General features: G+C 41.8%; 3 protein-coding genes across 3 annotated transcripts in view; 2 read left to right on the top strand and 1 right to left on the bottom strand.

Annotated features, from left to right (window-relative positions):
* The window catches only part of LOC137912938 (ubiquitin carboxyl-terminal hydrolase 31-like), an 8,014-nt gene extending 1,350 nt beyond the window's left edge, over positions 1-6,664 (top strand). The window contains exons 4-16 of the mRNA XM_068757066.1: positions 35-127; positions 636-771; positions 1,076-1,223; positions 1,310-1,490; positions 1,639-1,750; positions 1,997-2,091; positions 2,823-2,900; positions 3,465-3,594; positions 3,932-4,051; positions 4,134-4,359; positions 4,458-4,616; positions 4,814-4,966; positions 5,175-6,664. Of these exons, the coding sequence (XP_068613167.1) occupies positions 35-127; positions 636-771; positions 1,076-1,223; positions 1,310-1,490; positions 1,639-1,750; positions 1,997-2,091; positions 2,823-2,900; positions 3,465-3,594; positions 3,932-4,051; positions 4,134-4,359; positions 4,458-4,616; positions 4,814-4,966; positions 5,175-6,664 (3,121 nt within the window). The remainder of the gene's footprint in view (positions 1-34; positions 128-635; positions 772-1,075; positions 1,224-1,309; positions 1,491-1,638; positions 1,751-1,996; positions 2,092-2,822; positions 2,901-3,464; positions 3,595-3,931; positions 4,052-4,133; positions 4,360-4,457; positions 4,617-4,813; positions 4,967-5,174) is intronic.
* Positions 6,665-27,460: 20,796 nt separating this feature from the next.
* On the bottom strand, positions 27,461-36,815 carry LOC137912932 (heparan sulfate glucosamine 3-O-sulfotransferase 2-like). Its single transcript, XM_068757061.1, has 2 exons — positions 36,304-36,815; positions 27,461-28,079 (listed from the first exon to the last, which is right to left on the bottom strand). The coding sequence occupies exons 1-2, from the start codon at positions 36,813-36,815 to the stop codon at positions 27,461-27,463; spliced, it is 1,131 nt and encodes a 376-aa protein (XP_068613162.1).
* A 39,999-nt stretch (positions 36,816-76,814) lies between these two features.
* hs3st4 (heparan sulfate (glucosamine) 3-O-sulfotransferase 4) lies at positions 76,815-131,207 on the top strand. Its single transcript, XM_068757059.1, has 2 exons — positions 76,815-77,494; positions 130,553-131,207. Exons 1-2 carry the CDS (start codon positions 76,917-76,919, stop codon positions 131,205-131,207), a joined length of 1,233 nt encoding a protein of 410 aa, XP_068613160.1. The 5' UTR covers positions 76,815-76,916.
* The last annotated feature ends 12,972 nt before the right edge of the window (positions 131,208-144,179 follow it).

Raw genomic sequence — 144,179 nt, 5'->3', positions numbered from 1 at the left:
CCTCTATTAAGCTATTTATTGATTTTACCAACAGGTCTTCCCTCACTTGCCCACATTGCCAAAAGCAGAGCAATACATTCGATCCCTTCCTTTGCATCTCCTTACCGATCCCTCTCCCCCACACACGGTGAGTTTCTCTCTCTCGAGTTGTGCCACAAAATAATCACAATGGTGCCTGATTGATAGGTATTTGTATGTTAATGAACAATTATTTGTGCTTTACAAGCTGTAAACAGTAATCACGTAAATTAAAATGAATATGTCGCTTCTTTTACAAGCGTTTTGTCGTTCTACGTTCTCATTTTCAAACCTCTGAGCAAGTGTTTGAGTTAATTGTCACTGAAGCCCGGACTTCATTTGTGTGTGTTTTTACGAGTTTACGGGGAGAGCAAGGAATGTAACCTGGTGTGTTAGGAGTAGGTCTGAGAATGGAAGAACAGCCAACAGGTAGAGGGATGTGTAATATGCTCTTTAATGAAAACAAAAAAGAACAACACTAGTGTAATTCTTTTCAGAAGTATGTAGGAGGAAATTATAAAATATATCTAATATCTTCGTTCTAGAATAAGTGTTTGTCCTTGCCATAAGATAGGAGAAAAAAAGGCTTTTGATGTCAAGTTTTATCTGTTTTCCAGGCCCTTATATGTGACAGTGGTCTACCAGGGGAAGTACTCTCACTGTATGAGGACTGGGGTCGCTGTTCCCCTCAACAGCACCGTCTATCGCCTCAGAGATGCTGTGTCACGTGAGACCAAGATCCCAATGGACCAGGTGCTATTCCTGTCTATTATCTGCTCAGGGTCTGACATAGTCAGACTGATCTTAAGGTCCCACGACGTCCACGGTCTGTTCCTAAATCCAGTTCAGAGGTAGACCTTTTGAAACCCTGGAGAGTGAGACACATATAAACACAGTTTGAGATACACAGCAACAACTCGGTAATGAAGGACTAAAGCTGGATAAGTGTTTATAATGAGATGATTTATTTGTGCAGTAACTATATCAAAACATTAAAGCACGGTAGACACTTTTTTTTCTTCATTTACCGGTATATATAAGTTTTTTCTTTGTACAGTTTGTTTTGACAGAAATGTACTATGATGGATTTCATCGTTCATTCTGTGATGATGATGACGATCTCGACATCATTCAAGAAAGTGATTCCATATTTGCATTTGAGACACCAGAAACCTTCAAACTGGAAAACATACGCACAAAAAGAGGTAAGGGCTTTTTTGTGTGTGCAAATCTTCAGCTTTATCACACCAAAGTACCAGAGGACAATTTACCAATGCACTATGCTTTACAGGAAGTCTTCTGGCAAACCTGAATCACAACAACTTAAAGTACGGGACAGAAATCACCAGGACGCCATCTTTCATGCAGGGGGCCATGACTCCTCTAACTTCATCACCCAATAAAAACATGGGACCTGAAAAAATGATCCTCCTGGTGTGCAACAGAGCTTGCAGCGGCCACCAAGGAAAGAGGTCCGACTTAAACTTGTCTGTCTTCTGAATTTTAATTAATTAAAGCTCAACAAACAATATTCACTTAATTTTTGATGAAAGGATGATCAATGTTTTTAAAAACTGTCCAATAATGGCTGTCAAAGCTCCATGTTTGATGCCGTTTCAGATTCGGCCTGCCTTTTGTACTGTACATGGACCGAACTGTGACCTGGGACACTCTACAGAAAGAGATCCTGGAGAAGATGCGTCATCTGTTGAGGCCTGGGGTCTACATTCAGGTAGGAAGAGCAAGCAGCCTTTCTTTCACTTTACACAATCAATCAATAGATTTCTAAAGGGCTGCTCTTGATTGTAAATTTCAAAACACTGTCCCTTTGTTTCATCCATAAAATATGCTTTTTTTTTTCCTTCTCAAAGACTGACATAATTTCTCTTAAATGTGTGATTGATGAATTCACGATTCACTACTAGTACTATCTCTGGTCTCACAGCAGCATGGGTGGTGGTTGTCTGTGTACCGCTAGGTTGGACCGTTCAGTCTCAGGGTGGTTGGTGTTGTTGGCATCACCTACCTCCTCCCCCAGGACGAGCGACCACTGTGTCACCCAACTGTGGACAGGTCAGATCTGCTGTTTACTTACGGTACCGCTTTACTTGTTAACCAGGATTCTTGTCCATGTTTTTCCAATGAGATTTTCTTACACAACAGTTTTGGGTTTATGACATGTTTCAAATAGTCACTGGAATAAAACCCAGCATCAAGACTCGAACGCTACTTTCTTTTCCCAGCAATGGAGGCGAGGCTGTTTGAAACCAGACATTTATTTCAATGAAAGCTAACTGTGGTCTCAGCTGAAATCAAAGCAAACACTTTGTAAGCACACAAAGGTGAAGACAGTCCAGCTCTTAGGTGACGGGTGAAGTAAATGTTGCATCCACTTTACCCTTTAATCTGCTTCTCACAGTCGCATGCCATGGGCTCTGTTCCTCCCATCAGGTGACATGCCCTTACACGACTTTGGCTCTGTGATAAAATGCTGATCTGGCTTTTGCCAACTGAAGTTTACAACAACAAAACAAGTCACGACAACGGTGCTCCGTACGGATGCAGGAATCATATTGGACCCAAACTTGTTTTGAACATTGCTGCCATTGAGCAATATGCTCTATTATTACAGCGTAGTGTTCTATGTGCATTGTGACCTCTGACATAGTAAGTCATTTAATATTAGCGTTATATTGGACGAACCCACCCCGTCTTTGAATTCCACCTAACTGACTATGGAAGAATGCTTTTCACATCAGCCTGCCAACTCGCACCTACTTAAATGTAATTTGTTCCTACTGCAGAGCATACAAGTCCTGTGGACAGGGGGGGCCACCGCATGTGAAGATCGTGGTTGAGTGGGACAAGGAGACCAAGGACTAGTGAGTGGGGAAAAAAAGAGATTATAATTCCTAGATGTTGCTTTGTTTTGTTTACTATTTTTTTCCTACACAGAATGAGAATAAGCAAGTTTTGGAGGCTTATTTGCTCTAATTTAAAATCATTTCATAGGTTTTAAAAAGCAAGTTTGGTTGCACAACTGTTGCGTGCATCATATGACGTTGTTCCTTTGGAAGACGAGGAAGAATGTTTAATTGCTGTAATTTTGTTGAATGCCATTTCCACACATTTCTGTGCCTTGACATTTCATTTCGGAGCCGGGTTTTATAGTTAAAGGTTAAGCATTTGAATTTTGATCAAGTCGAGCATCACTCTGAATTTAACACGAGTGGTTTTGCAACACTAAACTCATTTTAAGACGTATAATAAAATGTGCCTCCCTCTTTTCCTTGCTTAGCACATTATTTGTATATTGAAAAAGGCATTTGTTCAGCCGACTAATAATAACACTTAATATGAAACGGCTGCGGTTTTAAACTTTCTGCTCTTATCTCTTTAAATTTGTCGCTGAATGAAGTGACCGTTGTGTTTCATGTCCCTTGCAGTCTGTTTGGACAAACTGAGGAAGAGTACATTCCTGATGCCGAAAGCGTGTATCTGCACAGGGAACAGCATCATCAGCCGCAGGCCTGCACCCTCGCTCAGTGCTTTCAGCTCTACACGAAGGAGGAGCAGGTAGCTGCTGCAGGCACACACAAACACACACACACAGTCGATTATTCCACTGTCTGTAGTTTAAGTATAGAAAATACATCCTATATTTTGACATTTGTCTCCTCTCCTGCCTATTATTCTTGTGCTGAAGGTCATAAATCTTCCACTCTCTGTGGTTTTGCTGTGTATTTGACTCCTAAAGTTATGTTTGGAATAAACCAGAAATTCTTGGACAGACATGCATTTACATTGTGGTTTGAACCGCCCGTGCTTGAAGAGAAGAGAGAGAGAGGAGAGCCATCCTGTGTGAGGCCAGTTCGTAGGAGATGGTCTTTGATTGGTGCTGTGTGTGTTTCAGCTGGCCCCCGATGACGCCTGGCGCTGTCCCCACTGCAAGCAGCTGCAACAGGGCCGCATCAAGCTCAGCCTGTGGACGCTGCCTGATGTGCTCATACTGCATCTCAAGAGGTTCAGACAGGTATTTAAAACCAAGCAGTCACTTTTCATGTCTCTGCCGTCACAGTTGTCCTTTCGGTACAGATTTGATCGGCTCATTTCAGGATGGGGACCGGAGAGTAAAGATGCAGAATATGGTCCGGTTCCCGCTGATGGGAATGGATATGGCGCCTCATGTCGTGAAGAGAAGCCAGAGCAGCTGGAGTTTACCTTCACATTGGTCACCATGGAGACGGCCGTATGGCCTGGGGAGAAACCCGGATGACTTCCTGTACGACCTGTACGCTGTGTGTAACCATCATGGGAACATGCATGGAGGCCACTACACTGGTAATATCAATGGGTGTCCCAGTTTAGAGAGTGTATATGAAAATTAGAGCGCGGCCACAAGACCATCCATCCATTCTCCTTCTGCTTTTCACTCGCAGCCTACTGCAAGAACTCCATCGACGGTCAGTGGTACTGCTTTGATGACAGTGAGGTTTCACCGGTGTCTGATGATGATGTGTGTCAGCAGACGGCCTACATTCTCTTCTACCAGCGGAGGACGGTTATTCCCTCGTGGTCGGCCAATAGCTCCGTTGCAGGTTGGTAATTATTTCCTTCTGTTTTTAGATTTCCAGTCATATTGTAGTGAAAATGTACCGGTAGTTTATTCGCGTGATTGAAGCCACAGAAGGTGTACCACAGGGTTTAGTATAAGTAATGGCGACCAACTACCACCAACACAGGTCAGTCTGTTGGAGCGTTGGTGGTATAAAGGCTTTTTGTGTCCATCTCCCAGGTTCCACCAGTTCATCCCTGTGCGACCACTGGATCAACCGGCTACCTGGCAGCAGGCCTGCTAGCGTGGCCTCCGGAGCCTCATCCAGACGTACCTCTCTGGCATCGCTGGCTGAGTCGGTAGAGTTTCCAGGAGAGCGCAATGAAGATGATGGTGAGACGACGACGCATGTATTTGTTGCTTTGTATTTTATCATCTCCGCCAAGGAGGCTTGTTTTTTGCCGGCGTTTATCTGTGTCTGTCTGTTTTACTGTTACCGGGTGTTGAAATGCATACTATTTTTTATCCACATGCATTTTGTGCTTGACAACGATGATTGTTCTAGTTTCCCTCAGAACAACTGATGCTTCCTTGTTTCTAGGAGGCTTCTCTGCCCGTCCGTTTGTGAGGAGCATTCAGCATCAGAGCTCGTCCTCCAGGTCTTCGATCAGCAGCCCTTTGGCCTTCAGTGACAGCGGGATCAAGCCTTCCTGGTCTCTCTCTGCAAAACTTCATATGAGGTCCAACTCACCCTCACGTTTCTCCCTCGACTCTCGATGTTCTCCTCCCCTGGAGCGGATAGGAGAAGCCTTGGATGACAAAGTTTCCACGTCCTGTTTCGGCAGCTACAGTCGACATGAACGCTACTTTGGCAGCAGGTCTCCCCTGTCTATGATGGAGGGCAGCTTGGGTGACCATGACAACAGCAAGAAGTTTGTAGACATGATGTACTGCAGGGCTCCCACGCCAGTGGAAAAGAGAAGCTCCAAAAATGAGCCAACTGAAAACAACAACCAGATTACAGCCATAGACCAAAACGTTCTTCCCACCCAAACCGCTCCTTCTAAAGAGCAGAAACGTAAGGGCAGCATTGGATTTGGCTCAAAGGCTGAAAGCACAGGCCTCACAAAGATTTCCAGCAAAGTGGAACAAGAGAAAACCTCTAAAAAACGTTTGTACTCCACCCATAACACCGCCGCTCCTGAGACGGCGACCAGTTTACCTGTGAAAGGCAAAAAGCCGAGCAATACTAAAGAGAAGACTGTAAATGCTAAGAAAAGCAGCTCCGTGTCCAGTGGAACGCCCTCCAAAGCAAAGGAGGCGGCTAAACCTTCGGAGGCAACGCCACAACACAAGCCGTGCCTCCGCTTTCCGCCCCAGTGCTCGGCTTCACCCTCACCTATGACAAAGAAGAATTCCAGCGTTGCTGAGAAAAGCACGATGAGCAGTCGGAAAAAGCTTGTGGAAAGGAGCTGCAGCAGAGATTCTATGCACGCTAGCCCCCCGGTCGACAGTCCAAGAGGCAGCTCGATAGCGCGCTCTTCACTGTCTAAGAGCGGGGAAAGCAACCGGCCCGAGAGGAGATTAATGAGGAGCTCCAGCAGCAGCTCGTCTGTCACCAGCCTGAGGTCACCCAGCGTGTCCGCCAGGGACCTGCAGCGTAGCAGTAAACCCGAGGAAAAAGGTTTGTCTTTCTTCAAGAGCGCCCTCCGTCAAAGGGAAAGCCGCCGGTCGGCTGATTTAGGGAAAAGCACCATGCTAATCAAAAAAGCCTCAGAGAGGACGTGCAAGCAGAACGGACCAGCGAAGGACACCGGCAGCGAGAGGGCAACGACGGGAGATGCCGCATCTTCGCCGGCTTGCTTAGAGGCTTGTGGAGGAGAAACAAAGTCTGAGCCGAAGGCGTCTTCCAAGCCCCCCAGTTCTCTCAGTCGCTCGCTATTAAACGTAGGAAAATCCAAGTCTTCCTCGTCCGAAGTAAGTCTCAGATCTCCTGCAAACGGGAAGAAGCCTCTGGAAAGGATGGCATCTTCCCGAAAGCTTTCGTCAAGCATGCAATCTCCTGCACGTGCAACACAGAGACCTCAATGATTCATCCACAACACAGCGAGCCGATACGATGCAGCTATCTTCATTGTGCCTAAGTTCCAGTGAGCACCAGATGTATTTGTAAGGAGGCGGCGTTTGATGTCGTTGTTTTTAACACCGGCATCAGATGCGTGTCCTGGCTTTGAGATTTGAATACCGGCAGCCAATTTTGAGCATTTCTTTTTAAGCTGTGCTGGAAACAAGGTAAACAATGTCAAATCATCTGAGCTGGAGAAAACCTTTCTAGTGTGTCACCACATCTAGTTTTCAAAGCAGGATTGTTTCCCATTACGCCTTTGAGCATTGGAAAGAAAGCGGCACGCAGGAGGATTGATGCATCGAATGTTTTTGGGTTCGTTGGTCTTACATGCTGGAGGTCTGCGTGACAGCTGACAGAAATCCGCTTTGGAATCTTGAAATCCAATTATTTTTCGCCCAGATGAGAAACTATATCGACGGTATATCTTTGCATCTCTGCGAGCCGAAAGATTTAGTTTGCTCGCAAAATATTCCTCTGGAAATACTCGATTTAACACGCAAGCACTTGCATAAAAAAAACGTGAAACGCCATCTTTTCTATGCACCAACCATTTAGAGCGACACTTACGACGGATGGATTCCACACCTGTAAGCGTCGTCCACTTCACTTCAGCGCAAACGGAAACACAACATCTAAAGTGGTCTCTGGACACATGCACGCACGCGCACACACACACACGCGGCGATAGTTCTCCTTGATTGTTTTACGTAAAGCCTGCAGCTATCGGCACTTTCTCCGAGCGCCTCACGCTTTGGTCAACGGGAGTGGAATGAGTGGCTTTTTGTATTGGTACCCGTGATGAACGAGTGATAGAAAGGCAGATTGATGGCAGGTCTTTGACCAAATCAGAAAAGATCTGGGATGAGAGAATTATTTGGTACAGACCTGCAGACATTTTCTTTCCTATATGTTAAAATGTATTTTTGTTTAATAGTAGTTTTTTGATAGAAATGTATTTTATCAACTTCTTTCTTAAAAGGATGGCATGCTTTGGAATGGAACACTTTGAACCACAGTATATAAACACACATCTGCAGTATGTATGTGTCTGTACAGATTCTATAAAGTATATAATCGTTTTTTTCTTCCCATGAGCAAGATGAAAATGATTCTACGCGCCTTTCAATGGAAGAAAACAAACATTGTAGTCTACGACTGTATGCATCGCTGAGTAGGAATGCTGGATTGTCGCACTTTGTGAAGATCAAGTTGTCTTCTTTTACACAGAACACACACACACACACACTGATCTCATGGTTAATGTCTGTCATCATCACGTATCAACTTGTCTTTGACTTGAAATGCAGAGAGGTCACATTCATCTCAACGTTTCAGGGCCTCTGTACTTCCTGGTGCTGTAACAGACGCTCACTTGGCACTGATGTTTCTCAAATGAACACGTTTTCAGATGCTGACGTTAAAAACTGTGACCACACACCCGAGCGAACCAAAAAGCCTTGTTGGCAGCTCGTACCATCGTTTCCCGTTCCTCGCTGGAGAAGCGGGCGCTTTGCCTTTTCTCTCTGCATCGGGCTGAGACAGAATAGTCATCGTGAGCGAGTTGCTCGATCAGAGAGCCGTTTATACTGTGTTTGAGCTGCTGTTGGTTGCTTCATGCCGACGATCAGACTGTTGAAGGGATGGAGGCACAGGCAGGCAAATGGTGACCGAAGCTGGTCTCGTTTTCAACAGTCAGCTTTTATCATGGTGCAGCACTCACACGTTAGATACCAGCATCGTGTCTGTTTCCACTGAATGAACGTGCTTCTGCGTTGAAATCCGAGCATTAGTAAGTCGTTTTTGTATTCTACAGCCTTTCCTTCAGTTGTTTCTCCTTACGCATGGTCCGGGTTTACGTCGCTTCTCAGATGGCTTCAAAAGAGATTCCACTAAATGTAAACATGCGCGTTCTTTAAATGGACTTTCAGCAGCGGATGGAGTGAGTGGCCGAGGTTTCCGACATTCCCCTGTTCAAGCGTCCGCTGACGATAGAAATAACATGGTGTTTAAATAAGGTAGCGTTTCTGTAGCTGCTCTTTTCTGCGTCGTCGTTAATATAGTTTTGATGCCGTTTTAGCGTTCACTGTGTGGTGTAGGAAACGACGCGCTCACTTTTCGCATTATAGGTTCTGTTTTCCACACGTAAACGCGGATCATCAGACAGTACCATGCTGTATAAGTGCTTATTAATGAACCGATTCTGGTTTTCCAACCACTTTCCATTCATGCGCAACAGCTGCGTTCTCATCCACCACGTAATCTGCACTACTGTGGTGTGTACTGAAGCTCTACAGTAACACTAGTCCTGCATGACGTCACAGGAACCTTCCTCTCATAAGAGAGCATAAAACACTAATGGTTCCCTTCTTTGAGTTCTATTCATTCTAATTCCTGTCATTCTAGCGGTTTAACACGGATCAAATCAGAATGTTATTCAGCTGAATTCAAAAGAACGGTCAGATATCTGGTTGGAGCTCAGAACGACCGTTGAGACCAAAATTTATGTTATCATTAGAAATGCATAAACAAAGTACGTATCCACTGAAACAATAGTTTAGAAAAGTAACAAAAATTTGAGAAAATGAACCAGAATAAGTTTTCATGACTGCAGTCTTTTTTTTATTTCTTTTCTTGTCAGTGTACAGATCTGAGAATGGAATGCAGTATTGCATGAAAACCCTATTGCATGTATTCCTGAACTATGCAAGAGTCTTCCGCTGTGTATATCCCATTGCTTAATTTGCACAACATTCCAATATTTAGAAATTGTAAATAACAGACTATCATTTGTACAGTTAAAGGGATTACTTTTAAAAATCTTTCTTGTAACAAAATATATTTAATGCCATTTTTTCAGCATTTTTTGACATTTAATGTTTCCATTTTTTTTTATTTGTCCTCATTATTTAGTATTTTTTAATTCTGCTGATCTCTGGGTGCTCCTACCAAACCGGTGGGTCATTGTCTGTTTTTTGTTTTTTATGATGTTTAACATTTACTGTTGTATGCCAGCAGAGACAACACTAAGGATGCAATCATCTCTGTGGTGACTAAATAAATAGCTTCATGTATTAAACGCGTACGTTTTGTGAAAAAGCCTTCTATTAAATCTCTCCAGAGATAATTTCACGTACCTTTTATTGACATGTTCTCAGACACATTGAAGATGTGATCGATCACAAGCATAAATAATTGTCCAATAATGAATACTAAGGCGAAATGCAATAAATGTCGCCACGGTGCCGACCTGGAAGACCTGAGAGGACATGTATGTGTGGAAAAATGCAATAAAGAAATGTGTAGTTTTCTAGTTCAGCATATAACAAGCAATTCTATTAAGCTATTAATGTTCAGATTAAATGTTTCGTAGCATTTATCCCATTTCAAGCATGGTTTTTAAATTTCTATTTATTTTGAAACAAGCAGCAAACAAAATGCAGCTTTCAGACACGACCACTGTTTGTCTTTACTGGTCAGATGGGTTTAAATCAAAGGATCGATGTGTTAAAATGCATAAAGGCAGAACTGAATCACAAGTGATTGGGGAGGAATTTGACCACTGAATCTGAAACCGTAAGAACCAGCCTGCAAATACAGCAGAGCAGCTGGGGGGGGGTTGCAAGTGTTGTCGTGGTTAAGGACTAAAAATACGGCCATTTGGTTCTAAGTTTAGGGTTGAATTTATTCTGGGCAGACATTCGAGGATGTAAACACAACAAACATACTTTTAGAAGCCTGAAATGAAACCAACTCATGAAAGGTTTACATCTTTTTTTGACGAAAAAATAAATACCACTACAGTCCTTGATTCCCAACATTTCATGAACTTCTAATTGACGTCTGCATTATCTGAATTTGACCGAATTTCTGTTTCATTTCAAATGAGGGCCTTTTTTTTCTGTGTTCTGACGTTCAGTCATGTAAAATTCTTCTGGCTGTGTCAAAGTTGTCTGTTAATTTATTTCTCTTTCATTGTCATGTATGCACTTTTGATGTTTTTTTTTCTTTTGTAATTTTCTTGACTCCAAAAGGAGAAAAAAGTGTACATACATTGTTGGTTTGCTTATGCAAGTGAAAAATGAAAAATCTGGTTTAAAAATACTGAAACGTTTCTGGTGTCATTCTTTTGAGGTTTGTTTGTGTGCATGCAGGCGTTCTCCCACTAGAGGGAGCTGTCCGACAGCAGAATCCATTGGGGTATGGGGTGCAGCTGCAGAGACTGTTAGACGTGAACTGTCTTCGGCCTTTCAGTCATCTGCTGGTTGAGATTATAAAACCGGACGGCCCCTCGGCTCGTCCAAGATCCCTGCAGGAATCGTTTGTGCCTCCCTTATAAGAAGAGGATGTCACACATTCTTCATCTCCAGCCTTTTTATGTGGAGTCGAACCAGCATCCACCTCCTCTTTCATGATAATTTTGGGTCCCCACGGTACAGTGGAGTTACTTCAGAAATTCGCCTGTGGTTTTATCTGCTTTGTCCCTTCTTTTGACTTCACCCCAGAGAGTGCTGGAAAATCGATAACAATTGATTTTAGGAGGCAAGAAAAGGCAGATGGAATTCAAGGGAAGGACTTGGAGGGGGGGGGGGATACTTGCAGAGAGGTGCGAGGCCTTACACAATGTGCTGTATGGCACAGCTAAAGGTCACCAACACAAGCCTGTCTGAAACAACAGATTAGGACATTTCTGGACCACACAGCTACCGAGGTCTCGTAAGATAACGCAAATCCTTCTTTTAAGTGTGAGTCATGTGATACTGAACACATAATCCCATCCCATTTCACTCAACCATTCATCTGAATCAAATGTTTTGCAGCAGGGAAGCATCCATAACTGAAACACGCCAGGTGGAGGGGACACATCAGGCACACCATTTCAAAGACATTTTTTTTTTTCCAATCTAAGGAGTATTAAATAATTATGGCCCAGGCTGTTCCGCTGTCGTAGCCATGTGTGAAGCCATCCCATAATTCCTGACAGCTCAGAGCCCTTCTCCGGGGTAGCTCGACATGATCATGACACACTTTTGGTGGAGAGCTCTGTGAATTGAAGATGTAGGTGATGCAGACATCTTGTATCTCCTCGGGCTCTGTTCTGTGTGAACCAGAGACACATCTTCAAGGTTAATGATAATTTTGGTCCAGACAGTTCTGCTGATGGACCCTCCTCTTTTTCCTATTTGCCATCCACTTCCTCCCCCCCCCTATTTCTTTCCACCCCCTAACTATCTGCTGCTAAGCTTCATTTTCACATTCACCTCCTTCACGCTGCTTGTTTGTCCCCCCCCCCCCACCCCCCTGACACACAAGCAAGCAGACTTTGGTTCCGGAGAGGAGGAGGAGCAGCGATCCAATGCAAAAGGTGGAGGCTGGATGCAATGCTTTTTTCTCGTGTGGGTCTGGAGTGTCCAAGACGATGGAAACCTGCTATTTTCTCCTTGTGCCTTGTGTTCTTTATTGCATTTTTATTATCCCCTGCTGTCATTTCCTTCCCTTTGCTATCTACAGTTTCGCACAAAGCAAATACAACACGATTAGTACAGGGAGAAATCGTCACTCTTCCTGATTTCGATCAGCAGCTTCTGAACAGTGAGATGATTTTAATATAGATGCATTCAGACGGGCGTCAGATCACAGCGATGTTAAGGCGCCGCACAGATTCTTCTTCTTCTCCTTGGAAAGAAACACATTTATAAGGAATTATGTGTTCAGTATCACAATAACGTTTTAAACCGATGGTTGTCCGCTCCACTCAATGGTGTGTGTGTGCAAATAGGTTTTGATTTTATTGCTCAATTATATTATTTTTAAGCTGAAAATATCTGAATATCAACATAAAATACAAGAACAGAGTCTCATTGTATTTCACATGTGACTGTGAGTCCCGGACTTTTTACAGTAATAACAGGTAGACTTTATGAATGATCCGATCCTCCTGTTGTTCCGGTCCCGGATCAGGATCAGGATCGGGCAGGCTGGAATCACCCTTTGATTTCCGCCTTCACTTGGCTTCTATTCTTCTGACGGCATGTGATTCATTATCTTTTTTCTTCTTCATCATCGTTGTCATCATGTCTTTGTTTCAGGCTAACCAAAATTCAGTGTTTAAAGAACATTTCAGTCCGTACATAAAAATAATACAAATCCAGTCAAACAATATTTGAATATTAAAAGAGAGCAGAATGACTCGGACTGGGATGAATCCAGAACCCAGAGTCCAGGATTATGTGGGTGCCAGTCAGCGCTCAGAGACTGTCCTAACATCACCTGAAGACTCATTGTTTGGCTTTTGAATGGTTGGTTAAATGAAGAGGTAGTAGAACCGAAACTAGGAACGCATCGTCCTGCCGAAAATAGAGCGTCCACTCTGAGTACATTCTTGTGCTTTACAGGTTATTCTCCCAAGTAAATTCAACTTCTACATTTGTGCAAAGAAAACTGTACAATATAGAACCAACGTGCGTATTTCTATGTTCTGCTTTTCTATGCCAACAGATTGGTTGAAGAAACCTTATGAATCGTCTTTATCATGATACATGGTTTTATTAGTAGAGCAGATCATATGAACGTAAAGCCAGATTCCCTATAAGCTGTTTCACCATTATCTATTTATGTATGAATATTCTCCCACTGCACTATTATGTCCTTGGGCTTGGAGAAATGGTTTATTCGTTAGGCTTGGCCTGGGATTCTTTATTACCTGTCAGATCTCTAAAAGTAACACTCCATCATGTGGTTTTATTTCCTTTTCTCTCCACCACCCATACAATAACTGAGATCAATGTGTGACGAGCAGAATCTGATAGCTGGGTCTGCGCCGCGGTCCCGGAAACATTTATATGGTTATTACCTGCACTATAACAGCTTAGAACTGGTTTTCATTAAGAGAAAAATAGCAATTTCCTTTAATAATAATGTAGCATTGAGACATGAAAGCGACTTCTTCTCTTAATGACCCTTCTGTAGATGTTCCATCTCTCCTCTGCAAACCACACAACCATCTAGAGCAAATCGGCATCTTCATTCAGGGATTTGTAATCGATCTCCTAATGCAGCGTGCATCTCTTTGAGAAGACTGAAGCTGTTGACAAAGACATTTAAAATGCTTTGCTTTCCGTTATGACCTCCAGAGAATTCCTGCCTGTCGGTTGAACATCGACAATTACAGGAACAAAGTGCCTCCTGTGCAAAGCGATGCGCTTGTTTATGCTTTCATAGCGAATCCATGCGTCCCAGAATCCACAGCAGGGGAAACCAATCAAGCTCCGATTGCCAATTTTTTTATTCCCTTTTATGTAATGTTGTTTTCTTGGTGAAATATAACAGAACACTGATTTGAACCACGTTTCACCAATATTTCAATCATTTCTATTTCCCCGTCACCTAATGGCCTCGTGTCGTGTCAAAAACAAAGCAAAACCCTGCTTCCAAAACTGCTAACTAACAACAACAAAAATTACCTTGTAATATTCTGCAGACTCTCCTTCTCACTGATGAGAATAACAATGAACCCAGTAGAATAAATTATAGATCGGCCAATACTCTGAAGAATCACATGTGTAAATTCTGGTGACCATTTAAAGGCCCTCTTAAGCAGTTTTCAGGGCCACAGAAACCGACTAATGAGCGTACCCACAGCGCTCTAAGGCCTCAGTCAGTCTTCCTGCTTCACTCACAGCAGCACCCTAAACCCGAGCCCTGCTGTGTGTGTGTGTGTGTGCATGCACGTGCACACGCGTTTGTCCTTCAGTGCCCACCAGGCTCTGGCTGGCCTTCCAAATAGTAACACAACGAGAACAACACATACGACGTAGCTCCTAAGAGGCAAATGCATAGTTAAACAATTTAAAGCAGAATTTTATATTGGAGACTTTTTTTTTTGGTTTCAGAAATTCGGACATGTAAATCTCTGCTGATATGCAGAGCACTGCCTCTCGTTCTGCAGATTTATGACCTGAAAATTACAGCTTTTATTGTCTCTGTGGAGCCAGAGTGTCCGAAAAGAGTTGATTTAGCTGTTGTTGTAAGAGATGAAATGAAGCCCTCCGGAGCCGGGGAACCCTGACTTGCACTAATCCGCCTCATAAAGGCAGATATGTCAGTTGTGGCTTTGAGGCAACCGATTTACGTCTGCCGTCACGATTAAAATCTAAGGAAACACACTAATGAATAAAATATCAAAGTTGAGAGTGTAAGCTTGAAAACCCAGTGGCATCCTGTGAGGATCTTAAAACTCTTATTTTCATGCATTTTTAATCTATGGAAACAAAAATAGACCAAAATGAACTCCACAGAAGGTCTTTACATGCCATGCAGAGGCAATTTACAAAAAAATTAGCGTGGCTGGAATCCAAGCAGCCTCCCCAGGCACCTCTTTTATTTTCATAGAAGTTCCAGTGATGGTAATGAATCATAGTTAAGTCCGTACTGCAATGTAAGCTTGCAGTTGATCAAATAGTCAGCAACTCATTGCTTTTGATCCTTGGGAACGTCATTGTAATAGATTACAGTCCACCGCATTGATAGTCCTGCGACCAATCCTTCCCTGGCATTCCTCCCATCCTGCGTTTCAGACCTCATATTTCTTTGCAGGGAGCTAAGAGGGAAAACAACAACAACAACAAGCAAACAGACCTGAGGAGCCTCGCTTCGGAATATGAATGCAACGACCTTGGACCATGTTATCCTCCTGAGTGGTGAGTTTCTGTGGCTGAAGGCATGGATTTAATCATCGCATTCTTTTGTCACTGAAACAAGTTCACTCTGACATTCCAGCAAAGGACAATATATGTTTGGAGAGAGTTATCAGCTCTCACGCAGAAGCAGGGGGCTTTCATTACCCCCCCCCCCCACTGCATCGTTTATCATCCGATGAGTGATGCTCATAACTGGCGCTGACATGGGGCCATTCTTCCTAATCCTGTTCAAAATAGTTGTTAACACCTGAAGAGTGAGTCAGGATGGGGCGATACTATAGATTAGTGTGCATCACCAGGATTGACTATGTGACATTGGAGATCTAATAATGACTAATACCATCAGGAGTCTTACTCGATGGCATTTTTAATAAATTCAGCACAAGTAAGGAAAGAATCGCAGCTCTGCTGTGACCCTGGACATGTTGAGCAATTACAGAAATTGGATATTGGAAAAAGAACTGCAATTCCGATGTACACTTTCACAGGACAGGACAGGACATTTTTTTTATATTAGAAATATGAAAAACCTTCTTTCTTCAAAACTAAAGTGGAATTTTGGCATGTCTGAAATCGTTTCTTAGTTGAGGAGGACGCTGCAGCCGCCAGCTGCCAGTCGTAAGGCTCCACAGACAGGAAATCACACAGAGCTGCGTGATGAACAAAGAGGAGCTTACATTACATAACATGGCAGGTGCTACTCCTTCCTCTGCCCTTCCTTCAGTTTCTCAGCATGAATGTTGAGGTAGACAACAGGAGATTTGGCTGCTGAGCCCATCCATGCTGCTCAAAGCTTTTGCTACACGAGGCCTTTGATGCGGATTTTGTAACGGCAGCAAAGGAAAAGTCAGTAGTCACTGTTATATTGTGTGATAAGTCCAGCTGCGAGGACACATAAAACACTTTATTTCTTCTCTCACTGGTTCATATCTCACTTCTGCAATGTGGTAAACTTAGCAGTGAAACAAAATTGCTGACACAAAGCAGGTTTGGTGCAGAATGGTGACGATGAACATCCCCGACTTGTTCTGCATCAGTCTGAACAAAAAAAAAAAAAAAGGCATTTCAACATTCAAGAGGAGACATGAAAAACATTCACTAATCATATAAAACAAGAACCAAGAAATGCAACATTAAAACTATTTATATTTAACTCTGAGTGCAGGGGAGATTCTGCAAGGCGCCAGTCAGGGGGATTGGCAGTAGGATATGTGAGTGCAATCTAAAAGCTGCTCTGCTAACTGAGAAGGAGCGCTTCAGAGCGCTTTCCCTGCGAGCATGTTATTTCCCGTTCCAGCATATTGAACTGTTGTGTAATTAATCTGAATTTAGGTTCAGGGGACGGTGCTGGAAACTTCAGAGGCTGCCCTGCTGTCAGATTGTTCCCGTTTAAGAAGGGAGAGAATTGAATACAGTTGTCATCAAGGACAACTGATGAGGCAATATAGATTATCCAATTCTGAATTTAAAAGTGGAAATAAGTTAGTTTAAGTTATCCTGCCTGCCTTTTGTTCTCATATCTTTCTCAGTGCATCAGGAATGATAATACATTGTGTACAGTTTTCACAGCAGTTTATTGTGTCATAACTCACTTCTGCTTTTATTATATTGTTTCTCCAAAGAAAACCTATTTTAAAGAGAGGTGTACTCCCACCTATAGACACCAGAACAGATCATTTTCATTATCACACACAAGTACAAAGAATGATCCTGAAATGATAGGAGCAGGGCTTTAAGGAATAATTTACTGCTTCTGTAATTCATGCGCATTCTTAATTAGAAAAGCATATAAGTGCATTAAGTTTAATATATGGCATTTATTATCTCAAATGACAGCAGGATATGTTTGAAATATAAACCCTCTTAGTGAGATGAGGTCAGTGTGGAAACCGAGGCCAATGTGGCCTTAGAAGGTAAAGGCATCCACTCGGTGTTAACACAATAGCCCAGTATGCAAATGCAAATATAATGTAGCGTGAAATGTGGTTCAGAGCTTGTGGGCTTAAGTCAAAAGGCTGGTTATGTTTAATTGGATCCATTTATTTATTTAAATCTGCTAAAGGAACAAATCGTGCTGCAGGATTTACTGTCAGGTGTTTTAATGCCCTGCAGCTCAACGAGGGCTAAAGAATGCTAATGAGGAGAGGGAGGAAAACACGCCGGCGCCGCTGAGCAGTTTTCACAACCGTTTTCACACATTAGGAAAGACTGCAGGGAGCGTTTTTCCTTTTTACTCCGACTGCCTCACTGCTCCGTGGAATGAATGCGTTTTTAATATGACAGAGATTATTAGGCTGATCCATTCATGAGACGGCGGCTGGTTATTCTGAGACATTTACGAGAGTCTCAGGTTCAACCTGAAAATCCCCGTGACATGTTTCAAATATCAAGTAGCTCAACATTTGCTGTAATTGTGCATATTTGCATTGATGGACTGAACTGCTATTTCGCTTGGCTGATATGAAGGATGAATCATGAGGGACATATTCACTTCTCAGTGAAGTCTATCTCTGTCCTCCCTCTCCTTCCATCTCTTATCTGCATTTCCCGGCTGATCCGCCACAAATCTTGCAGGATACTCTGGATCTCAGAGTTTTCCTTGCTCCGCAGCTATGAAGGAACTTATCATCACACTCTGCTGCTGTGTGCGGGACGTACGAGCCCACAGTCTCACCGAGACGCTCTCTTTTCTGGTTATATGACAAATTCATAAAATACATCACCTCAGCAGAAAAATAAAGAAGCAGTAAATGAAAAAAATATTTCCCCGGTGAGCATGCTTTAGTTGAGAAATCCTTTGTTTTCTGTAACTGAAAATATGGAGAGACTTTATTTCAGTTTCCACCGACCGTAAAGCAACTTGTCCGTTTTTATTTGTCCAACAGCGGCAGCACATAAGCCTGAGCAATCACAGGTCCGATCTGAAATGGGGTCACGCAAGGCAACCCAAACAAGATGGGACCTCTCGTCTAATCAGCGTCTTGATTGTTATTGATCTCCTCTCTCCGCCTCTCCTCAAACACAAGTTCAAGAGTATCTTTATAATTTCACAGTGAAAGAGTTTCCATCCTCCGACTGCTCTGTCTCAGCAGAAGCTATTTCATAGCTTTCCACGGGCAGCAATTTGCCCTCTGATTGATTTGTATGTTTAATATAAGCAGGAAGAAATACAAGTTTACAGAGCTGTGGATTCATTAAAGTGAAACACATCATCACATCCGATATCGGATGGAGAGCGGCCAATTTGGACAACGTTGTGTTGTAAATTAAAAGCTTCTCATCTGCTAGTCTGGCAGGAGTTTTCTGCACTATTAGGAAGGTTTTACTGCCCATTGATAGTTGGTGCAGCAGCTTATATTGTTTGACATAGCTCTTTGTTAAAGCTATTTTCCTGCACGGGAATGCATGAGCCAGGCTGCACCTATGTTTTTGAAATTTAACTTCAGGGTGTGCGCATTGTAATGAGATCCCATAAAAAAGATTTTTTTACAGAGCAATTGAATGACTTGTAGTTGAAATGTGATCCATATCGTTGTAAAAAAGATCACTTATTTCCAATCATAGGAGTTTTGATAACAGAATGATGTCCCTGCTATATAAAGCTGTTTGCCTCGCGAGCTCGATTCATGTTTGTGTTCAGTTTCCACCTGACAGGATGCACTCGGGGTGTCGCCGAGGGCAGTGGACCGTCCGCCTTCGCCTCTGCGTCCCACGAACAAACAGCGTGTCACTTGGACAGGTTATTTACCAGACTGCTGCTGATCTTGAACGCTACACTGGAGCAAGACATCCCGAGGAAGAACACGCGTTTACTCATCTTCTTCACCCCTAAAGTGAGAGGCGTAAGGGCTGTCAAGGATCTGACTGAATAGTAATAACAGTGAACAAACACTTCCTACCCTTTTTCCAGCTTTTAATTATAGATAATGAGGTTTCACTGTCACCGCCTGCAGCCACACAGGTTAGTTCAATAATTACTGTGAGTCTATAACAAAGCTAAATATATATATTTTTAACTGAGTGTGAGTCAGTCTTGCCTGTTCTAATAAGAACTCCTTAGAGCTAATGACGAAACACTGGAGAGGTCGGCCTTTACTAATTACTGTTTAACTGGATTCCAAATACACATGACCCACAGCTACGTAGTTCAGGATCAGCACTGGACAGCTCCATAGGTTATATATGGAGGTGTCCAGTTCTGGTCCTGAAAGTGACGTCTTTTCCGCGGCATTGACTCAGGGAATGTTCTTTATCTTGCCCACTTCGGTTGTTTTTTTTTGCTTGCGCATGTCCATGACAAGACAAGGTGGTGGCTTTTTGGTTTTGCTTTGATTTTGTACCGATTATCTTTGTTCCTGCGTGATGATTGCATTTGAATGGAACTTTTCCCACATTATTAGATGTGTTAATTTATTCCCATCACAAACTTTGGTTCATACTTATGATTTTTCTCATTTACAGTATGGCTTTATCTCTAACAATGTTTAAGTTACAACCTTTTCAAAAAGTGTAGTTTGAAAGTTACAGTGCCAAGTATTTTAAATGTATGGTCATCTGCGGAGCTGCTTCTTATATTAATAGAATTTTCAGGACACAGTGGAACCACAAAAAACAGAGACTCGGGCAGAGTTAAGAGAAGAGACACAAATGCAAACATAAAAGAGGGCACAGGACTGGCTGGCTGTAAAAACTGTAAAAAAAAAAAGAAAATAAAATCACTAATAAAAATAGGAGCAGATGTAATCAAAGGATAAACTTAGACTAGTGACGACTGGCTGGAGTCTCAAACTAAAATATGAACAAAAATACACAACCACAAAATAGAAACACTGCTCAACAGACTGCAGCCAGGATAACCTGGCGCAGGTGTGGTAGTAGAGAGGAGATTTAAGGAGCAGGGCCAATGAGGAAGGAATGAGGATCAGGTGTGTTTGGAGTAAACAGCCAATCTCCACCTGCTGCAGGCCGCGGAGCGATCTAAGCAAAAACAGAAACAGGTGAGCAGGGGAAAACAAGCAACAAAGACGTAACCATGACAAGAATACCACCTAATCAATCATTTAAAAATGCATCCATCGCTCACTCACAACCTTATATCTTTGGTATTTGACTCTAAATTGAAGCACATCTTCACTCTAGTCTGAAGAAAAAACATTTCAAGGCCCATTTGCTGTGTATGAGATGTTAGCTGGGGAATTTAAAATCCTGCTTGAATCAGATGAAGCTCAAAAGCCAGAAGCGCTTCAGTGTTGGCCGTTTTTCTGCAGCATTAAGCTCAATCATGACCATTAGCATCTGGAATTCATTGATTTAAATGATTATTAATGCATCTTGATAGGGGAAATAATAGTTAAAATAACCATCATCATTATTAGAAATGGTTTTGTCTCCTTAAATGATGGGAAAAGAAGCTTACTGGACTTTTATTGTGTGGAACGTTATTTCCCTCGTGTTACTTCCTAGAATGATACAAATAAGATTTTTGATTATTTTCTAATCTTCTTTTGATCAGTGAGAAATATACAGAAGTAAAGAGGAAAATATAATCCCACTTTACATATGGTTGTAACTCTTTTTTTGCGTGGATATTAGCGACTGGAGGTTCAGCACAGGAACTGCCAATCACAAGTGGCCACATTGCAAATAATCAAGTGTCTGTGAACCGCACTCACATCCTGGCAAGACACTCTGAGCAGCAGTCTCCTCTCAGCAGGGTGCCAGCAATGTTGGTGATAAGATGACGACTGGAAAACAAAATCATCACACACACTGCAAATCACACCACGAGTGCAATCAGAAGTGTGAAGACATTGCTGGTTTGCTGCGATTCAGCTGTTGAGCTACATCACAACCGTCTGATTGTTCCGACCGGCCACTTGGCGCGACACATAAATATTCATTTGTCCTCAGATTACCATCGTTTTCACTTGCATTAACTCATTGCGTGCCAGCCATTTTCAACTCAGCTATATGTTGAGTGCCCCAGTTTTCACACATTCTTCCAGATTTTCCAAGCCCCACAGAATATTATTTTCTATAACTATGCAAACTTCCAAACTAACCAAATGAAATATTTCATCAGGGAAAAAAGGGTGTTCTCATAATTTTTTGTTCCGGGGTTATTGGCCGTTAAAGAGCTGAAGGGAGAGGGAAGTCTGCAAATCCCTGCTGAGACTGTTGGCTCCTCCTGGGTAAGCAGGGAAAGGTGGATGGATGGATGGATGGATGGATAGATGGATGGATGGATGGATGGATGGATGGACAGACAGATGGATGGACGGACATCAGTGCTTAAGAAATATCTGAAAATTTCAGATCTGTTCATCCTGAAATGCCTGAAGCATCGACACAGAAAAATACTGGGTGCTGCACTTTTTATTATTATATGCTTTATTTTAGGAGACCTAAGCTGTCTCCTAAATGAGAATGTTTGGAAAAAAAAAGGTGTTTGAGCACTGAACGAGAATGCTACACGGACACGGCTGCTCCTCTGCTTAACAGATCGTTAAACAACTCTGATGCACAAAAGGCTGACGGAGCCAACGGAGCTTACTGTAAGTCCCAGTTATGTCAGCAAACGTTAATAATCCTCTTATGCTTTGAAGCCATGTAGAGCATCTTGTCATGCATTTCATTCTTTTGTTCTCTTCTTATAGCTTCGGAGTTAAACTGTGCCCATTTCACAGAGCGGTTGAGCCTTGGAACATTGTTCACCTTTCTTCCCCTCAGACTTTAAAAGTTTAGTAGTAAATTGCTGCACTGCCAGAAGAGGAGAACTGTTCAACGCTCTGTAAATGTTCTGCGGCTAATTTTCTCCAATTAATAAAGAAACGCAATGTCAGGAGGATGCTGGAGTGTTTAAAAAAAAAAGGTGCATTAATACGTGCGTTTTCAACTTCTGTCTCTCCTCGTTGTTCTAAGTGATGTGCTGTTAGGGTTTCATCATTCAAACCATATATATACAGTATAATGTATATCTCCTGGGAGCATTGACTTTCACGGAAATATGTCATATATTTTTTTATATTTCCAACAGAGCTATTTACAGTTTCTGTTCCAAAGCTGTATCAAAAGCTGTGGCAGTGAATCTTCAAAAGATTACGTTAGTGCTGTATGATGGTAATTGTAGTTTGCTGGACGCAAAGAATCATTTTCCATCAAATTCGATAAAGGGAGGATTAATGCAATTATAATTTTAGCCAAAGAATTAGAGCGGCAATCTTTAACGGGGGGGTAACCAGAGTACAGAGCGGAGTAAGCAGGAGACGTGTTACAATGTGTAATATGCAGGGTGATGGAAGACAGGAAAAGTCAGACTGATATCGACTGGATGAGTACGTTTTCTCTGAAAGCATGAAACTAATGACACAATGGAAAAGCTTTGATAAGTCGCATTACACTAAACCAGATCGAGTGTGATTGCAGAGAGCTTCGCTACAATCTGTGTTAATTTCCCTCGGATAATCTATCCTGGGCAGACAGAAGCAATCTCTGTGGTTCCCCCCCCACCTGATTATCGGCTCCTGTTCTCCAAAGTAAGGCCATTAGTCCCGCGATTACAGAGAGTTATATGCAAGAATGATGCACCATTTTTCCCAAAATGCCTACACATTACGGATCAATGAGGCATTATATTAACGGAGCACAGCCTCTGTCCATGTTTACGACACAGATGGCATTTTACTCACATCCTGAAAACAATCATGGCAGCTTTATGTTTCCATTTCATTAGAGATGCCTTCATAAATCTCAACCTTATATTAATAATTACATCTGATATGCAACACAAACATGCAGCATCGATCACAAAGCAGAACAGAAGCATTATTCTTGGTGTTTTTTTAGTATTATTAGAGAGAGTGGTGCACTGGTTAGCACAAGCCTTTATGGGCTTTATATGTTATCCATGTGTCTCATATTCCTCTTGAAGTCCAAAAACCTGCTGTATGAATGAATTATTTACTCTAAATTGCCTGTTTTGAATGTGATCATGAATTGTTTGTGATGAATTGGTGACCAGACAAGTTGGGAAAGGCTCCAGCCACCTCGAGTCTTCTGCAAAAGGAAAGTGCACCTGAAAAGACCAAGAACAGACAGAATGACTTTGCAAAAATCAAATCGAGCCACTCAAACAGAAAACAGGAAAAAGCATCCTTACCTGCATGAACCCGACCGCTGAGTGACTCCGACTAATGGCGTTCAAATCACCTGCTTACTTTCTGCTCTCTCGACCATTTGTGGTTAAGCGAACTCTCACAGTGTCGTTCAGACTGAAGTGCCGTTCATTTTCGCCACCTGCTGTGATGTTTAATGTTTCAGGATCTGAATGCTGAGCTGCTCTCAGCTGAGGACGGTGGGCTCGGAGATCCAAAAGTCTGGGTAAGCGGTGGTCACTTGGCAGAACTCCTCCTTACTATGTTGCGCTTTCCTGAACATGCCATCGGGCACATTTCCTCCGTTGAATGAGAACGTAATTATCTAAGTTACAGAGTCAGACTGGCTGCCGTTATCAGGTGTCTGTTATCGCCAGGCATCCCTTCTTTCCTCCGGGGCTCCCCAGCTGGAGCACCCACGCAGACACGGGGAGAACATGCAAACCTCTCACAGAAAGGCCCCAAGTTGGATTCAAACCTGTGACCTTTTTGCTGTGAGGCAAAAACACTTATCACTGTGCCACCTGCTACCAGCAGTTAATTTACCTTTGAGTTATATCAAAAATATTTGAAGAATGTTTGACATTTTTTTTCTTTTCAAAAATATTAGAGGTTTCATATTGCTATAGCTCAGCTGTCTCATAGAATATTTTAAGTGCAGTGAGGTTTAGATTATTCTAGACTAACTGTTATCTTTGTTTACAAGAATTCCCATGCAGCTTGTCCAACATTATGTGTGCATGTAAACTACACTGTGTGGTCGTGTTGTGCAAAAGTTCCCAAGAATGCTCTGCTTTCTGAGTGGAAAACATTTCATTAGGATGAAGCCAAGTGCATCACCTGCGTCAGACCAAGCATGAAGCAGCTTTGTAAAGACACTGAAACATAATGAGAAAGTTCCAACATGCATCTGCACACAATTTGTCTCTTCTATATTTTTGTGTGTTACATCTTTTAATTGGCGAGAGGAGATTGTAGTTTGATACATGGAGATAACATGTTCCTGGAGGAACCTTTGGGAGTAATTACATATTCAAAAGATGGAAGGATGGAAGTGGAGGTTACCTCTGCAAGTCATTTTTGTATTTAATGAGATTTCCAGGGTTCCAGTGAGTTTCAAATAATGTAAAAGGAGGTCTGCTCTTCTCACTGCACACTGGTAAAAAAAGAAAAACTAATTACCCTGCATAGCTTTTGCTCATTATGATAACTTGATATTCATACTTCAGCGCGACTCCATGCATGGAAGAAATCCTCTCGGAGAAGCTGTGAAAAACAAGCAGCTTCGATAACGTTTAGATACTCACAGCAAGTTAAAATGAAACAGCATGCTTTCCTTGTTACAGAATAAAATAAAATAAAGTATTTTTATGCACAGGTTTTCCCTGGTCATTTTCAAATCCATTTCACACATGCTTTGCAGGGGACGAGGCGTTCAAAATCCATGATTGATTTCTTCGATTTGATTTTTTTTATATTGTTAGGTACATGTTAGCATCTTTTCATGTTTTCCTGATGTTTTTGTATTTGGGTTTTTGAAGCAGCATGCAATTATGGTAGTTTTGGGGACACAGTACATTTGCAATATATATATATGTTGTTCCTACAATACAAAGATCACAGAAACAAGCTTGTTAAATCTATTTTATGTTTTGAACCTCAGCAGAAGGCTGTTTGAGTTTAAAGGAAACAAATACATATTTTAATGCTCCTTCAATATTTATCTGTATTTAACAAGAAAAGGAATAAACAGAATTCACAGTAATTGATTTTATTATGTACTGTGATGAGGGCAAGAGGTGTGTTTCACCTCTCAGTCTTTCAAAGTTCATGACATTTACAGCAGCGTCTTTGGTATTTACTTTGAAGGTTAGATGGTCAATCAGGTTTTAGTTAGCAGCATACTTAACACATAAAGCGAAGTCATTGCATTCCACATATAAATGAACACTGTGCTTCCACTGACACGGCTGTAGGCACGACACGGCCGATGAAGATGAGGCAAACACTGCAATGAAATATTGCAATTAAAGAAGCACATTCAACAAAACAGATGTGCAGAGCTTTGAAAGGCATCATTTTCTTCCCTTGTCTTATATTATATTATATTATATATATATATATATATATTGTAAAGATCTTTAAACAAGCTAATATCAGCTTTCATAATATGTGATATCACAGTCACATTAGTCTATGTGACTAGAGAGGGCTGCCCACTCATAGGCCAGCAGCGGGGGAATTAAATGTAGGAAGGGTAACAGGATGAATTCATTTTATATCACCAGAACAGCAGCTCAGTTTTGTGTGTTTCATCCTGGATGCTTTCCATCTACCGTATATCATAGCTAAGTAATATCAAGCGTAAGCATTTCAGAAGCGTGTAGTTACTAAGATTTTCCATTGTGTGTGCTTGTTTACATTTACGTTAAAATGAAATTAGCAACAAATTATAAAGTGTCAAACAGTAATAAAAGAACATTATGGGGCTAATATAAATATAAAGCGACTGTCGACATCACAGACTTAAAGTGAACGATGAACCAAGACGAGACACGACAGACTTCCAGTTTCAGTTGTATGGAAGGTCATTTTGTAGTCAATTCACCATGAACGTCTAATCTAAATCCGTTGTCATGTGGGATATATAAACTGGGGATTTCAGATGAAATAATTGCAGAGGTCGTCTCTGCTTTTAATCCTGTGCTTGTCCAAAGAAGTCCATCATATTCCACAGTACACAAATATATCTTTAATCTACATATGATTAATTTGGGATTTTGTTGGATTGTTATTTCTTTATGTATAGATTCATTCATTTTATACACTTTTCTTGCTCCTTTGGGTCAAATTCTGGACATTTTAGTAAAATTATTAATGACAGCTGTGATTGGCTACAGTCTACCCGGCCTAACAAGCCAGGTAGACTGCAGGCCATTCAGAGAGAGCGTGATCAAATCCATCAGAAGAGGAATCTTGGTGTTTAATGAGATCAATGAAATGTATGGTGCCATTTGGCAAAGTTGTTATATATTTCACCCGCCTTGATAAACATGTGAACTTGTATTCCTTTAAATTTGGCCAGATGTCAGTTAATGTAATTCTCACGAGGATTACTAAAATGTATGCATAATTGTAGTCCTGTAGGGACGAGGGATATATATGTATATCATATTTCAAGTTTTAATTTTGATGACTTGAATGAATCATCTGGTTTTGTTTTAACTGCTGATTGTTAGAGAGACTGGTATCAGGTTCCACTTGAATGTTTTTACTGAAAATCAGAAAATGTGTGTGCTGCACTCACAAATAAACCAAAAATTAATACAATACCTGAAACTGAGAATTTTGAATTTTATTTAATCGATCAAACAAAATACCAACACAGAGAGATCCGAAGAAGAGTCCAACATTTAGTCTGAGTTATAGCTTCTGTCTGTGTTTTTCTTCAGCTGCAGTACACTGATTCAACATATCACCTTTTCTTGGGACCTTGTTTCAGCAAGGAGATAAAACTCTTTACAGAAAAACCAAATTCATGTTAAGAAATCATCTTAACATTAAAGCCAGCGGTTCACTTTGAAAGGATGAATTCATCAGCAATTCATCAACAGAAAAGCAGCGATTCCTGGTGCTAGTTGACCTATAATAAATGTATATATCTTATAAATAAATGTTTTTGTATATTCTTTCAAAGAAATGGCACTTGTCAGAATGAGCCAAACCTTATGTGAAACTATATTATTTTAAATATATTTTAATTGTTTTATTTAGTTTTCTAAACCTATACATAAATCAGTTTACAAAGGTTAAAATTTGTCATTTCAACATTTTGCAGACAACACCCTTCTTTACATTTATCTCCAGAAGCAACCATTTAAAATATCATCTTTGCTTCTGTATGGCACTTTCAGTACCACTTGAAGTCTTGTCCCACAGTTTCATAGAATTTAATATTAAATGGCCTATAAAACTCCTGCAGCTGTTCTATGACCTCCTCTTCAATCTGTACATGAGTCCTGCCCTTGGATTTGCCGAGACAGCGTGGCTGGCTGCTGCTCTCCGGTTTCTTCAGACAGGGGAAGCCTTTGGTTCGATTAAAGTAGAAGTGCTTGTCTGTGATTATTCGCTTCAGTCCTAAAAAGTCCTGAACCCGGCCCATTTCCGCCGCTGGATCTGTGATTAGTCGTTCCCCGCTCACAAAATGTATTTGTGAGAGGCGGAAGTATTGCAGCCAGTTTTCCAGGTGTACAATATACATCCCGATTCGAATGGCGTTCCAGGAGGAGTCAACCAGACCCAGGCTTCTGTTCTTAAAGGCCAGCTCATCGAAGGTGGGAATGTCAGGCTTCTTGGAAAGAGTCTGTGTATAGTCCGAGATCGCTCTCGTGACTGGGTTACGCACCACGACAATAAGTTTGGTCTCATGGGACATGCTGGCGATGCGTCTGGGCGCCTCTCTGGTGACAAAATAGCTGGGAGTCTTCTCTAATGTGATCTGGCTGTCTAGTGTCCGTGGCATTAGTCCCCTGGGATGAGAAAGAAAAGAATAAATGCACATGGATGAATCTGCGATCGTTATTCTCCCGTCTCCAAATATTTCTAAATTCCTGTTTTGATTTTTCTCTTTGAGCATGACCACATAGTTTTTAAATTTACTACACACTGCGACATTTAGGGTCCAAATAAAGACCCTACTCCTGCTGCTGTTGCTGCTGCTGTTTTGTGATGTGTTCTGTACTTATGTGTTTTTTGTATCTTAGTCATTACTGTTACATGTAACACGACCACCGAGAAATGGTTAGCAAAGTCATGAACCGCTATAGCTGTAAAAATGAATTTCGCAGGAGTACAAGTATTCAGTAAGAGAAAATACTTAAGTTAAAGCTAAGAACTGGTCATTATAGTTATGTAAATTAATTTACCCTGCTGGCAAAACAGAACGGATAGGAAACATGCAAAAAGGACGTGTTACTTAACAAGAATTTACCTGATGTTATGGAAAGTTTAATGACATCTCAAAGAAATCCAACTGCAGACATTATTTCAAATTTCCAGCCAACACAATGTCAAATGATGGCAAACAACATCCAAATAAACACAATCTTAATATAGTGGCTGGATATTCATCGGTGCCAGGACAGCTTGCACAGTAAAATCATGCATCAAAATGATCATCATCATCCTGCCAAAATAATAGCTCAGCAATCTACGAGCAAATGCTTCTATGTGTTTCTCATATTTGTCATGTTAATTTTCCTTCCCAGTGTAATACATTATTCTGCTTTAGCACTTTGGTTCGATAAAAGCAGATTAATGAGCGTTGGATGTTCAGGCAACAAATGCCTTGAACAAATTCACAGATTATCCATACAGGTGCCCAGTTAAATAGAAAAATTAGCATCTGCACAATAATACTGGTGAATGAATGAATGGATGAATGAATAATGCAGCATATTACTATTTACTCTTTTTTTTACTTTTATGACAGATGTATTCCCTGAATTAATCTGTCTCACAAAACAAGAGCCACTTTCTGAATTTCAGGTAGGCTGCCACTCAGAGATGATTGAATACTGCACTGGAATAAGACTTTGATTAAAACCTAACCTCAATGCTTTCTCTATCAAGGTAGGAGTATCCATGGGTTACATATGAAATATAAATATAGATCTTTTTAGGTTTATTCATGAAGGCCGAGTTGCTGGCTTGGGTGCCTCAGGGCCACTATAGGCAGCTATTAATCTTTTATGAGAACAGCACATTTACAGGGAAACAGCTTGCTTCACACTAAAAAAAGAAATTGCAGCCATCTTCCAGGTGGAGCATAATCTAAACAGATCTTTGGTTGTGTGCTGAGAAATGTATGTTTCTTATCAGCTTGTTAGTTCCACACAATTTTGCTCCCCTCACAGATGAATGATGTGTAGATGAGAGGATCTCCTACGAGCCTCTAACCCTACCATAAGGATTTGTTTGTTCCCATGCCCCCCAGTAAGTACCAGCACCGCACACAGAATCTGGACTTAGAAGATAGAATTTTGGGCCTTTCTTTAATCCTTGCTTGGCAGCAAATTATCAGCAGTAAGAAAATCTACATGAATGCATCTCCACAGGAAAAGGCTTGAGGTTATAATCCTTCCTGTTTCTGAAACCTTAGTGCTTTATCAGTCAATTTAAAACACACTTTAAAGTGAATATCTCACTCTGTGACAGTGACACACACGCACACACACACACCTTGATTAACTGACATTTGAGTGAAGTACTCTGATTGATTACCACATTCTCCCGCAGTCAACACTAAATTCTTTGGTGTAATTTACAGACTTTTTTTCCATTTCTCTGTGAAACTTAGAGTCGACTTGAATTACACGCTTGACTGTGACATTTTAATCAGGGTGAGAAAGTGAACTCAGGTGTGGAAGATCTGTGCTTTGCTGCCAATGAGACCCGGCCAAACAGAACAACATGTTTAAAAGCTCATTTATTTTGGTTACTACAGGATTAGAGGTATATTCTTTCTACATATCTGCAACTCACCTCACAGAATGGGTTCCGGCTGTTTTAAAAACATTAGTACTTGAATTATTAATAAAATTTCATATAATCAGTGTGAACGTTTCATACTGGATATGAAACAATACACACATCTATTTGTTTAAACACAGAAGAAGGCTGATTGGTATGTGCTCTTATTGTGAATTATGCGCTCTTATTTTGGAATTGCATCCCTTCACGATAAGGAACATTATGGCAATTTCAACGATGCATTTTACTGTTCTAATCATTTTTGAGCTGCAAGGATTTAGTAGTCGGTAAGAGAGAGGGATAAAACATTCATTTGAAACAGTTCTGTTGAGATGGATGAGGTTAACAACGGCGAGCTTGGTCGTCATCGCTGATCATTAATGAGCAGCAATGTCCTGGGAGCCGGTGTCTTTATATCAAAAGGACCAAGAACTCCCCATCAAACCCAGATAAACCATTCTCCAGCAGCGTGCAGCTCCACTGGGAGCACATGAAACACTTTAGAGTTTCTACAAAATCCCAACACATTCAGACATCCACCCACAGCACAAAACGCTGCCTCTAAATGTAATGTTTGATTTCAAAGAAAAGAAGAAGCTGTTCAGCTCCAGACGAGTGCATCGAGTCGAACAAGGCAAAAAGCAACTCAGGCTTATCAGGGATGCAGATCATCAGAACAAGTAAAGGTCAGCTGACCGCGGAGATGCCTAGATCAAAACGAGCATCACATGCTGTGTTTGTTCAGGCCCTGTTCATTTCACAGACCAGCAAATAATAGTCTTTGTTTTAACACAGTAGTGTATGCAGTCATGCTGAACACAGTCACACTGAGAGCGTTTATTTATGGTTTTTAGAAGTTCAGTGCTTTCATCATATCCAGAATAATTAGAATTACAGCTTTCTGTTCATATCATTATTTTCAAAGTGACTTTTAACTACAGAAAAACACAAGGCAGCAGGTTTAGTAGCGACAGGAAACTGCAAAGTAAAACTGAACACATAAAAAAAAAGTAATACAATACAAGGCAGGTCTTAAACTTTATACTGAAGTTTGTTTGTTTTCTGTTCGAACTTCTCAAATTGTACATTTGTAGTTGCAGCAAGATCATTAGCTTTTCTGCAGGAATAAATCTTATTTACCAGTGCAGGATGGGAAGTTGGGAACAACAATATTATGTATGATGCATATTCCAGATTTGGTGATCCAGAATGTCTTAAAGGGATCGGGAAATAAATTGGACTGTGAAATAACAAATGATGATGCTACAGGCTTAAACTAAAATCTAATAGTTACAGAATCTTAAGATTCAGATCCATCTTCAGATTTTTTTTTCATCAAGATCCATCCAGCAGTTTTTCCGTAATCCTGTTGACAACCAGACAAACGCTGTCAAAGACATAACCTCCTTGGCGGAGGTAAAAATAGACCAGATAAAGGTTTTCAGGTGACAAACTTTGTTTCCATTCTTTCACAAACTGGCTTAATTAAATTGTCTCTTACACAAACCATTTGTCCCGAAATGTCCTGAAAAGCCAATACCACACACAGACGAGCTTCCCTGCTGTCAAACCCCATTAACGGTTTGTATTACTCAGGTCGATCGTGCACGTCTGGATGCTGCGCGATTCTCATATTGTCTTCCTAAAAATGGCTTCCTCCTCTTTCTTGATATGACAGCGCAGATCCGGTCTCCATCGGCGAGAGGTTGCTCCATTATTAAAGTATCACTCACTTAGATTACAGCAGCGGTGACATTTGATCGTTAATCACCAGCCACGGAGGCCGGCTGCCTCCAAACAGTCTATTAAGAGTTAACAAAGAGCAGTCCATGCAAAGCAGCAATCCGGTGGCCACTTCAGTGAGCTGAGGAACAGACGTGACTAGAAATTTAGTGCTCTTGGAAACAGGCATCTATTTTGTAATTAAATCTAATTACATTTTTCAAACTTAATTAAAGAGCAGTATAATAGCAGACGGACTAACCCTGACAGTGTTGCAGTGAAGGGTCTTCCTTAGCCTCAATATAGAATCAAAACAGAGCAAAACAAAATAATAATAATAGCATAATGCATTTGACCTCAAACCAAAACCGATTTAATCGCTGTCATTTCTTTGAAATAACAATTATTCATGGTTTGCTCTGCTGATGGAAATGACTGACACTTGCACTCCTTCAACAATAACACATTGAAATGAGCTGAGGAACGAACTGTCACATTAACATGTGGCATGAGAAAGTGTCCAGGGAGGCTGAAATGAAGATGCTCAGACTGGAAAGCCTCTGAAATCCCTCTGAGCTGCACGCTGCCAGATGAGGCTTACGGCTTATGGTTGCTATTCTGCTTTATATTGTGGCGCATTGGCTGCACCTGGGCTGCGGATGTCACCTGATGGACACTGTGGGGTGGACGAAACCTGTTTTATATAGTCTTGAAATGCAACATTACGTGTCCTTCCTGATAACAATGTGAATGTCTTAACCGATGACGGGCAGATAAATTCCTGCCCCCCTGCACACATCCTTCCTATTAATCACCAGCTTGGAGAGTTCTACAATTGTCGTTAACACTGAAATCCTAAGAAGTTCTTTCCGCATTTACAGAATCGCCTGCGGCAAAGTGACAGTCAAGGGTACTTAGAAATGGAGAGCATACACCTTTCTCGTTGCTTAGATGGTGGGAAAGTAGAAGGACATAGCATAGAGGAGACAAGGAAGAAAAGCTCAGGCAGGATTTGATCTCTGATCAAAGGATGGGGGGGGGGGGGTAGTTAAGTTAACAGGATGACTAGCTGTGAGTGTGAGAGGACTGCTGCGTAGCTGCAGGATGCCTGACAGAGCGGATTTGATCGTGTTATTTGTTGCAAGGACTGATTCATTTCACTATTTTCCAGACACATTAAGTGACTTATGAAGCTATCATTTATGATCTATGTGTCTCCCGCAGGAAATGGAGTTCACACCCCGGTGACTACTTGAACCCCCTCATTGGTTCTACCAGATCTGTTTTGGAGGAGAAGCACAATAAATGCAAACTCTGTCATTTTCTCTGCAACCCCTTTTATTGCAGTCCAGGAAACGTTTCTGTCCTGAACCTTGACAGAAAAACAAAACTCATAGGCAAGAGTGTGCCTGCAACGATACCACTGAGTCAGTCCTACTAAAGCTAAGCATGACAACAACATGCTAACATGTACATGTACACCATGTTTTAGCATGTTAACAAGCAAAACATAATTTGTTCATACATCCGTTTTATGCGGGGATGTGTTTCAAAATCTGCACAAAAGGAATTCTTAAATACAGACTAACTTTGTTTTTGCAACTAATCTTGAGTGAGACACAAATTTGTGCATCAGTTTTTACAACAATTTACCCCACAGATGTTGAGATACTGAAGCTATACATTGTCTGAATGAGAATTTCATGAAATCAATCAGTTAGGAAAACACTATAAGTTGGTTAGTGCTGATGAATCTGTGATGTGACTATTTTATAATGTATGCATGATTCGATTTTTCTCCAAAACTATTGTAATAAAGGAAAAACCATCTCTGCATGCCAGATTGGCCTCATTGGAGAAACTACTGAAAACGAGTCCTTTTGTAAGTAACATTAACCAATGCATGTCTGAGCTGCACTGGAATGAAGACAGCTCATGAATGATGCAGACTTAGGCCTTACCATCCCTGACTGTATAATATGCAGGGTTTTTATATTTTATTTTTAAATGAGGGCCATCCAACCTTTTGTCCTCAGCAACCTTTCTGGTGATGCTGTTCCAGAGCTTTCAGCCTCCCAGAGCCAATTAATGTGGACCCGGAGAATATATGTAGCTGCAGCCTCTCAAACAATTTCAGAGCCTCTCAAGGAATCTACTGAAAGTGCGGCTTGCTCCTGTGAAATCAATAGAGCGGCGATGCCCTTTTAAGTCTTGATGGTGCACGGCGATGTGTTTTTGTCTGATCTTTACGATTCTGTGGAGGATGGGGAAGTGGTTGGAGAAGTTCAAGGAAATCGGTGGTGGTGAAGCGTCTGTGTCTTCTGGAGCTGTATGGTAACACGAATAGCCTCACATGAACTAAATGAGGCTGTGTGTGTTCTCTTCAGAAGGCCCGGTAATGAACACGGTCGCAGTTTTTTTCTTATGATCTGTCAGGCGTTCAGCGAGAGAGGACGGGGTGTACAGAACCGGCCAGCGCACTGCAGCTGACGTTGACTTTAATGTCACGTGTTGCGTGGTCCAGCAAGTGCAGCACATATTATCTACTGGGAATGAACAGAAGATGAAAAGTTGAAACGACGGTTTCTTTTATTTTATAGAGTGCTGAAAGCAATGAATCACTTTGATCCTCGCTCTAAATCTTGTAACGCCAGAGCCACTAAAATGCCGTCAGATGTCCCTTGAAGAAACTTCTCATTTCCTTATACCGGTAACATGTTAGTCACCATAAAGTTGAGCTGCTTCATAATACTGCTATTCTGTGAGAGCATTAATCTCTTAGTCTCGGCAGGACGATGTCTTTAGTTTTACAGAGATCATGAACTGGGAACCAACAATTTGCTACAGATCCAGATAAGGGGGTAACTCCAGGAATCTTTAAACAATGAAAAAGACTTGATTGAATTAGAGAGGATTTTGTTTTTACATTTGGAGTTGGTTTGAGCTCTACTGGCTGCCATTGAAATGAATATATTTAAAAGATGTTTGTATAACATGTATTGGCAGCGTAATTGCATTCAACATTTGATTTAATTTAATTATTTGCTAGTAAGCCCATGATTGAAATTTTGCTTTGATGGACTCACTCAAAAGATTAAATAAAGAAAAAACACACACAAATGTATTAATTCACAACAAATACTTCTGTTTGCAGCTGGTTGATGAGTAAACTCGTACTCCAACTGATAGCACTTTGTGCAGAACAGCACAACGTGCTCCAGAGACAAATGCGTCAGCCAATCAAGTGGAAACTTTGTGCGACATTCTGCTAACAACCCAAAAACTGTGGCAGGTAATTACTGAGAGCCAGTCTAATACAACGAGTGTCACTCAATCAAGTTGAAAAACTTTGTGTCCGTGGAATTGTCAAATTATTTGTGTGGAGTCTATGAACTGTCAGATTGTCACAAGAATGCAGTATTCCATTGATGTAAATTTCCAAAAGTCAAACCACATGAACTTAGGATCTTGTTTGATCCTTGCTTAAATTCAGACTTTGCCAATCCCAACTTGACCATAATTTCCAACAGTGTCGTCTCTGCTGGAGATTTGAGTTGTCATGATTTCTGATGTGTCATGAATGCACGCTGCTGCTGAGAGTGGATTCTGCAGTCACACTGATGGCATTAACTGTTTAATTCATGAATTACTGTTTACTTTTGAAGATGAAAATGAGTGTATGTACCCTTCCATACAACCAGTGGATCTGTGTGGTTGCTTCCATCGAGGCATTTGTGGAATTGTGTTCACTCATTTCATGCCTATTTAAACCAATCTTTCAGTTGAGATGAAACTTTTGAAGTTGTGCTTTCAACGTATTCAATCAGCATTTATAGGGTCTGAAAATCCCAGTCATCTAGAGAGAGAAGATTAAGAGTAAAATAAAAGCGATGTGGGTGGTTGGGTGGGTGGGAGGTCATGGCTCGCTGCGCCTTGTGAGAGCTCTTGTGCTTTCAGCTATACAGCAGTATCATTTGTGCATTTGGTGTACCTGGTTTAAAGGCAGCGTTTAACATGAGGGATGAATGTGTCTTCTGTGCTGGTGGCTGTTATTGATTGGCTGATCTCATATCCGTCTGAAGGAGCTGTCAGTTCAGCACCGACAGGCAGTGAACATCTGCAGTGCTGAGGAGAACAGCGATCTGATCGGGGGTGCATCAAACCTGTGCTGGGAGTGATGCGCTGCATTTAGGTCTGTGTATGCCATCGTGTGTTTCTGTTTGCCCTGCCAACACACGTGATGCCCTGGCGCGGCCAATGTGTGCTCCTTACTGAGATATTGTAATTTATATCATGCGTGATAGGAAATTAATATTTTAATCCAGAACATGCTCCATCTGGAGCTCGGCAGAGCAGATCTGGCTCCAGTCTGAAAGCGTCTATACGCATCTATACATGAATACAACACATTTTAAATCTTAAAAAAAGGAAGAAAGGAAAAAAAGTACAATTTGTCAGGATAATTCAGAGAACTCAATAATTCTTAAGTGTTTTTCTCACCTGTACCAGTCAAGCCCTCTGTCATAGTTTCTGTCGAAAAAGTGCGGCTCCGTTCCCAGAGCGCGCACATCTGGATGTATCCGGATGAACTCCAGCACCGCCCTGGTGCCTCCTTTCTTTACACCCACAATTAACGCATTCGGCAGCTTCTTATTCCCGTATTTTTGCTCAACACTCGTGTTTTTCAACTTCACGTCAGACCAGTGACTCCCAGACGCGGCAGGGTCTTTACTTTGCCCGCGGAGATCGCCCGATCCTCGCTGGACGGCAGACTCATCCAGAGCGGAGCGCACTTCCAGCGAAGCGCAAAGGTCCAATTTCCCCAGAAGTTTCTTCCCTCCCGTGTTCTTGCTCGGCGGACACCGCTTCCCCTCGTAGCCCTGGTTTGTCATGATTGCGCTGCGACCAAAGAGGACATTATAACACAAATAGGTGCAGGACAGTGACACCGTGAACACGAAGGCGAGTCTGGCGCTGAATCTGCTCGTGGACGAGAGGAACCTATGTGCCATGTCTCCATGGGTTCAACGCGCTGCATGGTTCTCCATCAGGGTCCTCCTCCTTTCTCGCTCTGCGCGCGGAGTCTGCTTGTGATGTCGGATGTTTTAAAGTCAGACAGAGAGGCATGTGACTGATGTGAGGATGGGGCTGGCTTCTCGGAGGCATCCAGTGCGCACAAGTCGCGTTATTTCTGTTCATAGGCTGCTGAACTGGGCGAGATAAACTTGGGAGCGGAATATGATTAGCGCAGGTTCAGAGGGGGGGGGGGGGGGGGGGGGGGGGCAGCCATCCCCCAAATACGTTTCCCTTAAGTAGCCTGAAGCAAGTCTGGCATCAGAACCCCCGATGAGTTGAAGCCCACCTTTATCCTCCTTCCTAATCCTGCATGTGTCGAGTGAGAGGGGGAAGAGAAAGTCCAACACCTTCCCAAAACTCTCACCATCACGATTGTTCTGCCCCCCCCCCCCCCCCCCCCACCCCCCGGGATCCCGATGCTGTGAAGGTATATGCACTTAAGCCACTGGCTATAAATATTTAATTGGCTCTCTGACGTCACGCTCACTATCATAATTCTACATGCATCTTTTAAAGGAACATCCTGACATCGTATTTAGTGATGTTGACGCAAATATTTGACTTCCAGAGTGTCAGAAATTTACGCAGAGCATCTCTTCATCTTTTGTCTGTTGGCTTCAGGGTGTCTTATTATGACCAATCAATCGATATCATGTCTAATTTCAAAGGAATCCCCCAATCAGCAAGGTTTTTAAAGCAGCAGCAGATTTCTAAATGAATGTTCTGCTGTGCTACAACATGTCTTTTCTTCTTCTTTTACCTTGAAACAGAATGTTTCATCAAGGCTGGGCTTCCTGTGCGTGCCGAGTATTTTCTTTCCTCATGCCTGACCTGGGAATTAGCAGCCTCTGAAAGTCAAGATCACTCCCAATTCGCTGCGTTGCCATGATGAGAGATGGATGCAGGAATGCAAAGTGCTTTTTCAATGTCGCAGTAAAAGTTTGTTTCATTATGGAGGAGAAATCTTATAGTGTCTCCATGAAGAGCATCTTCATGTTCATCTTTATATAAAGTCGGTAAATCCTTTTGTGCTTTCTCCAAAACAGTGTTTACACAGATGCTTCATATTTTCTGCAGATGCTTTCTTTTCCATTCCTTAGCTTTTAGCTGAGCTCATTTTTCCACCTTACTAGATATATGTCCTCTATTCGATCTTACCTGTCTCATCCTTGTTTCACTATAGAATGCATGACAGACAGTAACGGAGTCAGGCGGGCTTTGCCCTGAGTCCACAGGTTCATCCTTTGTCTGGAGGAAATGCAAAAAGGTGAGCCAAGCTAGAAGGAGGCCAACAGAAGAGAGCTTGAAACTTGTAACTTAAAACAGGGCGTTGGCGGGGGGAATCGTTCATGCTGGAAATAGGACGCCACTCGTCACGTCATTGGGAGGTAGATAAATGATTATGCTTATTCTTATAAGCAAGGATGTGCTTTAATTCTGTGTTCTCCTTAAATGTGAATTAAAAGCAAATTACACACACACACACATACACCCTCCAGCCACACAGTCACACTGTGATAGGGACGGGTGAGGACGCTCCTGCTACTTAAAGGTCACCCTCAGCTTTTAATGATACAAAACACTGAAATTCAGCATTACACCTTAGAAATGCTGCCGTGTTCTTGTAAACTGGAAGAACTCTGACAAAGCTGTGGAAATGTAAACAATTTCAAATAATCAATGGAGCAGAATGAAAGAAAACTCTTGAAGTTGTGGTGCACTTCTGAAACATGTATTGCTACTCATGCGGCTCGCTTTGCAGAAGTCATGACATTTGGCCCGTCCTGCTTTCCTCGCCGCGCCTTCGTGTACTTCCGTCCACGCGTTTGACCTTTCTGCAGAAACACTTTTATCTGAGCTCAATTAATAAAGCTTACAAAAACAATTTCCTTCTTCTCAGTGTTTATTTTTGATTCATTTTATACTCAGTAGCATTCTTCCTAGAAGAACTAAAAATACTTAACCCTTTCATGTCAAACGAAAGGAGTATTATTAAAACTTAAAGAGGTAATTTGCTGTACACAATATCTCTGCTGAGGCGGCAACATTAAGACAAATTAATGGCTGCTCCTCTCCATCCAGTTCTTGGTTGACCCCTCGGCAAAGTTTTAAGAAATGTCCGTATTTTGTAAAAAACATAGTTGTTCGTAAATAAATAAATGCATTGTTAAAGGAGTTATTTTGAAAACATTCATCACTTTATTTAAAATTGAGCGGAATTTTCCTGGCTCAGGCCCCATCCCTCAGTTGAGTTCCCTCACAGAGCTTCTCCACACTGCTCTGCGTTTGCAGCTGAACTCCAGCGGGAGCCCAAAATTCCACTGGAGCACATCATCCCTGAGGATTTCATAATCTTTCCCTAAATTGATATAAGACATGGAGAATAATTCAGCCCAGCAGTGCTTTTGGGTACCCCGTGGAAATGAAACACCTTCCCCTTCTTCTCAGCATCATCCTAGAATGCCGAGGATATGAGGAGATCTCCCGTTTCATTTAGTTTCTGGGTTTGCAGAGATTATAGGATCACAGTATCAGTACGGTATCAGGATTTGACAGCATTTAAATTATTCCGCCCACCACTGTGTGGAAAGGCTGAATTATGTGGCGCATACCACAGACTGGAGTTTTGTATATATGCACTAGAGAAAGATCCAGCACAAGGACATTCACTGTTGTTTTCTTTTGAAAAAAGTTTGACAGCGATGATGAGTTTCAGAATTGGTGATACAGTAAAACATGTCATCTTTATTTGTGGTATAAATAAACACCCACTCTGCTTCTTGTCTGGTGGCAAATCACATCCTGCATCAACATGATGGAGTTTTCACAATCCTCCTCCCAACCTGTAAAAAAAAAAATATTTTAAAACAAAAATGGCTCCACAGGGCAAACTTATCGTTCTTGAATCTAAAGTTATCTGATGGGTGAACCATACAAGTTGGAGATCGTGATAATGTTCCCCATATTTTACGTTAATTAAAACAAAGACACTTAAAGTCACACAAGACACGTTGAAGCTTGGAACAGATCTCAGAGGAGCGCTTTGATTGGGTCGCTGGGAAACTGATAGCTCAGGGAGAACAGTGGGAAACGCGGGACTCAAAGGGAGCTCAAGTAATGTTTTGTTCCTTTGAGACCGTGCTCACATTTTCTTTGAGAAAATGATCTTTTTATTCCCTTTGACTGAATCAATATCACGGTTTTATTCCATTGCAGAACAAAACCCATTTCACCCGTGAGATAACAACAGGTTCCTTCCTTCTGGCTTGTCGTTCTGTCGTCAGTCACTCCGAAATATTCAAAGTGATTTGACAGGATGCAAGCACTGACCGCAGATATATCAGGATACCAGTCTGTCTTCAAACGCTACTGACATATGTGATGTCATGCAATGTGAAACTGAAATGGTTCATGCACAACCTTTCCTAATGCAAAAAAAAAAAACCAAGCAAACAAACAAGCATTCTTCTTTCTGAACTGAATATGCAAAGGGAGATGAATGCAGGAAGAATTTGTGCCAGAAGAAAAACACACTAACACTTGGCGTGTTCTGGAATCTCTTGTGGTGCAACAATGAGTATTTCTGTTTCCGTCATGCTGAGTTTTTGCCGTGAAGAAGTTTTGAAACCTGCACCTTTTCTGGATGTGTGTTATCGCGGCTCATTCTCCTCCCTCCCTTCATTTTCTTCCTCTTCTGCTGCATTTGCTGCTGATCTACTGAGAAAAGACAACAAGTTCAAACGCCGAGCGCAGCCGAAAAGGCCATTGAACAGCAGGCTCCCTCTCTCCTCACATTCCCCGGTGGAAGCTAATTGCTGCTGACATTTTGGCAATGTTGTTGTTTCAATCAAAACTATTCTGATGCGCTGCTTCCTTTTGTTTCTTCGCTAAGAGGGGCCATTGTTGGGAAAGGCCATCCTCGCTGGGCGTCCCGATGTTCGACAAAATAGTCTGATTATCAGCAGTTTCTTGAGCAACACAAATATTTCTGCTCTTCTTTCACGGACAGTAAAATTAAACACCCACAGAGCTGCTGTCGCCGTTAATAAAACTCGTAGCTTCAAGTTATTGATCCATTCATTATGTTGAAGAGGAGATGATCGCAATCATCTCATCATTGACTGCTTATCCGAATCCGGGTCTCGGGTTCATGCTGGAGCCTATTGCAGCTGACACCGGGCAGATCAGTTAAACAAATCGCAGTCACACGCAGAAAGGAATCAAACTAGGTGGATCCTAGTCGGACTGCTGATTCATCTGGATTACAAAGGAACCATAACCCACAAGATCTAATGTGAAAGTTTCCAAATCTTCAGCGTTCAGTGGCCATATTGTTGGAAGAGGTTTAGAGTGCTTGGAGTTTTTAGGCCAAACTATTAATTGAGGGAGTTTAGCATCTTTCCTCTTTGCATTGATTCGTCATTGTTATGTTAAACTAACTCATTGCCCCTGCATGATTAAAATACCCTAGCACCTCTGTACATCCACCTCGTTTTTATGTACAGCAGCAACACTCTGATGATACGGTACGATCAGCATCATTTTATTTTCTCTGACCACTTTTTGTTGATTGAAACAAACCAAATCACAGATGGATTGTGTGTGTCGCTTTGGCGAGCGATTGATCTTCGTGTGCAGGAGGTTACATCCCTGTTTGTGTTGCCTCAACAGAACCGAAGTCGATTAATGGCTGTGAAGTGATTCCGATATCTTTTAGTGGCTCCCAGATTTGTCAATTCAAATACACACCTGTCCTATTTATAGGTTTTTAATTCTATTTCAACTGCAGGATAGATTCGTGACCATTTCTCCTCCTCTAACCTAGATTTTCCACACTGCAGTAATTATTTATTGCCACTCGTTTTAATTCAACTTCAGAATTCAAATCAGAATAACTTTAGGTTTTTGCATTTGTTTGTTGATTCTTACCATTTTTTATTTTTGTGTCCAATGTTTGTTCTTGATTTTACTATTGTATTTTATAAAAAGGTGCCCTATGAATAAAGCTATTTTTTCTTATAGTTATTTATGTCCTGACAGACACATGAAACCGAGCAGGTTCTTGCACACATTTTTACCTCACGTTAAAGGGGTAGCCTAGTAATAAGATGTCAGAAAAATATAAGACGTTGTTCCTTCTCAGATGATGCAGATGTTACGAAGCACAAACTGTTTGCACCCCTTCATAAACAGCTGGCATGACGACACAGTGTCATTAATTTCATTCTTATCAAAGCTAAAATATTACCCAAATTTTCTTCTGTCTCATTTCTCATCATTCCCATTAACACCAGTGCATTAACACAGATCCCATTTGGATGGAAAGATCACTAAAGCGTATCTATAATTGAAGCACGAGGGAGAATTTTTAGCGCACTCTGAATCTCTGGCTGCATTCATAATTCATATTTAAATCCTTCTTGGTCCCTACTACATATTCAGGTCTCATTTTCCATCATCTGTGCAGACCCCAGGCCTTTATCCTCCTGGAATTTGGTCTCGATTAATGTTCTTATCGAGATTTAGGAACAGATTTGGAAGACAGGTACTTGACAGAACATGCAGGAGAAGCAGCCTGGGTGCTCTAACAGCCAGAGGAGTCACTGAATAATACAACTGCGATTTGTTTTTGTTTTTTGCTATACTTGGGCTCACACTATTTTGCCTTGCTGAGCTCTGTATGTTCCATCAGAGCTTGGTGAGATAAGATGTCACCTCCACTAGTGGACTCGATCAGCACAGGGATTTACGATCTGACCATGAATGTTTCATGTAAAACAACCTGATTGTTGGAAATCCTGCTGGATGTGTTGGGTTGTCTGCCTGGCTGGTATTTCACAGAGGGCTGACTCGGCATCCACACCGTCCCTCCACCACAGAGGAGAAACTCCTCCTAGTGCTGCCGCCACATAGAAGAATAAACGCAGTGGGGAGGAAACTTCAATCATTCATCAGCATCAGCCGGGTGGAGATTCAGAGCTCAAAGGTCTGGGGTGTTGAGACTGTACAGAGAGACGGGGATGCTTTTGGTGATTTGTCATTCTTTTTGCTTGGTAGACATAACCGTACAGCTCTGGGAAAGATGTCAGAATATTTTCTCCACTTCTGTGTTTATTGGGATGTTTTTTATTTATTGTCGAAAGTACAGCTTCTATTGTTTTTATGGTTACAATAATGGAGGCAATAAAAAAAAGAGCAGAGACATCAAAAGCAAAATGAAAATAAATAAAAGAAAAAAAAGTCATCCAAAGCTTATTCAAACAATTAAATCAAAATAGTAATAATAAAATGCAGAACTTTATAATTTATTTAGAAAAACAGCAACAAGCGCTCAGATCGAATACTGAAGGCTATTAAACTGGGAAATGTCATTACTCATATCGTAAAGTTTTGTTTTGAATTAAACCGACAAAAATACTTAAAGCAATAAACTGAACAACTCCCAGCAGTGTTGCCATGACTACAAACTATTCTATTAAATTATTCAACCTCCAGTTAAACTTAATAAGAACTCATTTCCATTAAAGCATCGTTGGTTTGACACGTAGTTTTGTTTTATCCTCCTAACATTTGCTGCTCGTCCGCTGATCTCCGGCACAGCTGCGGAATGAATAAATGATTCCACATAAAATAACGCTGTTCAGTCTATTTCATTATTCATTGAAATAAATACATATTTGATTGTTCTTCTTTACCAATTACAAATGTCCTCATCCTACCTCACACCTCGACAATGCAGGCAAGATTATCTTAGCTTCTTGTAGCTAATATACCAACGTGTTGAAGAACATTTCATCAGGTCAGAAGTTCACTTCCTCGCAACACAACTTCCAGGATGAACTTTTAAAACTTACAAGAGCACACATAGAGGAATGAGAAAAGGGATCTACAGTACGTATAGCCAAAAGTGTAGGAATTGAATCATTTATTTTGTTTATTCTTTGTTGTATAAGACGATGGCAGATGGAAGAAAATATCGATCGCATTCTATATTTAGGAGCTATTTCACTAAATATTGCAGAAAGCTCCGTCCAGCTGTCAGGAAATAAGAACAACAAAACTACCGTATTTGGAAAGTTTGTCATTGTTTTTAAAATGTTATTTTTTTGGGAAGTTGCACAGTTCCTTTACGGAGACAGACTGAGCAACCAAGGTGCTACATCGGCAAACACAGTCATCTGTAATTTTGCAGCGTCACCACTGACATTGCCTTTGAAGGACATCAGACGCCGGACACGCAGCTAAATCTCTCACCCCAAAGGCATGCGGCCAGTTTGCCTTCCGAAGCACAGAGTAAACTTGGGGCCTAATAGCGAGGTCACGTGAGATGTAACCCATAATGCTCCCTGCTTAGCAGACGCTTGCAGGGACGCTCTCAGGGAAGGAGATACGAGAGCAACAAGAGAACACAACGCTTCAGTATGCAAAGGTTAACATGAGGATATTTATCAGAGGAGGGCTTTTGGGATTTGCACTAAGTGGAACCATCACACATGTTCTGGAGGCAGTCAAGTGAAGTCTGTGTTCCTGTAGCTGCTGCTCTTAGATGGAAGTATGGTCCAGTGTGTTTTTGTCCAGGAGACACTTAAAATGTCTTGCAAATCCCTCCTCAAATAGTCTTTGCTTATTCCTACTAATAACAATAGTTGTAATCATTTTATTCAAGCGCTCCATTATTTTCACATTAAAGCATGGATTTTGTGTCATGTACTTTCCCCTTACCCTCATTTCTCTTATCCCACAGCTGTGACCTTGCTGTGACCTCTAAGGTCCTCATGATCACGACCATCATCCAGACCGCCCTTGAAGAAAGTGTTTTATTGTTAAACAGGTTGTTTTCTTGTCTTTGGCCATCATGAATCTGGCTCATATAGTGTCCTAAAACAAATGAGCTCTGCCGTAAACAGACTCTTTTCTTTTCCGCTGAGCAGATTTACGCTTCCAGGACTATTTTTTTTTCCTGAATGTCACATTGATTTTTTTTTGTCCGGATTTGTTCATGGCAAACTACTCCTTGACCCCTCAGCTCGGAGACAGCACTCTTAAATCCAAGCTGTCAGTCTCCATTCTTGCCCTCCCATCATTAGAACTGATGTCTAAATATTTATAGGACTCAAACCTCTTTGTTCCAGGGTCTCAAATAACTAATTATCTCAAACAGCATTTCTCTCAGGTAAATGCAGTCCTGCTTTGTAGTGAGGTGAAGCGGGTGAGGGGAGATGGAGGGTAAAGGAGCTCAGGAGGAGTGTGGGAGGCAGGCAGCAGGAGCAGGACCAGAGACAGCTGAGAGTCGGTGGAGCTAACGTGGGGTCTGAGTGTGTAACCTCGCTCTCGGTGCGCCCTGATTAAAGAATGATTTATAGGCCTGCTGGAGAGCCCGCTCAGCAATCCGTCTCCTCAATGAGATTTTTTTTCCCTTTTGGGGGGGTTTGCTAAATCAAGCCATCTTGGCAGGGATCTCTGGTGGACAATGTCAATGTGTTACTGAGAGGAGCCATTAAATGCTATAATCGTGAAATCAAGAGGGGGTTCAGAGGTGCACGCAGGCACTCACTTATCCCAGACAGCGCTGGTCCGGAATAAGAAAGAGAAAAGTTGTTTGATCATGTGATCATTTGGAAAGTAGAAGTGTGTTTAATGATTGTGTTGGAATAAAATGGATTTCTTTATTCTCTACCTGCAACAATCAGCGAGAGTTTCCTTTATTAAGACATCTGCATAATTAGGCCTGCATCATTTGGATGTGATCAGGTGACTCTTTCCTCTTCTCTTGTCTCGTATCATTATATTTTCATCTGTGTCAATGAGGGAAGTAAAAAAAAAGGATCAGTTGATAATTACATGCAAATGTCTGCACTCTCTGCTAAATTCATCTTGCAAGTTACAACAACAACAAAAAAAAACAAGTGGAAGGAAAAAAATACGAAAATTCCCTGCATCACCTTTGGATTCATCTGGCTGACGTGAATTCACTGCACTGAATCAGTGAATCTGTTGAGCTTCGTCATGCAAAACCTTTGCAGTTCCACGATGGAGTTATTTCCGGGAAATAAATTCATGACTTTATTACAGCTTGGAAAAAAACAACAACAACTGACGTCCAGACCGCAGTGACCTTGATGGTGCGAAGAAGGTCATTGTTATTCAGTTTGGAATGAGTGGCTGACAGGATGCTGCTAATGAACAAAACACAAGCCTCCTCCAACTCGCCTCTCATTTCAATGTGCCTACGTGTGCAGAGCACGCAAACGGACTCTTCCACGAGAACTTCTTCATGTCGCTAATATTACTTTGATGCCGGACACGATAAGTTACAAGTTACATTTGTGCTGCAAGCAAGTTGAGACCCACAGAAATCCCACTTCTGGTATGAAGACTGCAGCATGGCGGCCGCACAATGGCAGCACTTATGATGGGACGTCGCCGCGCAGCCACAGACACACCCATCGATCACTGACTAACCCGCTGCAGCCTTAATCCCATCCATCAAATGGCGCCACAGTGCCATTTGCCAGAGATGTGCTGCACGCCACGTCGACTGGATCCCATCTGCAATAGTTGCAGATGGAATTGCAAAATAAATAGCTTCTCATTTCTGTGTCGTCTCCAAAGTGTAAAGTTTGTTTGAATTTGTACTACAATATTAAACATTTGTTATTTACCTATTATTATTATGATACTGTATTATGTTTTGAATTCATGGCTGCAACCATTTGATTAATCAAAGCACACAATCGCTGCCGGTGATGTTCCCCAGTTATCTCTCCCTGTTTACCCAATTATATTAATTATAATTCACTGTATTTACATAACTGCGAACAAACAAGTCATTAGACTAAACCTATTATTAAGCGTCTTGGAAAATAATTACTGCATCCTCTGGTGCCATTGTTATGATGTAGCTGCATCCAGGAGCAAGCTCCATGCGCTGGCAGGAAGAAAGTTGTGTTTCTACCGTTAGTAGAATAAACATTAAGACAAAACCAGGAGTTATGAGGCGGACTTCCCCCCGCTGCCAGCTGCCTCACACCGCAGTTCCCCCTTACACCGGCGGCCCCGGAGGTCTCAGCCGTCCCCCGTCCCTCGGCCAAGCGACATGCCGAGACGCGCCGCCCGCCAGCCGAGACAAGCCGGCAAAAACATCTCAGCTGGCGGACCTGTCTCCTCCGTGACCCCGACGACGTCCCCTCCCCGCAGGTCCTCGGAGCAGCGTCCCACCTCACTGATCGTTGGGGACTCCGTCATCAAGCGCATCAGGGCCAAGCACGCCGTGACCCACTCTCTGCCGGGGGCTCACGTCTCTGATGTGGCGCAACACATCCCGCAGATCCTCACGGATCACCCGCACATCAGGAACGTTATCGTCCATGTAGGAAGCAACGACACCAGCAAGCAGCAGTCGGAGGTTTTAAAACAGGATTTTAAGCGTCTTTTTAACGAACTGAAAGACAGCAGAAAGTCCGTTTTTATCTCTGGCCCCATCCCCACGCTGCACCGAGGCATTGGTCGCTTCAGCCGGCTGCTGGCCCTCAACACCTGGCTGCAGTCGGCCTGTCCGGAACACAACCTGGTTTTTATTGACAATTTCAACCTTTTCTGGAATCGAGCTTCCTTCTTCAGCAGAGACGGTCTCCATCCCAGCTTCCAGGGGACGCGTGCTCTCTCATTGAACATCTCCCATGCAGTCTCCACAGCTCCCCATCATTGACTGACCGCACCTCCTTATCCCACCACACCACCGACGGCACAGGTCACCACGCCGGCCTCTGATGGCCCCTCTTCCTCCTCAGGGACCTCTCCATCACCGGTCCTCATCGCCAGCTCCCCCTGCTGCCCAAACCCTGTAATCTCCACCATTATCTCCAACCAGAGAACTTCAGCACGTGCTTCATCTCGCCCCTCTGCTGCCCATCAGGGCAATTTAATCCAAATCCCTCGGATACCTCCTCCATCTTATGCTCCTCAAGCCACGCCTATAACCTGTGGTCTTTTAAATGAGGCTGTGACAATCAGTTCTATGAATGCCCCTTGTTTTGGGGAGGATGGATCACAACGGACTCTAAGGAGGCGTGACCAGGTAGCTGCTCCTGAACAGAATGTAAACAAGACACGAGTAAACTCAGCGATCACGAAGAACCGTAAGTGGAAAGTCTTTCAGACTGTAAATCATTCAAGAACAGTTTGGGATCCTATAATGAAGCCGAAGGGTCTTTTAGGAGGGCATTTGAATATACGCAGCATTAAATCTAAAAGTGAGCAGGTGCATCATCTTTTGCTGGACTCTAACTTAGACTACCTTTGTTTGTCTGAGACCTGGCTCCAGGAATCTACCCCATCAGCAGCTCTTAATGTACCTAGCTTTAACATTTACAGGAGAGACAGGGTGAGCTCAAAGGGAGGCGGCGTTATGATCTACGTCAAAGATTGCATTCAGTGTCAGGAAATAGAATGGTCAAATGGCAAAGAATTAGAGTGCATTGGCATAAATATAGTTTTGTCACAACAAATGTCATTTGCTCTTATACTGATCTATCGCCCTCCCTCATCAAAGAGTAATTTCTATGAGAAATTTGAGAACTTACTTAGAGAATGTAATTTTAACAAAGAAGTAGTTATTATGGGAGATTTTAACATTAATTGGGAGGACAAAAAATCTCGAAAAAACCTTAAAAAGATTACAGATCAATTTGACCTGGTGCAGCTAGTCAATGGACCTACAAGAATAACCAATTCTTCTGGTACGCAAATCGATTTAGTATTTTGCAATAGACCGGATAGGATTCCTAAATCATTGAACATGTTAACTGGCATGTCTGACCATAACTTCATTATTGTTGTCAGGAAACTAACAAATAAAAGATTTAATCCATTAATAAAAAAACATGAATCATTCGGTATTCCTAAAACTAAAATGGAGACATTAACAAATGCTATTCTACATACTGAATGGGATGACATGTTGCAGGGGATAGACCTGGAAGAAGACAGCAATGCTTTCTCAAAAAGCTTAGAGAACACTATTATAAACCATACTTGTAAATTGAGGCATAGAAATAGGAAAAATAACGTCCCTTGGATAAATGCAGATATCTTAAAAATTATGAAAGAAAGGGACAGGGCCTTAAAAAAGTCAATCAGAACTAAACTTAGCCATGACAGACATCTTTTTGTAATGATGAGGAACAAAGTGATCAATAAAATTAGACAAGCAAAGGCAGATTATTTCATAACTATAATCGAAAAAGCAAGAGGTAATAGTAAAATTGTCTGGAAACATTTGAAATATTTAACAGGAAATCACAATAAAGTAAAGGAATTGGTTGAACTTGAAATAAATGGAAAAATCATAAATAGTCCGTCTGAAATTACAGAGGTTCTCAACCATTACTTTGTTGACTCTGTGTCCACGATTGCTCAATGTTTTCCTGATGGCAAAACAAATATCAGAACACTAAGCACAAATGAACCAGCATTCAGTATAAGAAATGTTAGTGAAATGGAGGTTAGGAGAATTATTCAATCGTTAAATACGTCAAGAGCAAAAGATGTCTTTGGTTTGGACACAGTCATGCTCAAAGAGCTCAGTTCATCAATACTTTATCCATTAACCAAAATTATTAACCTTTCAATCTCCCAGGGAAAATTTCCAAGTGTTTGGAAAAAGGCAGTTGTGACTCCTATATTTAAAGGTGGAAATCCTCTGCTGCCTAGCAACTATAGGCCTATTAGTATAATCCCGACACTGTCAAAGGTGGTAGAGAAATTGGTAGCAGAACAAATAACTTGCTATCTGAATACTGGCCCGTTTTCTCTGCATCCAATGCAATTTGGCTTTAGGGCCAAACACTCGACTGAAACGGCAAACTGTTTTTTTGTTGAAAGGATCAAATCTTTAATGGATAAAAGTGGTGTTGTCGGAGCAATATTTCTTGACCTGAAAAAGGCGTTTGATACTGTCAATCACAGAATCCTCCTGTCTAAACTGTCTACCTTTAATTTTTCACTGCGCACACTTGGATGGTTAGAATCATATCTATTACACCGTTCTCAGTGTGTTCAACTACAAAACCATCAATCAGCTGTTCTAGGTCAGTCTACAGGTGTTCCTCAAGGTTCTGTCCTGGGACCATTGCTGTTCTCTTTATATGTTAATGATTTACCTTCTGTTTGTCCTGACATCGACTTACAAATGTATGCTGACGATACGGTTATCTATGTTTTTGGTAGCAGTACTACACAAGTTGCTGAAGAACTCACAGACATCATGGTTCATGTAACAACTTGGCTGAAGCAGTGCTGTTTGCAATTAAATCTATCAAAAACGGTCTGCATGTTTTTCTCAAAGACAAAGTGCTCTGGTGCTGACCCAGATGTCTTTGTTTTGGGGGAAAGGCTGCAGATTGTTTCCGAATACAAGTACCTTGGAGTCGTTATAGATTCACAACTTAATTTCAAAAAACAGGTTAAAAAGGTCTGTAATAGAGTTAAATTCAGTCTCTCAAACTTTAGATTCACTCGGGATTACATGTCGACAGGGGCGTCGTTGATGTATATGCATTCTATGATTCTTTCGCATATCACTTACTGCTTAACAACCTGGTCGCAGGCCAGTATCACTACTCTAATACCTCTGCAGTCTCTGTACAAACAAACGCTTAAAATACTGGACAAAAAACCAGCATATTTTCATCACTGCCCAATATTAAATAAATACAAATTGTTAAACTGGGAAAATTTGATTAAATATATAAATTCATGTCTGATGTACAAAATTATTAATGGTTTAACATCTCCTCCGCTCGGACAGTTTGTGGATGTAAGAACTGCCACACATCGAGTTTCTAGAGGTGCTGCAAGAGGGGACTGCGTTATCCCACTCAGGAAAAGCAAATTTGGTCAATCTGCCTTTTCCTTTAAAGCTGCACATGAGTGGAATTCTATCCCAGTTATCGTCAGAAATCTTGAGAGCTGTAATGCATTTAAATTTCACCTTAAGGAATGGCTCATTAGCACACAGTTGTGTCGTCACTGAGAGAAACTGCTGTTTAATTTGTTGTTTTATAATGTCACCTGTTTTTATGATTTTAGTTGCTTTATAAAATTTTAGTTAATAGACATTAAGTTTTACTGTTACTTGAAATTGTTTTAGTTGATATAGTTTTTAATTATGTGGTTATTGTATATCTGTATTTTTATTAATTTTATTTCATATGTATTTATATTTTGGGGCCATGGAATTTCTGTCCAGGGACAACAGATGAAAAATAGCCTTTTGGCTAATTCTGGCACATTGACAGAAATGTTTATTAATGTGCGCTGTCCCTGTTAAATAAACGAATCATCATCATCATCATCATCAAATGGAAGGTTTTATCAGTAATATGAGACTTTTTTCACACATAGCGAAAGGAAAAATCTAACAAGGTAAAAATGCAGTACAAAAATGGGAATCTGGTAGAATACGTTCTATCCAGCAGTTCTTATCCTGGCGTTTACACTGTAAGACCCAATGGTGTCATGGTGGTGAAACTAAAAACAGCTTTGGAGTTCACACAAAAGGTGTGGAAACAACACAACACATTGTGAGTGAATTAATGCTGACAAACAGACACTTTGCAGAAATAAAATGAATTTCTTTTTGCAGTACAGTTAAATTATTTCAGTAGATTTCCTTATCTACATATTTAGAAGTGGGTGCAGCCCTGTACAGAAAAAAAAAAGAATTCTAATTTGATAAAATGTACTAGATTAAAAGCATACAGTGGCACCACAGTCCTTAAGTCTTTTGCAGCGACGTCCATGCAAAACTACCCGTCCTTCAGGTAAAGACAAACATTAAAGAGACAAAGTCTTTTATCCAGTCAATAACAACACAAACAACGACGGCACAGGATGCACGAAGCCCTCTCTGCTCCATATTTAAGACTTGGCCTTTAACGGTCATTCAAAGTGCCTGAATGATGGTGATTGAATTGGGCTGACAAGGAGAAGGCAGACAGAGATGACTTTGTGGTGCTTGAGAGCCACAGAACACAATTCTGATTGGCTTTCACAGAGGACGGCTGACGGTTATTCCTAATGATGACCGAGGGAACTTGTTGGAGCTCCATATAAATACCGGACTAAGGATAGCATGTTCATGTTTTCAGCATGCGTATGGTCTAGTGCAGGGGTGTCAAACTCATTTTCTCCGAGGGCCACATTAGCATTATGTTTGCCCTCCGAAGGCCAAATGTAAACCGTAACACAGTAAAAAATGTAACTAAATGTAATGTTATTTAATGTAAAATAAATGTAACTACTCCTTAACACGCTGTTAAATAACTATTTTTTTTTATTTAACCCTTTAGCCACCACAGTAATTACAATAAAATATTCCGTTTTGATCACTTTTTGAAAAGGTTGTAACTTAAAAAGATAGAGATAAAGCCAAACTGTAAATGAGAAAAATTATAAATATGAACCAAAGTTTGTGATGGGAATAAATTAACACATCTAATAATGTTGGAAAAGTTCCATTCAAATGCAATCATCACGCAGGAACAAAGATAATCGATACAAAATCAAAGCAAAACCAAAAACCCACCACCTTGTCTTGTCATGGACATGCGCAAACCCAAAAAACCAACAGAAGTGGGCAAGATAAAGAAAATTCCCCGAGTTAATGCCGGGGAAAATACGTCACTTTCAGATTCAGAACTGGACAGCTCCATATAGCCTATGGAGCTGTCCGGTGCTGATCCTGAGCGCCATATGGCTGCAGTGTGTGTGTGTGTATGTGGAAGTCCTCGAAGCAGGGCCATCTCCCTCGAAAAAGTGTCAATTACAATATTAAAGCTGTCTCAACCAGTGACCTTTTGCATTTGCTATTACACTCAATCAAGAAAGGTTAACAGTGGACGTTGGTTCCATGTAGAAAAAAAATATATTTATTTCCCACCTTGTGTCGGGTTTTTGTAGAATTGGAATTTATCAATCAATCACATCTTATCATCCACGTACCTTAGTGCTTGCAGACATTTTTCTGATCCCTAATTTGCTGTTTTTTTGTTTTCTCTTTTGAAATATTTTTTTCCACACATTTTCATCTGTGGTAAAATTTGATCCATTTAGCAAGTACTGGTTTGTCAGTCTGACAGACAGAAGCAGTTAAACAGAAACTTTGAGAACTTTTTATCAGCGTTAAAACAATCCACACACGGACTCTCTTTATAAATGTATTATTTATGTTTAGTTTGAACCTTAAATGAGTAACTGTATTCTTTTCAGCTACAATATAGATGATTATTCATTTATACCTATGAATATAAAGCTCGCTGTGATTGGAAAACGGCTCATGCTCTGCATCGTCTTTTCTTTGCTTGAGAAGGGCGCCACATGGTGGGAAAACTCTGAATTTCTCCTTAAAGCCTCCTGACAAGCACATTTTACAGCGCTTTAAATGTTCTCAGGGGGTGAACACGGCTAATCAATATCAAGACCAAGCTGAGTTCAGAATGTCGCTGCAATTGTATCCCATGAACTCAGGAGCCTTCATACAGATGTCATGATACATGCATCCGGTGCTGCTCATGGCGCGGGCATGCATGTGATGAGAGAGATGAGAGTCGTGCATGCAGGCAAGACCTTTCCTCTGCTGTTGATGTTGATGTGGTGCCACCTATTGGCAGAAGATGGTAATGACCACCACTGTGGTTGACAGCTGGAGATAAATGCTGAACAACTGAGTATAATAGTTCCTCTGTGTGAGACAGAGACTTTCTGTCACGGAGCATAACAGAAAGACTGGACACAAACAACATGAGAATGAAATTAGATGTAGAATATTTGGAATATTGTTTGAAACATTTCAGTCGCTTTCATGCTAACTCTGTTGAGAATGAAGTGATTTTTTTATGCACTGCACCCTACACAATGACCTCTGACACAACATGTTGAATCAGATTAAAAGTGTGTTTGTTTACAGTGTATTGCATTGGACAACATAACAAACAAATATCCCCCTGACGGCATGGCTTCCTGAAGACATGGATCCGTTTCTGCAGCAGCAGGTGAATGCACCGCGCTGTCAGCCTGCAGCCTCTCTGCTGGTTCCACTGCATCGGGTTTGCTTGATGGCATATGTCAGGCCGTAGAACAAAATAGTTTTGAACAAATGCCGGCAAATTGAATTCCTTTCCCATTTGTGGGATGTCACTGTAAAAGGACGATTATTGACAGCGGCGCTGTGGAGGCCGAGATGACCAACCCTCAACATCACAGATCAATACCATTAACTGAGATGCCCCTGCAGCGCGTCGGGGAACAACAAGAGGAGCGAATAGCAAACACGATTTCATCATACCTATATGGGCCCCATCCACGCTGAGAAAAGATGGTCCTTCATATGCACTCCATTGACTGGTCGTGGTCGTGTCACCTTGTTTAATAGGCGCTCTTATTTCTCCTATTTGTCTTTGTCATCTCTGCAACATTGCCGATTGATCAATAACCATGGAGCAAAGTAGTCAACATGAATAATGTGGTAAATTAAGATCTTTAGCAGTTATCGATTATGAATTTGCACCTGCCCTTGAACTCCTGCAGCACTGGCCTGGTTTATATGCACAACGGACTTTATGTCCTTTTATTACAACCACACGTAGTGCAGGTCAGGCTCGACAACGCGCCATCTATTCTCGCTATTGCAGATTTCGTGCATGCGCTTGCAGAGAGGCATCCTCATGCACTGCCCTTTAAAAAACGGGGAGGCGAGTAAAGCATACAAAGCCAAAGTGATTATCTCCATCCTTTATCCTGGTGGTGGATGCTATGCAGCATGCCAAAGAGAAAGGGCTGATCAGCCCAGAACATTCTGCAGAAAACCAGCTTCGCAGCAATCATGGCATGAAGCTCCAGCAACGAATTCAGCCAGAGACGTGCGTTTGAAAATGACGCTTGGGCTTCCCGGGGTAAACAAGCCAGCACACATTTATTAAAGGGCTCTCGACCAGACCTCAGATGTGTATTGACCAGCTGGGGGACAAATGAGAACAATTTCCACCTATGAATCACAGCCATTTGTTACAGTTTAGGATTGATTCTTTGTCATGGCAACCACCGGTGAAATAAGCAATCATAATACCTCAGCTGAAATTGATTTACACAAATAAATAAACAAACAAATAAAGGTTTAGTTTTGACAGAGCGAATGGCTTCATCATGATGTGACCCACAGTGTTTTAAAGTGTGTTTCATCGTTCCGCCTGTCCATGTGGTTCAATGCCAGTCGTTTTACTCCCACATCTAATTATCAAACTATTCAGAAATAGTTTCACTATTTCCAAAGAATAAAAGCAATCAAGGGAGGGAGGGACAGAAACACAACATTTAGTATTTACAATAAGTATTACATAAAAAGACTGAAATGCTAATAATGATAATAATAGTAACAACAATAATGGTAAGGATGATCATGATATCATCAGTGGGTGCCAACCATGATCCCAGCAGTCAATCGGTCCAGAAAGCAATAAGACTCCAGGGAAGCAGTCAAGTAAGTGAAAGGAATCAATGAGGTATGAACGAGTAGAGAAAGCACAGCTAATTTAATCGCTTTTGATGCAGCTTTAATGAAAACATGCTCAGCTTTTGTGTCTTGTTGTTCTTTTTTTTTAGGCGATTCCTGAAGCAGAGAGACATCACTGCAACAAGAAATGCTTGAATGTGTCTTGCTTATCAGATTACAGTATTCATGCATTGATTTCACATGAAGCGTTATACATTAATATGGATGCAAGGTTTGATGTTTCCATGGAAGCCGTGACCAAAAAACAGATGCTCCCAGCCCAGTTTTCTTCCTACTGGAACAGGCCAAACACAACGAGGCTTGAGTCCATGGTGGATTCCGGTAATAAGGGCGAGTGCTTTTTATAGAGACTATGTGTGGGATGGAGCAAAGACCCCCTTTTCCAAGCTTTTCAAAAGACCAAAACCTGTGAAATCCATCAGGAGAGAATACTGGTGAGGAGACTGGTGAGGAGGCGAGGTGATTTCTGAGAAGGTGTCACAAATTCCTTTTGTATTCTAGTGTGGAATTAAAGAGTGTTGAACTGTGAAGCCTGCATGGAGCGATTATTAGAATGCACTTTGTACAATGCCTGGTTTCTGAAAGTTTTATTCAATGTATATGTATGTATATTTTTTTAATGATTCCGAATATAAATAGTGGAATATACTACGATATTTCTCACCACCTAAGTATAGGGAAAACAATATTTTTTTGTTTAAGTAATATTTGCTCATCATTAGCATTGTTCTTATGCTAAAAGAGATTTCTGCATCCTCAGATCAGTTTACCTAATAGGAGCATTAAATTGTACCTTTCACCTTGATGGGCATAACGAAGCAGCAATACCCTGTAATGTGACTTTGTGTTTGTGTGAAGTCAAACGCCAGATAGTAAAAAAAGATGCACAGATTCATGCAAGATAAGAATCCTGCAGCAGAACTGGTCCCTTTGTTTATGCCAAGCTCTGCATGGTGCTGAAGCCAAGGGAACATTTCTTTTGGCCCCTGTGGACTCCGAGCTGAAGCGGTCTTGGCTGGAGGCAACATGTGCAATGATCTCCTGGGCTCAGCAGCCAGGACGGAGTTATCCAACGAAGCAGCACTGACACGGAATCGGTAATACGTTTAACTCTGGTTTGAGACGCCATTACCTTGGCACAGACTAGACAGCTCCATTTAATCTACATGCTGCCAGCTCTGCCCGCATCCCAGATTGGCACAGCAGGTGCTTGTTCATTCAATCTGTGGGAGCTAGCATGAGTCTGAGAAATCTGACAAAGAGCAAAGTTCAAACTGCTCTGCACTAGCACTGCGTAGAATAATCAGTGTTTTGGTTCCTCGCTGCGCCGCATAAATTATACTGTATGTTTGGATATTGTCAGTTATCTCTGCCGCTGTGGTTTTAGAAAATGCTAGAGTTTAATGTCAGTGTCATTGAAGGACAGAAAAAGACACACCAATTTCTTTCCCTATTTTTTATTCCCTGTACACCCCCGTCCCTATCAGGCCGTGCAGATGCCACGAATGGGTGGGTTATTTCAGCGCTGACAGGGCGCCGCAGCCAATGAATAACAGAGATTGCATCTTTGCAATCCAACAGTCGCATTTGACCGTTCGCCTCGGATGCAAGTGGCATTTTTATTTTCAGATTTAAACAGGTGTAAAATGTGAGGATGTCAGAGGGCTCATGTACAGCATGAACGGGGGGGGGGTCACAGGTCGGGAAGCTGTGTGAGCAGTCCTGGGATTCAGGGATAAGAGAGCCCATCCAGAGGCGCGGGGCTTAAAGTGGCGTCACACTCACAACGCTGGAGCGAGACGGGAAGCTGCACTCCAGATTAGATGGGATTGTGATCGCGTTGACCGGCTCTGTCAACACATACAGAGATTATGTCCGCACCGGCTCCCATGCTGTGCAGTAGGGAGGTTATTCAACTGGTCCTGTAAGCCACATAGCTATTAAATATTTAATAACCCATAATCCTCCTAAAGAAAAGATACGATCCTCTTTGTTTCCTGAGCTGATATTCTACGTGCAGCAAGGTTGAGGCTTTTACTATTGTATTAGCAACAAGCTGCAGGATCGAGGTCAGAGAATGACTCAGCAGTTTAAACAGCAACTCTGGTGCGTCACATTCAGGAGGACAGAAGAAAGACAAACGCAATGACTATTTATGCAGGTTTTAGCTAGCTTTTATTTTAATATTTCGATTATCTTATTTAGAGTTTCATTAATGAAGAAGCTTTTTATTACCTCAGCCAAGGAGGTGATATTTTTGCCGGTGTTCATCTGTCTGTCTGTTGTTACTGACATAGCTCAAAAATTACAGACAGATTTTGATTACATTCGTTGTATCTGCTAAAGCTACGGATCCAGATCCAGAAGAAACCGCCATTACTGAAAGTGTGCTTTTTGGGAATAACTTCTAAACTAATAATGACATCAACGTGAATCCAATTGATAGATTTTTGTTTTCATGGTTAAGGAATCTAAAAATTTAGATAAAATAAACATAGGATAATTTTTTATGGTGTAAATCAAAATATAGGAGGGCTGAGGTTCTTGGAGGAGGTCTTTGCTCTCCGAGTGCTTTTCAAGTCACTCTTGAAACTCTTGGATGTGCTGGTGCCATTTCCAGTTTGTTGATCCAACCTAGGTTTCCGTTGCTCGGCATTCAATGAAGGGATTTCAGCAGCACACGAACAGATTACACTGACCCGACACGGTAAGCAGGCGTAATAAGGGCTGTTGGCTTTTTCGGCATTCCTCCTCCAGACAATGTCGCGGCTGCTAAATGTTTGTTGCAGCTAGAAGGTATTTCTCTGCAGATTCCGCCTGAGGCCTGCTTCATTTGGGCTGTAATTACTCTATTCTATAATTCATGCCTGTTGGTTCTGCATACAATAGACACCCATCACTGAGCCACTGCACATTTCCTGTGGCTGCAATTGAAGCGTTGCAGGGAGAGTGGAATGTGACGTACTGCAGATGGCAGTAGCTGAACAGGCATATGCAGGCGAGCCGGGCTCGGCGTTTTGTCTCCAGCGTTAACTCCTCCACAGGTGACAGATGAGCACATAGAGCTTCCTCAACAGTGTAGTGGTACTTTTAATCTAGTTCAGATTTATGATGTCAACAGAAGGAAAGTTCTCCCTCGCTGCTCGCCTGAGATGAAATGGAATGTGTGCACAGACTTTAAATACATCCGAGGGTGTTTTGGCGGACGATGGAAAAAAGTAGGTTTGCCTCATGTTCGCCAAAGTGAGTGCCCCGTGTGATTGAGCCTACAACCTTTTACAACTCTGACTAGGGGAAGTCATGAGGTGAACTGATAACCCAAGCACTGCATCAAACAGGAAGGATTGCGGTGTCTCTGGAAAAGATAAAAGGCGGAGCTGAAGAAAGTTCAAATTGGAACTTAAAACAGAGCAGGCAAAAAGGAAAAAAAAGGGGGAAAAAGATGATGAACAGCCAATATAGATCGACTCTATCTCGTGCCTCATTCCACATGTACACCCTGTGGCTGCGTTCCTCATTTCCATAAAAGTCTAGGCCTTCATCTGACAAGGGGAAAGAGAGAAGAGAAACTTTGCTTGGAGAGAAGACAAAGCGTGAAGAACATTGCATCACGCCCTCATCCCGCAGACGCTCCTGTGTGGTCGCACGTGACATATCCATTAATGTGCTGCATGAGGACGGTGCCATGAAGCATCTAACCACACACGGTAAATCATGGTGTGGATGGAGCACAACGCCAATTGTGTATTTCTCAGAAGGAAACAAATCAGCTGAGTCACAAATGAAGGGTCAACTACAATAAAAAAGGAACGTCCTTAAACTGCATCTGGGAGACAGAGCGTGAAATATTTATGCAAGTAGGCTGATGTGAAAGATTTACTGTGCTGTCTTGACTCACATTTTGGCCGTCCTGTCAAACGGCATGCGGCTAAATCCGCCTCGGCGCAACGTAGCCGTGTCGTTGTGTCAAGACTGATTGTTTGCTGCGTCTCAAAGATCAGAGCATGACCTTAATGACCTGTGCGACGCCGAGTGTTGGATTACCGAGTTGCCACTGACAGGCTACATATTATATTCTGATTGCGAGTGCAGCAGCTGATACCCCCTCTGCCCTCCCCTGGTTGAACCCGACGCCAGCAGCAGGACGCTTGGGGGAGGATTCAGCAGGACGAGGCGTCCGGCTAAACAGCAGCGACACACAGCGCTGCCATTTCTCTTCATCCTCCCCTGGACACACCTCGTAAAAACAAATGAACCCTCACCTTTGTGGCTACAGAGGACGGATGCAGCGCCGTTATGGGGTTGCATTTCATTCCAGGATGTCAGGGCGGTTACGGCTTCGCGAGCCGCCTCGGGTAGTGGATCCAGACTTTTGCAAGCTTTGAATTGGATTCCACTCAGAGGGGTTGAGGTGAAATAAAGAGAAAAGCCATGATGTTCTGCGATGTTTGGACTTCAGGGTCTGTTGTGTGCTCTAAAAGCGACAGTAACTAAAAGCAAGTGTTAGAATTTAACTTGAGGGTCATAGGCCAGATGCTGCATAAGCATTCCTACTGCACCAAGCTCATAAAGCACTGGCTGTCCTATTGATTTCACCGTCTTTATCGGTGTTTCTGAGTGGCCAATGGCCAAAACACAGCGGGACGGACACGCTTGTCATATTTATGTAAGCGTTCGCAGTGCCCAAGAGAAACAACGAGCGTCGGAGCCTCGTCTATCTTTGTCAACCCGCAAAGACGTGTCATCTTTGTTTGTATTTGCTTGTATTATATTCCTTTTTTTACAAGGATAATTTAGAGAGGCTTTCTCATTGTGTCCACCAGCAGCACAATGCAACACAGCTGATATGGCTGAATTGGTGTAAATCAATTTCCAGTATACTGAAACTACACAGAACTACAACATCTTTGTGTCAGCGGCCGCCGAGATAAGGGGCCGTCGTGAAAAACACAATTACAAAAGGTTGTAAACAACACGTCAGAGCGGATGGGTCAAACTAGAAAAGCACTCTGAGAGCACTGACCTCCGCCAAGCAGCTCATTCCCCTTGTAATTAGATTTACAGCGTCCTCATGGTGATCTGGATCATCACCAAAATGATTCTAATCATTTTCATACTCTCTAAGACAAACTGTTCCTCTTGTGCACGAAGCCAGGAGTTGATAAGCGGCATCGTGATTAACCAGTCATTGTCTTTTTCATGTGAAGAAAGCCTGACTATCGAGCGTGCTTGGCATCGCACCACCTGGATTATCTGGATTATCTGTTTGGGTGACTAAAAGTCCAACAGAGTCTGTCATTATTCCGGCACACTGACTGGGTCATTAGCCTCATTTGCAAGAAAAGTCAAAATTAATATTAAAAACCAGGAACAGATTAATATTTCTATAAGCAGTGGAATGCTGGGTACTTGGTGTTTTAAAATTTGTGTTTTGCTGAAAGATCTCCACAAGTCTTGCAAAATAATAGTAAACCATAATAAAAGCACGAGTAGAGATGACTTAGTATCTATCATGCAGTAATTTCAATACAAAGAATGCTAAAATACTAATGAGACAGAGTAAAGCACGGAACAGCAACGTGTCAACTTTGCCAATCATTTGCACTTCTAATTACTGGCCTATAATCTGCCTCTGTTTTGTTGCATACTAAATTATGGTGAAAAGGCTTACAATAACATTAAATACAGGCCATCAATTTTAATCTGACTATAAAAACAAACACCTGCTTAGCACGCCAATAATCAAGTCCAGATTTTTGATTCATTCCTGTGAAAGATTTCCATCGACAAATCATTTCACTGAGGACCCTCCGCTTGAGTCAGCCTGAAACTGAATGAGTTCAACAACCCGAGTTCATATTCAGGTTAATTATGTCCAAGTCTCTAAATAAATGCAGGTAGTGGCCTCTGCTGCTGTTGCACCGACTCACCATGATTGACTTCCTCAGTAGGCTTTTGGGGATTAGGTTGACCCAGAGGACGAGCGGCTACTGTGTGCTTTAGTGTTGTAATTACGGGGTGAATATCATAGCTCAAGATATTGTCAGTGTTGCCATAAGTCCTTGAAGCAAATAATGGGCCTGACTCACAATCAAATCCTAGTTTATCCCAAACACGTTATCACATGCAGTTATGGTGAGTAAACCCAGTTAGCGCAGCATATGTGTTCATAATAAAAGCTTAACGCTTTAACTCAGAGTCTCTTTTTCAAGAGATGAAACAAGCCACAGATGCAGAGTAACCTAAAAAGGTGCCTCATAATGAATCCATTACAAGGAAGGAGAATTTCTAAAAGTGGCACAATGAAATTATTTTTAGGTTTCTGTGGATACATTACACAGAATATTCAGATATTTGTCTCCTTGACAATGGATATGCTCTGAATGCCATTAAGACGGTAGATAAGGTACTTATAGGCCGCTGTGTGTCGACTGCTTTCAGATTATAATCGCCTGCTCTACTTATTGTGAGGTGGCTGCACGTCTGTTCATACTAACAGGAGGAAGGAGATCTCAAATATGCTGGAACGTGACAAAACAAATATTTAACAAATGTTTTGCTTTGTAATAATTCTAGGTAATTAATGGATTAAAGAAAGACTTTACTCTATAATCACTATACAGAAACAAAATGAAGTTCCATTGCTTTGATGGAAAAAAAAAGGGAAATTAGGAGCACTGAGAGACTGTTCTAATGACTCCTACAAAATGGTTGGAATAGTTTGGTTGATTAGAAATAAAAACAGAAAGCCATGCCGGGCTTCCCTTAGTGTACATTACAGGCTTGACGGCAGATATATTCACCTTGCAGGGTTGAAGTCTTTAATCCTGTGGGTTAATCAGCACACTGATGGAGGGAGAACGTTATTTCAGTTTCTGAGATTTACACAGACTAAAAAAAAAGAACCAGAGAAAGATCTGCATCTTTGCCTCACGGCGTGAGCAGAGCATTCAATATTAAACTTTGCTCCTGAATGAAACGGGAGTGGAGGGGTCAGCGTGCAGGTGTGCATGCATCAGGAGTTAATAGAGGCGGCTGTGGCTCTGCAACAGCTTTGTCAAAGGAAGATGGGAGGCAAGGCGTGCAGCCCATTCATCACCGGCGCTGTCTCGGCCTGAGCCCCAGCCTCCTTAAGCCAGGTGATGAAGGTGGATGTCAGACCCTCGCTGCTACTCAACTACATCCTGTCCCCGCTGAATCCAGATACAAAGGATCAGATGCCTTCACTGCTTGATGCTGTAGCCATGGCGATGGCAGGATTGTGGCCTGCCTGTGTGTAGGATTGCTTCAAACACATGGGGTATCGACTCTCCAAAGTACTTTAGTTATTTGAATACCTTGATGCTGGTGCAAATCTGCAGACGTTTTATGCAGCGCCTACTGTGTAACTGAGAAATCTTCATCTTACCAGGAGATTACATATGGCTGACTTTAAAGTAATGAAAATCCCCAATCAGCTTGACTGCTCAGAGGAATCCGGTATTAATCTTACTTGAAACAGACAGACACCGTCTTACTGTCCTATGGTATTAAAAGCAGAACGATAACTTCTTTCAGCCAAACAAGCACTCAGAAGTCATTTCTGTTTGACCTAGATTACAACATCAGGATGTAGCTTCACCCATTAGGGACACAGGCTTATGTTTGCTCTGGATTTGATGTGTAGGTGGATGTTGGTTCAATCATTTTAGGGAGGCTAAGCCATTCAATCACACAGTGTTTCCATATTAGATCTGTACGCACACATTCCAAGTAAAGGGAAGAATGGCGAAACAGAACTGAGGTGGAAAATATTTAAAAGACAAAGTCACCAATCTTTTATGATTTTGTGATGTTGCTGCTGTTGTTGCCTCACAGATGCAAGGTTCTGGGTTCAAATCCTGACACGTAACAAGGTCAACATGTACCGGAATACACAACACAAACAACTTCATCACGGTCAGATGTAAGGATATCAATGGCCGTTGATGAGCACATAGCTCCCTACTTCTCAGACCTGATGCATGCAATATGTGCTGCTATTACACAGGCTGCCTGACAGTTAGAACTCCTTTCTGCTTTGATCAAGTGCAAACAAGTCCGATCAATACAGCCACAGTCTGCTGTGAAAAAAAATTACGATCTCCCGATCTAACACATAAATTCCTCTGTTGTTCATAGACGTGTCTGAAATTACTGGCAGATGACCAATAATCTGCAGACCCTGTTTGGATCGCTTTATACATGTGCGTATTTGTTTTAATCCTCTGTAGCCGCCTTTGGTTAATGCCTTTCCATTAGGCTTGAGAAACTTGCATGTGTCCTTCATTTAGTGCATTCTGCCATAAATGATTGACAACCATGAACGAATGAAGCTCTCTTTTTGCAGCAGATTAACAGATTGATTCTGTCAGATTAAGCCCAGGGACACGAGTGGGAGCAGAATCTAAAGCCACCTGGGAACAACATCAACATGCAAGAAGATGCTCACACCTCATAATGAAACTTTACTTTCACCCCTCCACGATGTCCTGGTTCCTTGAGGTGGGTGAGATGAAATACCCCCCCAGAGTGAATAAATGTCATGCAGAATTCTGGTTTGGCCTACAGTACGTTACATAGATTCACACATTAAACCCAATGTGATTAAAGCATCATTGAAGCATTTATTTAATCTTGTTCAATCAGAGTCAACCTGCAAAGACATACATTGACTGTGTTTTTATTCAATATTCATTAATATAACAGCCTTAAGATAAATATCAATGTGAACCAAACATCCAATCATTGTAGTCCAGCTTGCTTATGTTGATAAAAGCCTTTTCCGTATTACAGACTGATGTAAACTTGCTGCAATCAAATGTTGTTCCACAAAAATGCTGTGGGCACTCGGGCCTGAATTTTGGAAAGGAAACATCAATACAACTCAAAGCTTTGCCAACAAGCGCATAGAGCGGTTTTCTGTCAGCCAGAGAGGCACCCTCTTCCAGCACGGACGAGGACGCTGCCCTAAGCGGTCCTTTGTGATGAAGAGCGCTGATGAAGACGTCTAATGCCATGGCTGGAGGTCAGCAGTGTTCATGAGGAGTGTCACTGCATGACATCCTTCCCACTCTATGATTTATACGCTTCCGATCGGCAACTGCTGAGAAGGAACAACTCGCCCACGGTGGAGGGCAGAACTGCTTCAGCAGGCGTCCTTGATGCTGGCAGACATGACACTGAGCGAAGTCTAAAATTCAACACCTGGAATTCTATGCAAACAATTCCAGGGGATGCCGTTCAGGTATCGTTTGATAAAGAAGCTTTCTAATTTGAAAACTGTTCCATCCTGGTCAAGCAGTACAGAGAAAGCAAGGCCCAGACGACAGGGAGTTCAGAGATAAGAGTGACGGGTCAAAACCATAAAATAGTCCAAAGAAAGTGACCACAAGGTCCAGCTACACAGCCAGCTCATTACGGGTATATCACAACGATTCCTACGGCCAAGAAAATGAGAGGCAGAAGACAGATATCTGAGAGAACTGACAAAATGCAAGGGGAACGTTGGGAACTAAAGGGCTGGAATGATAAACTGGCAACGATCACTTGGAATCACACAAAATAAATGCACTGGGAGACGAGAAACAGGTGGCACGGGGTGGGGAGGAGACAATCAGAGACAGGTGGAACAAACGAGATCACACACTGGAGAGAAAAACGGAGGAGGGGTGAGTCAAGGAATATACAATCCACTAACATTAGATGGGGAATACACAGAATTAACTATCACTGGAAGACTGAAACAGAGGTCTTAACTGATAAAAGGAAATGATCAGCCTAAAAATGGAACGGAAATAAACTGTCAATATCAAAGAGAAAACGGTAACACAAAACCACGACAATAAGCTTTTAGAATGACAAAGTATGAAAAGAATAAACCACAATTCCACTAACTGGTTCTCGGATGCAGCGTCTCCTTCAGTCATCTCTGAATGCAACCCAGGCAGCGGCTCTTCTCTAACTTCACAGACATCATAATTATAGGATACAAAGGTTCCTTTGATGAAAACATTTACTTTTAGATGACAGAAATCTGAAACCTTTATATGATGAATATAAATTCATGATCTTATATTTTCATGCTGCGGTTAAAATAAACAAACCAGTCGAGGTCAAGGAAAAGAAGAGTGAACTGAAGGCTCCAGATAGTTCAGCTGCCCATTGGGAGGTTGCATCCTCTCACTATTTCACTCATATGGCTTTCTTGCTACAGTTTGAGGCACCATTAAGGATTAAATAAAACACCTACTGGCTGTCTAACAGAGTCCATAAAACAGACTGGTGTAATGTTCCTTCTTCTCAGCCATTAATTGAAATCTTTGTTTATCATTTTGGGCACAATCACCCATGGCGCCCATAAAACAGGCAATGATGCGAGCTGGGCGTTGAAATTCTGATATGATTAGGTATTAAACTGGTGATGCATTCCATTCTAGGTTCTTGGGACAGTTAAATTCAAACATTTCCATCACATTTTTTCTTTTAGGTGACGCAGTTGTGTTCTTGCAAAGCGCAGATAAGAGGAATTGGACAGTTTAGAGTCTCGTGAATTGATGGCGTAGCCTACGTTGCTTTTCATTCAGAACATGGCTTGAATTTGTAAAGGTCCCGGTGCAGCTCGAGAGAGCTCCCTATGACCTTCACTGAGCTTCAGATGGGTTTTTGTTTTAATTGTTCAAGCTCCTTTAAGTTTTTTGTCCATTCAGAAATAGTTTGGGGCTATTCATTCATATGAGGCCTGTATAATGCAGACATCTCTTCATTATGTTGATTTATAAAACAGTGAGGGATTTGAGTTTAGCAGTAGTTTATTCTGGTCATATTATAGATACACGAGAAAAGCACTGAGAGAGCGCAGACCTCCTCCAAGCAGCTCATTCCCCTCCTAATTGGATTTACACTGTCCACAAGGTGATTTGGATCGTCATCAAAAGGTTCTAAATTTTTCTTGGTGTCTTTATACACCAAACATGAAAAGTAAAAGGGAATCAGAGTTGATGTGTATTTTTAACTGATTTATGAATCCATTAATGTGTTTTCAATCAGAATCCATAATAGTTTTGCTCGTACGACCTGGATGACTGAGAACCTACATAGACATCATTTTGCACTAATTTTCTTTGTGAGTGGACACAAGCACAAAGTCTTTAGATGTACAAATACAGGAATACTTTGTACACGCCTGTTTCTGCCTCAGTACTTTTCTAATTTTGAAAATAACTTCCTTAAAGTGTTAACTTAAAGTGACTATGTCCCAACAGCAACTGCTCTACCATCAGAGTGCAACAACTGATGAGTTCAGGCTTTCTGTTTTTCCACCATGTCCCAGCTTAGCGATAAGAACTCGGGAAGAAATGGAAAAACCAAGCCAGAATCTTTATCTCTCGACATAGTGGATAAACTTAACCTCTGCCTGGGTGTTATCAAACTCCAGTGAGCAGGATCATAATTCTTGTCCATGTGAACATTTACCCTCTGGTCTTCTCTGAATGGAGCGGTACTGTATCCTGAATCTCACGGCTGGACAAATGTTCCCTTTCCACCCGGCATGTCTCGTCTATAATAAATCCTTTAAATTACTCTACATTTGTTCTGGGCCAGAAACGTAATGTTCTTTCTCACAGTTCTCCCAAGACAAAGTCGAGAAAAAATCAAGTAGAAGGACCAAAAATATCCCTCAAAAATTAGAAACACAATCAGTTTCTGGAAAACATTGATGGAGGAGTTACCCTCTTAGTCTTTAAAATAAAATAACAAAGATTTTTAATGTGGCACACAATCCAAGAAATGTACACTTTTGAGCTGCACTGAAAAAAGGAGCATTGGATTTCAATTCAGCGTAATCAAATCTTAAAAAGGTGCATCGGGGGAAAAAGAACACAAGGCAAGGCTGATGGATTAGAATGGGATTTAGGTTCGGTTTAACCGTTGGCTGATCTGAAGGTTGTGAGTGAAACCATCCCGGCCCAGCAGAGCAGAACAATTGTGAAAACCCCGCTCTGCATGCCATCTATTGGTAAATGACATGGAGAATCAGAGACAGCTGCCTGCACCATTTGCCGTGTGCATGAACAACATGCAGCGCTCCGCACAGACGGTGTTTCAGGCTTCCAGTAAACACCTCCATCCTGCTGTTTGTCCAGAAAGTCATTTATTTATTTATTTTAGACAGATGTGAGTGAGCAAATATTTATAAATAAACAAGCAGACATCTCACTCATTCTTATAATTGTTGTTGTTTACTAACACTTCATTTTAAAATGTAGAGCAGAGAAACCATGATGACATAGTATCAGTGCATGAAAGATAGACGTGTGGAATCTTATATTCCAACACCAACGCAGCTCTGTATCAACTGTGGAAAGCTCTGGTGTTACACAGTTCCAAAGTGCATTCATGCCATCTGTTAGAATCACCTCGTTAATCACCAACGGGGCTTTAATCACCGTTGTCTGTCTTTTAGCAGCATAACTCAAAAAGTTACAGAAGGATCTTGATGAAATATTCAGGAAATGTTGGGAATGTTACCCGGAGCAGATGATTACATTTTGGCGACGATCCAGAAAAGATCCTGGACTTTGTGGGCTGCTTCAAGAGAGCGTGTAAGCGATCTACTGAATTTCCATAGTAATACCAATAACCCACCCAAAACAAGCGACGATCCAGTGGAGAAAACGTATTGTTTTCCCCATTTGTATTGGAAAATGTTTGTATTAAATATATTTCATTTTCTGTCTAAAATGTGCACCCGGTAATTGGATTGATTGTCAAATGTCAATCTTGTGCTTTTAGAAAAGTAGCTCACTAAAGTCATCAGCATTTGTAGCACCCGTGAACGTCTCCACCAAAAATGATGCCAATCCATCGACTAGATTTAGAAATACTTTGCTGTGCATGACACTAATGGAAAATGTCAGGGGATCGCCGCAGTCATGAGGATTACTCCTCAGATCATTCTAAATATTTGTAGTAACTCAAATCCATCTGATAAGAGTCAGGATATTTCATTATATATGTTAATACCAGTGACAAATGAAAACAACCTAAAACCAACCTATATTTAATTAATTTCAAAGTCGTGGATTGTTGCGGGGATATTTGTGGGGATTCTTGGCGAGTTAACCGGTCCTACCTGCAAATCATCACCATGTGGAGGGGAAGAAATACATTTTCGATTGCATGACAGCCAGAAATCAGATGCATTTCTCTGCCGGCGATATTAAGTGTTGTTCTCCATTCACTCCGCACGCTCTGTGAACAGTATGGCATTCTAATTCAGTCCCTTCAGCGGTATGGGTTCATTCTCTGCAGCTCAAGCCCCCCAGGTCAGAGCCGACACGTCTCGTCTGCACAAGAGTGATTTGTTTGTGAAGCCATAAAACCAAGCAGGCAAAAAATGTGTATCTCTCTGTGGATTGCTTTATCATTCAACGCAAAGAAATGATGGAAACATACAATTTCATGACCAGTCGCTGGATTGTTGGAGAAGCTCATTTGCAAAAGCATCACATGCAGCTGACAGATGGTGAACATTACTGGCTGCATATGTAGCTGTAATGAGGAGTCATTGTATCCACCAGCTTCATCTTTCTCTATCCTCCTCATTAATGTAAAAATACAGAAATGTGTCTTTAAATTCTGCAGAGTATATAGTTGATTGTTTAGCAAATACGCAAGCTTTTAGACACTTGGATTTATTTGACAACCAGATGGAGGGTCCCAGCAAGCAGGCGGCTTTCACCAGAATCCTCTTAGATAATTCCGCTTTCATGGCAAGACGATATAGCAGGAGTAATCGTGTTACATTTCTGTGCATTGTTCTGTATATTGTTTGAATGTGCAGCCATTTTCCTGTCTATCAATGCGGAGGAATTCCTGATAGCACCCAAACACTCATACGGACACAAAGAAATGAGGAAAAAAAAAGAACACACGTGTGCCAATACCTTTCCAAATATTGGTACCAAATCGGATTCAGTGCCTTCGTAATTATACAGGCTGTTGTAGGATTTGCTCTCACGCTGGAAGAAGACGATTTTGATGCAAAGCCAAACAGAAACATCAACGGTGCTCCCGTGTTCCCTTTCATAAAGCCTCTTGTCATTTTCACAGATCATTCAGATATTTTAAAAGTACGCACTGGAAAACGTTGTGTTTCCTAAGTATTCATGCTGTGCCAAGTTTCTGATGTGCTCTGCTGCATATTTGTTTATGTCTTGGAGACAGAATATGTGATTTATAGTTAGACTGGTGGGGGTGGAAGCAGGGGAAGCTGTTATGTTCTTCCTTTGCTGCCTGTCGTGCGCCGCTGCTGTTCTCTCCGGCTCGCTGTATGTTCACCCTGATATGCACCCTCAGGCACTATGCGTTTCATTATTTCTTTTGAAACTTTCATCTGAAGTCTCTGAGGGATTAGCCCTCTTGATTTCTGACACAGTCAATGAAAAACAAGCCTCATATACAGGGAGGCTTACAGCCAGAGGAGCCGCACTCACCCCTCCCCTCGCTTCACTCCTCTCAATACCAAACTGCACAATGGTTTAAACAGCAAGTAGATGCTCCTCTTCATTTTCTCAATTTTGACATATTTAAACTGTTGTTTTGGCAGAAAGTAATAATGGTGTTAGATTTCTGCTCGGCGCTCCTGCTGAGGTTGGTTGCACTCATTATCCTTTTGTCTGCATTACTATTTTTGCTTGAACAAAATCTACTGAAAAAATATGAAGTTTGTTTATTTTGCAAGTTACTTGAATGGCTATAATCAATATTAAATGGCGATCCATCACATGGCGATTTAAAAGCAGTGTATTGTGTTTTCCAATCCCAGAACACAAATGACATACCTTAGTGTAACCAATTTGCCTAATTAGCATGTTTTTGGTGTTGGGAGGAAGCCGGAAAACCCAGAGAGAAGTTTCTCTAACTGATTAGCAGCTGTGTCAATGTTTAGGTATCCCAGTGTTGAATCAAGTCCACTGGACTTGTAGGACTTGTAGTCCAGTAGATTTTACCCAACGCTGGGCTCTACCACAACCTGTTTGAGTATGTTTGAATGGTGAAAGGTCATTGAACAAAGTCAGCGATTCCTTTGGGGATTTTACGCTGTGTAATGATGCAACATCTGCTCATCCTCCTTTCAGCCTCCTTTTGTCAGCATTTTATTACTTTACACTTTACCATTAAGCAAGCGGACTTAATCTGTCTAGTTCGCTCTTACTGGCCGATGTATTGGACACAAGTGTCTCCAATGATCCTTTAATTAGGCAATGATGGACCAGTCACTTAGCATGCAAAGCTGCAAATTTCTACGTCCGCTGACCGGATCCCTCTGCGCTATTATGGAGGCCAGTGCTAATGATCTCAGCAAGTGGCAGCAATCCATTGGAGCGCTGCGGCAAGTTCGTATTAATCTTGCGGGTGACCCAGTTGATGAATGACCCTGGCCCAGAAGGCCTGGCAGATCCCACCTTAATTATGCTGAGGGAGACACACCTGGAGGCACCAGGGGACGTCTCGCTAGCTCAGGAAGAGGCCTGCTGTCCATACGCCGCTAGTCCCGGTCACTGTCGAGCCTTGAGAAAGTGAGCTTTTACAGGAACGCCATGGAGGACATTACAGCTGGAACCAACTTCCAAAGTACATTTTGTGAAAAGGGCAAATGGATGTCATCAATTCAAGGCATTTTCCAGTTATAGGTCATTAGAAGAAAGTGATTTTTAGGCCACCTCCAAAAGAAACTCATTCAAGATGTTGCTTTTTTCTGTAATGATGCTTCCGATAGGACATTTTCACCAGCACTCTAATTTCACCCCATTATTTGGCTGCACTCTGACACATTTAAAAGGAAAAAAAGCGCAGCAAGCCAAATGTTGCATCAGTCAGACATCAAAACCCAGAAGAAGCACGCTGACACAATGGGGCATAATAAATAAGGAGTGGATGTGGTTCAAATACACATGAAAATATAGGAAAAGGGAGAAAATGTGTTTGTAATATTGAATATCATTGAAGACGTTTTGGAGGAGATGAGGATAAATTAGTTTTTGCCCGAAAGCAGAGCACTGGTCATTTTGTCAGTGTCAGTGTTTTTGAGAATAAAAAATAAATAAAATCAGTGTGATATATGCATTTCTGCTTTAAGACATTACATTTTCTAGACATGAAATACACATAATTTTATAAATTTGCAGCTCTGCAATGTTAAGAGTAATAATAATGTTACAATATTCTGCAGCTCCTTTCTGATGACATCAGTGGTTCCTCCCCTTGTTGGTGACGCTGTCTCCAGTTCACTCCCAGTAATGGTCAACTGGCTTTTGAGAGTATAATACATTTCTAAAAAAATATATAAAATTCATAATGATTATTGGGTTTTCTGGAACAACAAACTCCAATAGGGATCCGATAAGCCACCAGTGGGATTCCTCGGAGTCATTATTGGGGGGGCTTCCCTATCTTCATCGACCAAAACATATGTGTGTATAGGATACCTAGTGTGTGTGGTGTTACTGTGTGTCAACATTGTACTACAAGCCAATAGCTGCATCACAAACACCCAACAAATTGATGTAACCGCATCTACGTGCAATAAAGTTAGGATCCGAAAGGTCAGCTGGAAATGGGACAAAGCCCAGAGGAGTTCTCTTAAGGGCCGGCAGAATTTAATACACATCCATCACTTTTCATCATCTAATTAGTCAGCAGCGTGGCAGCTCGGACAGCATTGGAGGGAAGCAGAATTATTGATCAGGTAAAGGATAGTATCTATCATTTCACCTGCGCATTGACACTGCAGCCATTTGAAAACAGGGGAGGGAACATAACCGCAGCAAAGCGTTAGGAGTACCGTGGTTCAATCGATTTCTGCGTGCGACTTCCAATTGAACCCTCCTAATTGAATTTGAATCCGCATTCAAAACCAGACCATCTCCATGGGTCAGGATGTATTTGAAATTTGGATCCCCTGTAATGGAGCAGGCACAATGGACCCCCCCCCCTCCACTGAGGTGTATAATATTAGAACAAACAAATCAATTATGTCAATCCCAGCATCAATTAGTCATTCTGACAGTGGACCCTGCTGAGTTGTGGTAGCGAGTTCAGCCATTCAGAAACAGCCTTCTAGCAACAACAATAGGCTAAAGTGATAAATTGTCTCGTTTCAAACAGCCCACTCAGGAATTTTGTGTTCCTCTGCAAGTATGCACGAATCCCAACATGAGGATAGCGGACAGTGAGAAAGTGCTGAATGTGTGCATGTTGTGTGCACCGCTTTGATTTAAAGTAGCATTTGATGATTAGATCCAAGCGCACACAGCAGGGTAATCTGTTTCCTCAAAATCCTCTCATCGGTAGAAATATTGCTCTTATAAATTAGAGTCTGAAATTATGCATTACACAGGAAAATAAAAAATGAAAAGCCAAGAAAATTAAAAATGTTATTAGGATAAATGCCACATTGCTGCTCAGGTTGGCGTCTGTTTTTTCTGTCAACTCATTCCTGTCTGCTAAAAATAGGTGCATGACTCTTTAAAAATAAAGTTACAATCCTATTTGCTTGGGGAAATGAAATTATTTCAACAATGCTTTTGTTTAGAGGTGGGGAATGAGAGGAATGAATTACACTTACGAACGTGTAGCTTTGTCTGGCAGAGACACGCACCCTGCTGACCCAAAAGTCACATGGTAACTTTTAGCAGTCCTCTTACTAATGGCAAAGGGATGCATAAGGAATCTTTGTTTTCCATTCATCCTGCAGAGGAAATCTTCATAGAAATTTTTGAAGTAAATGCCTCAAGAAAGACTCGCAGACATTTTCTTAAATAAACCTCATCTCTGATGTCAATCGCTGCAGATCAAGAGGGCGTGGTGCCGGTCGCAGTACCTCTAGCCTAAATTGCCCTGAGTAATGTAACGGTCTAGTCCTGCCAAGAAGAAACCTTCCCTCGATAATCATTCGTCTCAGCTCCAGCAGAGAGTTTCAGACTGAGGCAGTGTTCAGAATCAGGTCAGGTCATATTAAAAGTCTCAACTCTCAAGGTGGAGTGGCAGCTTCCGAGCGATGTGGAGAAAGCGCTGGGGCGGGGCCAGATGTAAACTAGTGTGATCAAGGATCTTAAATGTTAGGGTGTGCATTACTTTAGAACCGCTTGATAACCGCTTCACAACCGCTTTGTGCAACTTTAGATGATGAACCAAAGATTAACATGTTTATGTGAATGGATTGGGAAGTGTTGCATAAGATGGAGTTTGATGTTTAATGGTGACATAATAAACATTACATAACAAACATAATTATATCTGCCACTAAAACATCAACAACTAGAAAAGCACTCAGGGACTGTGTGAATATTGTCAGGGTCGCTGGATGTCTGTCACACACTTCTACTTCTAGGTATCGATGTAGTTTGGATCATTCATATCTGAATCCAATCTAGACATGAAATGAATGTTAATGCGAGCTGCAATCACAAGGACACACACTCTCATTGTAATGAACGCTGAGTGTGTGCTGCTAGATTGACACCAGAGTGGCTCCTCTTTAGTCATATTTACGAAACAAACAGACGGGAGAGGAACTCTTAACCTGGAGCGACAAAATCTCCGTTGATTTGCTTGGAGAGGCAAAACGTGACGTTTACAAATCTCGCATCCCGTTAAGTCCTGCTCCCCCCGAGGGAAAAACGGGATGGGACAATTTGATGTCAAATATGCGACACCAACAACAACTTGTCATCTTGATAAAGCATCTGCCGAATCTTGTGCTGCATTTCAAAAAAAAAAAAAAAAAAAAACCTCCATCTCCTGGAGTGACTGCTTGTTTGTCAATGCAAATAGAGACAATGTGAGCAGTCAGCTTTCAAAGGGACCGACACTGTCGAAGCGACTTATGAATGGCTCAGATAGCAGATGCAACAAATGGGACCTGAAACAGGTCAATGCATCTTCTCTTGTGCTCTGATAAGAATTTAGCAATAACACTGAGCGGTGGGATCTGTCTTGTCACAACTTCTCTTGCAACACCCTGACGCTCTGAGCATGCTCAGGAACTGACATTTCGCTCGGATGGGTCGGAAGCCTGACCCTGACAAGGAAGTAGAAACTGTGCCGTTTGTGTGAGAGAGCTCTCTGCTTTTTTTGAGTGGCAATTTACAAATGTAATTATTTCAAAACAAACCCACTGCGCTCTCCAACGCTCTCTTGACTGCCAAACACCCGCAGACACCATGCTCCAAGCACTTGTTCACAATTTCCTCCCCCTCACTAATCATCTGTATTGCGTATTGACAGGGCCGGTTCGTAAATAGCTTAATATTTCATATTGGCTGAGACTAAAACCAGAAGAAGAATTATACGACAAGACTCATGACAGGAAGATATATTTAACGACGATGAAAGAGCCCCTCTCCATCATCGCTAACAGCCAGCAGGCCATAAATGCAACATGCATGGCTGTTAGAGAAAGTCAAATTCAACCAGTGATTATTGTGGAAGCAAAAAGAGGCAGATAACGGAGCACTGACATTTTATCCTCTTTTTGAGATGAGCTTTATTAGCAACAAGCTGCAGAGACATGCAGAGCGATGACAGCGTTCATGTCTCATCCTGCTTGAATCCATCTGATGAACAGATTCAGCTCTGAATTTGGTCTCAACCAGCTCCAGAGGGAAATGTGGGGCTAAATGCTCCACTGTGTTCAGCAGTGAGTCTCTAACTGCGTCTTTCTGCCATTTGGTTCCGAGCAGCGTGGGGTACAGTGGCATTTCAGCGATTTTCTCTGAAAGCTGCTGCATGCCTGCCGAAGCAGAAAACAATGCTGTGGGAACAGCGAGAGGGAACCGACGGATGAAGTTGTGGGCCGGATGAACAATGAGCTGGAGCTCGCTTTGAAGCTTGTAGAGCTTTAAGGGAACGGCAGATTAGGGGGGTCTGTACTGGTTCATCCACACGAGGAACTCTTTTGACGTCGTCGTCACATTGTAAGTTGTAGGTTGTAAAAAGAGCAGTAGTCACTTTAAGTGTGTACCTGGCTGCTTTAATAACACTGCAACACACAACAGCATACAACTCTGCAAACAAGCAGAGGAGACATATTTGATCATGCAGCATATAAAGACAGAGACTTCCTTGTAAATGATTTGTGACCCGCTGCTCAGCATGGTTCTGGCTCTCCTGATGCGCTGGGGGTGTGTGATGAATGAGATTCTTTAATACAGGGAGACGTTTCAGTGGCATGTCATTTTTAGATCCCCATATTGAGGCAACAAAGTGTGGAAGTTAAGGTCTAGTGGATATTCTCATCAGTAATTATGGCCTGCACCCATGTTTAATAAATTCACAGCATAATAATCCAAAGCAGTTGCCACTGGAACACACTGGATTGTGTTCCTCTCTCATAGATGATATACGCCCGTTCTGATTCTTTAATTCATATAATCCGCTTTTATGTGATGAGATTGTTTTATTTTTTTTTTACATTAAAAACATTGATCCACAGAAAACCAGTAGAGTGCAGACATGAGCTTCCTGTAAATGATCTCTATAAAAACGAATCGGGAGATGAACTTTTAGGATATGAACTAATTCATAATGCAATAAAATGTGCGTCCACGCGCATTAAAGCTCCACTCGGGTCACGTGAGGGAGGTGAGGCGGCTTTGCACGCGGCTGTCGGGGGGGGGGGGGGGGGGGGGATCTGGCGTGTGGAGCCCTGCTTGTGCACGGGCTGCGGGATAAAGTGGGTGTACACACTAGTTGTGCTGTGTGGCTCCGCGGTGTTTGTCCTCAGTTGAGCGCACACAGCCGACGCGAACGTCGTACACGATCCTCCCGATCTGAGAAGGCGCAAAGACGGTGAGCAGCGGTCAGCGGGAAGAATGGATGCCTTAGCGCAAAGGCTGCCGACTTTCTGCTAGAAAAGTACAAAGAGAGAGACGCGCCTGCTCGTTTTTTGTGCTGAAGACTGAATGGATTTATTTGTAGGGCGCCTGGGTGGGTGAGAATCCACTCTGCTGCAGACTGGACCGGACTTTAAACACCCCGCTGTTCGTTCCGTTTTTCTTCTCCCATCTCTTCTTCTTTTTTTTTCTCTTTTTTTAAATGCCAGCCTTTCATTCATCATACTCTGTCCAGTTTGGAAGGACGCCAGACCTCCAGCGTCTCAGATCTGCAAGTTCAGTCCAATAAATTGTGACATTGTCTGTCAGCCTTGGAATAAGAAATCGATACTCGAGAAAAGGGAGCTGGTATTCTTCCGGAATCTAAACGATCTATTTTCATCCTTATAAATATGCGATCGGTTCGGATTGGGTTGGTTTGGTCCAGCCTCGCGCTTCTTTAGCTGGAGCGCCACTGATAGTGACTGATTATTGCTGTTGATTTTGTCCATGCAAGGCTCGGGGTGGAAACATGTCTGGCCACTTCTTTGAGAGGATCACTGCTATCAGAGATGGCATTTTGGTCCAGCACTTCGGTTTTCACCTCTAAAGTGCCCCGGAAAATCTTATTCATGTTCACCCTCTCCCTCTCTGTCACCTACTTGTTCTATAGCTTGATGAGCTGCTACAACTCGCTGCAGTTCCCCCTGCAAGAGACCTACGTGTATCAGGGGAGGCTGGTGACGGAGGAGACAACTTTTGTGACACTGAGGGAGAAACTTTATTCCGCTTCCCAGGGCTCTACCGAATTCACCGAGACTGAGAGAACCGCCGCGGTGTCCACCGTAAAGGATCATGAAGAGGCCGAGCAGAGGACGATGGAGTGGATTCAGACTCGGGCGTCCCCGACGAGATCCGCCGCGCCGGAGAGGGAGCGCCAGGATTTCAGCACCACGGACAGCGAACTCAGCGTGAACTGCACCATGGATTACGGAGAGAAGAAACTTCCCCAAGCCATCATCATCGGGGTGAAGAAAGGGGGCACCCGAGCCCTGCTGGAGGCCCTCCGGGTGCACCCGGACGTCAGAGCCGTAGGAAACGAGCCACATTTCTTTGACAGGAACTACGAGAAGGGACTGGACTGGTACCGGTGAGTTTCCGCTGCAGGCATGATCTGACGCTGGAGAGAGAGAGAGAGAGAGAGATCTACTAAATGTTTTTCAAATGAACTTTTTTTTTACTCATTTCAGGAAGTTTTCAGTCTCTTCACGTTTAATTTTATAGCAACTGCTTCCTGAAATTGAGGGGGGGAAAAGCCATTAAATATCTTGTAGAGCATTTATGATGATGCTGAAGCTCGTCGAAAGGAAATTTAACGGACTATAATAGCAGATCTTCTCGTGTTTCTTTATTGTCTGGGGATTAAATTCGGTTTGGACCCAGAGGTAGAATAAGTCTTCACTTTATTTCACTTATTTTCCTCAAATCTCAAGCAGTAGTACCTTTAACGGGAGATAAATCACGCTGCACCGCAGGCCTGTGTGTCGTAAATCAAATGATGATGACACAAAGTTAGCTGAAGTTTGGAGAGAGAGAGAGAGAGAGAGAGAGAGCCTTCATCTTCTACATCAGAAGCACGTTTGATTTCCCGGGTCTAATGTGTGAGCGTTCTGTTAAAACGTGTCAGCACTTCCTGCTTCAGGGCGCTTCCTGCATCCACTGGTTAAAACCGACAAGCACACAGTCGGAGAATAATTATCTGATGCACGTATGAATAATTGATGTAACGTTGGTTATTTCTCCGCGTCTTTTATGGCATTCACTGAGATGAACTCGTCCCTTCATTAATTTTAATCCCTGGGCTCACATAGTTACAGATTAAAGAGTTCCTGAGTATATTTAATCTGACGTGCATTGGGTTTCATATCTAATTTGATTATGTTCTCTAAACATCGTTTTCTAATGTATACTGTAGGTGTTTGTGGAGTCTCATTCATCGGTTTATGGCGACTGTCGCTGCAGATATAAACACTACCAAACCATTCTAGTGGCTTAAGTGAAGATTTGAAAGGATTATTATCTGTATGCATCTATATTTTCTTTAGTAATATCGTAGTAGCATATTTTTTCCTACATCTTAACACACTTTTACTCTAAGGTCAGTCATTTTTCTCCCATCAATCCCAACAAAAAAACATACAATCCATCAGCTGCTGCCATTGCCCTTTCCTTAAATTGCACATACTAATCTAATAGCTCTTGTGTGTGGTGATGCTGCTTTGGAGATATATGTGATGGCTGACATTCACACTATAAGTCCTGGCTTATTAGCTGGAGAGGTCTCTGTTAATCTTTGCTATATTTATGGGAGAAACAAATCAATTTGAGGGGTGCGTTCATGGTCAGTTGGTCGTGGCACGACTGGGTGTTGTTCTCCCATAATGACGTTTGACCAGGGGAATTCAAGATTATCTAATGGAGTCAATGAGCTGATGAAAATGATGCTGACTCAAAGTCCCCTCTGTTTCTGTGCAGAAGCATGGAATCCTTCCACCAGTGTTTGGGTTGTGGAGCATCTGTTTTCATCTTGCTGCATACACTAGCAGCTCTTGGCTGCTCATTTAGTCTGTGTTAATGCAAGCTGTTTCATCACATTCTGGTGTAAGCCTCATTAGACAGGAGGATGACACCCTTCTAAAAATAATAATAAGGTGCTGCTGTGTTTTATAGCCCCTTAGCCTGGAATAAATAATGAATACATGGCCAGTCCCAAAAGGAGCTTTAATGCTACATGTGGCCAATGCAAGTATTTTGCACCAGTGGTTGTGAAAAAAGAAGAAAAGATGAGCCACTTGACACAAAAATATAAAATCATTCAGACCACGTTTGTTTGTTTGCTTCTAAATGATGTATTATACTGCACCTCTCTTCCCTGTATCACATGCTCTGGCTAATGTGCACTTAATGGAAGGGAAATTATGATCAATTACAGATATTTTGCAACTGTGGTGTAGTTAAACGAGACCAAAATGTCTTTCATAAATCCAGGCCTGTCTCAGGAACACCTGCTCCACATTGTGAGGGACACGGTAGACTAACTGATGCAACCCAAAGGCGTCTCACGAGCACTTACATGTAATCAAACGCTTGTCCCGTCTGTTTTTCAGCACATGGACTCAGCTGCAGCGATCTTTCTGCATGTGTGCTTTTAGACAAATAATATTTCATCTTTGTCTTGTGATGCTCTGGAGGAAAAAAAAAGCAGCTGGAATGAAAGTCTGCGTGTGTTTGGTGCTGTGAATTAAAGACTATAGTTCATTAAGGCTCGCCTGGTGCCTTCGCCCAGGTCAGCGAGGTTACCGAGGGCGTTAGACTGCTGGATGGTAAAGGCAGGCTTGCACAAAAATACATATTTGTTCATTCTGTTTAATATCAACTCATTAAAAAGGTTAGGTTATGTTAGATTAGATTAGCTTTGGTTAGGTTGCAGTGAAATGCAGTTTAGCATCTAACCAGAAGTGCACTATGTTGGATGGTCAGTCATCGCGGATCAAGTTATTGGTAAATAAACAAATACAAAATAAAGTTTCCGGCTTATCATTTTTGTGGAGGTTTGAATATCCTTCTCCACAGAGTATTGTCAATTTAACCGACAATTGTTTCAATCTGCAGTCAGTAAATAAGGCAATAGAGCAGAGGCACCAAAACCATGTCATAAAATGCTCAATTACTTCTTCTCATATGAATTAATTTGAATATTTTTTGTTCTAAATACTCCAAAGTTGTTTCCACTAATCCAAATCCATGTCTGATAAGTTAGCGGCTATGGCTAATATTAGCTGTTAATGCAGAACTATTGCGTTGCTTTCTTATTCCTGAAGAGGATGCAGACAGGAATATTTCCTGGAAGGTGGCATCACTTCTGGTATATTTCTTACAGTGATCACTTCCGGATATGGAGATACTGACTGTGTAAACAGAAATTCATATCCACAAACAAATCAACACACATTCTCCACATACCTAATATTCACATCAGGATGCCACTTTCACTGCGGGTCTGTGCTGATCCTCTATAAGCAGGCCCAGATTGGTGATTGGTGGTGATTTCCTATTTTGAGCACCCTTGGACAGTTCCTCCACTGTCTTTTGGGCTTACTAGAACAAGCAATTAGCAATTTAGTGCCATCATTACCGTACACGGAGGACTTTCAACAGCCAATTGGCGCTTCTAATGTTGCCTCCATTTCTGAGTAAAGCGGCTGAGCCACCACTGTGAGAATTTAACTCATGTGTTCTCTTGAGCATGCCTCAACCTGGAATAGGAAACGTTTGAAGCCTGATGACCGCTACAGAAAATGCTACTCCAGCTCTGTGCCAGTGTTTTCATGCTTTTGTGGAATGTAGATAATGAGCCTCATAAATAGCACTGAAGAATGTGTCTGATTATCGATCAGACGTCAGGATTCATGTCTGAGGTGGGTTTACATTCTCGGGAGGAATCCACATTAGTTTAGGATCAGTGAGGCCGATCTCTTGGCATTTTTGCAAAAACAACAAATGCCATTGAAATCATTTTGAACAAATAGCGAGAGTGTGAAAGGACCAATAAAAAATAAAAAAAGTAAAAGGCAAACTTTCATTCAAATGCTAAACTGACAGATAGAAAAACAGAAAGGATGATTTAGAGTTGATTTTTTTAAATGTTTTCTCATATAAAAATGGTTAAACTTTCAGTTTACTAAAAAAAAAAAAGTTCTTGACATTTGAGTGAGCGTGAAGATTAATAGCAAGAATGTCATCCAATCACATTGTTAAACACAATCCCACATTGAAAGTCTGATTGTCCCTTTTAGAATTCCTGGTGAAGCACTTGAAACATTAGAAAGAAGGCAGGAGATTTCTCATCTGCTGTGGCTTAATGGAATTCGGCTTTGCATTGATGTGTGAACTGGACGGTCAGACAAGTGGGAGTGGGAGTTGTGTTGGTCTTTTCACAAGGAGTGGGGATGACTTTCTTCATGCTGAATGATTCTGGCTTGAGCCAATTGTGCTAAGAAACGTGCCTTGTGCTCAAGGAATTATGCAATGCCTGTGTATTTAAGTCATTTTAATTGCTGTAGCTTCAACACATTCTTAAACTCTAATCTCTCTGATGAGCCAAGGTTGACATTTAAATAAATTAAAAGTGAATTCATTTTCATGTTGCTAACATTTAGCTCTGGCACGGCTGGAATCAGCTAGAGCTGTAAATTTGAACAGATCATTATTTAATGTCTTATAGCTTGAACTTATGCAACATATGTGTGGAATAAATCAAAAATCAATGTGGCTGTGATTCTTAAAGTTGTATGTAGCTGTGTTTGTACCCGTGTGTGTGTGTGTGCTACGATGGTTTGTCATGTGTTATATCCACTTAGAAACACCCACATCTAACAATCTGACATGTAAGAAAGTCAGACTGAATTTTCAAACATGCAACAATAACACAATGTCTTCTTTTTAATCCTTAATTTATTTGAGTGGCAAATCACCTGAGAAAAAACTGCTGAATCAGCCTTTAATCATGATTACATGTATCTGCTTTTTATTAGATCGCATCCCTTTTATATAATCTGAAGAGGGTTCGATACGCACTCCACACGACATTAAAGCCGGTGCACTTTACCGACCTTAGTGCTTTATAAAGGCACTAAAATGAGCTGAAATATAATCCACTAGAATGATTTATCCATCCATTTAACCTGTGTGCATGAACAAGCCTGTTTATAGTTTTACGCACACATCCAGTCCCACATTAATTGGCTGAAACCCATAAATTATTCTTCTCTCATAAAGATTCTCAATACAAGACTAACCGTGACATAAAATAGATTTAGATGCTGTACTTCATCAAGTAACTGCCAATAAGAGTATATACTCCAAGATGAGAGCCAAAATAAGAGGCAGTACAGCCATGTCTGAAGAGCTGCTCTTCCCATAGGTAACAGGAAGTGAGATCCAGCGCATCCGTCCTGTGACACCACAGTTTCAGGACAGTTTCCGCAGAATTGACCGAGTGGAGAATTTATGGCTTGACTCACCTGTTTATGAGGCAAATGCATCATCAATTGAAATTGAAGTGCTGCAATCGGCACTAAATTCAAAGCTCATTTTAAAAAGTAAAGGACAAAGTAACATCAGGTCGTAATCTAAACAACTTTAGTTTGAAGGACTTTTATGGCGCTCATTGTGCTGCACATAAGTCTGGTGCAGATTTCACAACACTCATGCATAAAGCTTTAAAGCTGCAGTAAAAGCTAATAGAAGCAGGTCATGTTTGCTGCGTGAAATTTAGCTATCTCTGCTCAACACACGAGGAAAGTCATCAATGCAGCAAAGCTCTGCATGCACACATTCTTTATCTCCCCTGAAAAGCATTTACACAGAAGATAACTCAGGGAACTGTGCACCAGAGCAGTTTTACTCAGGTTAGCAAGCTCTAATATCTTTGTTATTAAAATGACACTTTAACCCGCTGTACAATAAAAGTTGAGAGCATGTGTTTATAAATCTTAAGAGGAGTGTTCCTATTCCTTCATGGCTGTGTCCTTGCACAGAGAAACACGCCAGGGATAGTTTCCAGCTCCGTGGTGATTCGTCTCAGCAGAATCTTCTTTCCCCAGCACACTCTGAGACTATTAAACTTTCACTGCTGATTTTTTTTCAATAATTTTTTCTTTATGCTTCATAAGATGTAGCCCTTTAAAGGATTGAACAAAATGAGAATCTTCATTTCCAAGCATGCCTCTCTTTGTCGTCAATTGATTCTACACATTTACAAAAACCTTGAGCCCAACCGAGGTCATACAATAGAGAGTGCACGCTCCTTACGCTAGCATCCTTTCTTTGCTCTGTACTGTGAAGAATTCATTTCATAAAAATGTTAAAGTCTATTCATGGAGGAAGTGTCTGTGCATCGTGTCTGATTCAGCCTCTGCAGAACTTTGAAGGAACAGTGTGTACCGGAATACAGGCTTTAGTGTACTTGGAACTCCTTTCGTAAGACAGGGACGGATGACAAAAGGTGTTTAATGGAGACATGGATCCTCTGCCGAGCCCAGCAGTAGAAAGTCTAAATCCAATGTTTATCCCTTGTTTAGCCATGCTTTCCTTCTCTCAGCTGCTCCATGGGCAGCTTAGCCCCTGACTCCTGCCACCTGAATGGTAGCCCACAACTCTGCTCAATTGGGAGATGGGGAAAACGCAAGGTGGGCCAGAACCAAGGGTAGGCAGGATGCCATCCCTTCCAGCTGGGCCTTTGTGCTGCTGCGATGCCTCCCTGTCCTGTGCCTTCCCCCAGCATGGAATCTGCTTAAGCCTGATAAGAAGGCGCCAAGACTCACAAGGACACACCTCTGAGCGCTCTGATGCCAGCACCACAGTTGGGGAATTAAACTTTTTAATTAGCAGCGTACCCCCGTTGCTGTCAAGAGACTGGGCCGCTTCGGCACAGGCTTTCTCAATGCCCAGCCCCTTTCCACTCGATTAGACCCCCTAGCATAGGCAGAGCGGCGAGGTTCCAGTTATGACATGGGCAATCTTTGTTTTTGTTTTTTTCGTTTGAACATCCTTATAGATGCAGCATAGCTGAATAAGATACACACTCATTATAACCTTCAGCTTCTGCTTCACGCCGCACCTAATCAATGCTTCGATGAGTAAGCCTGTTGTTGAATCAATAATATGATAAAGTCACCTTCTCCATCCCTAAGAAGTTCTAGAAGGCCCCTCCTCAGTGATGATAGACTGTGCAGCTGATTGTCAAGTGTAATGGTGGAGTACAAGTGAGTGCCTGTGCAATCTCAGAACTAAAGCCGCTATGATTGTATTTTCCACCTCTACTCAGCCTGAGAATGATCCTGTGTGGGAACATCTGATGACTGTATGAGGTTAAATTAATTGTTTAAGATATGTGTCTTATCAGCATTTATCCAGTAGAGGTTTGGGATTTCCACGGCCACACAATCTTTTGCAAATGCTGAGAAGGTTTGATCTTTCATTGTGATTATTTGCGAAGTATTTTGGTCATTGTCATACAATCAACATCGTGCCTGCCAAGTCAGGGACATGCAGACTGGTCCCAGTTATGTCTTATGGCCAAAACAGAACATTATCATTTTTCTTTATTTTTATCACTGATATATCGTTTTTTAATGTACTATTTGACTTCAACAAGAACATCCACAGCCAGGATAGAGTCATCATGGTGCTGTCATCTAGGATCCATATTGTCTGCAGCAGATCAACAGATACTGTTCAGAACACAGTCCAGGAGGGTTTTCCTTTCACCAGTGATTTTCCTTTAGCAACTGAACAGAACCTCCTTTTTTTCAACCCACTCCAAGATTCCATACTGGTTTGATCTTATGTGAACAATGTCTATTGTAAAATGGTAATTATGAAAGAAGTAATATCTTCACCCTTTTTGCATTTATATAAAGAATTTCTTGGGCAGGTAATGGATATGGCCAATTTCATCCTGATTTCTGTCCTATTGTGAATTCATGCGCGTGCCTCTTCTCCCTCTCTTGCCCATAGTCACCCCTTTCTCTTCCTCTTCTTCTGCTTTTGGTTGGACTAAATTGACATTCATGCCATTCTGCTGCTATGATGCTATGAAGTGGTCATGGGTTATATTTCACGGTCAATGCTCATGCTTTATTTGTTTTTTGTGTCCATCAAAATAGGCAGATGGAATTCAGATTGGCTTTCTCCTGCATTGTATTTTGACAAGTAAAGACATGGAAAAAGAATTTGTTCATGCTTGATTTTATATGTTTTGCTCCCCAAATAGCAAAAAGGCTGGAGGCATTTCACACTCATAGGAATATTGTCTCTCCAAAAAGCTTATTTTGATGCAACAGAAGGCCATGATATGCTTCTACTCATCATTCTGTTCTGGAAAATACTAGTTTACCTTAAACCCCTGCACAAATGACTACCTTGGCCCACATATTTCTGCCAATCATACGTGTCAATATTCTAATTTCCTTCCACATCTTCCTGCAGCATTTGCACCACACATGCTGTTGATTGGCTGGGAGGGATGAAGTCTCATGACACAAGCTGATGCATTTGTTCAGTCAAAGTGAAGACCCTGACAGGAATGGTCATGATGCCAAGATTCAGAAAAGATATGAGGACTGCTGGGAGTATGTTTTAAATGTCTGTCCGCGGGCTGGTAGCCTCTGTAGTGCTTTGTGCTGACGGATGTGTTGGAATGAAAATAGCAGCTTCTCCCAGGCTGCCTCATGCCACCATTGAAGAGCGTACATAGACAGCAGTTTGCAGCATATGGACACAGTTTCAATCAGGACAGACATCTAATAGTGTCTGTTAAGCATAATTCAAATTTCAGCCATTGCTATAAATCTCGTTTCCATTGTCGAAACGCAAATTTCAGACCCGTTTTTGACAAAAATCTTTCTGAAACAAAAACCACCTCATGCTCTTCCCACCATCTCCAATCCCCAAAACAACCTGACAGACTTGATTTGGTTAAGTATGTGTGTCTTTGTGATGTTTTGAGACTCTGACGTGTGAGCTAATGCTTCTGTTTACACCCCTGAGTCACTGTCACAAACAGAGACAAACACAGTCATTGGCTTCCAGGATCTTGTTTGCTGGGATTGTCCCATCGCCTTTGAAGTTTCTCATCGCTTTATGTTGTTTACTTCTTCAAGCTCTTTCTTTCCTTCAAATCACCATGGGGCATTCCATTGCCGCTCCAAATAATTTCAGCACAGCATGAGGTGAGCGTTAGATCTGCAAACTGCACTCAACATGTTTCTTCGGTACGGTACCGGTCTGGATTGATGGCCACTCTTTAAAAGGCAAAATTTCAGATCAGCAAAATCCTGATTTCGTAACACTGTGTTGAGCCACCGGCAACCATCAGTGCAAATCGGCTCATTGGAAATCATTAACAAGATGTGGCATATGCCAAAAACTACCAAGACTTGCATTAAATGAATTCAAAAGGGTGCTTTTAGAGATTATGCTAATTGATAATGGCTGCATCAGGAGATGATTGTTATCCTTGAATAATTTTGATTATTGGCATTAGAGATTTAGAGGAAAGTGAACGTGTTCTGCCTTTCTAATGAGGTTGTTGCCATGAACGCAATTCTTCTCTTGCAGGGCTTTTGATATGGGAGCTGTGTTGTCTTACATACTTCTTGCACCGATGGACCCCACACAATAAAATCAGTGATGAAATTATGAATCAGACTAGAATGACAATGTGTTACAAGTGAAAGATGTGCTCATAATAAAGAGCCATTGTGTTGCATGTGAAGACGTTAGTGAGACTCTTCTATAAAGATTTGTAAAGCGAATATTCATGTTTATGCCAAAATGTGCAATTTAAATGCATATTGTGTTCAAGTCTTTCAAATTTTGTTTCTGACTTATCATGGTTAGTTTGGTGGCTTTTCTAAACCTTGTGGCAAAAGCATCCCAGAACAAGTGGCATCCTTTTATGCTGCAGATTCCTTGCACAGTAGCATTCTGTATAAAACATAAAAAAAAATAGCTAAGAGCAGTTAGCTGATAATTCAAAAAAGAAGAAATTAAGGTGAATGTCATGTAAATGATTATTTCAGCCATGTAGTTTTTCTGTTTGCAAAAAATAAAAATGCTGCTCATCATCATATCATCACGTGTCAAATGTGACGGTATGGACGACGATGCTGCGATGTGACATTCCCTGCCTACTTTTGCCTGCAGAATGCTAGCGTGCATTTTAAAATCCCACTATGCTGCTGTTGCTTTGTTCAAACAGCAATACAATTAAAAAAAGTGTAGAGAAGAGTGTTCATTGCCATGCTGCTGCACAATCTCCATGCACCTTGAGAGACCATCTGCACGCTTTGTAAATCATCTCACACGATATCACTCAGCCAATGAAATCTATGCATTTGGATGAGAATTTTGAGTAAGTAAGATAGACACACACCCAGGGGAGAGATGAGATGAAAGAAGAGTCAGAGAAATAAATGAATCTGAGAAGATTTATTTCACCTGCTGTGCACCAATAAAAAGAAATCAGCTTCAAACCAGTACAACTCACAGCCGAGACTGTGGTGATTATTAAAAGCAGTGACCTGAAATGCCAAGAGGCGACTAGACAAAGCTTAGACGCAGACATCCGTTCGGTAAATGTGAACTTGAAATGTTAGCTGTGATACCTGACATTAGCTAGCCACCCAGCATGGCATCCGAGAGAAATGTGAAATCTGGGAGTCTCCCGTGAACTTTTGAAAGACGTTGCCATGTGCAAGGGGAATGTTCAAGGGTTGGGACAAGAGCAGTGACATTTTCTCATCAGCATGCACCGATGTGAGCATGGTGTCCTTATCCCTCCTTCTAAGGGGCAAGAAGTTGGTGACAGGATGTGAAAATTAAAATCAGTGCCCCTAAATGAATACTAACTGGGAAACGAACCTACGTGTTTCCGTGCTCAGTATTTCCTTTTTCATTCAAGTCTTTTCAATGACAAATCTCAATGTCCCTCCAAAAGTCATCAGCCTTTTATTTGAAGAGTTTATCAAAGGAAAACATCTGGTCGAACGTTCCAGTCCACATGACCGGCGCAGTATTTCCCACTCTCTCATCGGCCTTTAATTTGTTCCATGTATACAAGACAGGGGGAGGCAGAATCCCAAGTATGAATTGATTTTTTGATGAGCATACATTTACTCTTAAACACCTGCGGAACACACTGGGGCTGTGCCGTGCAGCAAACAGCCCATCTTGATTGATTTTGACTAACAAATAGGGATGTGCACTCCACGGTTTGAGTCAAGATCAGGCCCTTTGCTCTTTATGAAGGAACATGAAAGTGAATCTGGGTCGAGGTGAGAAGGTAGCAGCTGTGTCCAATGGGTTTATTTAATTCAATGTATCGCTTCGGCTGCTGCGCCATACGAGGCATGCTGGCCACTGTGAGATTGAGGTTTCTTCATGAAAGAAAGAGAGATTAACCCCTTTCTTTGAAAGGGGCCAGAATTCCCTCTCATGTCATGCTGGATTTTCCCGTGTTTACTGCTGGATGTATAAATCTGCAGAACTAAATGAATGTGAGTGAGATGGGGCTCCCAAGTTTATTTTGTCTCCTAATCAGCGTCATGCTGGCGCTTCATTTGCCCGGCTGGGAATCTAGAATAAATCAGAGCTTTGTCAACATGTCCACTGTTGGAAGCAGAGAGGCGGTGACTTTTGATATGACTGTGTCAGCCAAAAATCACTCTGACTTGAATGTCTAAGCAGACATTTAGCATTCTTGCTATCTTTATCGTCTATTATCTATTGAGAGTGGCATTCTGTTTTCCCCCTCAGCATATTGCAGTAATTAATTCACCCGTAATACTATTATGTCAAACCATATCTGCCTCTTAACACACTGTCTCCCATTAACATTTTCCAAATTTCTGATACGACCTGTGGAATACAAATGAAGCCTTCCGGCAGCTGCAGGTTCTGTGTTGTCTCAGCTCGGAGCAAATTGCATTCGCGTAGTTTTGCCACAAACCTCGGCGTCGAGGGGAACGAACACGTAGGTTCTGCATGTTGGGCAAACTCCACAAAGGCTTTGGGGTTTCTAAATTAATGTGCCGTGATAATGAGCTAAGCAAAGCCAGAGGAAGGAATTTCACACCTTGGGTTGAGTTATAAATAGTGTAATATGCCTGGGTTGTTACGTGCATGTGTTTCTTCATGTTATTTCATGCTCCTGGTGGTATATTGCCGCATTTGAACAAATGAATCATTGCATACCGGAACAGTGACGGCTAATTCTTTTCTAACAATGTTATTTATTGCAATAATTTAGTCTGTATCCAACAGGATTTTCTCCAGTACACAGTACATTTTATATAAAGTTTGTACTTGTGATTGAGACTTTAATTAGGATTTAGCAGTATTTTAAAGCTCTAGTCTCTCCAGAAATTTTGCAAAGTACTCCTTATGAAAGAAGAATTTCATATTCTGATCCTTCATAAATGCAGCCAGAACAAAAGCATAGGGAAATAAAGATTTTTGGTGACTTCCACTCCTTAAGTTTGCAGAGCAGTGTCAGTGGTGCGGCAGCAAATTATTCAGACTTACAATTAGGCAGTGGGTAGCGCAGACACTTTGACATCAGAAAGGTGATGCCCCCTGCCCTGGAAAAGTGTAAAACAACAAAGTCAGACGTGGACATTTTTATCCATTACAGCTCTTTCTGTTTTGTGAATCACATTTATTATACACCTGAAAGCTCAAAATCTGAAAAGAACAATAATGTCCGCCACATGTCCTTTCAATTTCTGAAAGTTTCCAGTGAAATCATGCGGTGAAAATCAATGTAATCGTCAAGCCTCCTATTGGTTTGACACAATTGCAAAAAGGAATATTAGGTCTTGCAGCTTTGCGCATGTAAAACAGGGGTGAGAACTCGTGTAGGGAATGAGTGTAGAAGACTGGGACGTTTATGGACTGGGATGCAATAGAAATGAAAAGGTTGCTGTGGACTTTATGAAATAAAGGGTGTTGGTCGCGTGCAACCTCTTCAAACACCATTCGCCCTTTTTACCTCAGCAGCTCAGTGGAACATTCAAAGTACAGGGAGTCGTCAACTTAAGTCGATTTGGTTGTAAATAGATGACTATTTTCTAAATATAATATTTTGCAAAGATGGTGAAGACACTTTCTGTTAAAGTAATGCTACTTCCTGTTTATACAGTTACATAGTGTATACATTCATTGAGTATGCACTTTATGAAACGTCAAATGTGTAAAGGCACATACGAATATTCAGTGACAGACAGATCAAGTAGGTGTGAGTAGGAGTCAAGAGCCCGTTTGGCAACGCGTGGGCTGCATCTTAGGACCGCTCTTTAGCTACGACTCCGAGGAAGCATTGCGGCGCAGGTGGTTTCTGCGTGTGTGTTGCTGTTGGCATGAGACCAAATGAACACAATAGCACTACATAATCTTAACAATTTAAAAAGTAATCCTTAAGAATGTTTGTACAATGTGGCAGATGTAGGGAGATTAGTGGCGTGGTGATCAATCTTGGTGAGTTTATAGAAGTGGTTTAGCCTTTTGAATGATTTGATTGTCTTATTTGTGGCAAACAATAGAAGTTGCATTTTAAAAGAATGCTGTGATGCAGAAAAAAGTCAATTTCATGTAGACGGCTTTGTGCCGAGCATCACAACGTTGAGTAAATGTAGCACAGAAAAAATAATAAAATCGGAAGAGCATATGATGAATGAAAGTGTGTTGTCTACCTTTTATTTCCAATAGAACCAAGACAAAAGCTGTCTATATACATAATGAGTCTGATATAAACTATCACGCAAAATGTCTTCTGGATCTGATCCAGAATGAGGTCAGGAAAAAAAAAAAAAACATTGAAAACTCCATTTACAGATTCAAAAATATTTTAAAAATACACTCAGATTAAATTTTACTTTTCATGGTTGGTGTAAAACGATACCAAGAACAATTTAGAACCTTTTGATGATGATCCAGATCACCATGTGGATAAATCCAATGACAAGGGGAATCAGCTGCTCGGCGGAGGTCTGAGCTCTCTGATTGCTTTTCTCGTTTAAGAATGCAGACAGCAGACATTACAACCAAAATATGTTGGATTGCTGCACTTTTGTCTGTGCTACGACAGATGTGCTGAACCATCACCACGATCCTATTCTCCGGTGTTCCAGTGCTTCCGCAAAACAATGTGTGAAAAATCCTGGGCCTCAGATTTGATATCATCAATCACTCAATGCATCTAAACAATCCAAAATGGTTTTATTGTCTCTCTTGCGTGACTCATGCTTGTGTAACAATTGAATCCTTGAAAAGATGAATACAGTGCATGCAGTGAAATTTCCCAAACACAAAGTGCCAATGGAATCGCAAGAGTTCTAATGAGAAAATACAGGGTCTGCTTGCTTTGACTAAAGAATACAAATATACATTTTATTCCGTAATGCATGACTTCCACGCAGCTGACAAATCGCAGTGGTGTTGGGTACTTAGTAACTTAATGGACTTCAGACTTGTTGGAATCAAAGTCGTTCAAATTCTGCGAAAGGGTTGAATTGTTACAACTGGAAATATTTCTTCATATGTATTCTTGTACCATCATCAGTTTAAGAGTCAAGATTATACCTGTTTTGCTCAAAGCCCCAATTTGCCTAAGTACACCCAGAGCTCTTAGCATGAATGCAGGCACTTTGTAGGGTTGAATTAAAGTCGGCTAATATAGAGAATGTGAATGTGGTTTTGTGCCTGCACACAATTTGATGAAAGGGCACTTACTTAAAAACAGTCCCAATAAAGACAGATTTCTACCTTTTTCAATGCTCAAAAGGAGTCCTATCGGCACATTCTTTATCTAAACCATCAGAAAAAAAGGAAATAGATTTTATTCCGCGAGACGCTAATAAGAATATTTGGGAAAATGCGTCTAGCGCTGCTGCTCTGAGATGCGATGGTGCTGTGGTTTGTTTTGGAGCAGGTTCAGCGAGCTGGCTAGCCTCTTTATTACTGCATTCCCAAATGCCTTGATTTAATGCCCTTGTAGAGGTCAGACATGATGCTGGCAGCCACAGAACACTTCCTTCATCACCACCCTATTAATAACAGGGAATAAATCACGGCACGTTGAATTTCCTCACTTGCATATTGGAGCTATTTGGGTGTGCTGTGGGGACGCCTTTATTGCATCTATGAGGTATATTGCTAAACATCTGTTTGCATCTCAATCCAAAGTGGAAAAACGCTTGCTCAATGTCAGGATTAATTAACGATGCTATTCCCTGTGGGCTACTTAGGGTAGCATCGCAGTGAGAATCCTCAGAGGGCTACAGATTGATTTCTGGGAGAGTCATAAGAGCATGTAATGTTCCCTCACTCTGCAAACAAAAAAAGAAAAAAAACTCTATTCATTTTAGATGACTTCATGAAACAAGGAAGAAAGTAAATCGAATGATCAGCTTTCCACAAATACGCGTCACATTTCATTTCATCCCCCGATGAGACGGACACGGTTAGACAGAAGAAATGTTATTGTTGTCAGCATGTGTTTATCTGGGTTTGGCCATGTACGTTCATATATCAAATACCAAATATCAACTCTACTAAATAAGTAAGCGCACAGAGGTAAAAAATAAATAAAAATAAAGCAACAGAAACCGGATAACGGTTCTGTACTCACGCAGTCATTTATATTGTTTATGTGCCATTAATCTCTCACAGCCTTCTCCCCTTCACTTTTCACATGAGAGCGTAAATTGCTCCGGGCGACTCTCATGCAACAACAGCTCATACTACCAATGAAAAGCAGGGTTCATATTCATGAATCTGCTCCCCGAGGGGAAGAGAGTGACTGGAGAGAGCGAGAAAAAACACACAGGACACCGTTCTTGAAGCTTGGAAGGACTTGATTATACATAATAATGATTTTCAGGATACTTTGCCTGGAATGTTAATTAAATCCTCTTCTCTTCTGAGGTAATCAAAGACTCATTATGTATACAGATATGGGAAGCTTGTTCATGGTGATACACACCATCAAAGTTACAGAAGGGACTTACTGCCAAAGTTGATGGTTGTGTGTGTGTGTGTGTGAGGACAGTATGATGCCCATGATTGTCTGATGATTAATTTCTTATAGAACACCAAACATGTCAGTGTGCCCAGCTGAATAAGCAACATCATTAGTCATCTGATATTTTTTCTTCTTCTACTATTAAAAGTGAACAGATCCACCATCGCTGATAATCTGGGCTGCAGGGACCGCATCTTGATTTGCGAGGCAGCCAATGAAATGCATGCGTTCTCTCAGATGTTAAGAGGTATGAATTATGCAGAATTCAGCTAATCCAATGTTAATATTAACGATGTGATTATCTTTATTGCATCAGGTGGACTGGCATGATTATATGTCATATATTTACATTTCCCAATTAGTGATATATCATGTTGCTTTGAGTTGCGCAATGAATTTGGTTGTATTCAATCATTTCCTACAGTTTCGTTACGACCCCGGCAGTCGTCTCAAGTCGATGCTGAGAACTCGGTCAGTGAGAGGGAATAAATCTCAAGTTTTCTACTTTTATGCTCAACTAAATTATGCACTGGAACATTGTTTGCCCAACAAAGCAGGCCCTGTTTCAGCAGTCCACCGCAAAAGAAAGCAGAATGAATCGCCAAAGCGGAAACACAGCAAACTTTCATTCTCTGTCCACGATGCAGTCCAAGAAAGAGTGGGGTTAGCGCTCTCTTATGTGTCCTCCCCGTCGGTCCCCCCCCCCCCCCCCCCTCCAGTTCCCTGAGGCGCTGGCAGGAATATCCCAGATTAAATGAATGCAATAGAGGGCGGCGATTGAGGAGGTAAATGAAGGATGGTGAATGACGGTCTGAAAATTGGGATCTGGGGCAGCATCTGTGAAGAGAGACAGGTCGAGAGCATGAGTCGGGCTTACTCAGCAGAAAAAACCCATTTGAAGCAAGCGTGCACGTCACACTTCTGCCTTTTGCACTTATTATAGACCTTTAGTATTCTAAGTGACTTGCTTAGATATATTGCAATATATTGCATGAGGCTCACCTGTTTTGGAACTTACTCCTCTGCAGGGCTATCAGCAGTGCCCTCGGAGGAGAGTGCTGTTCGCCCTCGATGGCGAGGCGAAAAGGCGGGAGTCGCTAAGTGCTACACCTTGGCGCAAGCCGTGTTTACCCATGAGCACTCAGCACAGTGACACATGCTTTCACTTCGACTAATAAATCATTGAAGGTCTGATGTGCCTGAATGGGAAGGCAGTGTCAGCTTTGATACTTGATTAGCATTTCTGTCACTTTGCCTTACGTTTAACATAACTCCAGCTGTGCAACTTAATTCACACGGCCCATGGGCATGACTATGACGAGCCATTCCTCAAACTGACAGCCCGCTGCAGCGGCACATCCGCAAATGTGCTATTTCAGTGAAGGTCTGAAACAAGTAAGATGCATTGTGATGAGGATTTGTGCACACGGAAATGAGGAGTCTATAGTTCGTCATTCTAAATACATGCAGCACTGCGGTTAAGCTTTTCTGTATTATGCATAAGCATCCTTAAGAAATTGTAAGATAAATCTTGTCAAGCGTGAAATAGATCACTGTAAAAATAGATAATGAGCCAATAAAATCATCAAATCCTAAATAGCGTTCCCAGTTTCAGGCAGTATCAAGCTAATAATAAAACAAACATAATTCCAAATTCTAACAGATAGGATTTAATGGTCAAAAGTCATATTGTGACGGCTCAGCTGTCATGGGATGCTTGCGTTTCCTGTCAGTGCAGTGACATACAGTAATGAGGTAAACTCAGCTGCCTTGGCTGTTTGGATATCTTATGTCACAATAACGAGAAAATGACCTATATTTCACCTTATCTTCCTCTGTGGTAAGCCACAGGGTTTAAACGTTGAAAGCAAGCAGCCAGAACTGTGCTAAGAAAGCACTCCACGCATCCATTTATTTCATCCTGCTGCCCCGGATGCATGTTTGCTTTAGTTTATCACACCATTCACAGTTATACGTCAAAACTGCAGCAAGCCAAATTCCCTGAAGATCAGCGGTTCCCAGGAGTCGTGTACAAACAGCCATGACACGTGGAAAATGGCAATCACATTTCCTCTTTGTTCTTGCGTCTCGATAAACGCTCGCTGAGCCTTTCAACCCTGCCTATATTGCATTTAAGCTTTATTTATACAGAGTGAATCACCGTTTAAGGCAAATCGTTTGCATACCCAGTAATGTGGACAGTGTGGTGTGTACGATAATAAATAGCATGCACAACTCCCCTTATAATAGTATGCAAACGGCATGCATCTGTACAGATATGGGAATTAGCACCCTGCCTTAGCATATGTTAATCCACGCACTGTTCAGTCCACCTATGTGTCAAACTCCACTGTTTAGAACAGTGAGGAGGACAAATCTGTCTGGCTCAAACTTCCTCTCTCTGGCTGATACTTTCCTCACAGTGCGACAACCGATCTCTCTGTGAGGGGGGAACACTTGCACAAATAATATAATGTTTTTGAAAAAGGTTATAATGCAAGCTTTTTCAAAAAATTCTATATTGTAAAATATGCATTCAATTCACTCCCCATAAAGGGGTCCACTATGAACTATCATGAAGAATGTCTTCTAGATCTGATCCAGAATGAGGTCAGGAAAAAAATATTACATTTTAAAATATACACATCAACTCTGATTCACTTTTAATTTTCATGGTTGGTGTATAAAGATACCAAGAACCATTTATAATCTTTTGGTGATTATCCAGATCACCATGTGGACGGTGTAAACCCAATCAGGAGGTGAATGAGCTGCTTGGTGGAGGTCTGCGCTCTCCGACTGTTGTTCTAGTTTCTAATTGTAGACTTGCAGTCTACAACGTATTCCATGTGAGCGCGGTGCTCTGCACTCTCTGATGCACAGAGCACCATGAAGGGATGACTAATGAAAAAGAGAAATTCAACGAACGCCCTCAGCCACATGCCGCAACACTCAATTACTTTGCTGATAAAATACCACCTCACATTGTTGACCCTTGTTTTTCAGAGCGATCTTATAGGACATGTTGTTCTTTGAAAAGCTGATTTATTTAGACTTTCTGAAGGCTCAGAGTTAATGTAGCAGTGACCTTCGAATTCAACTGCAGTTTAATTGAGGCAGCTACTCGGGCCACATTTCTATGCAAACTGTTTATATGGTAATGTGGCGTATGTTAATATCCACCTTCGTTCTTGTCCTCATGCGCTACGGATGTAGTGATACCTGTCTGTGGTAATGGCTTGCTTCACCCCCCCCCCCCCCCCCCCGATAGAGGGCTGCCAGCCTCACCGTTGACAGCGTCGCTGTCGGGAGAGGGCCAGAGGTGTGATGCCTTTAACTCGCTTCTAAATCGTTGATATTAGAATAAAACAAGCACAGATGAACAAATCTGTCGACTAGCAGACATCTGATCAGTGAGTCGGTTACTGTAGGCCAACTTTAACAAAAAAACAAAAAAAAGTTGAAGAAGAATATTTAATCCAATATGTCGGTGGTTTTTACGAATGTTTTGTGGCCAAGGATATTTTCTTCATGTGTGCAGTGTTTTTTTTTATTGTTATGAAAGGTGATATAGACGTCACAACCGCTCCTCCACGCATCCTGCAGGTGAACGGGCCTTTTTGAAAAGCTTTACAGGTCAGATCTTTATTGTATGATGTTATTATGTGTGAACTTTATTTTAATGGTTTACATTGTAGCAAATATTATGAGAGATGTAAGCAGGAAAACTACAGCAAATAACTAGATGCAGAAACTATACTTCACACAAGCGAAGGCGAGAGTTTATTTTCCCCTTCACAAGGCGGAAAATCAAAACCACCCTCGATGCTGCACGGCGAAGCGCGACGAAATCAAAAGTAAAAACTACGCTCGAATCAAGAGAAGTAATGAGTCTCAACACTTCTGACATTATTCAGATGAAGGCTGTGACGCTCCGTGATAGAGGATAAATAGGGAAATCTGGGGAATCTTTTCCGTTCTACTCAAATGAGCAGATACTGACACATTTATATTGCTCTGAAGTTGAATATGTTTCTCCTACAATAGTGTCGAAGATGAGACATTAACATTTAAGGATCAAACACAGCGACTGATTGAAGTACAACGTTCTCATTTAGTCATTCCCACAGTGATGTTTGTAAGGATTTCTCCATTTAAAGATCATTATTCTCCTTTAAATGTATATAAATTTTGTTTCATTGTAGAACAATTTAACACTAGAAAATCTACTTCACTGTCCGCGTTTAAAAATAGACTGAAAATGTGCTTTTATTCGTAGGCCATCGAGGTGTCATGATAATGTGGCATTAGGCGCATTCTTTATTTGTACTATACTTATATGCTTCCTTTTTTAATTTATTATTCTTATGTTTATGCATTAATCTTGCACACATACAGCACTTTGTGACAGCTACAGTTGTTTTAAAGTGCTCTATAAATAAGTTGAGAGTTGAGTTAAAGGTCCTGAAATCCTAAAACATTTCTTCCTAAGCATGTATCCATTATAATCTTTCATGTTTAATGACATTTAACTGGCTTAGACTTGTTTTTAACACGTTTTATACAGTCTTGCATCCATTGCAGAAGCTATTTGCACTTAGATGACTTAATAAAAATAATAATAACATAAACTAAAGAGAAACACCAAAAACAGTTTCTTACTTGTTACACTAGTTACAGTAAATATACATATCAAAGTGTGATACAATGAAGAAAACACCGAACCCGGCCCACCAGGGTCCGGTTGTTGCGCTGAGTGGAGCAAAGTGAAGGAAGAAACATCCCTTTTCTTCCTCTTCACAACTTTTCTTTATCATATTAAACCTAACTGAGGAATAATTTAATTAATGAATCATTTAGATCGAAGGACGCCACAGTCGTACAGCTGCGCCGCCAAGCTGCTGACTGTTCACGGCGGTGAAGGTCGTGCATTTGGTGTAATTGTTGCTGAAACACAGTGTCCAGGCTGTGTAATTATATTGTTGAAAAGCCAATTCAAATCCGAGATATTCCTCTATTTACCTTCTTTGTGTGGATTTTCATTTAGTAAAGGTCTGCAGGAGTACACCTCCCTGCACACACACACACACACCCCACCGCTGCAGCCACGTCTACTCTTGTAATGCTGGTTTAATAAGAGATAGCATAGAATTGGAGAAAAGACAATACAGGGGTGTTTGCACTCCCCCATGCTGGGGTAACAGCCTGGGGAAGCTGATTAAACACCCAGGGATCTTCTGTCCAGCCAGCTTAATCTGGACAATACAATATTCCATATAGCATTCACACACACCCGCCCATACTACAAGAATACAATTAGCTGCACATCCCACATACTCGAGCCTTTTCTGTTTTCTGACACTCCTGTATTTTAGGTATTATCTGTCACACGGCAATTAAAACAATCGCGCAAAGCCTTTGTGTTCACACTTTGTGTTATTTAGGGAAGCGCGACCAGACCTACAAACGCGTCTCCTACAATAGTATCAGCACTAAAAACACTGTGCCCAGGTGGAACGGTGTGAAAGTGGGAGGGGGAGATGTGTGGATCTGAAAATACTTAAATCCCCCAGTGAGTAAATATGAAGGCCTCCCGGAACGTGAGACTTTTAATGGTTGTTTTTTTCTCTGCAGAATCCAATGAGGACTTTCATATTTGAAAAGCACACAATGAAAAGAAGAAGAATTTGCAACGATGAAAACTAAAATAAGGTAGAAAGATGCAGAAAAGTCAAATCATCCTAATCATCTCTAAATTAAGGTGAAATACGCTTCATAAATTGAGCATTTAGAAGAAGTGCAGCGGTAGAAAATGGTGTTCCTTACAAACACATTTAAAGATCTAGCCTCCCTGATATCTGGATGTAGGGCGTTAGAAGTGAAGACGCTCACCAAGCCAAATAGTGAATAAGTGAGTCAGCAATGAAGCTTCGTCCCTGCCTATGAAGGGCTTTGTGTATAAGGAGAAGGGCCTTCAAATCAATGCTTAATGTTACAGAAAGCCTTTGCAGGGCATCTCAAACTGGATTCATGTGCCGCCCTCCTCCTGCCGCTGGTTAATCACCGAACTGCAGAGTTTGGAATAAGCTGAAGTCTCTCAGCGTTTTTTTATGGAGACCAGTAAAAAGTAATGGAGTCGTCTTGAAATAAAGGCACGACACCGCTTACGGGCATTTAAACTAAATATTACTGGATATATTCGAGCTTCGGCTTTGGCTCGGCAGAGACTCGTGAGTCATTTACAGAGCACAATATTTAATACAATAACACAATTCCACAAACTGCATTTAAGCAGAAGCAGTCAGATAATCTGCGTTTGTATTTCACGGCGACGTGTGGCATTCGGGTTTGATAAACGAGCTGTCGTATTGAGTTCCATGGAATTTAAAGCCACCGCCCCGTCTGCTCCGTTTACTTTTAAAGCTATTTGCCTGCCTTCCGGCGCCGCCACTGCGACCCTGTGGGAGTCGGAGATTCTCCAAAGATGTCACACTGAGCATGCTCTGTGATGCTATTGGAAGAGCTCGAAAGCTGCTGCTGATCCACTCTCGTTTCGGTGCACTCAGCACGTTGGTCCCATAATGCCTTGAGTGCTTACCTGGGCCACGCGGCGTCGCTCGGCTCAGCCGCTCTCCGATCGGGCTTTCTTCTCCGGTGACAAGAAGAGAGTGACTAGAAGGAAGGATGGGCAGAGTGGGGAGGAAGCGTGGAAAAGTTTGCCTGCGGGAAAACACAGCGGAGAGCTTTCTGTGGCACACGCTAATCCGGCCTCCCACTCGCTGTGACCTGTGTATTCCCTGTGTGAGCGGCATACTGCAGGACAAGCCCGCCCTTCCATCACTGTCACAGGCTGCACTAATGAGTGCCAGAGGCCGCCGGGTCAATGGCTGAGCTGATTTGCCTGCTGATAAGTGAATGCCAGGAGGTTCTACGTCGGAGAAACTAAAAAGAAGTCTTTCCTCAATTTTCCCAGCCAGCGTTCTTAAATAATACAAATAAATTAATTGATGCTAGAAATTATTACCCACCTTCATGGTGACACGTCCAGGGAAATAATCTAAGCAAGTCACCAAATCTCCGCCACTATTACATTTTCATTATTTAGAGAATATGATGTTAGCATTGATGTAATCACACCTCCCAACGCTACTTCATCCTCAAGAGGCGTTTAGTACATTAAAAAGCCGACTCTTTATCATTCTCAGTGCATGTCTTTGTTATTCCTAATGGCAGACTAAGTGTTTCAAGGGTAAAATTGTCCCTCGGTGACTTGAATATGCCATTCATAGGTGATAACACCCCCCCCCCCCCCCCCACACACACAAAGCTAATTTACATGTGATTATGCAGCTGTTACTGTAGAAAAGCGAGCCTAGCTGTGATTGTCTGAAACTTTTAGGACATAATTACATAGCAATTTGCTTTCTGTAATCTGTGATGCTATAGCAAGAGTTTGTGTGGCAGACTTAATTAACGAAGTGTGTTTTCTCCATGCACGCCGCTGCTCTTTGTCCCGCTGGTGCTCACGTTTGTCTTTTTAATGATGTGGGCTTTTCACCTTTTATATAAAGGTGAAAGTTGTGTTAGCAGTATATATATATATATATATATATCCTATAGCGTTCCTTTTCTAATGCACCGGACAGTGTAACTTGTCTGTGTCTGACACTTCAGCGGATAAAAGGATGGAATAAATATACTATAACTTCTTGCTTGGTTCTATGTATAGCTCATAGTCCGAGTTAATTGTCTCCCTTTTAACATCATCAAACGCAGCGTCAGGCTGTCGATGACTCCTCAACATGAGGTGCAAATTCAAGAGGACGGACGGACATCAGGGCGTGAGAAGACAGGCTTTCGTGTGGGTGATTCTGCTGATCATTTTGCGATTGTAGATACGTGCTTGATGTCTTAATGCTTCAGCGAGGCATTGGATATTGGCAGATCTTGGGCAGAATGGCAGTAGCGGTGATCGATCGGGTCATCTGCTGTCAGGGAGACACGGCCGGACCCGGGGGCCAACTGTCCATCACGAGGCAGAGGACTATAGCTGCGGGCCATTATACAGCTTCATGCATGTGCACTGATGATAGGGTTGTTTTAACTAATTGGCATCTCCCTGACAGAGCATTTATGTCATTAGAACACGGTTCAATAATGCAGCAGAGGGGAGTCGCCTCCCGCTCTGAGGATTCCCAAATATCACTGAAAGATTCAACAGTTCTGCTCTGAAACATGTGCCACAGAATGATTTCAGTCTTCACGGCAAACATCAGTTTAGTAATTAATCGTTAATGAATGGGGATGGGGTGGGGGTTCTGGTTAGACGGGTGCTATTAAAGAGCGCGTTTAAAATTTAAATGTCCAGCGGTTAGGGTTGACCTGTTTTTGAGACTTTCACAGCGCAGTTAAATGCATGCAGTCATTTTACTTTTACTTTGCACCAAACAGAAACATCATTTTTTGCTTTGCAGGTTTTATTCCTGCCCTACTGGTACTGACTTGTCAGTGTAATTTATCTAAACCTTAAATGGCAAATTAGATGTCTATATCTTCTTATTTTATTTTTTAATAAACTTCACCTGTGCTTGTTAGTTAGGAAATATTTTTTGGTTGTGAATTTTGGGTTTGACTCTTGTGGATGGTTGCGACCATTTTCCCCTGAAACATTCCACCTGCCTGATATGCCTTTGGTTTAGGATTTGCACCCACCGTGCCATCCGGGACATCCTGCAATAGCAAGGCCTCAAGGCCGAAGTGACATTTTATTCTTTTAACAAACAGCCATGTAGGTAAATACTTGGAACCTTTATTGAGAACATTTTCTTCCCTTCAGAGATTGCATTAACGTTGCTGTTTCTCTGGCATCATTTTCAGATTAGGTTCTTCGTTGCCAGCCGTTGAATGATGCATGCGGAGCTGCGGGGGCTTTTAAATAACAACCCCGCCTTGCCTAGGTGGGAAACAGTGGCAGCCTGTAACCGTGTTGACATTTAGGAGCGAGTGATCCACAACCAATGTCCATAAATGGGGCGCTGCGCTTCCCGTGTTCTGATGCGTTCTTCCAGCCCGGCTCGGATCGTTGTATCCACGGCAGCAGGGATGGTGCTTCATCGAGCCGAACGAATCTCCTTTCACTCCGAATGAAAGACATTATTCTAAAACATTGTTTCCAGTTGATAAGTGAGTGCTTCCCATGATGGGAAAACAATTACATGAGCTACGACCATATGGTCGTAGTCTCACACTGTCATGATGCTGAATTAACAATCTGCTTATGTAAAGTCCACACTGTGCATCCCACCTGCAGAGTACTTGGCAATCCGTGCTCAGGACGGGAGGAATGAGAACCATTAAGTGGAGTTCATTAGATAGGAAAGGGTTTCGCCCTCTCCTCCCAGGGAAGGACAGTTATTGTGGATTCACCCTTAAGAATTAGTGCAGTAGCGTCGCTGCTGGAGTCACACTGCGTACAGGAAGCCGTTCCTGGGAAACATCCTGACGTATGAAGTCAGAAAGCGCCACAGGGATTGATAAATTGAAAAGATTGAGGTGAAATTTTTGGTTGTCAGGAAGGAAAAATACTGTTCCTTCCTTCCTTCCTGGCCAGTTCTGACATGATACGTTAAACCAGACCAGATCAGTATTTACAATCCCCTCAAATGAACCATTCACAATGTTGCCATGACAATTTCCCCATGTTTCCCTAGGGAATTTTATACGTTTTGGACCAATGGCAAGATAAAAAAAAAAGGAACTCCTGCTCAGGGAAATTATTGTAGGTGTTTTCAATACTGAGTGATACCTTATAACAAAAAAAGGATTGCTGATAATAATGAGAATAGCAATCAGTTCCATCATCAGGATGTCGCGGCGACACCCGAAGCTCTGTTTGCCTCATTTTCTCAGCGGATGAATGGATTTTCACACTCGAATACTGGAGACAGCGCTGCGCCTATAAGGTGAAAGAAGATTCCATGATTATGCGCATCGTGTCTGTATTCATATTTGACTGAGTTATGATTCTGACAAAAAATATTACCTATTTCTACCCCCCCCTCCAATATGCACTGGAGTATGAGGCAAATTGTCTGCGCTGCTTATACCGCCAGCCACCGCTGGGTCCTCGAGGTGAGACACCCCATGAATACAAAAAAAAACACCTTCTCGATTACATTATATTCCTGCCATTTATTCCGGCGGAGGAGGGATTGTGTTTTCTTGAAGCGCTTCAGAGAAATGATAAGAAGAATAGTGCCAGCATACTGGAACAACATGTAACAGTATTCCTTTTCAGGCATTCGGGCACAGTGAGGATCACAGGAAGACGACATCCCTGCACAACGGGCATTATCACGGGCAACCGTCGACAGATGATTACATTTAATGGCATGAAATGATGAGCATTATTTCAGCTGTAATTTCTGCTTGTTCATTTATTAGCATGTTTAGAAAGCAGGATAGAGCAAAGCTCCAGTTAGCAGCGTGCGAGTCTGCATGGCCTCTGTCATCTCGGTGTGTGAATAGAATTCTTATATTCTCTTGCTTTCACGCATACAAATAAACACGGCACGGAACATTATCCTGCCAAAGGTCCAAAATACTAATTACCTGCTGTTTACCGGGCTTTGTGCACCCCACCTTTCTCGGGACAATCAATAATTACACACAAAAGCCAGGGGGGTGAAATCATCCTGATAACCATTAGCATGAAACTGGAGGAAGTTCATTAGCGATTCTGCAGGCATCGTGTGTGATATCTAATATCAGAGACAACTCGCTCTGTTATTGTCTTTTGTTCTCATCCTGTACGGAAGGCATGCAAGTTGGTGCTTGGTGACAATGCGTTACAGCTTCACGCAGCATGCAGCATAATATATGGCCTCATAAGATCAACATAAGCTGCTTTGGGCACATTTTTATGCTGTTTGCATGTGTTCTCTGTCACACACACACGCACACACACACATTGTTCTCAGCTGCCATTGTGATGCTGCAGTGTCTGCAGCCTTGTAGCTCATGAAGTCTAAAGAATGTGAACAAAACACCAAATAAAGAAGGGATCAATGTGAGGAAAGCACAATAATGAGGCTGCGTATTATTGTATGCAAAAAGCACCTTGTGTTTATTGGCTCTCTCCTGTCTGTATGACGTGACACATTCCAAGAATTACCAGCAATTAAAAGCCTTTTCCATCAGTCAGACCACCTTCACAAGCATCTGCAGTCATTTGTAATTTACTAAGCAGGTACATTTCGCATAAGTACAAATTATCGAGGGAATAGAGCTGAAAATGGGCTTTTAGCCTGATTTCACTAATAGTTTAATAGTTATGGGCATCTGTTGTGTGGTTAGAGAAATGAAAGTGACTATTCAAATGTGTTAAACCAGAAATCGCCCGTCTCACTGAGGATGCAGCGTCGCATCTTTCACCTATCGATGCACTTGCTGCATGTTGCTAATGTTGCACTGCATAAGTGATTCCCTGTGGAAGAGCGTAGAGGAGCTGCTTTCATGCAGGGATGGATGACACAAAGGAAGCAGGCATGCAGAGAATGAAAATAGAAAGAGTTGTAAATGTACCCTCACTTCTTTCCCCACTTCAATCGACCAAGCGCCACAAGCCTCAAGCCACAGCTGACTTTAAGGAAGTAGGCCGGTGCTCTGGGCCGTTCTCCGGTCGATGTCGCCTAACAATATGATTCAGCCGTGACACTATATACTTCTTCTTGGACCAGAAATAAACTTATTAAGAATGAAGCATCTGCGTTAAATGTTATTTACCGGCTGATAAGGGCTTCAGTTACATTTACTGAACATTTATATTATTAAAGCTTATTATCATGTTATCCCCATATTACTCATAAATTAAAGTAAACGTAGATATGTATGTACTTTAAAAGAACAATCACAGCAGAAAAGGTGTTAAAATGAGACTCCCCTTTTTGTTAACGTCTCTCACACGTGCTGAACCTGTTTGCCCATGTGAAAATAAACGTTGCTTTTATTCCCAGCATTTCTCAGACAAGATAAAGTCCCTAACATTGCTCAATTTATCCTATTAGGGCCGTTCAGGCCTAATTAGTAACACTTTAAATGCCCTGCATGGAAATTATAAGTAACAGCGTTTGCACACAAACAGCTCAGTGCACCATGAAGTCACAGACTCAAGGGCTTCTTCTGCATCCAACGACAGACCTTCAGAAGTGCAGGTGGGAATATCGACAATCTATTAATTAAAGTAAACCCCCAGATATCCGCGGTTCAACCTACGCGATACTCAAGTATCCGCGAAAATCTTTCATCATTCCTTCTCAAACAATCTTGCAAGAGCTGAATCACGTGATCAGTTTGGTTTGAGGCGCTCATTGACGAACGTCCATCTATAGAGGCATGTTGAAAGGCACGACCTAACAGCGATCTCAGTTGCCAATTACAATCAGTTTTTCATCCCTCTTAAAAAGCCTGGAGAAACCCACAAAAAAAAAAAAAACTTGCATCGGAGGATTAGAAAGTCTCACCTTCCCTGCTCATCTCCTTCATCATCATGGAACTGCACAGGATGTCCTACATCATCAACCTTCATCTTCAACCATCGCGTGTCTTGATTAATCACCTACTGTCTTTTTCAAATTACTCTGAATAATCCCAGCAATTGAATGAAATGGATCAAACATAACCTGTAATTACCTTTTTAATACTTTTCCTTGATGCTGCACATGATTATAACGCTGCCTACGATTTTGTATTTTCATAATACATGCATATTTAAATATTATCATGAAATAAGACCAAAATAGCTAAATAGCAGGAGCTATGAGAATGCATGTCGAAGACATTTTTTCTTGGAACGAAAAACCTTTCTCCAATTAAATGAGGTTCTGTGACAATTTGACAGATGAGCAATACTAAAACGGCGACAATCATCCCACATGCAAACGTATGCAATTGTTTTCTCCTAAAGTAATATCTCTCCTAACAGCTGTCCATCTTTCCCCCCAAAGGATGTTTGCCTAGTTCTCGTTGTGCTTCTGACTTTTAAAGAGAAAAATATAACTTGTGTGCCGGGGGAAGCCCAGCTTCACTCTAGTAAAACCTGTGTCTTTCAAGTTTTCTTCTCCGCAGTAAATCAAATGTGCATACTTTTATTTTTTTCTCCTCTCCTGAGGATTTTTAAAAAAAATCACAGTTTAATCGGGGTTCGAGGGCGCTGTTTACCGCTGTACCCAACGCAGCTCGGGAAGGGATCTGCCAGAAGACAACTGAATTTCAAAACTAAATGGGTTCACATTTTGGCTTTGTGTTTCGTGAAAACGCTGCCGTCTCGCCGGCCCGTGGGTGTGGATTTGCAGCGCTGGGTCTTCTTGTTAATGGTGCATGGTGTGTGATGACCACAGATAACCTTTGGGCGTGCTTCTCCGTGTTTGGTTGGGCACTTGACCAGAAACAATGAGCGTCTCAAGAACAGAGGGGATGTTAAAGTGCTGGGTGTACCCTTCCACTGACGCTATCTCGAGTGAGGCTCACTTCAAGTGGACAAGAACACAGAGCAGAAAAGGGGGAGATAGCATTGATCAAAGAGGACAATAGGACACTCCCTCGTTCGTCTTGCCGTGCTTCTTAAAATCCAGATGGCTCCAAATGAAATAACACAGACTATTGTTTGGAATAGCAGCGTTTGAAACCGTCTGTCTCCATGAAACCAGAATAATTAAATGATTTTATCTCTGTCTCCAGATCTTTTTTTTGTTTTCTTCTCTGGTAACCAGAATAAATGAGACGCACTCGGGGCACATTGTGCAGGAATCCGACGCCTCCTGCAGGAACACGGTATTGCAAGGCGACCTTGAACCTTTGCTGCCTGCCTTACACCCACTTCCCATGATTCCCACCTGTATCCGTGATGCGTCATCAAATAAAAGGCAAAAGAAAATCCCAGATTGAATGCCCATTCCAAAACACGGTTGTGCCATCTTGTTTTTCTCGATGCTGTCGGAGTAGCACGCGATGACCTTTAAGTTGAATCCTTAAAGTCTTGAGCATCTGGAAAAGTTTAATGCTGTTCCAAGAATTGACCAGTTTTGACAGAAGTTTAAGTTTATATATTAAACCAACCACGTCACATGATGTAAAAAGTCACCCCTTTTATTATCTCTAAATCTGTAACTCCTTCCATACATCCATTTTCTTCCGTTTTTCCAGCGTCTTGCGGGGGCCACACAGAGACAAAGGTAACATATGTCACTACGCCACCATTTGTAGCCTGCTAAAATGTCTGAACGTCACTCTTGCAGTTCATACTGCTACTGCATGTGTAAAATTCCCATAAGAAAACAGCGACTTCTTCCTCTGACCTCATTAATTACTGGACCTCATATTAGGAGAGATACTCTAGCATTACCAACACAAGCGTAAAGCAAACACCCGTCCCGAGCCAAAGTGTTTCCATGCCATTAAGCAATAGAGAGAGGAGCTTTTAGTGGCTTTTTGCCCTGGGCATTACTTACCATGACATAACCCCCTATTCCTACGTTTTAGTCCCAGTCTTATTCAGGAGATATTTTCAACCGGTCTGAGAGGACGTCCTGCTCCCTGATCTAAAGTGCTACGATAAATAGCACCGCAACGTTTTACAGTTTAACCCACAATCTGAAGGAAAGCAGCTGGTGCCTCCTCCGTTTGGAGGTGTTGCAGTTTAGCAGCAGTTCCTTGACGGGCGGTTGTTTGCTTTAAGACATGCTTTTCATTAGCGGCTCAAATTGTTTGCTTGCTCAGTTCCATTCAGTGTTTATTCATCCAGTCTCTGTCTCCCATCAGGATTAGCTGCAAATATATGTGCCGGTTGAGGGAGGGGTTAGCCCTACTTGACAGTCTTTCCTATCGCTCTAGAATGACAAATTCCATCAAACAATCTGGAGGCTACAGTAATACTGTTTGGCTTGCAGATTCTGAGGTAATTAAAAGGGGAGGGCAGCTACCTCCATAATGTCAGTGGGATTTTCGTTATCGGCTTTGCGAGGTGCTATGAAGTTAGTCTTTTGCGCACCGTAGTCTTTACCGTTCGTATCTCCCTCCTCAGACTCTGCCTTGAGTAGCAGTTTTAGACAAGGTTGCGCATCCCGTGTCCAGGACTCGATCACTGGAAGGTCAGAGGCACACAAAAAAGAAGCCGATTGTGCAGCCACCTCTCAACAGGACTCGTCTCATCTCATTTACTGCGCAGCGGGTTACTTTCACAGTGCCCTGCCCGGAAATGTGACATGGCTAACACTGACAAGTTGAAATGCACATAAAACGCAGCGAGAGCCCGTGTTCCGTCCTGCCCGGCAGAGGGAAATGTTTTGAGATGCAAATTGTTTCGCTAATCACAGTCATGCCTCACATTCCTGACAGCATTGCCACATGGCTGAGCACTGCTCCCTAAGCTTTCCGCCTAATGAGTTCACCGTTGTGATGGCACACTATTTAAAGTCCACCAACGCGAGAAGTCCCAATGCAATGCATACAATATGCAGAGAGATGCTACGAACACTTCTCAGCACCCACCTCATTTAATTACCTTCAGACTGGCTCAGTAAGAATAAAGTCAGTCTTAGTTCATTCTGTATATGATGGCAGATTTCCAGAAACATATTTTCAAATGCACTCATCATTGTCTGTAATCATGCACATAGTATAGATTATTATTTAATGCTTAATCAAACTTTTCGACTTATTTAAACTCCAATGTATCCTCTAATTTAGACGCTTGACCTAACCATCCATCTTTTTGAAGTTGAGACAATCGTAACCGGAACCCTGCCCCAGACTCTTATTGAGACTCTTATTCCATGTATTGCTTTCGACTGAGAATATCCCAGACCAACTTGACACTGCAGGACTATTTATTAATAGCGACTCTCTGTATGAAACACACATAACACTGCGACTTCATGTGCATTATGGGAGCAATTAAATCCGCTGCATATGAATATGGGTAATTATATGAGTCATATGCCACTGCTCCTTCTGATTGACTTCATTTAAAGTAAAGAATCAATGTCCCGTGTTTAGCAGATTGATTTGGTTATTGTTCCATTATTTGTTCTGCATCACTTTTCATCCGTTTGTCCTGCAGTCGGCTTTTAACTGTGGTCGAGAATGAGGAGCCTTTTCTAGATCAGTGCACACAAACTGACTGAAAAATAATAAAGAAAAAAAAGGAGCTGTTTTAGAGGTATGGTTGAGGAAGTGAATAAAAATGACCACCTCTTCTCTATCCAGTTTTTATTCCCCAAACTCTGCTTTTTCTTCCCTTGATCCTCTCTCTCTCGCTCTCTCTGCCTAATAGTTTTTCCTCCCTTGCTTTTAGTTTCATATGACAAGCCCGTCTCCTGCCTCTCAGTCTCTCCTCCATTTATAAAGCTTTTAAACATTGATAGTGCCTGGCGAGGGCAGGAGGGCCCACGTGGGTTGGCCATCTCAGGTGATTTTGAGCACCTGGCTCTCAGAGGAGACACTCTATGATACAGACCCACTTTATCCAACTGCTGATGAATTCCTTTTCTTCTCCTCAGGCCGGCGTGTGCCTTTGATCACTGTGGCTATTTTTACTGTCTTTCATTGTCACCAAGAGGTAAAAATAATAGCGCATAAAGAGATCCGTATTTTACCGTATGGAAATCTGTGAAGGTTTATGTCATGCCTGTCTCAAGAGTTTAAACTCAGCTTGTAAATTAGCGACAGTGTTGTCATCCATGTCTGACTGCCTTCAGTGCTGATTTAAATCTCAACAGACGCCGCGTTAACGAAGTGAAAAAGACGGCACATTTATAAAATCCCGGGCTAATCCGTCGGCGTAGACTTTTTGAAAATGTTCTGCTGCCGTTTCTCGCAAGAGTGCAACCATTTTCTGTTTTCCAAAAGGATGATTTTTTTTAGATCGCACTCGATTCAAGGACATTCAACACCCTCAATTAGTGGAGCTGTTTTTGCTGTCATTCATGTCAGTAATGATCTCTGTCTCCTTCATTCTCAGACAAAATAATTATGGCTTTCACCCCACAATCATCCCCGCAATCCAATGCTTGTGTCTGATCCCTCCACCCAGACTGTTTTCCAAAAAGGCTGGTCGCCACACATTACGACTGACTGTTGCCGCCCCTACGTGCTGGCAAACAGTGATTTAGATGTCAAAACTGGCTCCTTTCACTACATCGTGCAAAAGCAGCATATCAGGGCGGTCAAGCGTGGCATTAGTTTCTCATATTCCCTGAATTTGTTAGGTTTTAAAGGATTACCAGAGAGTACACAGCTCAGCACTGCTCTAAAATTTACAGATTTGTAATGATTGATATTTACAACCTCTTCCAAAATGCTAGCTGCTTCAAAGAAAAGAAATGGAAGAGGAAAATCCCCAAAGCTGTCAGCAGGGCCCTGGAAATAAAATCCGTGCTCGTCACAGACACCTTCCTGTAAGTCAGCGAAGGAGAGTCGGTGCCTGCAATGCTATCTGTCTGGGCAAAAATAACATTTATATAAATAATAAAAGACTCCTCGTTATCAGCGGTTACAGCAAAAAAGGATAAGCCATCATTTCATGACTCAGCTGCACGACACATCCTCATTAAGAATGTTAATTATAAACCCAAGAAGGTTTATAATTAAGCAACAATCCATTGGATCTGTTCACTAAGCTATGCTTTATTTATAGGCGCTGAAAAATTCATGGTGTTAGCATTTAAGCAGCAGTTAGCGATTAAGGGTAATGTAGGGACAAATTACCCTGAGGCATAAATGCTAGGATACATGGCTACGGGCTAATCGATGCATTTTATATGTTTATGTGTGGTAACAAATGTAAACAAGTTATTTAGTAGGGTCATTCATGTCAACAGAAATGACTGGGTAGGTTTATATTTTATCGCGATCAATGTCAATCTAATGCACATCAATAGGGTTTATTGCCTTTAGGTAACTTTATATTTGCCAGAAGAGTTACCTTTTGATGAGTCATTTGCCAGTGAGAATGAAGTGATTGCACAGCGATGCACGCTGCAGTAAAAGCTACAATTCCTGTTGCTGTTCTCTCTGTGTGTGTCCTTCGTTACTATCCCAATGACGTTTATGTTTTTGAGACTAAATCTTCACGCGATGCTCGGCCTCACATGTAAAAGAAAAGTGTTTAAAAAAGATAAGCTTGTTTGCTGCATAAATTGTATTGTGAGATATCATTCAACCCTTCAGTGGATACTAAACATGCCCGTATTCGTAAATGAATATAGAGACACTTTTGTAAGAAAGATACTTAAAATCATTTACAACAAATTTTATTTTTAGACAATGATCACTTTTTCATGATTTTTTTTATAGCAATTCATGTGTATTTTTCATTATCTCCTCCTGTTCTTTCTTTTTTCTGCAATAAACAGATGGCCATGGTATGAGCTTTTCAAATTGTTACCATGGTAACAACACGGTGCCTTTGCAAACTTATCCCTCAACCTGCTCTTGGTGGATACAAGATTTGAATGGGTTTATATAAATCTAATGGATGTATAAAATATACATCCTTTATTACATACTTTATTTTGGCGGGCCGGCCTCACCTGTCGGCCGACGTGTCGGTTCACATGCCGGGGCTCCGTTTCTCATCCCGCCATGTCATTAAATTTGTCTTTCTCGATGACAAGATAGGAGTTAAAAAGTGCTATTGCTCACAGATGACGGACGAGAGGAATGTGTAAGGCCTGCAGCGTTACACACATGGATCTCAAAGTTAAACCACACCAAGGTTACATCTTCTCCGGAGACGAAAGGAGATGTGTAGCTAAAAAGGAATGTCTCAAAAGCCACTGTGTAGATAATGATGTAGAGAAAAGAAAAAAAAAACATATTAAGAGGAAAAATAGATCATCCGAGATCTATATTAAATTGCAACAAGAAAGACAAATGTCATACCTCATTACCAAGAAAGATGATTGCAGATAAATCCATACTGATTTCACAGACTTCCCATCCCAGTGGTCTCACACTTTGCCAAGTGAGATCCAGGAAGTCTCGGTTCTGACGTTAATGCAAGAAGTTATAAATTAGCAGCCAATATTCAAATTCTATTTAACTTTATTTCATGAACGCTCCATCATTTGCATTTTTCAGTCAGGTGAGCGGCTCTTGCAGAGATATTACATGTTTAGTGTCATCGCTCTAACCAAATCAATATGTTCACATCTATTAGCAACAGTCGTGCCATGGATTATACACTTATCCAAATTAGTGGACAGAGAGGAAAATGGAAGAGCCCCTTCAGACACTCACATAACAACATCAGTCGCTCAATCACAATAAAACAGTTCGAGCTGCAAGCGTGTCGGACTGCCCGGCCTGAGTGAGCGCGTGTGCAGTTTTCCTAAATACTCCCGCCAAAGCCTCATCCCGCCGCTGATCACTCACCACAGCGTGAAATATATTTTTCATAGCGATCATATCCTCTCAAAGGGCGTATCGTTTTGCTCGAATAGCACGGCCTATTTGTCTCAATTGCTATGTGAACAATCCATTACTTGGTCAAATGCATTGTTTTGGAAGAGAATATAAGTATTATTCATATTTAATGATATTGTTTGTGCCTATTTTTCCTCCAGAGTGTTCCTCCGGTCGGTGCTGCAATGCACAGAAGAGCAGCTCATCCAAATTTAAAGGTTTAATTTGTTTTACTTGTTTCTTCTTCGTGCATCAACCTGGGGACATGCTGGCTTTCATGCGGCCATGGATCGGAGTGACAGCCCTCTAACGCCGACAAAAGCGATCAATAATTCAACATCTGGTGTTGTGAGCGCGCCGGCCTGGAGATGAATGTTTCGCTCTCTGTTTCGTTGTAGCTGCTACAGTACACACACTCCGATAATGTGCGCCAAATATTGGGTTTCGTGACAAAGTAACCTGATGAAAACACAATCACTTGTGAACAGGAGATGAGGGTGGAGGGTAAGACAATGAAGCCATCAGGGCGAGGAACTATAGGAGAATCCCAACACCTATTCAATCAATAAGAGCACTTGGATATCCATACCTTCCAGGGGTTACTTCTTTTATTCCTCCACCCATGTGGTACTTACTATCTAATCAGCTTCAATCTTGACAAGGCAGCATCCTCTGAGTTTGAATCATCCCCTCAGCTTATCTTTGGCCGTGACAAGATTATTTTTTATTTCCGTCAGCTGTTTGTTGCCATTATTCTAATTGGTGTTTTTATTCACCTCCCCAGAGTCATTCTCTTCAAATCCAGTTTAAGAAGATTTAAACTTATTTTGGTTGGTAAGTCTCTCCTGATAGAATAAGAGACCACTAATGTCACATCTGTGGCATTCATCTTTTCAGCAAGCGTCACTGTTTCTGTGTCCACCGAAGCAACGCTAGCATTTTAATCAGAGGGCAGGTGGATGTATGAACACAATGTGAATAAAGCAAAATAAAAGATATTACAAGCATATTGAAAATGAGCTACTTTTATTTCTGAGTGAATCAGTCCAATCATTTCCTGATGAATTACACCCCCCCTTATGTTTCATCTAGTTCCTCCCCTGCAAAAAATTCCATCTGAAGCACTAACTCCTATTAATAATAAGCCAATAAACCATCAATTCTTGTGGCGCAACTAATGACTAAAATAATGTATTAAAATAATACGTTCTCCAATGGTGTAGACTTTGAACCTGGTAAAGTGCAATCTTGCCAAAGCTGGCAATAAAAAAAGTTAATAATGATCCTAATAATAGGTCAACCCCCCCCCCCCACACACACACTTCGTCACCTAGATGGAAGTCTCCCGGGGTCCCACAAACCTCCAACTAGTGGCCCGGGATCAAGGACATCAACGAGCAATGAGTAAACCCAGCCCAGCGGCCGCAGAACCTGCTCTCGCAGTGCTGTGTACACGCGACAGTCACAAGAAGCACTTTACGAAAAAAAACGGAACAATCTTTGAGCAGGCAAAGGTCGCAGACTTTGATTGGAGCTAAGTGATGTCACAGGCCAGGTGTACAGAGCTGCTCGCACTGTGCTGACAAGCCGGGCCCTCAGAACAACAGCGACTCTACAGCAGGCTAATTGCCATGAAACTGAAGTGGTCTGCTAACCCAACATCTCTTGCATCGGTTCGTGACATTTAACTTTATAATTGGCTACAGTGAATTTTTAGGCTGTTTCAAATAACATTTAACTGCTTTGACAGAAACATGATGTTTTTATTCACGCCGTCCTCTCGTGGCAGGTTACTGAAACACCTCTGTCTCTATTTTAATGTTGAAGCGTAACAATGAGAATCATCTTTAAAGCAGAGACAGAAAAATCTGACTATAACTCATCTTATCCCTGGACATACAAGGGATGCAGAATAGCAAACACTTAAACATATTTACCAGGCTAAATCATTAGCATTAAGCTTTTACTTTCTCACAATGTCTTGACAGATTTAAAAATACTTTGGTATTTGGTGTTTGATTGATCTGCTTATTTAAAGGACTGTTATTCCCCCTAGACATCTTGAGTTTGTTGACCTCATCCTGCTGACTAAAGCTGATAACGTGGAGTAAATTGACAGAAAACTAGATGTAGGAAGGAAAGTAATTTGCAAAATGTTGAACTTTGGCACAGTCAGCGCCGCTTATGAGAGCGATCGCTGGTAGCAACAACCCGATGGTGGTGAATTGGGCATTAGGGATGAAGTCCAAAATCGGACACTCTACCTGTCATCACCTAAGTGATTATTTAAAGTTAACTTTCATGCTTCAGGTTAGATGACAAGATTCATGTCTTCACAATTTGAATCAGGATAAAGACTGCAAACGCTCACACCTCCGCCTGAACCATTGTCTCTGAAACCATTACATTTGGCTAACAGTTTCCAGGTAGTCGATGCTAATGACCTTAACAAGTTCCATTTAATGCTACCGGAAAGTGGCATAGCTGCCTCTGCATCTGCAGCAGCAAACAAAAACTTGAATGCATGAAGCCAGAAACACGTTTCAAAGGTGCGGACAGACTTCATTACCTGCGGCTGTTACATTATTGATGTTGGACAGAATGGTGCATTCGTAATATTGTGGCCATGAGGCATTCTGACTGTGTAAACGTGGCTGATATTTGCACAGGTGTGGTTGGGGGGGGGGGGGGGGGGGTGAATTGGTGTGTGTGTGTGCACTGTCCCCGCAAGTTAAAATAAAATGCCTGGCCCATCATTTGCTTCCTACATACACCCACACATCACCAAATCACGCACCCTAAATCGGCACGCCGGTGCTCAGCTCACTAATAACAAGCACAAACTCTGAAGTCGAGTTACTTATCTACAAATGGTGTATGCCACTTCCAAATGTTTTCAATTTCCTGTTTGTTGTCGGAGGCGATGACACAGCTAAATGATTTTGACACAGACAATGGAACCCGTGAAAGACGGTGGACTTTGGTGGCGCCAGGGCCGTTAATTATTTTGTTCTCTAAGGCATTGCCCCTGGGGTGGGATGGAGGAAGACTAGTGCTCAGCATATTTAGGACAGTTTATGTCATTTCAAGTAAAAAAAAAAAGAAAAAAAAGTACCATCTAGCTCTAGGCTGCTTTAATGCCAACAGTGGTTTTGTTGGGTGTCTGGACAAACGATGCATTAATTCCACTCAGCTTGAAGTTTGGGCTCAGCAGAACAACTTTATTGGTTTTAGAATGGTTATACTAAAGCAAACCGTTTACTTTACTGAGAATGAATTCCAGTCTGATGGTTTGTTAAATTATTAGATAATAGGGATGTTAGCGAGGGCATTACTCTATTGAGTTTGGTGATACGGATCTGTTTACACGAGGATGATGGATGTTCCTGTATTCAGATGATGAGTCTGTCAGCTGCGGGGCAGGAGGCTCCTGCTGGGCTTTTTGAGTTTGCACTGTGTTTTCTGTGTTGCTGCTTTACTTAAAATCGCCAAAAGGAACACAGTGATATGTCTTGACAGCGATTCAGGGCATCCTCAAACTCGCATCTATTACAGATGGTAACTTTAGCTTTCAAGGTCTGAGCAGAGCTCATTCCAGCTGAGATGGCGTGTCAATGTCGTAGGCAGATTTGGCGTATAGGATACACATGCAGCCTGTAGTCGTGTACTTTTCTGTCATGGTCAAGACGGATGACAACCAGACGGGACACTCTGCCAGTCAGCTTGCTGCAGAGGTGGAAATTGTCTAGGCCCAATAAACATGCGGTTCAAAATGCAGCAAGAGACGATGTCATGTCAACAAAACGTCAAAAGACATTTCCACCGCAAGCAAAAGTGGTATTTTTAAAGCGCAAGAAGCCCCTGTGGAAACATGTTAACATGAGTGGGTAAACTTTAGCATTTAGCAATGAAAAAAAATAAAAGTAAGATAAGATCAGAGTCGTCTTTGTTTTCTTTTCCTTTTGTTTAGTCTATTTTTCTGCACAAAAATGGAAGAGAATGAGAGGAAGAAGAGAAATAAAGCTAGCCTAAATATATATTTTTTAATGATGCTGTGGTTTAGCACATCGTTCAATTAGCCAATTTTTTTTTATTTGCATTTTTTTTAACAACTTAAATTTAATTATACCCAGTGTGTCTGAATATTTAATCTGTAAATATGTGGCACATATATAATGGTTCCTTAATGTTTGTTTTAACCGCCTGTGGTGCTCCATCAGATTGCGCTGAACATCTGTTCTGAAAATAACAGGGAAATACCGTGGGTGCACTATGCTGCTAAAGACTAATATAATCAACATAGTAAGTGACTGATTTGATTACTAGTATCTCAAGGACATCACAAAGCACAGCCCCGGATCAAATTGCAGAAGTAGAAAGGAGAAATTGCGGGAGAAATTACGGAGTGTCATATACTAGGAAGTTGACCCACATTCACTCGCCATCCCTTTGAAAGACCTTGTAGCAGTTTGATCGCAAACTGTCGAGAGACAGATTTGAAACGTACATTTCCTGAATATTTGTTTGCCCCCCACCTATGGAGGAACACGTGTTGGCAATGTGACCCAAAGGCATAATCTGGCAGCAAGGTGTCAGCAGGGCAGAGCCTAAATAGAAGGCAATAACGATCTTGAAATAAATGGCAGGTGTGTCTCCAGGTGTTCCACCGACTCTCCCACAGCCACGCCCACACTGCAGAACAACGAATCACAGGATCAGAATGGCAAATCAAATGGGATACCATGACACATTCATATTACAGGCTTTACTGGGAAGGTCAAAAAACTGTGTCGCCAGCCGTACATGAAGTCACCATGAATGCAGCTGATGTCTAAACGAGATTCATCTGCATGGATTCCTTTGTTTTTGCTTCTTTGACTCCAGGATAGGCAATTCATTTAAGAAATGCAATATGTCAAAGATGTCAAAATGACCGTATAACAACTGTCCCTCATTTTTGGTGGTGGAAACAAAGTATCAACAGGGGAGTAAATGGAATGCGTGCATGAGGCTTATCTGGACTCCCTCTGGCAGACCTGAGGATGGTCACTTTGGGGCTTTTGTTTGAGATGTCACTATCCTTAGCTGTGAGAAATAATGAACATACAGGAGAATAAAGCATATTTTAATAGCCGTCAGCCTCGCTGAGGTAAAAGTCAATGCGGAGAACATTTATAATGAGGAAATCAGCAGGTGTACCTGGTGATAATATTGTTTGCGCTGACATTCTCATGGCTTTGCAAACCCAACCCACCCCCAGACAGCCAGCAGAAGCCATCCTGAGCTGGGTGGACCTTTTAAAATCCCACCAACATGTGACATGCTTCCGCAGCACGTGGGAATATTACTATGCCATTCACATTGCTGATGGTCTAGCATACAGCTGGGCTTGCAAAGATTAGTGGTGACTGTTGACGATAAAGTAAGTGTGAAATATGATAACGAGAAGAAAACTAAGCACAGGATTAATTGAGGAGGAAATTCTTCCTGACAGGCTTTTTAAGTGCTTTGCTCTGATATAAAAACTGTCCATTAAAAGCATTAAGAAGCCATCAGAGTTCATCCCTACTGAAAACACCCACAGCTCCATCATTTCTTGAAGACACAAGCGGTGGGAGAGGCCAACAGTTTGACATTTTCAGCTTCAACTATGAAGCATAGCAAAGATAATAACATCTGCTCAGGAAGCAGGAAGCGGGGGCCACACAGAGACAAACAACCCACGCGGAGACAGGGAGAACATACAAGCTTTGCACAAATAGGATTTGAACCCAGCACCTTCTTGCTGTGAGGCGACAGTGCAAACCACTACACCACACGGCCATTGGCCAGCCCATCATATATACCTGAACCCGAATATATGGACATCTTTAAAGATGCAAGGGCAAACATATATGGATAGTAATCATCTTAATTCAGATTACCATGATAAAAAAAAAAGCAATAGCAATGCCCAAGAAGAAGGAAGAAGAGATTGAGTTGATTTTCCTCTGGTCGTCTGTCCTCATGATTTGTTATTTCTATAGCTTTTGCACACTTACCGACTCTCCCTCCACCTTGCACTCTACTCCGGTTTTCAGTGCAAAAGAATTGGCAAAAAGGTATTGTGAATTATTTGGCTATGGAAATATATAATGACCAGAGCATTTGCAGGTTAACCGCCGACAATGTGACAAGAACTGACGTACATTGTTGTCTAAAAAATGTCATTTTAATGGTTTTAAAAGCTCTGCATATAAGATGTGTAGCCCTCTAACTGTTATTACTGACTGTCTTTCATTAAACGTTGGAAGCAAATCACTCAACTCTGCTGCTGCATTTCTCACATTGCTATTATTTCTGACAATAAATCTATTGAGGCTCTTTCCTGTCTTTATGGCCTTAAACTGTGAAGTTCCGCCTCTCTGATCTTATTACAAAAACTCTGACGCCATGCAGTGAACAGATATTTGATTTTTAGAACGTTTTTGTGGACGGAGGGTAAAGTATGAAATAATCGCATTTACTATTGCAGCAATTATTTCTTTCCAGACAATAGTTCTGGGGGGGGGGGGGTGAGATGCAGAAGTGTTCCACATTACTTAGCCTCACTTAACAAAAGTCTCCTGAAGACAATCATAGATGCATCACTGGAGAATGTTCAGTTTTCCTTTAAAACATATCTGGTTGTTGTTTGGAAAGTGTTCCTTCTGCATTTATCACCCAAACAGATCATTGGCAACAATATCTGCAAGACACTACATATCTGCTGACAGGGCGCTACAACTCGCTTTTATTCGCTGCATTTGTGAACTCTCTACTTATATGTACACCTTTAATAAGCTCTCTCTTCAATCTATCATGAAGGCATTGCTTGTGTGTGCTGGAGTCATTAGGCAGTTAAGTTGTCGTATAACTCTGATGTTCAATTCCATTTAAGAGAGGGCAAATTCCAATTTGAGTCTTGAAAGGGCCAGAGTGTTTCTTTGAAATAAAAAGAGGTTCCAGATCCACTGCAGCGTAGCACGAAGAGTTAAAAAATTTAGAAGCTTTGCTGGGTTTTTTTTTTTCTTTCTTGGATGTTAAATCAGTAAAGAGCCCACAGTGGTTAATGATGTATAGTAAGAACAGAGCTCACAGCTTCACGAGAGGAAATACAAATAAAAGAACAGTTCAAGGTTTTCTTCCGTTCAAATGACGGGATTTGTTTGCATCAAATGATAAATATATCATGTAGTACTTAAATTGGAAAGGATCCACATCATAAACATAGTCACAAGAAACCAAGCAATAAAACAATTCTCTCCTAAGGTGGGAAAAACGCCAAAAAGTCACAATACAGGTAGTTCTGGCAAATCATGGGATCACGGCGCTTAATTGAGCACTGATGTGAGATCCTGAAAGCAGAGCTGCTTCCACTAACTACAATCATGCTACTCCGTATGGATGATTTGATGTGCATCATTTAAGTGTTTTTTTTTCAATTCTCACTTTCCACTTCCGTTGTGGTCGACAACACATGTGCAGAAGCATTTCCACCACTTTTCAACTTTAATGCGCTACTCCCCGAAGGAGCTACGCTGCTCTCACTTTACCTTTTACCTAGACAGCCTTTGAGGGAGGAGGAGAGGTTCCAGAGGATTTGATGCACTAGTCGATGACTCAAAATACATCTAAAATAACGGTGGGTGTTAGCGGAGGCGCTCATAATCTAGCTCTTTGAATATAAGGGAATGCGTTTGGTGTAGCAGTAGAAAGAATCTAATAGAAATGTTGCAGAAAATAATTGACAAACACGAATGACAGTAACTTAAATTAAATGTACCATAAAGTCTACACACTGCTTTACACATGTGCTTTAACTAGCTCTCGTGTGCGTACATAGGGGTCGGTTCAGGACACAGCATGTCTCTTGGTACGTTATCCAGTCAGCAAATGTTTCTTTGGCAAACAGGCTGAATAAACAGCCAAGCTCTGGCTCTGATTGGGAGGGGTGATGTCGTTTGCATCCAGGTTGAACTGCAACACCTGTTCGGAAGTAGGGATGTGGTTTACGCTTGTCTTTTATTCAGAATCCCATTTGATCCTTCAACCAGTGAAACTGATCAGAGTTGTTGAGAAGCAGGAACTGGACCCGGACCTGCCTCCGTATGTTGGCCAGTTCTGTTGAACTCGATGGTGTCCAATCAATAGTGAAGCGTGCACGCTCTTGACAAAGACGTTCTCTGCAGAGCCGGTCCTGTGTCGCACAAAGTTAGCAGTTTCTGGTCTCCATTATTTTTCTGACAAAGCATTACTTTAGTTTTATTCGTCTAACGTACTCTCAGAGAAAATGCCACGCCTTGATGCTCAGAGCAGTTTGTGGGACCAATGGAGTGTGACTGCTCTTGCTGATGAGTTAATCATTGCTATTATTTTGAAATCCCTGTCCCTCCAATCCTGTCTCCAGAATTGACTATGCAGAATGCCAATGGGACAGGACAGGATGGATGGATGGATTTCGAATCTCATTCAGACAATTCAGCATTTACAAATAGTAAGGAAAATAACCAAAAGATCATATATTTAGTGTTCCTTTTTATATATCACTTTACTCATGTCCAGTTGACACAGCAGTGAAATGTCTACACGTCTAACAGAATATAGTTGTATGTGTTTTGGACTGCAGTTGTGTTTGCCTCGTCTTCCTAGTTTATTGCAAATTGTTGTAAAAGAAAGAATCTGACCAAGGGTGCCACGTTGTCATATTGTCTATCGACAATAATGTAACTGTTGGCATTTATTCAAAGAAGAATTATCTGTTGTTTTGATTAAAAAAGATGTATTTACTCAGACGATTGAATTGAATTGTAAGTGTTGTTTACCCAGAATAGAGAGAATAACGTCAGGACTATAGTAGAAAGGGGAAAAGATTAAAGTTTGATACTTGGTTATTTTCTATCTATAAACATTTGACGCGTTTCTCTTTAATCTCTCCCTTTGGCAGCCTGGATTACACGAGTTATCTCAGAAACATTATCTTGCATTTGTGATGTGGTGTTTATGGCAGATTCACATTCCACGTCAAACTACCTCTGCTGGGGAGATTAAAGGGAGTGTGTCCTGGAGCAAGCTGCTCAATGGGCTGAGAGGCTGAGATCCATGCACGGATTACGTCTTCATATCTTCCATCTTTACTATTGAAAGCAAGGGAGATGTTCAGTGACTGGTAACAGCCGAGGACCATGTCTATCCACTCGTTCAATGATAAAGAATATCTCCGTTGGTTTGGGGTGGTATCTCAGAGAAAAACATGAAGCAACCTTAATAAACAAATTGTAGATAATGCAAAGGTTTCCAGCAGCATTGACACGGGTATCCTGCAGATTGGAAGACATTTTCATTGTGGATTCTAATCCCTCTGGGTTTTTTTGCAGGTATTAAACTGCAAGAGGAGAAATGACCCTCTCAGATTAAAGTGTTAGATTAAGTCTAACACTAATTAAATATCCAACCCGGGATACGACTACATCTGCAGAGCCAATTGTGAGCTGCTGATATCAGCTCCAGTCATACCAGTCTTAGAAATAAAACTGCAATCCTCACGGCTGTCTGATGCAGAGTTGCTTGCTCTTCTAGGTAAACGCAGTAAATCTTTCATAAATAACTTTGTGTGTGTATTCTCCTGTCTGCAGCTATAAATACAGCCGTCACTCAGTGCATCTGAGTGTGACTGAGGCTGCTAAGCTTGTGTCGAATGAAAGCACGCTTAAGGCACTCTGAACTGGTCGTAGCTGGCATTTACATGCCAACTAAGCAGACTCCCCGTCATTAAATGAGCTTTTCTAAATGCGGAGAACACTGTTGTCTTATTTTCTGTGTGTTCGGTACTGATAGATAAAAGGATGCCAGGTGAACAACATATTTTTTTTCTGACCCAGCAGTCTGAATTGAGCAATCTCTGCCAGTTGAAACACAATTTGGATTAGCAAAATCCAAATGATAGGTCAGCTTACTCCAAAATGGAGCAGCTTAGGCCTTGTCTGCATGATGCCTAAATTCCTAGCAGCCTATTTTGTTGCATCCAGATGTTAGCGCATAAACACCCTCGCCCGCCTCTAAGCCCAATGCACATTTCAATCACAGTAACATAAGGGGACACAATAAAATATCCCTGCGAATACCATGTGCTTTGACAAGATGTCTAATTATAGCAGTGCTGCTCTTTCTAAAGCTAAAATGTCTATTTGTAGTTGTGAAATAATTTTAAAAGAAGCAGTGAGTTCTCTTTTTTCCACTTATTGGATTTATTGCTAATTTATCTGATAAGTATAAGCACACATAAATCAGCGACACCAGCTGCAACACAATGAAAATAGTTATTTTGTTATAATTTGCTTTTAAATTAACAAAACTTCTTGTACATGAAGTCTATTTTTCTCTTATAATTCAATCTCCAGTTTATTTTGTTCCCTGCTAGAGCCACCAGTTTTAATAGCAACAAACTGACCCCCCCCCCCCACCAATACAAGAAGGTGTGCATGTAAAAACCTACCAGGGATTCAAGGCTGGAATCTATAAGCACGCACAACAGGCCAAGATAAGGTTAGAAGGTTTACCGTTTAATAAGAGGTGTTGTCAATGAAGGAAATTAGATTAGAGATGATCAGAATTTGCAATAAAATCCAAAAGCTAGCCTGAGCTGCAGTGCAGTTTGATCTTTTTCAAAGTGCAGTCTGGCTTGAGAAGTCTCCGAGCCCAAACATTTCACTCAGAGGACCTTTCTCTTATCGGCGAAGACACTATTATTGTTTATCCATCGCGATGATTTTAGTGCAGGCCGGCGGATTTTGAGATTTCTGCTTTATCCTGAATATAATGGAACCAGGAGTCACGTCAGTCGCAGTTCTCAGAGGACCAATAAAATGTATTTCAGAAAAGCTCAGCAGCAATCTCTTCTTCCACAAATCATGCCAGCGGGGCTCCTGACCTCGCTGTGAGCAGACTGACATAGGAACTATTTTCTTTCCGTATCACTGTGCAGAGGTGTGTGTCCGGGGCGGGGGAGGGGGGGATGATGCATCGTCTCATGGATCACACAGATGACATTTCATTACTGTATATTCAAAAGAAGACCGACGTCTCTGGAGCGGATCCGTATCTTCCTGGCGGCTTGGATGGATGCGATGCATCCAAGTCTGAGGAAACGATCCAATTTTGATTGAAGGGTAAACAGTCAAAAAACTAGAAATAAAATACATATTTTGCTTTGCCTTCACTGCTTTGTGTTTGCATTAGTGAAATTAAATGTTTCATTTGTGAGCTAAGTTAGGACTCAAAACTAAAGATGTCGTGGGTTTATTGCAGGCAAACGTAATGAGGATGCTGCAACAGTTTTCCATCAGGCATGCGGTGCAGCTCGCAACCTCATGGATGCAGAAAGAAATACATGCGATTAAGATTAAGGGCGACGCAATCATTTAGAATCATGACAACTAGTCTCATGTCTTTGCAGTTGCTCCTAGTAACGGCTGATTATGCTTTCAGCCATGTTACCAGTTTAGATAAAACATTTATTACAGTTTGATCTTAGAAGGAATACATTTTAACAGAGTTCTGTTTTTGTTTTCTTCTCAAGGCAAGATCCTAGAATCTGCCATCAGACTGAGTAATGGAACAGAGAATGGATCAGACTAATCTAGACGAGGCTCGGCATGTTATTTTCTTAGTGGGAAAATAATTGAGAGGGAGTTCATGATCTCATTCTCTCTGCTAAGACGCATCGCTGTCTGCAGCTTAAACGCTTGAATGCTAAATGTTGTCTGGGACGAGTTTCATGTCAAGCTAATTTAACCAAATAAGAAACAATGAGGGATCCAGTTTTCAGCAAGCTCCTGGGGATTTTCGAATTGGCACCCATATCAGCATTCCTTCATATCCACTGAGGGCCCATTTCCTTCCTCTGCTCTGCTCCACGCAGCCTGCATCAATATTTTACAGTAGGCCAACCTGCTCAGATGACCTGACGCAGCTGATGAAAAGTATTTGACTTGCTCAAACACAAACACAAATAAGGAACAGATCTCTATTGTGCAAATTTCAAACACACTAACAGGCGATTGAACATTCTGAATGTTACAGTTTCTGAGACCGAGACAGACGCTGACCTTTTCCCAGCTGTTCATTGGCACACATTACCAACTTTGTGGAGAGACGCACGGAACACATTTACCTGACCTCTTATGATTTTAACTTACTTTTATGCTTTAGTAGAAAAATCCACTCAGGTTGTCTCTATTGCTGGATCCATGCACTGAAATAGTTTGTGCAGCTCTTCCTTTTTGGTGTCACACTGACCTACAGCTCTAATTTAAAAAGAGAGAAAAACTGTGATAGGTAATTTTCGGATGCACTTCCCTTCTCTATACCAGACTCATTATCCCTCTAGACAACATAGATGAACAAGTTCGTATCGTATCGGCAGATCTTTCTTCAAAACGAAACTGTTTTTTTTTTTTGCCCTGTTGCAGAAAAAGAAATCAGACACAGACACTGTTTAATTTGCCATTGATGCTGTTGTTGATGACCTGAATGTAATTTCCCTCAATCTTCAGCCATATGGATTTGCTCTGTAGAGCAGTTTATATTTTATGTACCCACTTGTTTATCTGCACAGCAATTCACGATTGCTGTTACTTTCGGCGCGGTGCACAGGGCGTAATTGGAAATGAAAAATGCCAGGGAAATTATCATTTTGAAAATTACAGCCAATAATTTTACAAGAACTTCAATTACCCCAGATCAACCCGAGCGTTCTAATTTCTTATGGATACGTCATGTAAAGGAGGAGCATGAATGAGCAATAAGTTCACGTTAAATGTTGCTTTCCATGCTGCAGTCAGACTTTGCAATTTGATAGTGTGCAATCAATTTCAGCGATATGAAGAGAGCTTTAAGAGCCGCCCAAGACAATCCGTCGTGTTCGACTGTCATGTTAATTGGCTCTGCTTCACTGAGCAGGATCAGCTACGTTTATAGCATGTCAATTTTAGCCCTTGACTTTGATGTATTCAGGTGCGACTTCCAATTTATGTGGATCATTTTGTGCTTCTTTGAGCTAAGTCGCATTTTATGAGTGTTAAATTGTTGGAAAATACAGAGATGAGAAATGATTTTTTTGTGCGTCAAATCTAAACCAATAATTTCACCTCAAACAGAATGACAGGATTTTTTGATGAGGTGTAATTTTATCTATTAGCTGGACTGTTAGAGCCCGGAATAGTTCATTGGCACTTGAAGTCCAATGTGACTTGTGTTTGGAGGAGTTTAGTTTGAACTTTTGACCATACGTTGGACAATAAGTTGCTGCAGGACCAAAAAACATGTGTCCATTGTCAAAGTATCCGGTTAGATCTAGTCCTGACCCAAACACAGCGTTTTCTATTAGATTATTTTTGAAATGCTCTTGCTGTCTAGACATTCACTGAGTCAGAGTGTGCATTTCATGGGTAATCCTTGACGTAGTCTGCATAATGCATGGAACCTACAGCTCTCCGATGGCTGCAGATATGCTATATGCAGCTTTGATTCAGCCTGCTCGTCCAGATTTATCAGTAAATGACAGTGACAGGGGCGAGCGCTCACTTGTTTTCCTATTATGCGCTGCAGCTGCAGCACTTGAACCAGCATGTCGTGTTTTTGCATTGGCAACATTAATAACAGAATATTGAGGGCAATTGTGATCAATTGAATGAGAGCGGTCTGAAGAGCTCTCATCGGCTCATTCAAAGACAAATAAACAAAGAAGCGGCATAAGAGAAGCAAACCATCTCCCGGGGAAGTGGCAGACTTGTTGTTTTATTAGAGGATGTGAGCCATTACGTAAACATGTTATTTTTGGTTTGCATTTGGACATTCATTTTCAGGTTTGGGAGGAGAAATCATCCCTTTTTATGAGCAGTTTTGTTCGACTAGACCCTGAAGATGGAAAAAAATATAAATATATTGCAAACTGAAGAAAAACAGAAAGAGCAGGCCAAGCTGAAAAGTAAAAAAGACAAAAACACCGGAATGGGCCGGGGGGGGCAGCTAAACACACAGGTGGCTAATCACTGCCAGCTGAAACTAATTGGGGTGAAAAAGGTGGGGAAGATCAAGAAAGCCAGGAAGTAGCGTCAAACATGAGAGCTGCGTGGGGAAATTTCAAAATAAAACAGGAAATGGCTCAACTAAACCTTAAATCTTGACAAGTATAATTTTTAAAGATGAAAATAGAACAAGGATATTTGATGAAACATGGAGTTAGCTCTTTTCAGAGTCATTTATTAAGATTGTGTTTTTGTAAAATCAAAACAAGAGCAAAATATTACAGAACAAAAAGATCCCAGTTCCTGTTTTGTTGTATGTCCTTTAGCTCGCCGGGTCCGTCTTCGACTCGCAGGTGTGAGGTGGGCTTCAGAGAAGCAACAAACAAACCAAACTCCCCATCATTATGTGAGCCTGATCTGATGACTGGTAATGGCAACGCGCTCTCTGTTTGTTTTCCACTTGAAAGTTGCACCTTAACCGTGACAAAACAATACCTCCCACTCCATAACAAACCCACTAAGACCCTTCGCTGTGGCCTGTGGGCTTGTCTTTTCTGTGCCAAACATGTAAGCATCCACCGTTTGAGAGCCGAGTGAAGAATGGCTCCTTTGACCCATCGGTTTTTTTTATCCTCCACTTCACAGTGAACCAATGTGGTTGTTTTTCTTTGGGCTGCTGTAATCACATAAATGTCACTCAGGCTGTAGTAATGAGATTATTCATCGAAATCTCTCACTTCAAATGTCCTGTCTGACTGTTGTTGATGAATAGCTGCTTTACACCCTGATATTTGCAATCAGCCACAGAGCAACACCTCGGAATAATTAGGTTGTTGTTTTATTTTTAATGCTTTCTATTGTCTGGCTGTGCTGACAGTCGACGGCGGTTCAGATGGAACAGAACCAAATGCTTCAAATTAATTATGCATTTCTTCCTACGATCCTGGAATTAGTTCTGTCACTGGATCAACAATGACAGGAAAAAAAAGTAACACCAAATGTCTTATGTCTTCTCTCCTTTTTACGAATTATCTTGAGGATTAAAGGAGTCTGCCCACATCACCGCCGCCGCCGTGCTCTCCACGGAATCGGGAGCTTATTATGAGCGGACTCCTTTAGAATAATTGATTGTATTTGACACGACGTGGAAGAAGCTCTTTGAATTGATACTCTGCAGGCAGAGCCGTGATCAATACGAATGAGAGACTGGCTGAGCGCTTGTTTCTCTGCCAGCGTTTATTTGAAAGAGCTTTCAGGAGAAACGCCACTCCAAATTCTGCTCTGATTTATCACACTCTTTAAATGTACATTAATGCGATCCCCCATCTCAAAATATCCCCTGAAGACAAATTTGACTGAATGCAATGAAACATTGCGTTCAATCCTACGCGTGATCCGAGGCACCTTCGAGGTTGCGTTTTGGCGAGCAGCGTTGTGATTATCTGCCGAGCTTAGTTTTGTTCTTTGCAAAGATTTGCTGTGATCTGCTATCCTGCACAGTGTAAGTGATGAATCAACATTCAGAGACATCCGGCCGTGCTCTGGCTCTAAATTTCAAATGAAGTGGGTGTGAAATGGTCTTCCTTCCAAATTTACAGCACACAGCCTCAATATCAGACATTCTCCCTTTTATTATATATTTTTCTGACTGTGAGAATGTTTAAGATGCATTTAAAACATCTGGTCTCGCACGATTTGTTTTTTCATTGTCACGTTAGATTGCCCTCAAGGTCATTTAAAGCGCTTCCTGTTCTTCAAGCGCGAGGGAAACCTATGTTTTATATGTAAATGAAGCATTGGACATGTGTTGTAAGGACAGAAAATAAATGCTCTGTGCCGTGTCCTCAGCCTGTGGAAGTAAACAGCAGATGGTCCGCGCGGCCTCCTTAGCGCTATGGATTTCATTTGCCTACCCACCTGAATGACCTGCGCCGAGCTAAGCAGCTGATGCGGAGAGAAAAACAGAAACCGGAATTAAGAGTTTGCTCTTGTTTACTTCGGTTCCACTAGATTGCAAGGCCAGAGGAGTCATTTTCCATGCACAGAAGAATTAGCTTGCTTATCAGCGTTTTGATTTCCGTCCCGCTTCACCGTCCCATTGACATTTGAGTCGTACATGATCCATGACTGATTCCTAATCAGAAAGGAGCCTCTGCAGCACAATGGTGTGCATGTGGCTTTTGAGGATTTGATTGTTCTATAATTAAATGTGTGATGATAAGCGCATAACTTGTTACGTGCACACCTTCATTAAAGTAACCTTAAACGTTGTACATCTGTCCTGCCAATTGGATATGCTCCAAAGATGCATGGCACATTGCTGCGAGAGAGACACTGCAGCTTGTGGCCATACAGTAGGAGACCGGCGCTTTCAAGGTGATTTCCTGTGGTCTATTAGAGCTTTTTTACAACCAGGAATAGTGACGCCGCCGCACCCTCGGACCACCTGCTGCACTTAGGAGTCGAGTTAAGTGGCAGAAAGAGATGAAGTCCTTGAAAGGTTACAAAAATCTTTACTGTACGGGAGGTAGTGTGGAAAAAAATTACAACTAATACTCTTTCTAGCCACTATGCTCTTTGTACACGGCTAATATCACAGCACAGCACATGAAGCATCCATAGTTTCGTTCTGTCAAGAGACAAACATAATCCAGAGGGAAATTACCCATCAGGAAGGCAATACTGTTACTGAGATGCAATTACCAGGCCACTTGTGAGACTCTCGGCCCATGTATCCATTGGTTGCATGTGTGTGTGTGTGTGTGTGAGTGTGTGTGTGCGTGAGTGAGAGAGGATGGTCGATATGTGTAGAACAGCTCTTATGTTTTGCAGAGTAAATTGGATTCTTTGCTGGAGAACAGTTAATTTAGAATATGTCCAGGATGCAAATGATTGATGTGACTATATCGCAACAACTGTAGGTTTGAGAAGCAGGGCAGGCTAATGGAAAAAATATTGCAGGGGACAGGAAATAGCTTTTATCCCGCAATTTATGGCTGAATTTCCTCCTCTGACTCTGTGACTTTTCCATACGGATGATTTGTATTTTCAGTTTCTTCCATGTTAATTAATTTGCAAGCAGATATTAGTTAATTTAAGGATGCAAAAAAGAAGAAAAAAAACCCCGGTGTGCGAGCATGGATTTAGTTTCACTTGGAGAATATTTTGTGGAGCTCGTGAGCTCATATTTGTTAGCAGTTAAATAAACAGGGTGTCTCACAGAGGATTTAATGCACCAATTTAGCGCTGAATCACATAGCCTACAAACAAAGAAAGCAGCATGGATTGGAATGAGAATCAGTGTAAACATTTGATAAGGATTTGCTTGAGGCAAGCGCTATGCTTTATTATTGGTATAAAAATAGAAACTCCTCTCGTGTGTGTTTGATATTCTTGCCTCTGCACAGCCGTGTTCTGCAACCCGCTCTCACAGATCAGTCAGTTAAACGTAATATTTATTGGGCAAAACCAAATGGCTTCTTGGTTTATTTATTTTTTTATTAAAGCCGGGGACATTTCAATCGTAAAGCAAATGATCACCTTGAATCTCATGATTAATCACCATTGCCTTCAATGAATGCCCCGCAACCTTAAACATAGAGGAAGGAGAAGCGCCTCCTACATGCCACTGCACGGGAGGTGCATGCGCAAAAGAAATAGGTGCCTTGCATGCATAATAAAGGTATGACAAAACAATACCCAAGGCACCCCGGTATTAATGATATGCAGCGAAGTCATTATTAAAGTTCCAAAACAGCTCCTGGAGTAACACAGATGGAGTCAATTAAGCAATGAGCAGACTTGCCTGCCTGCCGTTTCATCTCCCGTCTTTTATCTCGTGTGTATTACTGCATGGCTGTAATTAGCTACATGCGTCTCCTCGCCGACGTTCCGTCCGGCAATATTAACAGCCATTTTCACATGTAATTTCAAATAGTGCACTGTTTAAATTCATTGTCCCACATCCTCGGGTGCTTCATTTGCATTGCGAGAGGTACTGAGGATAACACCGTGCTAAATCCGCTTTTTTTCCCTTCGTCCCCGTTTGTGTTCCCAGAGACCTGATGCCTTCGACGCTGGAGGGGCAGATCACCATGGAGAAGACGCCCAGCTACTTTGTGACTAACCACGCCCCGAAGCGTATCCACTCCATGGCCAGGGACATTAAGCTTATTATTGTGGTGCGTAATCCTGTCACCAGAGCCATTTCCGACTACACACAGACTTTGTCCAAGAAGCCTGAGATCCCCACCTTTGAAGTTCTGGCTTTTAAGAACAGGACACTGGGTCGTATAGATGCTTCATGGAGCGCATTGCGTATAGGGATATACGCGCTTCACCTGGAGAGCTGGATGCAGTATTTCCCTCTTTCCCAAATGCACTTTGTTAGCGGGGAAAGGCTCATCGTGGATCCCGCTGGAGAGATGGCCAAAGTGCAGGACTTCCTGGGACTCAAACGCATCGTCACAGACAAACACTTTTACTTCAATAAAACGAAAGGATTTCCGTGTCTGAAGAAGCCGGAAGACAGCAGCACCCCGAGATGCCTCGGCAAGTCGAAAGGGAGAACTCACCCGAAAATTGACCCCGATGTGATTCGGCGTCTGCACAAGTTCTACAAACCCTTTAACATGATGTTTTACCAAATGACTGGTCAGAACTTTGAATGGGAGCTGCAGGAGGACAGCGAGTCTCGTAGCTCTCAGGACTAGCGGACTGCGGCGTCGGGGCGCGTGACGCAGCCACACCACCAGCCTTTGCAATCAAACGATTATTGTCTCGCTTCATCTTCAGAGAGGATGAACGAGCCAGCCAATCAATCACGGCTGTCTCTGCTGTGTCTGTATCCATTAACATGAGTTGACTGACATGCTTTTTCTCTCTCTCTCTCTCTCTCTCTCTCTCTCTCTCCCTTAAATACTAATGTTGTCTGATAGCAAATCATTATTGTATATACTAAACATAAAATATATTTATATTTGTGAAAAGGAGACGATTTATTCATTTTGTTTTTAAAACATAGAGAATCATGTTGACTATGGCAATGCATGCGATAAGTGAAGTGTCCTTACCTCATGAGCCTGAAGGCTGAGCTTTGCCCGGTGCTCCTCCCTGCCCTCCAGTTTGTTGCCCTCCTGCCCCCTCACAGAATATTTTCTCTTTTAGTGTCTGAGGCCATGAAGTGCTTTGTACTTTGTCTTTTCATGCCGTCCTGCTGCTTTAGAGAAAAATGGTAGACACATGGCACAATACCCCCTTTTGCACGTCCTCAGCCTTTTCGTTGTCCATATTAGCTGGAGACAATCCTTTTATTGTCGGCCTCAGTTTACAGAAGTGTTCATTTACTCCGTTTCCGTTGCCCTGTACTCATTTGCACACATACAGTACACAATAAGGGAGCTGATCATTCAATACCCGTAATTTGACAAATGGATCCCTGCCCTATTAATATAAAGGGTTAGCGGCGGCTCAAGTGATTCAGCATCTTGACAAAAACAATTCCCCATCGGCAAAGCGTATACCACAATACCAGTGAACTGTTGTAATCCCCGACGGTCTGCCTTGTGACCCTCTTCTTGTCAAAGTAATACATGTCAATGAGGGTGAAGAACGACGGCAGAAGGACCGGGCAGAAGTTTAACAAACATCTGCTGCAGCGGCACGGCCTGCTGTCGTTAGAGATTAATGACGTGTTAAATAAACTGCTGCTGCTGGAACAATGTCAATGTCAGAGAGAATTTGCTGTCAAGGAAAAGCAGCACACGTGCCCAGGTAAATTTCCGAGCCATTGCCATGTGTACTTAACGTGGATGAGATAATGTCTGACTGGGCAGACGCTTGGGTTGAACGTAGCAAGGTGTTGCTGTGAAATCCTCCAAACATCATCGTCACATTTTCTTTGTTCTTCCATTTTGCCAAACTCGTTGTGTCTCTGTGTTGTCTCTGGACTTTTCATAAATTGAGACAATCAATACAGTCAATGAGTCAATAAATACAGTCTGCTACACCCCACTGGTTCCTGCAGCTATGATGCATTGCTCTGTTAATCCTACCTGCTCTGCAGCCTTGGACGGCTGGATCGGCTCACTCTCTGCAAACTTCTCCATCGCCCCGGGGAGGCCGACACCAGCAGCGACTTATGCAGAGCGATTGATTCAATCAGAGTACACGCCATACTGGCCTTCTGTAGCGATAAGTCTCAACATTTACCGCTGATTCTCACCGTTCCAGTCACAACTTCCACGGATGTGTTCCCTGCACTTTCACTTCCCAGCATCCTCCGTTTCCTCACCTCGCACCCTTCCCTCCGCGAACAAATGTGGTGCAAAGTGTTTTTTCAAAGATGCAGCAGTCTAAATAAAGGTAAGTGCAAGCCAGATGTGCTAATCACAGGATTTGAGCGAAGCCTTTATCGCGACTTATGAAATCGCATATCTTCCTCCTCAGCTTTAGAGTGTGTATAATCCCCCCTCTCAAACCAGACATCCCATCCCACTCAGTGTGGAGACCAGTGTGGAGACGCTCAACGAGATTCAAAGAAGGCACCCCACAGTGTTATTAGGACATCTGAGGACTCCATTTTCCATCTATGAATATGCACTCACACTGTCATTTGCATTTCCAGGATTTCACACGAGGGAATTCCTCTTCTGCAGAGTGGAAACTTGGATCATGCTGATTATTAAATGAAACGCACGGAATGTCGTACCGCTTGCTTGTTTTAGGTACAGAGAGAGAACTGTGACACATCCTGCGAGAGTTACGGTGCATTGAAGACATGCTAAGCTTCCCTTCATGTGTTCCTCCCGGTGGCGGGGTCATGCCGTGTTTGTCGAGTAAAGGAGACTGCGATAATGAACGAGCATCACCTGCTCATCAAACTGCCACTGCTTTAGTCACTTCAAAATAGAATTTCATTTGGCACTTATTACCGACAGTTTGGCAAAGAGATGAAACAGGAATTCACAGCATGAAAAAGCTACCATGAAAATGATTTGCAGCCTTTCTGCTCGCGTTTATTTTTGGTTCAAAGGGTATAATCCGTGCATGAGACGTGCTTTTAAAGCGTTGCACTCATTTTACTTTATGCGATCTATAATTACATGCGGCTGAGGAGTGTAATGAAAAGGTAGAGCTGAACTGGACCCGTGTGAACAGTTTGAGCTGCAGAGAAACTTCAGCGTAGTCTCCGGTCCACGGTTAAGATTTTCATTTCAGCTGAATGATGGTTACTTGCTGCATAAATAGACACAATGGTGTCCAAATTTACTCTTCCACTCTCAATTAGTCTAAGTTTTTCTGTTTGCTATCAACAGATGCATGTTGTGCTGTTTTAACATCCCATAAGGTGTATTTGTCCATCAACACACAGTAAAGGTTTTATAACTGCTGAGAATGAATGCAAAAACAAAAAGAAATGGAACTCGATTTAGAACACAGAAACATCAGAAAATGTAATGTGCATGCCAGGCCACTACTTGGCGGTGTACAAAATCAGCACAGAATGAAATCAAAGCAGTTATACAGCTAATCTACACTGATAAATCCACTTTATCAAATAAGACTGGAACCGTAATAAGCATTAGTGAAGCTAGGCTGCTACGCCATCTTTCTTACCCATTTATAGATGGTTTCATCTAAAAGGGTTTTATCCTTTCAAATCCTTAAATAAATATGATGTGTACAGTGGTGTTTTCAGAAGATTACTGGAGTCATTTAGAAAGACAAGCTAAAAAAAGCAACAAAAAAAATGACAATTTTAGGATGAAATAATTGGGGGAGCAAATCACCAAATTCAGAAAGAGCACAATGCCAAAATAAGAATCAGAAAGGTTTGTCTTGCCAAATGAATTTGCACATACAAGGGATGTGACTTTTATGTGCAAATTGACAAGCTGAAACTAATTATGAAAATCCACCATTGGAAATGCTGTATTAATTACCCTTAACAACAGGACTGCAATTATTACAAGGTCTGCAATCACAGATCGGAACACCCTCGGATCAACAATTCTTGCCATTTCCACAAACCACACATGGTGTCAGGAGTAATCATTGTATCTGCAGCCGCTTCCTGAATAAGGAACTTCCTCTACAACCACCTCAGGAGAGGGAAAGTTTGGTCTTGAAAAAAGATTATTAAAAAAAAGAGATCAATGCTCACAGTTGTGATCTAATCACCAATTAAAATGTAATCAGCGAACGATGAACCTGTTGATAATGCAGTCCAATAAATTGTGCATGCGTAATGAATGTACATTTAATGAAATTAGCGGAAAATTGCATCATCTGCTGAAAATGCGATGTGATAATGTGCAGTAATCCAGTCGCAAATACATAATGTTATCTGACAATTCTCCCCTCATCCCCCTCCTCTATTAATGCACCAGTAACGACAGCTGTAACGAACACAGGAGCCAGTTTGGCTGCTTTGGGTTCCACAGGTGAGTCGGTCTTTAAGATAATTCTCATGTGTGACTGGTTAAAGGCGACACATTCATTTCCAGTGCCGAGGATCCGACTGGTTTCCACTGTAATCAGGGAGAAGCAGGCGGCCAGCCGGTTGGGTGGAAAACTCTTGTGGTCTTCAAAACACTCCTAAATAATTTCTTGTCATTTATGCAGTTTTCTTTGCTAAATGTAAAAATAAGCAGGAATATTCTGCGACATTTTTTCCCTTGCTCCAGAATCTTAAATGAGCCCGTGTCCAATCGATGTTTGATCCTGCACACCTGAAACCTGCCGCCCTTGCTTGGCGCGCCATATTAAATCAAGGAGGAGGATCAGAGGGACAATCAAAAACTCAAGGGCACAGAGTCTTGAGCAGTAGAATTAAGGCTTGAGGCCAAAAGGGTCTTTTTCACTCGGCTGACATGAAAGCTCCTTTAAGGTTGCTCCCTTTCACCTTGAATCCGAGGGTCTTCTTACAGCAGAATGGAAACGCGATGGCGCCAGACTAAAACGACACCAGCATTGACATCAGCTTCATTTGACTGTACTTTACACAGCTCATCCAAAAATGCTTCAACAATAATCATAGAAAAAAATATTCATGAGGGTTAATGGCCGTGTAGAGGCCAGGATGACAACGCACAACTTCAGAGACTCAAGGGGAAACTGTTGAGTCGGTTCAATTCGGCTCATTTGGAAGCTGGTGAGTATATTTTGATGGCTCTTGAAAATCTCAATTGCGGAGTAAAGATGGATGGTGGGAGGAATAGAATGCCCAGATACTATGATGCAGAGGTTTAAACTCCAGTTACCGTTTGGAGCCGATAGGATATCTCAGTTCTGTTGCAGATCAGCCCATCTCTGCAGTACAACTTTCTGCAGAGGAATATTCCATGCTTGAACTTTCAGCCGGGACCTGCTGATGGTTTCCGTCCCTGACATTGCAGAAACAGGCCAGCATCAGGAAAAACAGCGAGTCCTTCCTGTGAGAGAGAACATCACATTTTTAATGACCTTTTTCCCCTTTTGTCAATGTATTTGTGCTAAATAGTCCAATATTTCCAAAGTTAGATGTTGCATCTATAAAATGCAAGACCCCAACAGCAGAGATCGGGGGGGAATTTCAGGGATACCATCCCTCTGCGTTATTCTTGCGTTTCTGCACCTTTGTCAGGTCAGCTTTTCTTGTCTGGAAACCGTCCATGCTCCTGTTTCCCGTCTTTACCTCTACCTTCATTCTGTCTCCACCAGTTGTCCGGTGGGTTGCGACCTCCCACGGCCAGGGCTGTAGGGCTTCAGCAAAGGATGCATTGTTTTTTGTTCTTCATCCCAGAAACACTTACAATGAGGACTAATTTCATTATCAATCCATGCAGGTAATGATCTCATTAATCCACTGTTGATTCATTTTCAGCAGAGTGGATATTAACCTTTTGCCAGTAATCATTAATTTTCTGTGGGAGCGGTGTGATATGTTGTGAGTGGAAGCAAAACAATTAATAGGCTCCCAACGTTAGAGGGCAGCTGACGTCGCACGCTCAAATCATCGATTTATTGGCACACCCCCCCGATGCACACAGTTACAAGCAGCAACAATCCTTCACTTCACGCAGCATATTCTGCCCCAGAGCTGACATGAGGGATTATTTGTGTAGTTTAGTGTCGTCTGGCGTTGCATTCTGGGGACAATTATCATGCTCTGAATGCTCACAACCTCCAGGCATTTCTGTACAACACCTGACCGCCGCTTCCCTGTTTGCCTCGGGATAAATCTGCAGACATCGAGCTCTCCCTCATCGATCATTTAAAAGTTGTGTTTTGATTGATTGTTGCACTGTTTCAGAAATATCTACGCAGTCTCTATGCGTGGAGATGTCTCGTGCCTCTGGCCAGAAAGGTTCATATCGGTTTTCTGTTGTTGTGACGGCTTCACAACAATGTTTGTGGTCATCTGAAAGTTTCATACTCTAAAATGTAAAATGTAATGATTTTTAAAGAGATGGAAATTACAGCCCGAGTCACGATAAAGTGACTCCTATGTCCCGCGTCAGCTCGTCAAGCCTCCGCCCGACAACGGGCGTTGAATTCTATAGCGTTGAAATATTCATGCCAGCAAGCTTGCTCTGTGCAGCTTCCTCCATACGCCAATGTGCATGTGAATACTGGGCAATAGAGTACTTAATTCCTTGATTTACTTTCACCTCTTTGCTTTCAGGTCTCCACACAGGAGCCTCACTTCAGTTTATGGGGCTCCACACCACACCATCACTCTCATTCATTTTTAATGACCGATCTGGAAGTCCAGTAAATCCTCCACCAAAGAGAACTTCACAGAAACACGACATCTGGGGGGGTGGAAAGGTGTGTGAGTGAAATGCTGGTGAATGCCACAATTGGATGAAACACCAAATAAGATGCTCATCGTTGGCAAAAAAAAAAAAAAAAGCTTTAAAGCAGCTCAGAGGAGAAGAAAAATACACAATAAAATTCCCTTTGGAGGAGAATAAGGAGCAGGTGACAGCGTTGTAGGAGGTGTAGGAGGCGTTCTCTGCGTAGGTAGAGGAAAGAACTGATTTTTTTTTTTTACAGCAAGACAAAAGAGAGGCAGAAAAGTTTTACACTTCAGGGAATCAAGGCCCAGCCTCCCATTGTCTGGGATTACTGAGGGCATTTTGTGTGGGAAAAGAATGTCAAAAAGGAATGACTGTTTGACACTTGCATTTTGTAATGATGGAATGCAAATTCATGAATATTTCCACATACAATGGTAATATTAATAAATGAAATAGGTACATTTTGAAACCGGAATTGCAAAGACTCATGCAAACCTGCGTCAAGGCTGTGCAAAGAATACACTTATTCAGCCAGGCTGAATAGCTTTTGTTGAATTAATGTTCAACAAAGTGGGAAAAGGTTTTCCTACATCCATACCAAAATCTGATGGATTCTTTGCCTCACGTTCAAGATTTCTACCAAGTTGGTCGGAAATCTTTCAATCCCTTTTTAAAATAAAATCCTGATGATAAAAATTGAAACCAGCTAACAGATAAGACACAGGTGAAATGTTAAAATCATGGCCTGAGGTTTGAGTGTGGACTCAAGAAATTGTTGCAGACCTATGTCAACGTTCAGGAGTGTAAAATTAAATATTGATATATAATCCATGAGTCTTCAATGCAAAAAGGTGATTTTGCTATTCCTCTCATGCTTCACTCTGAACTCGTGAGGAACACTGACAGCTGCATCTTTCCTCCATGTTTGATTGGTCACTTTCCCAGCTGGTCATGACAACGGTTTACATTTCCTATCAAAATAAATGTACCTTAAAATGTTACCCAATGATGTACTATCCTCTCCTGCACCAGCACCGCCTCTGTCAGCCCACAGATAAAGTTTGACGGAGTGCTCTTGAACCTACATGTGGCAGGCATAAATCTCCGGAAGATGAAAAGCGTCTCGTTCCCGAATGTAAATAAGAACAGAATCACGATTTTGGGCCACGAGAGACACAGAAACTCCACATCTGACATATGTAGTATTTTTCACACCAGATGGCTACAGCGAAGTCTGCAGATTGGATTTATTCCGCCACCCGAAAACTAGGGCGTATCACATTTTCTGTCATTTATACTGTTATTGCTTTTGTTAAATCAAGACTTAACATTCTGATCTCAACTAGTCGGTGGTCAGCCGTGAGACGTATTGCACGTGACAGTAATTTATGCCACATTTCGCCACCCTGATCATCTCCACACTGGCTTGATCAAGAGTATAGCGGGTATAGTTCCTACCTCATGTGTCGTTTTTACAGAGATAGCACATTTAAAGACGGCAGTAAAACCGTTCACGCTGCTTGAGGTTAGAGTCACTTCGAACCACAAAGCTTTACTTTGCCCTCTGATGATGCAATAGCTGGTTAGACTTTCAAAATAAAGCTTTGCTGATGTTTCAGATTGGATATATAAGCTACATTACAAGCAAATATGTATAAAATCACACACAACATGTGAACATTTTCCTTTCCTGTACAATATTGCAGCAGTTGAAAGTCAAATATTGAAGTATCTCACTCAGTTTGACTTCGGAACCATTTATTTTTCTTCTTGTATGTCACTAAAGGCAACATTGAGGAGGGGATTAGAGTTCAAGCAGCTATTATCAGTACATGGCATACCATAACCTTGAGTTGAATCCTTTTCTTACCTCCAGTTGTAGGCTGTAAGTGCTTGCCTAAATCTGCAGCCCAAATGTCAGCCGCAAACACAAAATGCAAGGACACACACTGAACAGCCTCAATTGCTAATCTCCAATTCCTGCAGCATGCACAGATGCGTTTATGTGCATGTGTACAAGAATGTCCCAGGAATGTATGACTTCGTGAGAGGATGTTTTTACTATAGGTATTTTTTTTTTTAATTCCTCCATGCTTTTAAAATGTCTGCTTCTAACATTAATGTCGTTTTTTTTTTCCTCTGATTGAATTTCGGGTGAAATGCACTTTAGATAAGATTTTCTTTTTGTTTCCAATGGAAGGACAAGGTGCAAACAATTGCTCTGATTTGATATTTTCTCAGAGGCAACATGTCAATGTGTTTGTTCACTGGACTGAGTGTGTTGCAACCGTTGCATCCTAATGCTGACGAGGCATAAATGATGCAGGATGTTGTTTTTTTTGCCTCAAGCAATCCTAAGCAAAACAAAGCAGGCCGAAGCTGAGGTGAAATATATGTTTAGTGCACTAAAGCCGTCTCCTTCAGACAGCCAGGACTCCATCCAGAACAAATGCTGGGTTATAAAAGGGGGTTGTTTTCAGTCTATGGCATATGTTTCAGTGCAGATGCAAAGTGAATTACAATGTGAGAAAGCTGCCATAATACACAGTCAAAGATAACAACTATAAAAATAAAGACAACACAACTTCAAAATGCTGAGCAGTTGTGCGCCTGTGTGTCTACGTGCCTTCTTTGACATTCCCACTTGGGAATTCGGTTTGATCCGGGTTTAGCGTAATGAACCTTCCTGGGATTACGCCGCGGTGTGTCAGTATTCCCAGCCTGCTGCCCTTGCTGTCAAACAACAGCAATATGTTAATGTTTTCAACACATGAGACAATCTCCCCTCTACTGGAAATGCCAATTTGTGTTGCAGAAACAGGAATGCAAAGACCCGGTTTCTCATCAAGAAAAGGAAAAGTGGAATCACATCACGGGAGGTGCACTCGGATTCTGCAAGCATATTGATCTTTTATTTGAGACGACATAAATAGCATGACGCTTTTTACAGGTGGGAGCAACAACGAAACATTTTGGGGTTTAAAGGTAAATCTTTTTATTATTATTTATTTATTATTATTATTTTTGTAGCAGAAGAACCTCATGTTCTGGAAGTTGTTTGGACATTCTGCCTGCATTTGAATAATGAAAAAAAATGAAATCTTATCATTTAATTGAATTGGAAATTGTCGGCATATGAAATAGCAGCAGTAAGATGAGGAAGGAAACACAAAACAGCCACATCCCAGAGAGATCGAATGGGGGGGGGGGGGGGGGGGCAGGTTGGGACTCATCGGGGACAAGTCATGTTTTATCCATAAAAAAGGCCATCCTGGTTGGAAAGGCGATTTTATTTGTGAGAAAAACATGTGGATGACTGGAGAAGGTTTTAAAAGCGTCACTGCAGTTTGATTACCCCCCAATTATAGTTTAGATGTGCAGTTTTCAGTGTGCCATTGAACGGTTTCAGGAGCCGATGCATAGACGGCTCGGCTGAGGATAAGTGATATGCAAACCAAACAAACAGCAAGCCCCTAAATTGAGAGAGAATTCATTCTGAGAAAATCGATCTTTCGTAAACTGAATATGGCTCAACGTCCAAAGGCCTTCACGGTGAATCAAATGAAAGCCTGAGGCCATTCAAACAGAGACATTTTGAGAACCCTTTCAGCTCATTTAAAAAAAAAGGACAACTTTTCAACACCCCTGACTTTAAATACCTATTTTTTGAAAATAAAACAACCTGATGGTTGCCTGGTATTCTGTACACAATGCGAAAGTGGGAAAGATGCCTTCTTATGCTCCTTGTGGCTCGATACAGAAACAGCGAGTAGCTATGAGGTCGCAAAGGTTCACAATCTTCCTCCTCCAAACCAACATGTCACCATCATCATCATTCTGCTTTAACGCTGACTTACAGGCTGCAGCTTCTAAGTTTAATAGTTTGATTTGACTGAGAATCAAATCCCCCTGGATCCTGCTTCAGACGTCAACACCCGGTATTTTGCCCTACATATTTTTCCTGGAGTCATCCCCTCTAATAACTCCATCAACTGCTCATGAAAAAATGATTTCTTGTTAACCTCTGTCCCGCCTCATTCTGATGACGCTCCAGGTTAAAATCAGAAAGGAAGACAAACCCTTTGCACCCAGGCTATGCTTTTTTTCTAGTGCTAGTCTGTTTTGCATGCCAAATCGGTTTTTTTTCCAGCATCACATCATCTTTTCTCATTAGCCAGCCTCATCTCCCCAATAGCACAACGCCACGCCTTAAGGGTCGGCCTATCACCTGGCTGCTGTCTTAATATATGTATCTGTTCATCTCATTTCTTCATGTTGCATTCATGCACACTGTGAACATTGGCTTTAATCCTGTATATTTAATTGATTTTCTCGCAATGTCAAATTGCAATTTTAGAAATATTAATTACGACCATTTCCCATTTGGTTCCATAACTAGCTCGTGCTATATCATCACTGCAGGAATTGGTTCATTCTACAACATGGAAGTGATTAAAAATATTTTATACATTGGAATGTGTTCAGGAATTCTATTAGAAATATATTTCTTAAGATGTGTCTGTTTGTTTCCTGCTCAACCATATAAAGCCGCCACCCTTGGAAGTGTCCATCAATGTACATGAATGTTAAATCAAAGGCTTGTGCTGGAAGCCCAAACAATCTGTCTGTTGTTTAAGAAGCTTAGAGATGTAAGTGTGCAGCTTTTCAAGGCTCTGCCCATACTGGAATATATTTATTCTGTTGCCAAGTAATATCTGTTGTCAAGGCAGAGGATTTATCCGCCTTACAAATCAAGGTAATATTGAGGGACGGAGGATAACCCATTCAATTTCTGAGAAACAAGTGCTCCTACTTCGGATGACCATAAAATAAAATAAAAAACTGTGCAGGCTGCAGCGTGATCCGGATGGCAAGGTCTGAAGGAAATTGGCAGGGGAGTCTTAATTTAAAGTCACTGGTGATACGACCCAAATTCAGGCCATCCACTCATTTCTTTGCTGACAAAGAATCATTACATTAGATGTCAGGGTGGATCAATATTCTGACAGGGTGACACACCCTCATTCCCATCTCGCTCTCCGAACCTGTGCATTGACTGCAAACCGTTAAGAAACAAGAAGGATGAGGTCAAAGATTTGTTCAAATCAGCACCTCCATCCCTGCAGCTAAGACAGGGGGGGAATCACTCTTCGTTTGTTGAGGCAGGCTGTGCCAGCGAGGCATCATTAAATTCCTTCTCACTGCTTATTGTGCATAATTCATATTCAGCCGTTGAAATATGAATGTTGCTGTGTTGCAGAAACTAAACTAGACCAAGACTAGGGCCAGTGCCAAAACTGGAATGGGACTGAAGGCTGCAGGAAAAACGTGTGAGAGGGCTCTTCTGGATCACCCGCAGAGAAATTAATTTTGAATGTTCTCCAGAAACACGTAGGAAACAGTGAAAAAACATTATTGGGCACTTAATTGGTCATTATCTGAAAAAAAAACACAATTTGATCAGGTTATGCTGAACAAAAGATTTCAGGTGATAACACCACATGCTATTGAGAGTTTAAAGCCACAGCAGTGCTTCATTAAAATGCATTGAAAGGTGAAAGGATAATCTTCTTTTTGCCGCGGCTTACTGATGAGTATGCTGCTCTTATCTGGGCCAACAGACTCTGTCTCCACTTTCTACAGTCTCTCATACAAAATAAATAAATATGATCTCCAAAACGAAGGAAAAATGTTAAAACTAAGTTTGAAAATTTGCATAAATTAAGTTGCTTTGCCAGAACAGAGTACTTGTGTGCTGATGTTCTTCTGCATCTCCTGGAAGTTTAAATATGTAATCATTTGCTGGCATTGCTAATGTGTTATGATTAAGTTTCCAGGGCAGGAAAGAAAGCTTTATAGCAACATTTTATCCAAGGTAAACTCATATTGCCTACAATTAAGGTAAAAAAAAATAAAGTAAAAAAATTGTGCATTAGTTGCAGATGAATTAAATTATTCTATTGTTGTGTTGCATCTCCATCAGGTCATTCCTGATGCTGCAGGGATCACATGCGGCTCAATCCAATGTGGATGTGTGGGTGTTTATTTCTCAGGGAACCAGCTCCCCGGCTTTACTTGCATTAAAGTGAGTTGCTCCTGTTGTGCAGTGATCCCTGTCGAGTAACTCACCGTCCCATCTCCGCGCTACATCCTTCCAAATCCTTCTAAGTTGGCCTGCTTTCAAGCCCCAGACACTTTAACAGTCAGCAAGTGCGGCATTCTCCATCAGGCGTGAACCTTCATTTACGGAAACATTACATTTTCCAGCTGTTGGCGCTTTCTTGCACGAAAAATTAAAAACTTACAGGAATGAAAAGACTCTTGCATTAACAATAATGGTCTGGAATGCTATCCTCACGGCGAATCTGTGTGTGTGTGTGGCAGTGGCCTTGAGAACAGGTTAGTACCAGCTGCAGCATAGTATTAATGATGTGAGAGCAGGGTTGCACAGTTGATCCCGTCCGTGATGCTCATTCGTGTTACCTTTCCTGTCACAGCTCCGTGTGGAGAATTCATGTAATGAATAATATAGCAGAAGACTAACAGAGGTGTAATTACAGGATAATGAATGCACCTGTGTTTTACCCTCAATGTCATGAAAAAAGAAACCCTGCAACATGTTGCAGAGCAGCTTTAGCTCCTGGAGCGCCGGCCAGCGGCAGCGTTCTTCAGCTTGCTGCTGCACCGCTGTTATTTGTAGCGATGTGTTGTTCTAGTAAACATTTTGCAGCTTTAAAAAAAAATCAATTTGTGTGTCGCTGCATTTATCTATTGATGAATGGTTTGCAAAAGGGTGACCTGGACCTCCACCGGAGACCCACAGAAATATAAAGAGGAACAACGCAGTAAAAGTGTATCGACAGAGATATTTCGTTTTCTTTAAGTGTCCAAGTCACTGGA

This window comes from Brachionichthys hirsutus, unplaced genomic scaffold (genome assembly GCF_040956055.1).
Source record: "Brachionichthys hirsutus isolate HB-005 unplaced genomic scaffold, CSIRO-AGI_Bhir_v1 contig_851, whole genome shotgun sequence".
Taxonomy (NCBI): domain Eukaryota; kingdom Metazoa; phylum Chordata; class Actinopteri; order Lophiiformes; family Brachionichthyidae; genus Brachionichthys; species Brachionichthys hirsutus.
The sequence above is the reverse complement of the archived record's forward strand: the minus strand, read 5'-3'. Positions and strand labels throughout refer to the sequence as shown.

What these genes read in the sequence shown, in the direction of transcription:
- LOC137912932 (XM_068757061.1), bottom strand. Translation starts at nt 36,815, where the DNA reads ATGGCACATAGGTTCCTCTCGTCCACGAGCAGATTCAGCGCCAGACTC. An exon ending in AGAGGGCTTGACTGGTACAG is followed by an intron (nt 28,080 to 36,303) that starts GTGAGAAAAACA and finishes TTCTCATCCCAG; the next exon opens with GGGACTAATGCCACGGACAC.
- hs3st4 (XM_068757059.1), top strand. Translation starts at nt 76,917, where the DNA reads ATGGCATTTTGGTCCAGCACTTCGGTTTTCACCTCTAAAGTGCCCCGG. An exon ending in AAGGGACTGGACTGGTACCG is followed by an intron (nt 77,495 to 130,552) that starts GTGAGTTTCCGC and finishes TTGTGTTCCCAG; the next exon opens with AGACCTGATGCCTTCGACGC.